The sequence below is a fragment of the Sciurus vulgaris genome (assembly GCF_902686455.1).
Source record: "Sciurus vulgaris genome assembly, chromosome: 11".
NCBI lineage: Eukaryota > Metazoa > Chordata > Mammalia > Rodentia > Sciuridae > Sciurus > Sciurus vulgaris.
The window spans coordinates 130,078,337-130,222,515 of NC_136472.1; the positions used below are offsets into that span (position 1 = coordinate 130,078,337).

The following is a 144,179-nucleotide window of genomic DNA, read 5'->3' on the forward strand; positions in this document are numbered from 1 at the left end:
ACAGTAGACTTGCAGTTCCTAAATGATAGAAGTGCTTAGAATTGCCTGGAGGGTGTGTCCCAATCCCGAGGCTGGGCTCCACCCCGGAGTTAAGGGTCTGTGGGTCCGGAAGGGTACAGAGAATTTCTGCAGCTTTCGGGTAAGGTACGTTGTGCAGCCAGGGCCAAGCTGCGGGAACCACCGTTCTAGGCGAATCAAGTGACTGGCTTCATTCAAGGCCGGTCCAGTAAAAGCAACCAGCCGGTTCCTCCAGGTGGTTAGCTGGGCTTGCTGCACTTTCCTCTAGACTCCCAGTCTCCGAGGGAAGGAGGGCAGGTTCTGGTCTCCCGTGTTTTGTGTCCCGAGCGCCTGGTGCTGGAGAACTGGAGCCAGCGGTGCGAACAAACCCGGACAGGATGCGGAGCGGGGGCGGTCCTGAGCGTGCAGGGGACCCGACTCGGACTTCACGGGAAGGCCTGGCCCTGGCCCATCTCCCGAAGTCGGTACCGCACGCGCTGCCCAGGAGCTCACAGCTACGCGGGCGTACTCGCCTGCGCTGTGCTGGGATGCAGACCGCCAGAGGCGGTGTCCCGCGAGGCAGGCATGGGAGGGTCTGCTCAGGTCAGTGGGCTGGAGGGAGCGCGATTCTCGAGGTTGGCGCTAGGGGGACAGGTCGCTGCGAGTAGGTCTGCCCAACGCGAGGGACCCGTCTCCTGGCGGAAAGGAGGGGGGTTATGATGCCGGGGGAGGGGCGGGGCTGCGGGAGTGGGCCGAGCGCGGTGCCAGTTGGTCCCCCCTTGACCCCGCACCTGGAGGCTGCTGCCGGGAGCCGGAGCTGCGGCGTCTGCCTAGAGCCACACACAAGGGTAAGGTGGGTGCTGGCCATTCAGCAGTCCCTGGATTCAGCTCATCCCAGGCAGTCCCAGCACAGCTCTTCCCGAGCCGAGCCCGTGGGCTCTCCCCAGCCCTTGGGTTAGCGCCATAGCCCCAAAGCCTGAATGACCTTGACGGCTAGGTTTCCAGTGAAGTTGCCTGACATTCGATCCCCCCGCCCCCCTACGCTGGCATTTCCTTTAGGTTTTCTTAAAGATCTGCTTCATGCTTTCTGTCTTCTCTCTGGAAATCTTTGCTGGAAGCATCTCTCTGAACTCTCAGGGAGTGGCTGCATCTCCATTTCTTATCCCCAAAAACTTGCCTAGAAGGTCCTGGGCGCCCCTACTTTTCTAGTTGTTATTTTGTTTATTTTAGGGCCCCTATCTGTAATTTCTCTGATTTTCAAAAATTTACGCATCCCAACATCCGTCTATGGTAATACTCATTAAAATCCAATAAAAGCTGGACATGTATTGGAGACGACTTAGAAGTTTTAATGATTCTGGCAACACACAGATTTGTTTTAAAAAATTACTGGTAAATTAAAAAGTTGACTTGAATGTAACAGTAATTATGGGAGCTTGTGAATGGGTGGGGAAAGAGTGGATTGGATCAATACACACTACATGCATGTATTGAATTCAAACCCCATTAATATGTACATAGATAAAAAAAATTAATCAAAATTTGTAAAAAAAAGAACTGGGGGGTGTAGCTTAATGGTAGAATACCTTGCTGTGATGTTCTCAAGGCCTTGTGTTCCATCCCTGACAATGCAAAAACAAACAGGGTAAACAAAAACAACAAACGTAGACATCAGCCATTAAAAAAAAAAAATTATTCAGTGTCCCCTACGATTCAGGCAATGCTTGGGTGCTGGAACAACAGCTATGCCCAGTGCAGAGTGCCTTCTTCCTCTCAAGATAGGCACAGCCCTCTTGTCCTTGCTATACCACATTGATTCAGTCCACTGGACGGTAAAAATTTGATACATAAAGGAAAGAGCATTTGCTTTATGAGTAGCATAAAGAAAGTCCACAGGCCACACAAATGATAAGATATGTTCTGGCAATTCAAGGGAGGTCATTATACATACATTAGCAGAGTGAAAATTGGGTTGGAGATAATTGGTACTATTGTTTTCTGGAGGAATTCCTTCTACATCCTCTTCAATGTTCTTTACAAAGCCAGCTTCCTTCTTTCCCCCCCAAACCCGTGTCTTTCTGGCCCCATTCTATCTTATCTGTTTAGCATGTGGCCCTTCCTGGTGAGACTTGAATGTATCCTGTTCCTGGCTTCAGCCTTTCAGTGATAACTCAGCTCAGGCCATGGCCTGTCATCCAGGTATGTTTGAGAAAGGAGGACTGGGGAGATTTCACTTACCATTGGAGGTATGCTTAGGGCCCCTGAAAAAAAGGTCTTCCTGATTTGCCCAGCCTGTGTATTTCATGGGTGACATCTCTAGGATTTCATGTACCTTCTCTGCCCTCACAGGATTAATCAAACTCACCTGCTCCCCTCCTACCTGACAAATCGCAGGTTGGGTCTACAAGTCCAGGGTTCAAACTTCACACTAGGAGGCTTTCCATTCCTGATCATCGCAGGCACTATCCACTATTTCCGGGTGCCCAAGGAGTATTGGAGAGACCGTTTGCTGAAGATGAAGGCAGGTGGCTTCAATACCCTCATCACGTGAGTGTTGCTTTTCAGTACTTACTTTAAAAACTCGTCTTCTAAATTCCTAAATCCTGAGACTTTATGAGACCAGTCTAAAGGTTGACCTTTTTAGTACTTTCTTTGTTAACATATCCAAGTTTCCTCTTGATATTCCTGAGAATTTCTTGTAAGTAGAGCATTCACTAATTCTTCTGATAGGCCTCTGTCTAAACAGGGTTACTATGGCCTGGACCCAGAATTTCAATTTTCAAAGGCAATGGCAAGTACAAATGGCAGTAGCCCCTGTTGTCCCTAACTACTTAAACATCTGGGACAGTGGTTCTCATGCCTCCTCAGATGTCCTCACTTGTCACTGGACTCATGGCCTGCAGTGATAAATTCCAGGTTATGATACCTTTCCAGAAAATCTTATCTTTGAAGATGGAATTCATTGAGAATCAGGCTTAGCAAATAGTCAATTAAAGAAAATAAACTTTTTATTTCTGTCCTTCTAAAGCTTAGAACTTGCATGTGCATAACTGTTTTGGCAGTTTTGTGTCTTCTTTTTCAATGCTTTAGCTATTTTTAGAATACAGGTTTAGAAGAAAAATATCTGGAGTTTAATTTGGAAAGTGATGACAGATGATGTTTTAAATCACTTCCCCTCCAAATTGACATAATACCTTTTACACATCATTTCCCCTCATTATGTGTTTGCTTTGGTATAGCAGTGATGGTACACTCATTACAGTCTGTGAACCTGTGTTGACACATCTTTATCACCTATATTAGGATTCTTTCTTGATGTTGTACCTTCTATGTGTTTTGACGAATACATAAAGATGTGTGTCACACAGAACAGTTTGCTGCCCTAAAAATCCTGTGTGTCCTGCCCACTGATTCTTCCCTCCCTGTGAACCCTTGGCAACCACAGGTCTTTTTTTTTTTTTTAATGTCCCTATAGCTTTGCTGTTTCTGAAATGTCATGTGGCTGGAATCATATATTATGTAGTCTTTTCAGATTGGCTTTTCTTAATTAGCAATATGCCTTTGAAGTTCCTCCATGTCTTTTCATGGTTTGATGACTTACTTCTTTTTAGTCTTGAGTAAATTCCATTGTTTGTATGTACCCATTTATTTATCCACTTACTACCCTGAAGGTATCTTGGTTGCTTCTAAGTTTTATGGATAATGCAGTTTTTGTGTAGAGGTAAGTCTTAAACTCATTTGGGTAAATACCAGTGATTATATTGGAAAACTAAAAAGTTATTGCCAAACTCAAGGTCATCTTGATTTTCTCCTATGTTATTTCGTAGAATTTTGTATTTTGTATTTTACTTTAGGTTTATGTTCTATTATAAGTTAATTTTTGCAAAGAGAGTATGATTTGGGTCTGCATTCATTTTATACATTGGATGTTCCGTTGTTGAAAAGACTTTTTTTTTTTTTTTTTTTTTTTTTTGGATACTGGGAATTGAACCTAGAGTGCTGCATATCCAGTCCTTTTGTTTGTTTTGTTTTTAATAATGCAACAAATTTCTTAATTTACAATAAGTTCATATAAACTAATAAGAAAACCCAGTCCTTTTTATTTTTTATTTTGAGACAGGTTCTTACAAAGTTGCCAACTGATCTCAAACGTGTGATCCTCCTGCCTCAATCTCCATAGGTACTGGGATTTCAGACTTGTACCACCATGACAACATTGAAAAGATTATCTTTGCTGCATTGATCTATTTGTCTGTTCTTTTACCAACACCAAACTATTTTGATTACTGTAGCTTTGCAGTAAGTCTTGAAGTCATGCAGTGTCCAGTTGAGCATTGTTAGTGTATGGGAAAGCAACTGACTTTATAAGGCATAGTAGCCTTATAGTCTGCAACTTAACATATTATAGTGTCCAGAATTTTCAGTTCAATTACAAAAGACAGTGGTAGGAGGGAAAATCCTTTCTTTGATCCTGATCTTAGTGGAAAAACTCCAGTTTCTTGCTATTAAGAAAGCTTATAAGTGTCATAGATTTTAGGTCTTTATTCTTTTCTAACGTATATATTCAGTACATTTCTCTCTCATACACTGCTTTTGTTATGTATTGCTAATTTAGATAGGTTATGTTTTCATTTCATTTACTTCAAAAATAATTTTAAATTTCTCTTGACACTGCTTCTTTACCATGTGTTATTTAGAAATATGGTGATTAATCTCCACATACTTTGGGATGTTCTAGTTGTTACTGATTTCTTATTTAATCCTATTGTGATCTAAGAGTATAATTTGCATGATCTATTCTTTTATGTATTTTTTAAAAATGTTTTTAGATGTTGATAGACATTTATTTTACTCATGTATTTATATGTGGTACTGAGAATCAAACCCAGCACCTCACACATGCTAGGCAAGTGCTCTACCACTGAGCCACAACACCAACCCTATCTTTTATATTTGTCAAAGTATTTTTTGTGACTAAGAATGTGGTGTGTCTTGTGAATGTTCCAGGTAAGCTTGAGAAGAATGTGTTTGTGCTGTTGATGGATAAAATATTCTACATGTGTCAATTGAGTCCATTTAATTGATTTCATTTAATTCAACAATATCCTCATTGATTTTCTGTCAGCTGAATATGTCTAATACTGATGGAGGGTATTGAAATATCCAAATATAATGTATATACCAATTTGTATATGCAATTCTATCTAAATGCCTTATGTATTTTTATGCTCTTTAGGTACATATACATTAAGGAGTAAGTCTTTGGAGACTTGATTGCTTTGTCATTTTCAGAAGAACTTTATAGTGTTTCTTTTAGTTTTTTGTTGATTTTTTAAGTTACACATTACAGCATAATCCATTTTGATATGATTATAGAAGCATAGTATGTATCTTCTTCTAATTAGGACCCCATTCTTGTGGGTGTACATGATGGTAAGATTCACTGTGGAGTAATTCATATATGTACATAGGAAAATTATTTGAATTCATTCCACTGCCTTATCTTTTCCTATCCCTCGCCCTTCCTTTTATTCCCCTTTGTCTAATATACTGAACTTCTATTCCCACCCCCTTTATTGTGGATTAGCTTTCACATGTCAGAGAAAGGATTTGACCTTTGTTTTTTGGAATTGACTTATTTCACTTAGCATAATAGTCTCCAGATCCATCCATTTACTGCCAAATATCATAAAGTCATTTTTTCTTAAGGAACTGAGTAATACTCCATTGTAATATCACATTTTCTTTATTCATTCATCTGCAGATGGGCACCTAAGTTGGCTCCATAGCTTAAACTATTGTGAATAGTGCTACTTTAAACATTGGGAATTTAGATAGGTTATGTGACTGCGTCACTGTAGTATGCTGATTTTAAATCCTTTGTCTATATACTGAGAAGTGGGAAAGATGGGTCAAACGGGGGTTCCATTTTTTGAGGAATCTCCATACTGCTTTTCAGAGTGGTTGTACTAATTTGCAGTCCCACCCACAATGTATGAGTATACATTTTTCCCTTATCCTCACCAACATTTATTGTTACTTGTATTCTTTTTAAATTTTGTTTTTTTAAGTTATACATGACAGTAGAATTCATTTTGATACAATCATACAAACGTGGAATATATCTTATTCTAATTAGGATCCTAGTCTTATGGATGTGCATAATGGTGAGATTCACTGTGGTATATTTATATATGTGCATAGGAAAATTATGTCAGATTCATTCCATTGTCCTTCCTTTTTGTATCTCCCTCCCTTGCCTCCATCCTCTTTTGTTTAATCTACTAAACATCTATTATTTCCCTCTCCAAAATTTATTGTCACTTTTATTCATGATAATTGTCATTTTGACTAGAGTAAGATGAAATCTCAGTGTAGCTTTAATTTGCCTTTGCCTAATTACTCGAGATGTTGAAACTTTTTTCATATATTTGTTGACCATTTCTATTTCTGCTTTTGAGAAAGGTCTGTTCAGTACCTTTGCCCATTTATTGATTGTGTTATTTGTGTTTCAGTGTTAAGGTTTTTGAGTTCATTGTATATTCTGGAAAGTAACACCCTATCTGAGGTGCAGGGGGTCCCATTCTGTAGTTTCTTTATTCACACTCCCGATGGTTTCTTTTGTTGTGAAGAAGCTTTTTTAACTTGATTCCATCCCACTTACTGAATTTTTATTGTACTTCTTGCGCTTTAGGAGTTTTGTTAAGGAAGTCAGTTCCTGAGCTGATTTGTTGGAGTGTTGGGCTTACATTTCCTTCTAGCAGGTTCAGGGTTTCTGGTCTAATTCCTAGGTCTTTGATCCACTTTTTTTGTTCAGGGGGAGAGATAAGGGTTAAATTTCATTTTACTACATATGGATTTCCAGTTTTCCCAGCACCATTTGTTGAAGAGGCTATCTTTACTCCAATGTGTGTTTTTGGCATTTTTGTCTAGTATGAGATAGCTCTATTTATGTGGGTTTGTCTCTGTCTCTTCTGTTCTGTTCCATTGGTGTTCATGTCTGTTTTTGAGCCAGTACCGTACTGCATAACTCTGTAGCATAATTTAAAGTCTGGAATTGAGATGCCTCCTGCTTTACTTTTCTCATTAAGTATTGCTTTGACTATTCTGGGCTTCTTATATTTCCAAATGAATTTCATGACTGCTTTTTCTATTTCTATGAAGAATGTCGTTGGATTTTTTTGGTACCTGGGGTTAAACTCAGGGGTGCTCAACCACTGAGCCACATCCCCAGCCCAGTATTTTATTTAGAAACAGGTCTAACTGAGTTGCTTAGGGCCTCACTTTTGCTGAGACTGACTTTGAACTCCTGCTTCAACCTCCCCAGCTGCTGGGATTATAGGCATGTGCTACCATGCCCAGCACGTCATTGAAATTTTGATGGAAATTGCATTGAATCTGTATAGTGCCTTTGGTAGTATGGCCATGTAATTTCTGCCTATCCAAGAACATGGGAGGTCTTCTAAGTTTGAAGAACTTTTTAAATAACATTTTTTTTTTTTTTTTTTTTTGCAAGGCAGGTTTAATGCCTACCAGTTTTCTTCAGTGTTTTATTTTGTTTTGTTTTGTTTTTGTTTTGGTCCAAGAAAGTCTTTATTTCTTCTTAACTTTCAAAGAATAATTTCATTGGACACAGACTTTTAGTTTGATGGGATTATTTTTCTGCAAATCTTTAAATATTATTCAGCCTTTTTTTTCTTGCTTGCTTCGTTTCTGAAAAAAAGTCTGATGTAATTATGACTTCTCTTTGGTTAAGATACATTTTCCCTTGGCTTCTCTCTTTACTTTGATTTTCTGCAGTTTAAATATGTTTTTCCTAGGTATAAGTTTTTGAGGGGAGGTGCTGGGGATCAAACTCAGGATCTCATTCCAGCTAGTCATGCTCTCTACTATCAGGCTATACCCCCAGTACTGGTTAGATTTTTCAGGTTGGTGTTTGATGTTCTCTGTACTTCCTGGATCTGTGATTTGATGTGTACATTGATTTTGAAACATTCTTGACCACTATTGCTTCAACCATTTTTCTTTATTTAAACAAGCTTCACACATCACATTTAATTATGCCTCTTAGTTTTCTTTTAATCTCTACCAATGCTCCTTTCTTTTCCTCCCCTGCTGGCATTGACTTGTTCATAAACTGGGACTTTTTTTCCTGTGGAGTATCTCATACTATGTCTGTTTCATTTTGGTATTGTTTTTTTAACTTGTTCTTCTGTTCCCTGCACCTTCTTAAATAGAAGGTAGCTATAAAGGCTTGATCAGATTTATAGTCAACATAGTTTGTCAAAAAATATATACATATATATGTATATACATCCTATGGTTTACAAATTATGTCTACTTCTAGTGATGTTTAAATTGATCAGTGGGTTCAGATGGCAGTAGCCTAATCTTTTCCTTGTTAATGTCTCCATCCACCTTTAATGTACTGATTTTATTCCTTGTTTACCTCTTCTCATATCAAATCAATTGTTTCCTTAGGGAAGGTTACAAAGTTATTTGTCATTTTATCATTCTTTTGCTTTTTATGAACTGGATTCTCCTCTAATAATTGTTCCCTCAAACTATGAGAATTAGTGTCTACTCTGAAACACAGGTCTATGCATAGAATGCTTAAATCTATCTTTTTAATTACTAATTTCCTTAAAATAATTTTGATAATTTATGTTTTTTTCAATATTTGATCACATTATCCATATTTAAGTATTCTTTAAACTTTTCTATTAAGTTACTGTTTTAGTCAGCTATTTCACGGCTGTGACTAAATGATCTGACCAGAACAATTTTAAAGGAGGAAAAGATTATTTGGCGGCTCACTGTTTCAGAGGTCTCATTCCAAAGAAGGCTGGCTCCGTTCCTCGGGTTCCAAGTGAGACTGAACATCATGATGGATGAATATGGCGGAAAGAAGCAGCTTACATGTTGGTTAGGAAGCAGAGAGAGAGCGACTCCACTCTCCAGATACAAAATATATGTCCCAAAGCAATGCCCCAATTCTAATCTTCTCCAGCACAACCTACCACTTCAGTTACCACTAAGTTAATCCCTATCAGTTTATCCCAATCACTGATTGGGTTAAAACTGTTATAACCCAATTATTTCTCCTCTGAACCTTCTTTCATTGTCTCACACATGAGCTTTTGGGTTACATTCCCTTTCCTAATTCTATCTGTGACTTCTTCCCCTTTTGATTTATTTTTCTGTAACTTTGTATATCATAATAGTGTTTTTTTTCTTCCCACTGTGCAACCTGCTTCAGTGTCAGCAGTCTACAGGCAGAGGCCAGGCAGTGGTTCAGGGCCATAGTTTGCTCTGGCATGGGACACTATGCAAGACCATATTTGTTTTTTAAAAGCATACTTTTTGAAAATAAATTCCATGCTGGATGCACATGTCTATAGTCCTGCTTACTGGGATTTGGGAGATTGAGATGGGAGGATGACTTAAATGCAGGAATTTTGAGGTACACCTGAGCAGCATAGCAAGATGCCATCTAAAAATTAAACTCAACTCTCTAAAATGTTTTTACTTTAATTTAAAAGAATTCCATGGCTAGAATGTACCTCAATGGTAGAGTACTTGTCTACCACATGAGAGGTTCCTGGTTCAATCACCAGTACCAAAAAAAAAAAAAAAAAAAAAAAAAAAAAAAAAAAAAAATTCCTATTGCATTTCTTCACTATATCTTTTTCTTAACATGTTGAGATGACTGCTCACAGCATTTTATTTTCTCTTATTTATTAAGAATCTTTTGAGGCTATGAATTCCTCTTGGCTATATAGTCTTTAAAAATATTTTCAGGCTGGGGAGATAGTGCAGCTCAGTTGGTAGAGTGCTTGCCTCACGAGCACAAGGCCCTGGGTTCAATCCCCAGCACCAAAAAAAAAAAAAAAAAAAAAAAAAAAAATTATATTTAACATTTAAGTCTAAATATTATTTAATATTTTAGACATTTATACTTTAATATTTTAATAGTGACAAAAGAGTGAGGTTTAATATTTTTAACTTACATGAGAAGTTCAAAATCAATTTTAAAATAATGAATAATTTTATTTTTCTGTTGTAAAAGTAGTACATACTTATTTTATGCTTAATGAAAATGAGCTTCTAGTATATATAGTCTTATGTCAGTGCATTCACATCTTTACACATTTGCACATATAAATACACACCATCATTTTAATTCTTGCTAAATATGTTTCATGCATTAGTCATCATTTTTGTTGCTATTTTTGCCATTGTTCATTATCACAATCAACTTAACTAAAAATCATTATATGTTGGGCAGTATGATAAGCCTTACATGCATTTCATTACCATTCATAAGCTATGAAACTCATATTCAGGGATTAGTAATATCTAAGCTTTGAAGTGGCAGAACAGAGATTCATTCAAGTTAATTGGATTTACATGCCTATAATGTTAGCTATTATGTTCCTCTATCTAGATCAAAATATACTCAATAAATCTTATATTGTCCCCAAATGTTATTTCCAGTTTTATTATAAGCAATGCTAGTATATAACTTTGTGTATACATGATTAAATAACAAAGTTACATGCCATTTTCCCCTCTAGTTGCTTTTAAGATTTTCTACTTTTTGTTGATTTACAGTTATTTGATTATGCTGTGCTATGATATAATTTGTTTTTTAAAATTCTACCTGTATACTGAAAATGTTGAATCTGTAAGATTTGTAGCTGTTATCAAATTTGAAAATTTTTGTTTCTATTTCTTCAAATATTTTTTCCTCTGCTCCCTTTTTTCCACAAATCCAGTTACATGTATGTTAGACTTCTTGATAAGATCACACATGTCACTTATGCTTTTTAATTTTTTTAGCCTTCTTTTTTCTCTATTTGCAATTTGGTATGTTTTAATGTTAGCTGACCTTTTAATCTGCCATTTATCCTCAAAGATATATTTTCACTTCCTTTATGATATGCCAAGAATGTCCATTTCATACACACACACACACACACACACACACACACACACACACACAGAGCCTATCTATGCATACCATCTATATTTATATACTATTTATGTTTATAAATAGTATATGATAGTATATGTATGTTAGATAGGTATATGTGTATATATATATATATACACATCTGTATATATATATATATATATACAGATATAGTAAAAATTCTGTTTGGATCTTTTTAAAAATATTTCTCATTATAATCATGTTTTTCTTTACTTATAAAGATATGGAGTACATTGTGTCTTTTTCTTTTATCATTTTGGTTTTCTTTCTTTCTTTCTTTTCTTTTCTTTTTTTTTTTTTTTTAAGTATTGGGGATGAACCGAGTGGAGCTCTACCCCTGAGCTACATCTCCATTCCTTTTTATATTGAGACCATGTCTCACTAAGTTGCCCAGGCTGGCTTCAGACTTGTGATTCTCCTGCCTCAGGTCTCCTGGGTTGCTGTGATTTTGTATATCTTTTAAATATTCTTCTCTTTTGTTTTCCACATATATATTATTTCTGTGTTTGTTTTTATTGATTGATAATTTATTTCTTGGTTTATGGGTCATATTTTCCTATTCCTTTGTATGCCTAGCAACTTTTAAACTTGATGCTGGGCATTATGAATCATATGTTGTTGTTTGCTAAAATTCATCATTTAAATAATTTTAATTTCATTTAAATAATGTTGTATAATGGAGAGACTGAGAGTGTAGCTCAGTCTTGCCTAGAGTGCTTTTCTGGCATGTGTAAGAACTTGAGTTCAATCCTCAGCACTGAAAAAAAGAAAGAAAGAAAAGAAAAGAGAAAGAGAAGAAAAGAAAAAGTAAAAGAATAAAGGCTAATGCAGTCTTATGAATTTTTCATAACTTTTCTGGTTTCTGTCTTATGATTGTTTTCTTTTATCCCATTGTAGATGCAGATTTAAATTTTTTAGGTTTTTTTCATTAGCATTTTAAAAGAGAAATTTGTGTGTATATCCAGAAAACATTTTATTACACTCATATTATCTGAAGTCCAGAATCATGACAAATATTGGCTGCTTGGATCATTGCTGGGCATTAGAGGAAGAAAGTGTTACAGATAACATATTGTACACACATAGAACTTTGTCTATTGAAACCTTCAACTTCTTTTATAGTAGAAATGACTTAGGTGCTCTATTAAAACTGGAAGAATCAGTATGGAATCAGGTCAAATAAGAGGATAAATTCTTATGTTTCTCTTTTTTCCCCTATTTCAGGCATGTTCCCTGGAACCTTCATGAGCCAAAAATAGGCCAGTTTCGTTTCACTGGAAACCTGGATGTGATGTATGTGTTCATGCTTTAATTGCCTAATTCTGCGGCTCAGAGGCAGGGGTTTGGTTGGGATCAGATGAAGCAAAAGGGAGCGCCTGAGTTTCTGCTTTGAGAACCATTAGGAATCTCTGATAATTTTGTTTCCTGGATCGAAACCCTCTTAAGCAGGGAGTCTGTCCCAGTTAACCATAGATCTTAGTGTCAGTGTGGTTTAGAAATTGTTCATCCAGTATTCTACAGTGTTAATCTATCATGAAGAGTCTACTCTGGCAGTTAATAATAGGAGATTTTTAGGTTATATTTCAGAGTTTCCAAGACATGACAGATATAGAGTAACTTTATTCAAAAATATGTATATCTGCAATAATTTGACATTATCTTTGGTTCTGGACATGGACAGATAGCACTGTGCTTTCAAAAATAAAGATTCTGCGCTGGGGATATAGCTCAGTTGGTAGAGTGCTTGCCTTGCATGCACAAGGCCCTGGTTTCAATCCGCAGCACCACAATAAATAAGAAAATAAATAAATAAAGATTCTCTGCAGAAATTGAGGCAAATACAACATACCAAGGATATACAGACAAAACTATGGAAACCAATTAGGGAAGATAATGTGAACTTATAGCTGAGGAAAGTTTCAAATGTGAACAAGAGTTAACTAGAAGGAACTGGATGGTATTTCAGTTGGAGTGTCTAGCAGGGGCAAAATCAAAAATATTAGAGTACATTGTACATCAGTTAAGGTGATGTCAGATGCTGAAACAGGTAAGCCTTACATTCTGTTAACAATAAAGAATTATTTTCATTCAAGTAGAATTTGAAGTAGATATTCCTGATGAACATATATTCCTATCCTAGTTAATAATTTGATGGATTCAGAATCTTTTCTGTCTTATGCCTTCACCATCTTTCACACATAACTTCCAAACCACCATGCTTTTCTGCATCAAGCCAGCAAGTTGAATAAAGAACATGGAGAATCTCCTTCAAAAGTTACAGATTGCTTCTGTTCACACGTTATTGGCTGGAGGTCAATCATATGGCTCCATCTAGTGCTTGGTGGCTTAAAGTGTAGTTGAGCTGTGTGCCCAGGGAAGAAAAAGGAATAGATTTTTGTGGTTAACTTTCTGCCACAATCGTATTTTTTTCATTTTTATTTTTTATATTTTAAATTTGTTCTAATTAGCTATACACGACAGTAATGCATTTATGTATTTTCATCATACATAAATGAAGTATAACTTCTTTCTCATTTATCTGGTTGTACATGATGTAGAGTTACACAGGTCATGTAATCATATATGCACATAACGTGTGATTCATTCTACTATCTTTCCTACCCCCATGACCCCTCCCCTCCTTTCACTCCCCTCTAGTCCAAAATACCACTATTCCCCTTCCCCACCCTTATTGTGTATTAGCATATGAATATCAGAGAAAACATTCAGCCTTTGGTTCTTTGGGATTGGCTTATTTCACTTAGCATAATATTCTCAAACTCTATCCATTTACCACCAAATGCCATAATTTCATTCTTATTTAAAGCTGAGTAATGTTCCATTAGGTATATATACCACATTTTCTTTATCCATTCATCTGTTGAAGGGCACCTAGCTTGGTTCCATAGTTTAGCTATTGTGAATTGAGCTGCTATAAACCTTGATGTGGCCACATCACTGTAGTATACTGATCTTAAGTCCTTTGGGTATAAAGCGAGGAGTGGGATGACTTGGGTCAAATGGTGGGTCCTCTCCAAGTTTTCTTAGGAATCTTTATACTGCTTTTCATAGTGGTTGCACCAATTTGCAATCTTACCAGCAATGTATGAGTGTACCTTTTTCCCTACATTTTCTCCAACATTTATTGTTGCTTGTATTCTTCATGATTGCCATTCTGACTGGAGTGAGGTAGAATCTCAGTGTGGTTTTGATTTGCATTTCTCTAATTGCTAGAGATGTTGAGCATTTTTTCATATATTTGTTGATCAATTGTATTTCTTCTTTTGTGAACTGTTCAGTTCCTTTTTCCATTTATTTATTGGGTTATTTGACTTTTTGATTTCTTTATATATCCTGGAGATAAATGCTCTGTCTGAGATGTCCCACACATCTTATTTTCTGGGATCTTCAAGTAATGCTCCCCTACTAGTTTTAAGTAGAGATACTGCCAAAAAGCAAAGCTGCTAACCCCCCTTCCAATAATAATAATAATAATAATAATAATAATAATAGTAATAATAATAATAAAGCTGGAGAGCTAGCCAGTGTTCAGATCCTGGTCTTATATGCCATGTTACAGAATCTGGGACTCATTCTGAGGGCACTTGGGAGTCATTTGAAGAATTTTAATTTGAGAAGCTTTTATATGAAAGATCATTCTAGCAGGTGTGTGTGTGTGTGTGTGTGTGTGATTTGCTGTATGCTAGGCAGACCTACCATTGAGCCCTGTCCCCAGACCCAGGCAATATCTTTACAAGGCAACATAACAGAATAATCAAAATTTCATTTCTGGAGGCTCTTTGCCTGAATTCTAATTTTAGTTTCCCATTTACCAAAATCGGACCTTGAGAAATCTCTAACCCTTAAAGTGTATTTTCTTAACTGTAAAAATAGAGAACAAACTGATACCTATCTTATACAATTATCCAAAATAGTGTAAACTTGGATTTATCTGTAGTGCCCGATGCCAATACAACATAAATTCTAGCTCCTACTGTTGTTCATGGTGACATTCTAATGACAGTAATTGGAGAATTTCTGAAAGATAGTAAGAACCAAGAAGGTAAGTCAGTTACCACTCTAATGACCCCGTTATAAAATGGACCAATGTGTCAGCAGTGGGATGCAGAGGAAGAATGAACATGATTTTGGTCCTGACACAACAGGAGGTGAGGGAGAATGAGGTGAAGACATGATTTGTAAGTTTCTGCCGTAGGTTGTTTCCTGGAGGGTGGTATCATTTGAAGAGGTAGGAAGTGCAGGGCAGTAGTGGGTTTTGGTGGGAAGACTGGAGTTTGGATTAGGATCTCTGGGCTTTCACTTTAATACCCTTCTCTCCAGTGCCTTGACAGAGTCTGTTTATTACTGGAATCCTTCAGTATGTCTTCCATAAGGACTTTTGTGGGCCAGGCTGGGAATTTCATTCATTCCAACCTCAGAAGAAAGCAAAGAGGAAAACAGCAGGTTTACCAGATCTCAGCGTTCAATGTGAAATTTTTGTTATTGCTTTGTTTCCTAGGGCTTTTATAACCATGGCTTCACAGTTGGGACTCTGGGTCATTCTGTGTCCAGGACCCTACATTGGTAGTGACTTAGACCTTGGAGGCTTGCCCAGGTAAGTTACGATCTTAGGGTCTCCATGTGTGACTGCCCATGGCCCATAAGCACATTCAAATGGAACTTAGAGTGTTTTGCTTTGTTTTCTTTGTACATTTTTTATCTGCACTATTTTGTTCATTTAATGACATAGTGGATGAACTAGAAAGTATTTGGGATTATATATTATTTTAAAATAAATCTCTTATCTTTGCAATGCAGATGGGGTAGAGTTCATATTTATTCTTAAAATAAAAACTAATGGCTTGGCTGTAGCTGTAGCTCAGTGGCAGAGCACTTGCCTAGCATGTGTAAGGCACTGGGTTTTGTTCTTAGTACCACATAAAAATAAACAAATAAAATAAACATCTACAACTATAAAAAAATAAATAAAAATAAAACAAACAAAAAAACTAATGCCTACCACTTAAGCAATATCTTTATAAGTTCTAGAGTTTGTTGTAGCAGTACAAATAGCAAGGCCAATTATTTTTTAAAAATTATTTGTTTATTTTTTAACTCTCTACAGACTGTATTTTGATTCATTGTACACAAATGTGGTACATCATTTCGTTTCTATGATTGTACTTGATGTAGATTCATACCACTCATGTTGTTATGGGGCACAACTTAAGAACAGACCAATCACCACTGAGAAGTCCAAATTTGAGAGTCTTTAATAATCCAGCCGGCTGACTGTCTCACACAATGCCCCAAAAAATGGCTATTGGGAGAACAGCCCTGACCACAAGGTTGTAGGGGTTCTTATACCAAAAATCACATCAATCATAAGTGTCTGTTGCTATGATTCAAAATTACACATTAACATCATGAGATCATTGACAGAGGGGGAAGTGGGTCAAAATGACCCTTACCTAGGTACAAACTAAAGAATGGTTACTAACATCCACACAATCACTGTTCACATGGTACATTGTTCAGGAGCAATAGGAATCAAAAGAGAGCAATTCTTTACTACATAGGAGTTGCCATTGTATATTATTAAACATGTCACACCAAGTAACTGGGGATGGGCACAGAAGCAGGGTGTTCCCATGAGAGAAGCTTATTTCCTCCATAACATGGAGTCTCAGAGCAAAATGGAGTCTGTTTAGTCATTTCCCTTGAGTCTGGCCTGTAACGTTCTCATGGAGCCAGATCTGTCAGCCCGTCACAGAGCAATTGTACATGTACATAGGGTCATGATGTCGTTCTCATTCCACCATTTTTCATACCCCCCCTCTCAATTATGTCTTTTTAAAGAGGGTTTTTGTTGTTTTGTTTCAGGCCTTTTTTAAAATATAGTAAACTACACATAATAAGGAATCTTCCATTTTAACCACTTAATAAAAGAGTGCATTTCCATGGCATTAACTACATTCAAAATGTTGACCATCACCACCATTATCTAGTCCAGAACATTCTCATCCCCCCAAGAGAAAACCCTGCCCCTCAGTCCCTCCCCAGTTTTTCTCCCGTTTAGTCACAGTGGCAGTCACTCTTCTACCCTTTGACCTTACAGATCTGCCCATTCTGGGTATTTCATGTGATTAGAATCAGACAACATGTGGCCTTTGTGTCTTTTTTTCACTTCACATAATATTTTCAAGGTGTATTCACGTTGTAGCATGTTCAGTTCCTCATGCTTTTTTATACACTGGTGATTTCCAATAAAGAGGTTCTCCTGCTACCAGTTTCCAATCAGCTTTATGAAAAAATCTCATTCTAGACTAGAAGTTGTCAAATTCTTCCAGATAGTAAATATTTTAGACTTTATGGGCCATATTCAGTCTATTCCAATCATTCAGTTCTGCTGGTGTAGCACAAAAGTTCTTGTGGCAATAGGTAAACAATTGGCTGCCATGTTGTACCAATAAAACTTTATTTATAGAAACAACATGTCTGACGTGGCCGGTGGGCTGTAATTTTGTGAACTCTGCTCTAAATCATTCAATCTTCTACACTTGAACATTTCTTATTTTTCTCTCCTATTCCACGTCTGAGTCTCCCTTTTTTGATCCTAGCTGGTTACTCAGGGATCCAAACATGAAGCTGCGGACAACTTATAAGGGCTTCACTAAAGCAGTGAATGTCTATTTTGATCATCTGATTCCCAGGATATTGCCATTGCAGGTAAAACCTAATCCCCCATTTCTACAACTAGGGAAAGTTATTGCCTGAGTTGATTTCTTGCACTCCAAAGCAGGAAGAATATTACCAACTGCTAATTCCAGGTTTTAGTTGCTCTGCTTTTATACCTTTCCTCCACTGGCTGCTAAAATGAACAAGGCTCTTAAAACTCAGATGTGCCTCTTCCTGGCAGTATGCTTGGAGTTCTCTGTTTTGTATATCTTTGTTTCGTCTTGCCCATTGTTTACTTGCTCTTGTGTCACCATAAATGAGATTAATTATTATCATAAAAATGTCTTCCTTTACCTTTTAAAGACAGCTACTTGTCAGTTCTTTACAAACAATAGTGTGTATAGGTGATTTTAGATCAGCGACTTTATAGAAGTTGTAATATTTGACATTTAATATATCTCCTGGTAATAAGACCATACTTTCAGGACTGGGGTTATAGCTCATGGTATAGTACTTGCCTAGCACATGTGAGGTACTGGGTTCAATCCTCAGCACCTCATAAAAGTAAATAAATAAAATAAAGGTATTGTGTCCATCTACAACTAAAAATAAAAAAAATAAGTAAAATAAAGCCATGCTGTCATGCATACTCATTGTTTAAATAGAAGTTGTGTACTATTATCTTTCTAAAATGGTTGGGAAACATGAAAATGATGATATCCAGACGGTGCCCAACTTATGGTAAGCAGCTTAAGATTTTTTGACCTTATGATTGTGCAAAGTTGTATGCTTTCAGTAGAAACCATACGTTGACTTTTGAATTTTGGTATTTTTCATAGCAAATGATAGATACTATGATACTCTTGTGTTGCTGGGCAGCAACAGCAGGTCCTCTGTCCCAGTCAGTCACATACCCCCAAGGAGAAATAACCAGTATCTACAATGTATTGTGTTGCTAAGCTATGATGTTCAGTAGGTTAGATCTATTAAATACATTTTGGATCTTATGATATTTTCAACTTATGATGGCTTTATTGGCAAGTTGAGGAGCATCAATATGAGGTAGAAAAAGAGCAGAGTGGAGTAACAGGGCTGTATGTAACATCTGTTACATATCAAGCTTTGCACTAGGTAATTAACATTTGCCTAGATTATTTTATCCTCACAGTGATGATTTGAAGGAGAAAGTATTATAGACTGAGTGGAAGCAATGACAAGACTGGTATATGACTAGGAGAATGCTTCACATGGTATGAATTTACTAGGAACTGATTTGACTCCTAATACTGTGAGCATCCCAGAGTTAATCAGATGCACAGAAGTCATTAAAATACCTAAGTGATTAAGCTACATAAATCACTGTGCCATTTGGGATAGAGAAGAGATGGTCTTTACAGACTAGAGCTATACCATCTGATAGCAATAGCTATATGTGGCTATTTCAGTTTAAGCTAGTTAAAATTAAAAACAATTAAAAATTCAGTTTCCCAGGCACATTTCAAGTATTCAATAGCCACATGTGTCTGGTTGCCACTATGTTGAACAAAGCAAACACAGAACATTTTCATCATTTCATAGAATTCTGAAGGGCACTGCTAGACTAGAATGCTCATTCTGTGCTTCATTCAGGACTTCTCAGTCTCAAGAATCCTGCCTGAAAAACTAAGTTAGTAATCAGAAAACTACTTAGTAAGCATGCAACCAGGGCTGAAAAAGTTGGGAAATCTCAAAAGTGTTTTATTGTGGCCCCATGAATGGGCACTTTCCTACTACTAAGTACCCTTCTTTTAGAACTTTCTATTATATTTATCAGATTCGGTGTCTCTTACTTCAAATAATTCCAGGTGCTACCAACATCTAGATCTTCTCTCTATATTTTCTGTTCTTTAATCTGCTGGATTCCTCATTGAATAGATAGGACAGGAGAGCAGAGAAGCAGGGTTTCAAAGAGCCTTTTGGTGTTTGTCAGCAGGGAATATGGGATTTAAAGGTTTGAAAGCAACAGTACTGTTTTCATCTTTGTGTCCCCTTTTTCTTGCTTGTCGGGGTACATTATCAGTCAAGTAGTCCTTGCTTGCTAAATATGCTGTCATTTTTCCATGTGAAGTTTATTCTAGGTCATGATGGTCAGATTTTGGAGTGAAAACACATACACATAGCTCCAGTTTTTTCCCCATATCTCTGCTTGCACTATTGGCCTTAATGGTCAAAACAATATTTTTCTTATGTGTCCATGTTGGAAGGTGTATCTCATGGTTGCCACATATGTTCTTGGCTCAAAGAAGTCATTAAAATGCTCAAGTGACTAAACAACATAAATTACTGTGCCATTTGGAATAGAGGAGAGATAGTCTTGAGAGTATGTTGAGGAGGTTCAACAAGTTTGAAGCCAGCAAATTTGACTGGGATGTGACAGGTGCAAGATAAGGAGAGAAAATACTTTAGCTGATAGGAACTTTATGTTGAGAGAGCTATGAAGATAGAGGACAATTGAACATGTTCACATTGACAGGAAGGAACCAGTGTGGAAGGAAAATTTGAAGGTATTTGCAAAAGGCCATAATTTAGAGAGCAAAAGTGGAAGTGATTCAAGGGAAGAGTTGGGACTAATAGACAGCCATGAAGAACATCAGCATTGAGAGGTGTGTGGGACAAGAGGAGCTCACCAAGGAGACTGAGAAAGAGAGGCAGACCCTATTAGGAGAGAACACACTGCAGAAAGTGTTGGTGAAACAGAAGGGAGGGTTTAAAGAAAGGAACAGTCAAGAGTGTCCAACTTGTTGAAAGAGCAGTTAAATCAGGACTAAAATTTCTGGTTTGAATTTAGCAAAAAGAAGATCAATGCTAATAATTTAGGTAGATTGGACAGAGTGGAAGTGAGACCACAATGATTAAAGAAGTAGATGAGAAGATAAGAGGCCAAGACTGAGTATAGAAATTTTCTCTAAGTTTAGCCATAAAGATGAAAAGGGCAAGAATGTTGTACTTTGAGGGAGATATTGTCCAGGCAAATTATTTTTTAACAAAGAGCCTTACTTTAGTCAGCTAAAATGAGGGTAAGAATGTTTGTTAATGAAAAAGAAGATGATACAGAAGACTGAGAGGGTTCTCCAAAGAACAAAGTTCCAGAGAATTGGGAAAGGAATGACATCTAGCACATCTAGGAGATGAGATAACCTTTGGAAAGGATTAGAGACTCTTCATTCGTTGACCTGGTGCTAAGGTGAGAAAGATGGTTTAATACATTGAATTGAGGAGGAAATAATGGGAATTATGAGGGAGTATTAGGAAAGGTAGAATTCTAAGAGTATTTGACCTCCCAGGAGGATCACTGAATGAGAGAAATTTCTAGAACTGTACTGCTATATGGGATAGAGTGTGTTATTTTTATGCATGTGCTCAGGAAACTAAGAAAATACAGTCTTTTTTCTACTGGTAGATTCACTCTCAAATTCTCATCTCCTTGACCCTCAGTATAACCGGGGAGGCCCCATCATTGCTATGCAAGTTGAGAATGAATATGGTTCATATTATCTGGATAAAAAATACATGCCATATGTCAAAAAGGTAAGTGTTCCTTTAAATTTTCTCTGCATTTACATACCTATCTTCTTCTAGCAGAGTGAGAAAACTAAGTAACAGGTTTGTGGAGCCAACATATCCTAAGTACCTGTAGATTTGCATGGAACCGTGGGATATGAAGGTGAAGCTCCAGTTTCATTTTTCCATGCATTCACATTCTAGGGTGAGGACTGAAAACTACCGCACAATGCTAATATAAGGCAAAAAGTGACGTTAATATATCTTTTATGTGGATATCACAGCTCTCTTTTAGTTGATGTTTACATAATATATACTTTAAGTTCTCTGTATCCATCTGATTAAGGTACATGACTTATGAGTAGTATATAATTGAATTTGTTTCTGCTAATTCTTTATGAAAATTCTTGCCTTATAAATGAGGTTATTTGTTTTTTTTCCATATAATGTAATTGCTGATGTATTTGTATTTAAATCTACCATCTTGTTACTTTTCTGTTTGTCTTACCTGTTCTGTGGTCCCTTTCTTTTCCTTCTTCTCTTCTTTTGGATTGACTGAGTACTTTTTTTATTCTGTTTTCTCCTCTGCTGCTTTCTCTATATTTCTTCACTGCTATTTTAGTATTTTCCATACAGTATAAAGTTTCTACTCTTGAATTATTAAAATCTAAGTTAATATGTTTGCCAATTCCAGGGGAAATATATTTTACTCCCTTTTACCTTAGATATTATTATCACTTTTAATGCTATCTATACTTTTTATCTACAGATATTATTATTACTTTTATTATATAGAGTTAATTATCATTTAGGTTAACTCAGATATTTTTTGTTTCTTCCCTTCCATTTCAGTAACTATAAGTTTTCATTTCTCCTCATTTTTCTCTGACTTTAGTATTTTCTTTGTCATAGGTGTGCTGATAGCAAACTTCTTTACCTTTGTTTGTTTGAAATATGTCTAGTTTGCCATTATTCTTATTTTGGTTTTGCTTTTTTTTCTCTTTTGGTGCTGAGATAGAACACACTGGCATTTTACCATTGAGCTATTCCCAGCATCCCCACCCTTGCCCCGCCCCCCTTTTTAAAAAATCTTGAAACAGGGTCTAAGTTGCTTAAGGCCTCACTAAGTTGCTGAGGTTGGTCTTGAACTTGCAATCCTCCTCCTGCCTTAGCCTCATGAGTCACTGGGATTACAGGCATGAACCACCATGCCTGGATTACCATTGTTTTTGAAGGATTTTTTTTTTTTTTTTTTTTGCTGTATGTAGAGTCCTGGGTTGGTAGTTATTCTCCTTGTGAGTTTTTCTAGCATCCAATGTGGCTATTATTTTTCCTTTGAGGGTATTTTTTTTTTAATTCTGGCTACTTCTAATTTTTTTTTTTCCCCCAACAAATTACTAAGATTGCCTAGGTGCAGTTTTCTTTCCAGTTATCCAATTTACATATTTTGCACTCTTCAGTTTGTGGATTGAAGTCTTCAATCTGTTTTGGAAATTTCTCAAATTTATATACTGTTTTCTTCTCAGGTATTTAAATTAATAAATGTTAGATGTTTTCATGTATCTATTATTCTGTTTAGATTTTTTTCTAAACCATCTTCTAACTCATTAATTTTCTTTTTGACTTTGTCTAAGTCAATGTGAAACTCATTAAGTTGTGATTTCAGATAACTTTTGTTTCTAAAATTTTTATTTGATTCTTTTCTTACTTTAATAAATATTTTTAATAAATCAGCAAAGCTTTAATCATATTATTTCTGTATAATTCTTACAAACTACAGACATTGAGATGAAGGGAAAAAAAAATCCTACAAATATTTAGTATATCTTGACGGTTATGGTGTAGTACAGAGTGGGGTTGGGTGTGTTCTTTGTCTTATGGATTTGAAGAATGAAATCCATGGACACAAGGTGAGAACAAAGTAACAGGATTTACGAGAGTAAAAGAAAGAAAGCAGAACTCCCAACGTGGAAGGGGTCCCAAAAGAGGGTTGCTGATGGGTGTCTGTTGTTTTGGGGTTTATACGAATCTATACCTAACCCTGACCTAATCCTGGGTAAGGCACTCAGAGACCAAGAGCTTTTCAACCTTTCATCCAATCAGGTTACCATGCCTTTTTGGGGAGGGTATCTGGTTACTAGGCAAGAGATGTCTCACTATCAGTTTTTCTGCTTACACATGAGTTGACCTGACCTTGATGAGGCCTGACTTTTTGTGTCTATATAACCTCTTAGCACTGCTACACAGAAACCTGATCTTGGAGGGTCCCAGGTTTCCTGTCTGATAATGCCTCATTCCCCGCTCTGATGAGGTGATCCTATCTGCTTTGGGGGAAGAAAGGTGATTACCACTCTAACTTTAGGAGTATTGATGGAAACAGCAGTCAGGATCCCTCTATAGAGGTCTATTTAATGGGCTCCTACTGAAGTCAGGTGTTATCTCAATGGTAGGTTGTATTTCCATGACCATCTGAAGCTTAATGGACTCTATAGCTATCTCACCCATCTGGGCAATCCAAAGGTCTATGGTGGTGATTGGTGGGTGATTGGACCAGATGTACATAGGGCAGGGTTCATGCTAAAATAACAATACATAAGACAGCAAAGTATTATTTTCTGTAAGTAATTAGCATAGAAACAATCAGTGTTATAAGCCAACCTCTGAAGACCATGAAGATAGTAACTTATTAGAGCTTAAGACTGATCCAATATACCATTGATTTGTGAGTGTTAGACCACTCAAGGCTTTAGAAACATTAACTATGTTGCCAGAAACATATATACAAAATTTAGTTTTTATAGTGGCACAGATAGATGTCCTCTTGAGCTGTGGAATGCCATCTGATTTCTGTAAAATAGCTTTCTCATTGTTGTTACCTCTGTGTTAGTAGAAGAATCTCTTTAGCTGTGTCACTTACAACTCACTTGGTAAAGTTAGGACTTTCATGTGCCACATTACATCATTTAGACTAAACAGAGGGATAAATATCAGGGCTAGATAATCATACCAGTGAAAAACAGAGTTTACCTATGTAGGAGTTTAGGAAAATTTGACTCAACAAATTTGTGACTCTGATATCATCTTTTGTGATAGTTATCAGGCACTCCTGTATAAGAACCCTTTCTTTATAACTTCCCAGTTTTACTTGTTTTGGGGAGGATTGACACAAGTGTACATCTCAAGTTACATTAAAAAAGCCATTTTTTAAAATGTCCATGTATGACTGTGCTTTGGTTATACTTTCCTGCCAGGTATTTAAGACAAAGCTGGTTAAAAATTAACCTTTTTCCTAACTGCTGTTAAGAGTCATCTGAGATTTTGTCAGGGGTCACTCTTAGGAACTTGTGAGAGCCTCTTGTCTCCTTTAGCTTTCCTCTACCAGTTATGCCATCTGCCAAGATGGGTCAGGGTCTTGCTGACCACTTGTGGCTTCCCTAGAAACTTCAGGGACAATTACCTTTCCAGTGACTCTCCTCTTTGCAGAATGTGCATTGGTTGACTTTCTGTTCTCTAGGGTCCTCACAATCCCCTCTCTGATCAGGAGGTCTGAACTGGAGTTTCAGGGACCTTAAAGAAGTCCTGTTGTTCCCTGAGTGCTGGATGACCTCAAAAGCAAAGGTCAAAATATTGGCTACTTTTTCTTGGCCCTTTTACTTAGAAACTTTTGTCTCTAAATTTGAGTTTTAAACATCTAGTAGGCCAGTTTTGCCATTCTTGAAATTGGAGTAACAGGTTTTAACTTTAATGTTTATAATTTTACAATTACTTCTTTTGTTTAATTAGGGTAACAGTTTTACAGTTACTCCTTTTGTTTAATTAGGGTTAGTATCAGTATTGGAAGTCAGCATTATATCCTCTCTGTCCTGGAAGTGATACTTTATTATCCTAACTCAGGTTATTCTGATAGAAGTAGTTCTTCTTTAAAACACTAACAGGTAACAGCTATAAAGTAAAATTAACAAGAACAAAACATACTTGATTGATAATGTTCTAAAAAAAATTGGTCTTTACTTTCTCCCTGATGTCAGTCCAATAATTAAGACAAGGTTTTGAGAAAAGGGAAAAAGAAGTTTTTTTCTTTGTTAGCAAAGGAGAAATATAGATGACCAACTACCCAGGGAACAATGATCCCTTAAAAAGGTGATTTAATGCCTACATTTCAGTTGCCCCCTGTCCAGGGTCATAATTTATTTGCAGCTTTGAGAACCATTTTTTAGATCTTTTGGCAACACTGAAGTCTGAATTACTTCTTTCCTCTGGTGTGTGAGCCCAAGGATAGACAACTCAGCTCAGAAAGGGAATAAAGGTAATCTCCCTTCCCCCAGTTATAGGGAGGGGAAGATGGAGAAGAGAAAGAAAGAAATTCATGTCAGTTTTAAAATAAGATGCAGTATCAGAGGAGCAAGGACTATACTCAAAGCATGAAGACTCTGTCGCTATGAGAGCAGATCAATGATTTAGGGAACCTTGTTGTTTTTAAACATAGAGAAATAGATTTTGTTTTCTATTAGTATAGTAAAAGTTGACCTTAGAGAAACAAAAAATCCTTAAATAATTTTAACTTAATCACACACAAACTTTTTGAGATTTACCTTTCACGAACCATTTGTAATTTACTTAGACACTCTATAACTTGTTTATATCCTTAATTTTGTCTTTTATTTCAAAAGAACTTTGGGCAAAAATATTATTTACTTTAGGATAAGAAATTATTTTACTCTACAAGATACTTTATCTTTTAGGAACATTTATTTTTCCCTATTAATTTTTCTTAAGGTATATTTTCATATTTATAATGTTCTTATACCTCTTGTAGTTGCTGACCTTTTAAATTATACATTCTGAAACAATCTTTATGAAATTTCTGAAGTTAGACAAATTACTCCTTTCTAATAAGATGAAATACTTTATGCTTTTCTTATAGTTTTTTCATCAAAACACAACTTGGTTTCTTTTTGTTCCTTGCATGTAGAACAACACATGTAAGTACAGTTCTCTTAGTCACCTTGCTTTTTAGTGAAGACCCAACAATTTATAAAAACGTATTTAATAGACACATATATATGTTGTCTTTTAGAATTTGAGAAGCACAGTCACAGACTTTTAATGTATGACTTAGACATGGGAAGGGACTTGCAGTTGGTGATGTTAAGAATAGAGTCTGTGAGCCATGGGGATGCTGATATCAAAGGATCATTTGTCCACTTGTCCTCCATGGGGACATATTCACTTCCATCATCATTACTGTTTATTCTCCCTCCTTTGGACTCTTCAAAGGAGACACTCTCTTTTCCTTTTCTAGTGTATTTGAAAGTTAACTCTTGGATAACTGGTCTCTGAATACAAATAACAGGAAAAAAACAGGGGTTTAGAAACTCAAGTTAGACCAGACAAGACTAATTGGTACAAGACCAAAGGTGAATTCATAAGAAAAACCTTGAGCTCAGCAATAGACAGAGGCTTTGAGAAATTGGCATAGCCATAATTACTGTAGAAAAGACCACATACATCTTTGCACTTTTGGATCAGATTAGATTAGCCCAGATATTTAAATAATGTAGGAATCCATGAAGTCCTTAGGAAAAGATTATCAAGAAAAAGAAAACATATATATGGGATCTTTTTCATTTTCCTTACCTGAGCCCATCTAGAGAGAAGAGAAAACCATGTGGCAATTAGGATTTTCCTTGACGTTGCTGGGCAAGTTTTGTCAGCTTCCTGAAGTTGAGTCCTGTTATTTGGGGGCAATGCCAGCTAAGTTGTCCCTGAAGCAGAATGTGAACTTCTTAGGCATCCTCAAAAGAGACCTGGTAGAGCTGGACTTTCCAGATTCCCTTCCTATTTTCTTATTTCTCTAGCATTTAGAGAGGAACTTGGGAAAGAGCAGAATCCCAGAGTATAACAGAAGAGAAGACAGTCTTTTATATCCCATAACGGCTTTGATTTAAAAGTGACACTTTCTTTTTTTTTTTTTTTTTTTTTTTTTGTCTCAAGTCAGTTTGGGCACTTGTTCATTCAGCTTACATTCCAGGTGAATATTAGGCAGGCAGCTAAGGAAAAGGGAAAGCAGTCATTTTGAGCATGAAAGGCAAAAAAATTATACATAGAGCTCTTTTGACAATTTCCCCCTTTTTGTAAAACAAATATAGCTGTAAGATGGTGTTAAAGTTTATGTTTCTCTCCAGAGGCCGTTTTCCCATCCCCTAGTTGGTAACTGGGCCAGGCTTGGGTGCTGAAAAATATCAGGCATTTCTTTTTCAGTGTCTTGAGAATCAAGTTGATCCAAAATTTTCAAAACAGGTATATCCTAGTATTTTTGGTCTCCTCTTCCATGAGTGGCTATGGAAAGGATTGAAGCCTGCTGGGTTATATGTTCTGACCCATATGGCTTAAAACCCTTTGAGGGAGTATTTCACATCTATAAAGACAAAAAAGGAGAACAAGGCATTCCCTGTCATCTCCCTTGTTTCAGCTGTGCCCAGGACATCACATGGTATCTCTCCCTCTTCTGTGGGCAGCCAAAAAAGGTGCAAGCTTCCAAATTTATCTGCCCTTACAAAGGTGTGACTTGTAACCCTGTGAAATCATGACACCCTTAGATGTGTTATTTGTCTCCTATGATAAATCCTGGTCTATTTGTGCTGAGCCCACCACCAGTTGAAAACCTTTTGGAGGGAAAACTGGGCCTCATTCAGAATGAAGGATATTAACTTATTAATAATTACTGGAGTTAGAGGAGGGTATTTACCAGCTGTTTGTGCCTTTAAACTTTGTCTTAAATGTTCCCTTCGTCTTTTGGATCCTTAAACTCACAGGACCATGGTATCATATTTGAATGCTGCTCAATTTGAATGAGAGGCAAGCCTGGTAGTGCTCTGGGTGATGTCCCCAATTGAGAAATGCAAATAATCTAGCTCCCTGAACTAGGTGAGATAAAGTATAGTTTGCTGTAATTATGTGAGAGCTTTTTTCCCTGCAAGATAAGGGGCAATACAAAGGAAAAGATGTCTTGTGGAATTCCAGAGAAAGCAGCTTAATTTTGAATCCAGGGGAGCTCTATCTTTATAATCTCCCTGTGTAAGATGTGAACACCAGGAACAGGCTTGTGATTTGAGTTCCAGAAAGTGGTCAAAAGCCTGTAGGTTCATAGAGAGACTTTATTTAGGCACTTGATAGAGAGAAGGTGAAAGAATTGAGGGTCAGTAGGACATATAGAGTAGTTAGGACATAGAGTAGTAGTAACCTGCACACGAGGGCATACATAGGCAAGAGACATAGAAGGAGAGAGACTGTTTGACTCATGCTCTGGTAATTAACAAGTCATCTCTTTCCCCCAAAGACCTTGGATCAGGCCAAGACTTTGTCTCATGATCTGTCAGTCTTCAGGTGAGGGGCCTATCCACCATCAGGTCAAGTTTGTCAGAAGCTGGAAGCAAGGAACAAAAAGACAGATAGAGGTTGATATTTGGTACTCCTGGGAGCTACCAGTGTCACACTCAGGATATGAGACATTTGTGCAGCACCAAGGAATCAGCCCAGTCTTTTGCCTTCAATTGTCTCAAGCCTTCCTCTGTCCCACACACCAATTCTCTCTCACAGAAAGGAAACTGAAGCAAATTAGGACTGACATTTCTAATACCTAGGCAAAGGGGGATTGGTCCTGCCAGCCCAGGAAGCCTGTTATCTGAATCTTGTAGACTGGCTATTCACTCTTTTTTTTTTTTTTTTTTTTAACATTGTTAAGGCTTTTATTTGTTTGTTTTTTATTCTTATTAGTTATATGTGACAGTAGAATGTATTTTGACATATTATACATATAAGGAGTATAACTTCCCATTCTTCTGGTTGTACATGATGTGAAATTACATTGGTTGCCTATTCATACATGCACACAAGAAAGTAATGTTTGATTCATTCTACTGTCTTTCCTATTCCCAATTCCCCTCCATTCCCTTTATTCCTCTTTGTCTAATCCAAAGTACTTCTAATCTTCCATACTCAACCCCCATTATTGTGATTTAGCATCTGCTTACAGAGAAAACATTTGGGCTTTGATTGTTTGGGACTGCCTTATTTCACTTGGCATTATAATCTCCAGTTCTATCCATTTACTGGTAAATGCCATAATTTCATTTCTTTTTATGTCTGAGTTGTATTCCATTGTGTAAAAGTACCACATTTTCTTTATCCATTTATCTGTTGTAGGGCATCTAGGTTGGTTCCATAGGTTAACTATTGTGAATTGAGCTGCTATAAATATTGATGTTGCAGTTGTCACTGTAGTATGCTGATTTAAAGTCCTTCGGGTATAAATTGAGGAGTAGGATGACTGGGTCAAATGGTGGTTCCATTCCAAGTGTTCTGAGGAATATCCATACTGCTTTCCATAGTGGTTGCACCAATCTGCAGTCCCACAAGCAGGGTATGAGTATACCTTTTTCCCCACATCCTCTCAAACATTTATTGTTTCTTGTGTTCTTGATAATTGCCTTTCTTACTGGAGTGATATTGAATCTCAGTGTAATTTTGATTTGCATTTCTTTAACACCTATAGATGTTGAATACTTTTTTCATTTATTTGTTGACCGATCATATTTATTCTTCTATGAAGTGTCTGTTCAGTTCCTTAGCCCATTTATTGATTGGGTTATGTGTTCTGGTGTTAAGTTTTTGAGTTCTTTATGTATCCTGGAGATTCATAATGCTCTATCTGAGATGCAGGTGGCAAAAACTTTTTCCCATTCTGTAGGCTCTCTTTTCATGTTATTGTTTCCTTTACTGTGAAGAAGCTTAAGTGACTGACAGATGCCTGTTTTTATAAATTTCAGAGCAAGAGGACTAAACATTTGAATGGAGCTTAGGGCTCCCAGAAAAGGCAGTGAATCATTGGTCCATTTTACTCACCCTTCCATAGATCCTGGATGAGCCCCCAAAAGATGCAGCATCAAGCAGGACTGGGTGGGTTTTTTGTTTCATGAATTTGAAGAATGAAATCCATGGACACAAGGGTGAGAGCAAAGTAACAGGAATCATTAGAGTAATAGAAAGAAAGCAGAGCCAGGTGCAGTGGCGCATGCCTGTAATCCCAGTACCTCAAAAGGCTGAGGTAGGATTGTGAGTTCAGAGGCAGCCTCAGCAACTTAGCGAGATTCTGTTTCTAAATAAAATATAAAAATAAGCACCCCTGGGATTAATTGCCAGTAAAAAAGAAAAAAAAAAAAAAAAAAGGAAAAAAGAAAAGGAAAGAAAAGAAAGCAGAATTCCCAAAGGGGGATGGGTCCCAAGAAAGGGTTGCTAATGGGTATCTGTTTTCTAGGGGTTTATGTGAATCTCCAGAGTTAAGGAAGCTAGCCATGACCCAATCCTGAGTAAGGAATTCAGTGTCCAAAAGCTCTTCACACATACTTTCATCCAATCAGGGTATCATGCCCTTTTTTTTGGACAGGGATCTCTGCACTCAGCAAGGTATATCTCACTATCAGTTTCCTGCTTACACAGGAATTGTTCTGACCTTGATTATGCCTGACTTTTTATGTCTGTAGTTTCTCAAGCCTGCTACCTAGAAATCTGACATTGGAGGAGCCCATTTGTCCTATCTGCCTATTTTAACTCTTTCTCCTGCCTCAATAGTAAAATCACACTCTATCTAACCAATATATATATTATAGAATAGTACCATAAAACATAAATATATTTATATTTTCTAGATAATAAGAAGGGAAAAAGAGACATTTTAAATTTCTTTTCCTTTTTTTCTCAAACTGAAGCATCTTCCTTGTGATATACCTGACTGTTGCTCTAGTTGAAGAGTGCTTGATGACTTTTAAATATGCACATTAGCCTAAGGCCTACATTATCTTTGGATTCCCAGTAGAGGGGAGGTTGTCTCTATTTACAAAGAGAAAACCAGCGGTTATTAAATCAATCTCTCTTGTACCAGGGAGGATCATGATAGTCACATGGCTCCCTGAATGTACATGTCTTAAATCACTATGTATATTAGATAAAATTTCCTTGAAAGATCTTATCTAGCGCAAACTTGTTTATCTGCCAAGCAGTATAGGGAACCCAGGAAAAGTGCCAATCATGTTTGGTCCTTGAGTATCACAAAAACACCAACCAATAAAGGTATGATTTTCTGATTTTGTTTTGATTATTTATTTCTAGTTCTTTGCCAAGAGTTGTCATTTTTTCTTTTAATTCCATGAACACATTAATTATATCTATTTCAAAACCTAAGTCTCAGGGATCTGTTTCCTTTGTAATTTTTCTTATTGTTTCCATAAAGTATAGTCTAATGCATGTCTAATCACTTTTTTATTGAATGTCAGACATTAACTTATGAGAACAATGAGACCATTTGAGGCCTTTTGTCACCCCCTGGATTGATTCATTTTTGTTTCTGACAGGTATTTGCAATGATTTGAAACTGAGCTGTCCTTGTGAAATTGAATTATAGTCCACCCCTTTTTCTAGGGGATCGCTCTTCAGGTCTTGGCTGAAAAGCCTAGGATTTTTCATGGTTCTCTACTATGGTGGTCCCCAAACTGCAGTTTTTTCCTCCAAGTCTTATAATACTCCTGGAAACCCTTCTAAATTTCTCAGACTCTCAACTGATACTTTAGGAATGAGCCTCTGGCTCATGGGAAAAGCAGTACCAAATACTAGCTTCTTTTCTCTCTAGGATATGGGCCCCTCACATTCTACCTTACATATGCAGCATCTCTAAATAAATCTTTAGAAAATATCTTGTCCAGCTTGTCTAGTTTTTATTAGAAGGAAGGTTCACTGGATATGAAAAATCTATCATCCCTAGAAGTAGAATCTGTTTCTATCCCTATGAATTATGAATCATGCATTCTGATTTGTCCAGGACATTCACAGGATGCTAGAATAATTGCTATCACCTTTCATTCTCAAGTCTTCTAGTTTTGATATGCCAGTAAGCCATGTTGGTCACAAGGGCTAGAGATGAAGTACTGCATTCTTATAGTATCTACAGAAGATGGGATGGATAACAGTAATTGATAGATGACATTCTGGCTCTTCTCACTCGAGTCACTTCTCTGCCTCACCTGTTTTTCAGGAGTCCATAGATCTACACCAACTCATAGTACCCAGTAAAGGGTTCAAGGGATAATTGCAAGAACATTTTCTCTTTCAGGATTTTTTGTTTTGTTTTGTTTTGTTTCGCTTAATTTCATACTTGGTCCAAAAGACAAAGTACACCTTTGGCTTTTCTTAGTATCCATGACCACGGTCTTAGTTTTTCACCCCCAAATTAGATAAGTCTTGCTATCTTTGATTTTGAATCTCCCCAGCACTGATTGTAGTTAAAGTAGGAACATTAAGGGCTCATGCAGCAAAATATGTGACTATGGATGGATTTAGCAACAACTTACCTGTCTTTGCCCATTGAAAACAGCAGAGGTATGTGTGAATTTGGCCCATGGGACCTGGTTAATTTGGATGACAGTGGGGACAAGAATGTTTATCTTAGGCTCTGACATACTGATAAAATCCAGAATTTAGGTCCTTAGGGAAAGCACTGTATTAGGTGAATGTAAATAATTCCACTGCCTCTTCTATGAACTTATAGTTGTCACTTTGGCTCTGTGACTGAGGCAGAGATGATATTCCTGTTTTAAATTTCTAAATTATAAGAAGTTGGATGAAGAATTAGACCTTCTTTTCCATGCTTCAACCTCATTCTAGTATTTTGTTATCATATTTTTTTTTCTGTAAAGAAACAATTCCATGGAACCAGGGAGAGTCTATTTGCCTTTCTGAATTTATTCCTAGGCTCTGGAGAAAAGAAAGGTCAGCGTGCTGCTCATGACTGCTGATAGTGGACTAACACTGGAAAAAGGCCACATAAAAAATGGTACAGTTTTGGTTTCACTTTGTGTCCTCCGGTGGTCAATTCTGAAAGAGCAAGAGTCCTTCTGACATTCATCATTCCCATCTCCTATGAGGAAATCTCATAGTCTTTAGATGAAAATGGTGGGGAGTTGAGGTCAAAGCTGAGTTAGTAAGTTAATCATTTTTTTTGTTGCTGTGACCAAAACACCTGACAAGAATAACTTAGAGGAGGAAAAGCTTATTGAGGGCTCACAGTTTCAGACATTCAGTCCAGGGTTTGCTGATTTCATTGCTCTGGGCCCAAGATAAGGCAGGGTATGATGGACATCACGATGGAAGAATCAGTGGTCTACTCATGGCAGCTGGGAGACAGAGACGGAAAGGGGAAGTGCCCTCAAAGGAAACAAACCCTTCCAGGAGAGCTCATAGTGATCCACCTCCTCCAACGATATCCCACCTGCCTATATTACCACCCAGTCAGTCCATTCAGACGAGGATGGGCTGGTTATAGCTCTCATAATCCAATCATTTTGCCTATATTTCTGCAGTAACACGGGAGCTTTGAGGGAACACCTCATATCCAAACCATAATAGAAGGTTAGACCCTATCTTCCTGTCCCACCGGCTGTTGTCCCCAGAGCAGTAACAACACAGAAAATTTACTCCATCTTCCTTAATCCCTTAGTAGTCCAGAAGGGGTTCTGACTGGGATCAGAGTAAAGGTTGTCTCCAATGCTATCATATCACTCTGATTGAGAAACAGAGCAGGTGAGTGTCAGAAAAATAGCAATGCCCTGAACCCAGCCCTGGGAGCTCTTGGGGTAAATAAATTCAGAAAATCAAGCAGTGCAGGAGGATGACTGTAGCATGTGCAAAATCCTGGAATTAATTCCTAACAGAACTGAAAGAAAAAAAAGTTGGGAGGGATATGGATTACAAGGAACAAACACAGGTTGATATGTAGGACATGGTAAAGGTAACACAGAGACAAACGAAGACAGAAAAAGCATAGGATTGTGGCCCTGTGTGATAGAGGACATACTTAGTATTAGAAGGCCCTTGTCTCAACCCCAAACAACTCCTTCAAGCCACCAAAAGAGGTCAAGATACCTAGAGTCAAGTTTTAGGTCTTAGGTGATTTATTTTTCTGAGCTGAATTTCTTCATTAGGCCTGTCTATTCATCAGTATCACATGGTAGTTTATTTGAACTGCCCTATTACTTCAAATTCACTATAAATGCTAAGAGAAAGAATTTCTTTGAAAGCCCTTTGTATATTACATGTGGGTTTTATTGTGGGATCATATCTTTATTGTTAGTCACCAAATGAAATGTCTGAGAGTTGTACATGTAGGAGGTGCTGAACCCAGGTCTCCAACTTGGTTCTGGTAGTATGTCATCTGTAGTTTGGGGACCCTGGTAGAGGGGTGTGACAAACCCTCGGTTCTCAGCCAGGTCACAGCAGAACTATGCACTGTTTCTCCTTTCCCACCATAGTGCTGATCACTGTCCACATGAAGAATGTAAAGAAAGAAACTTATAAAGAACTCTCTTCAATTCAGGTAAGGACATTTTAGAGATGCAAAATGTTAGCTCTTTAGTTGGGGGAATTCTCAGCAGTTATTGGTTCAGTTAAAAGTTTAATCAATGCCTAGTCTAGGTGGTTTTAGGATCAGCTGAATCAAATTCACATGCTCACAGTACCAGGTCCATAGCCCACAGCTATAGAAAGTCCACTGTAATTTGTTTCCAGTGCATTTCTTACACTTGACTAAGAAAGTGAACACATGAAACACAGTTTTGAGAGCAGATATAATATTAAATGAATATAAGGAAAAAGTAGAGGTTTTGAGCCCCCTACATTTTTTGTGTCTGTTTTCCATTAAAGAGACTCTTCCCTAAATTAGACAAGGTAGAACCCACATAGTTAAAAGGTAGCAAAAACCTGAACTAGATGAGAAATTATAGGTTTTAAATTTAGAAATTTGAATTGAGTACTTTTTTCTTTTTGACTGTTTGAGTCAGTTTTTTCACTAGGCTCTAGGTATACATTGGTCAGAAAGACACATTCCTTGCCTTGTAGAGGCTATATCTAGATTTTTTTTTTTTTTTCTGGGTGCTGGGGATCGAACCCAGGGCCTTGTGCTTCCAAGGCAAGTTCTCTACCAACTGAGCTATCTCCCCAGCCCCAGCCATATCTAGATTTACTCACTATGTGTGAATGTCATCTTACTATCTTTGTTCTGACTGATAATCTCTTGAGAAAGGATGGACAAATCATGCCAAACGTGGTGGCACATACATATAATCCCAGCTAGTCAGGAGGTTGAGGGAGGAGGATCAGGAGGACAAGGCCAATGTGGGAAACTTTGATCCTATCTCAAAAGAAAATAAAAAGGACTAGGGATGTACTTCACTAATAGAGCATTGACCCAGCATGTGTGAGGCCCTGGGTTCAATGTTTAATTCCCAGTAATGAAAAAGAAAAAAAAAAAAGAAAAGAAAAGATGGACATGTCCAGATGAAAATTCTAGGGACAAAAATGCAGAAAGGAAGCTATCCAGCTTGACAATGTGTTCTTGACAGTGTGCTGCATGTAAGAGATTTGGGAAGTTATGTTTCACCTAAATAAATCTGTGACACCTACTACCCATAGTTTTTAAAACTTGGGTTTTATTGACAGAAATGATATCATCACATTTCTCCATACTGTAAGAACACATTTGAAGCATTCATTTTTTTGGTTTTTGTATTTTTTTCTGCTGAGTCATCATGTCTTAGGTGACATTTTAGCAAAGCGGAATACTTTTAGCCGACATGGTTTAGAGATTATCTAAAAATAAACTAAAAGAAATAGGAATGAGTGTCATGTTAAAGATAAGACTCATTTAATGGGCATCTCCAAAAGTTTAGAGTACTTTCATATGAAAGGGAAATTCTTTTTAATTCCATATAGCAAAATTAGTTTCAATGAGACAAAAATTAATGAAAAACACATATTAGCTCATTATAAGGATTATAATTTTAACAATCTGATTTCTCCAAAAATGAAATGAACTGCCTCAAGTAGCAAAGAAGACTTTTTTTGTATAGGCTTTTGAATTTTATTGAATAAAATGGGCTTTTCTTGGATTTTTACAGTTGTAAAGCTCTCAAATTGTCCTTTTGATAATGTCACTTTGCAGATTTATAGGAAACTAAGAAATCATTAATAAATAAAATCAATTTTTTTCATTAAAGACTTTGGAAATGTTAGAATTGAAAGAAACTTTAGAATTTACTTTTATATCAAAAGAGAATGCCCAGCATAATAGTTCCTCCAATATTCAGCATTCATTAATTAACTCCTTAGTAATTTGGGGGATATAAGTCAGAGACACTCTCAATCTACATTAAGTAAACATTCTTATTACTTGCTGCAGGTGGTGCCTGGAAATTGATGATGTGGGCAAATATTATTATTATTATTTATTTTTTATTGTTTATTATATTTAGATATACACGATAGCAGAATACATTTTGATTCATTGTACACAAACGGAGTACAACTTTCTTTTCATTTCTCTGGATATACACAGTGTAGAGTCACCTCATTCATGTAATCTTACATGTATGTAGGGTAATGATGTTTGTCACTTTCTATCATCTTTCCTTCCCCCCATCCCCTACCCTTATTTCCTTCTATACAATTCAAGGCAAAGAATTCTTTATCATTAGAATAATTAAGATGGTCCAATATTTAGAGAAGGCAATGCCTAAGTGAAGTGAGAAATAATATATTAAAAAAACAATTAAAAAAAAGTTTCTAATGTAAAAAACTGTGAGTCTCAGTCTGCTTGGACAACTATAACAAAATATCACAAATGGAGAAGCTTATAAACAATAGAAACTTATTTCTCTTAGTTCTAGAGGCTGGAAAATCCAAGATCAAAGTGTTGGAAGATTTGATATCTGGTGAAAGCTATTTCCTGGTTCTTAGATATCACCTTTTTCTGTGTCCTCACATGGTGGAATAGACAAGGCAGCTCTGTAGGGCCTCTTTTCATAAGGGCACTGATCCTTCATGAGATCACTTCCTAAAGGCCCGGCCTCTTAAAAATACCATCACCTTCAGGGCAAAGATTTCAACTTAAGAATTTGGAAGGTTCACAAACATTAAGACCATAGCACTTTGATTTGGGAATCCTGTGAGACTGAGAGGAAGTTGCAGGAGTTTGAACCATTTAGTCTCAGTTTAAGTAATCTTAAAAAATTGAGAACATTATTGTGGAATTTAATAAAATTTGAAAAATCTAAAGATTGCCAGGCAGAAATAAAGATAAGGTGAAACTATATAAATATGTGGTGGATCAAGTTGGCAGCTCAGGTGTGAGCATGAATACTGTAGAGGTTCCAGTGGAAGTATCCCAGAGTTGGAGACTGTGATGGTAATGACAGCAGAAATTCAAAGAACAGATTAACTTTACAGTGCTAGAAGGAGCAGAATTGAAATGACCAACTGTAGAATACAGCTGGGATAGAGAGACTAGCAAATCCCCAGGGACTGGAAAGAAAGGAACTAGAGGGTCCACTATGATGGCAAGGGAAGAGTGAGCACTAGAAGATGTATGAATAAACTGGGATTTGGGGGAATTCTCTCTCTCTCTGTCTCTCTGTCTCTCTCTCTGTCTCTGTCTGTCTCTCTGTCTGTCTCTCTGTCTGTCTCTCTCTCTCTCTCTCTCTCTCTCTCTCTCTCTCTTGCTAGGGATTGAACCCAGGGCCTCATGCAGTCAGGCAAGCACTCTACCACTAAGCCACATCCCCAAAACTCTAATGGGGAATTCCCTTTTAAGGGAATTCACCATTTTCAGTATTCATTTGTTGAATATTTTTAGTGCTCTATGTCAGTTATTTCCTTACTAGACCTCTACTGTGATCACTGAAGAGAATGAGAAAAATTCTATTTCTAGAAGTTTTCAGATTCTATTTCTAGAATGTTCCAGAAAGGGCAATGTTGAAATAGCAGTTGATTTAACCAAACCTTAGGTAAGATGAACAATGAAATTACAAGAGGAATAACAGAACAGAAAAGTGATATGAGAATGGGAGAAGAGAACTCAGAGTTTATGAGCAGTGATAGGATACTCTGAGTTGCAAAGGGGTATGAGAACTAGACTTTACAATTCCCTTTTAAGCAGGGGCTTCTAAGTTATATAAAAATTTTCTAATGTGTTTCTTGGATTTTCTCAGGGTCGTAGCCCTATAATGATGACGGTATACACAGTGACCTCTTTTGACTCATGGGGTGTTGCCCACCACAGTCTAGATGGACCTGGTGAGTTCTCCTTAGTTCCTTTCTCAGAGAACATGTGACACAGATGGCACTGATCTGTTTGTTTGCTTGTGTCTTCTGATTAGTGTATTTGAGATTCAGGGGTAAGACTCCTACATGCCATAGCTTTATAAACATTAACGTAATTAAGCAGACATCTGAAGGTAGAATGACCACAGAGAATGGACATCCAAGATATCATTGTAATTGAAATTTAATTTTTAAGTTTCCATTCTAATTATATTTATTGAGGCTATAAAAGTGATCAGAATGAATGTTCTGACAATAGGGGAATTGGATGAAGGGAGGAAGTTACCTGGCCCCTTATTATCCGATCTTGATTCTCCAGTCCTCTCTGGAGAATCGTTGATGATCATTAAAATGGATTTTAAAGTGCTATGATTTCAGACCAATCATGGTTAAAAGTAAGACTTTCAGAACAATAAACTGAACATATATGTATCTAAGACTAAAGGTCACAAGCATATATATCATATGTGCAGTTTATGCTAGAAAAAAAATCCTCCCAAAAGTTAAGCCCAGAGGAAAAAAGATAATAAATGTCTTTGGGTTATGAAAACCAACCTTGAAATAACTCCATTAATCCTTTATTGAATGGATTGGAATGAATCTTCAATCATCTCACATTTTCTGGGTCTGAGATTTTAGTGGATCTTGAACATTTTAGGACTAGGTGATTTGAAAATCCACGAGGGTCTATAAATTCTCTCAAACTCAATTCTGTCCCCGTTTTTTTTTGCCTTTTCTCCCTGCCTCTGTGCAGTGCTACTCAAGGACGTGCGTGAAATGTTCAAGCGTAGGTTCTCCTTCAACTTCTATATGTTCCATGGTGGTACCAACTTTGGCTTCATGGGTGGAGCTCAACATTTGAATGTTTACTACCCTGTTGTCACCAGTTATGGCAAGTACCAGACCCACAGAATTGTCTTCAACATATGCCACCGCCACATTGGAGACCGAAGCTTTTTAGGTTAGGCCCCCAAAGACAATCTCTGGAACTGTTCATCTGTTTTGCCATTAACATGTGCTGGGGATTCAGGATTAGATATTTGTTCTTGACAGTACTAAAATTTACCTACCATGAGGATCTGGGCTTTCAGGGACTTTTCACGCAGAGAAACTAGTAGCCTAATCTTGTTCATCCGTTGTACAGACCCTTGTCTTTGACGTTTTCTCCAGACACAGTTGCTTTGGGTATCCACTAATGTGTCCACAAGTTTACTAAGACACCTTCCTTAGAAAGAGTGAATGAAAGAAGAGAGTTCACTTAGAAATCGGATAGGAAGGACAAACCAATGGATCAGAGGACCGTGGGCTCTCAACCAGGTCTTGGAGGGGCACCCAAGGACTGGGACTGTCTGCTTCTTATTGAAAGCCCTGCAAAGCTTTACAGATGTCTCTGTAAACAGTTTGAACAACAAGAATGTGGGATTTTCTTATCTAGTATCCCAAGTTTTTTTGTTTTTTCTCCTCAGAGCTGCTGAATTAAGAATCTTTTACTCAGTACCAAACTCTCCTCTCTTCCTGGGGAAAGAAACTGAAGCTGGGACTTTCTTGGGGAAAACAACAAAATTTTCTGTATTTTTCAGAGTATGGGGCACTGCTGAGAGAGAATGGAGACTACACACCTGAGTATACCACATTTCAAGAGTTTTTTCGGTCTGTTATAGGTACTCAGCAACAACCTCAATCTGAATGGTGACTTGGTCTTCTCAAGTGGGAGGGAGTGAGGAAGTGGATGAAGATCTTTTGGGGAGAAGTTCAGTTTGCTCCAGTTTATTTTATCAAAAGGCACTGGGAGTATGCACAAGATATATAGGGTCTGCTGCTATTTTTTTTAATTGGTCTAGTTGTACATAACATTAGGATTCATTTTGACAATTATAAAGGCAGGGAATATAATTTGTTCTAATTCAGTTCCCAGTACTTCCCCTTTCCCTCTCCTCCTCCCTCCCCCTGTTCCCTTCCTTCTACTTTACTGGTCTTTCTGCTGTTTACTGATAGTTTTTAAAATTAGTGTCTTGTGGATATACATGATAGTGAGATTCACTGTGGTATATTCGTGTGTATACATAGAAAATTTAGGTCAGATTCATTCCCCTATCTTTCCCTATCCCATCCCTCCGCCCTTCCTTTCATTCCCCTGTATCTATTCTACTGATTTTTCTTCTAATTTTTTTTTTATCTTCTCCTTCTTTTGGATTAGCTTCTGCATATTAGAGAAAACAGTCAACATTTGACTTTTGGGACTGGCTTATTTATTTAGCATGAGAGTCTTCAGTCCCATCCATTTATTAGCAAGTACCATAATGTCATTCTTCTTTATGGCTGTGTAATACTTCATTGTGTGTGTGTGTGTGTGTGTGTGTGTGTGTGTGTGTGCCTGTGTGTGTGTATACACTATATTTTCTTTATCCATTCATCCGTTGATGGTCACCTAGTTCGACTCCATATCTTGGTTATTGTGAATTGTGCTGCTATAAACATTGATGTGACTGTGTCACTGTAGTATGCTGATTTTAAATCTTTTGAATAAAGTTGCTCAGCACAGGACCATGTTACTTGGTCTTAGTTGTACATGGAATCCTCTATAGAACTTCTAAAATCCAGAGATTCCAGGTCCTTCTCGGAGCTATTATATAGGTATGGTATATGACCTGGTTGAAAGGGGAAAGGAGATGGGGGATTCTGCAAGCATGTGCATTTTCCATTGGGCTTTAGAAGATGCTGGTGAGCAGCCTGGTTCAGCAGGTGGTATTGATGTGCCCCCTCTTCTTCCAGGATAGAAAGGCCCTAGTCTCAGACTTTAAAGGTATGATAGGACCCTTACTTAATCATTTCCTGCTTTGACTCCTCTGGAATTAGGAAGTTATGCCCTGTGACTGGGCCCTTTGTTCTTGATGGCTTTGGGATAGCAGGGTATCTGGTGTCTTTGAATTGGGTTGGGAGAGGGTCCTGGAATGACCCAACTTTGTGTTTTCTCATTGCAGTAGCTCCCATGCCCCTCCCACTAGATTACATACCAAAGAATGCCTATATGTCAGTGACACTGTTATACTTCATGACACTGTGGAGCATGCTGCCCTACCTGGACTTGGTGAGCATTTCCTGGGCATAGACACATGGAAAAGATTTTGGAGAAAAGAGAGAATTGAAATAATAGAGAGTAAATGAATAAGGAACAAAAAAGAATCCTTAGAGGTGTTGGTTCCTTCTACCAATTTTACTCTTTAGATAAGAAACCTAGAATAGGAATTCAGATTAGAAATTGAAGAAAAAATAATTAGGGAAAAACTGAATACTCATTCTATAACACTCATTGAATATTCATGTTTCAGGAACCATATTATCAAGATGCTCTTTTGGGCAACTCCCAGTCTAATGAGTAAGGAAAGTGAATGAAGAACAGTTTATAGGGTTATAGGTCACATGGAACAGGAACTAAGACAGCACAGTGTTATCAAGGGAACATGCTGTGCTAAAAGGCACACAAACACTGGAGTGACTCATTGAATCTTTGCTCCAATATATACTGGCTTTGAGACCTTAGGGAGATCATTAAACCTCACTATCCCTAAGTTTCCTCATCTGTAAAATGAGACTCCTAATTGTTCTTACCTCGTCAGATTGTATAGGAATTCAGCAGTTAATATCTGGATTTGTGTGTGCGTGTGGTACCAGGATTGAAAGTGTGCCTTTACCCCTGAGCCACTTCCCTAGCCCTTTCAATTTTTAAAAAATCAGATTCTCATTAAGATTCTGAGATTGAACTTGAACTTTCAATTCTCCTGCCTCAGCTTCCCGAGTCATTAGCAGTACAGGCATGCACCATCATGCCCCATGGTGATTTGTTTTTTGCATAATTTGATGACATTTTTAAAAAGTGGAGAGAATAGTGAGGAACCCCCATGCACCTAACACCCAGACTCAATTTTATCCATACAAGGCTCATCTCATTTCACCTATACCCTCCTTTTCTCTCCCTACCCTTTTCAAGGTTATTTTAAAGCAGATCACAGATAATATGCAATTCCAGCTATAAATCAATATGTACAGCAAAAGATAAAGATTTCTTTTTTAATAAAAGCAATAAAACATTATCACTCTTAAAAGTAATAACAACAATAATTCCTTAGAATTATTGATTTGACAGGAAATGTTTAGCAACTAACTCTAAGAAAAAACTGTTGCATAGTGTTTGCTGATTTCTGTGGGATAAAAATGCCCACCATGATTAATTTCAGGCTGCTACTATGATGATGCTGATCACAGGCTGGGAAGATCCATCATGGGTGGTTGTCACAAACTCATACAAGTTGTATCTAACACACCACTATTGAAAATCATAAAATAGCCAGTACTTGAATTTCTCAATTATCTTATAACTTTTTTTTAGCATTGATTTATTCATGTCAGGGTCCAAATGAGGTCCATTTCACCTCATCTAATATGTCTCCTTAGTCTCCTTTAAAGAGTTTTTTTTTCTTTTTATTTTATTTGATGAAAAACTGTATTACTTGTACTATAGAATTGCCTGCAGTGTGGGTTTTGTTTTGCATATTAGATCCCCACTATGTTAAGTAACGTTTCTAGACTCACATTGTATTTCAATTTGATAGTTAGATCTAAATGTTTGACAGGATTTAAGTTAGGATTTTTTGTTGTTTTTTTAAAAATCTATTTATTTGTAAGTATACTTTGTAGGTAGTGTTGTTGTACTTTTTATGCATTGTATTCCAGGCACATAATGCTGGTAGTTTCTGGTTTCATAATTGATCAGTGGGTTCAGGAGTTGTTAGTTTCCTCTCTTCATTTTCATTTTACCATCAGCCTTCTACCTAAAGATTTTATCAGCCATTGGCAGTTATTGCATTAAAATTTCTTGTGGTGAGAATATTTACACTACAGAAATGCAAACACTACAAATCATTGTTGTTTCTTCCAGAAAGATAGTTGCTAAATGTTTTCCAGAAAATCACTAATTTTAGAGAATTCTTATAGTTATTACATTTATTGTTGTTATGATGATTTTGTATGTTTTTAAAAGAGTTCTAATTTTCTGAAATGTTTATGGAATTATTTGTAGTTGAAATCCTATGGTATCTGCTTTAAAATAATACCGTAAGGGGTTGGGAGGTAATAGATGAAACAAGCTAAGTCATGTCTTGATAAATTAAACCAATATTTCATTAAAGGTCTTAAAATGGTATTATTCTTTTTAAATTTTTTATTTATTTTAATTAGTTATACATGACTAATCCTGCAACTCCTTCTGCATTTATTGACTTGAATTCTTATACCGAAGAACTCAATTCATCATCATTGTCTTCTTCTGACATATAGTTTATATAGAAACATCAGGACAAAAGTTCAAGTATTTTCTTTTATCAGAAAAATGATTTTTCCTACATATCATCCAAAGATAGCCAGTGAGTTGTTTTTCTGTTGTTCTTTGTATGGATTATAAACTCATAATTTTTTAACACATTTACCCATTTTCCACCCTATTGTAGTCTCTTTTTGATGCTCGAACTATCCCATCTCAGGCCAGCAGGAACCCTTCAAGTTGGCTTTATGTCTTCTTGATGTGATTCCCATAGCTTTTGATATCTTATTTGGTTTTTGGTTTCTCTGGATGTTTTAGACTATATGGCTCCAGAGACCTAGAATAGTCTATATTTCTCCAAGAAGTTCATAAGGGTCATTTCTTTTTTTTAATTTGTTCTTTTTAGTTACACATTACTGTAGAATGACATATCATACGACATGGAGTATAACCTCCCATTCTTGTGGTTGCATATGATGTGGAGTTACACTGGTTGGGTGTTCATATATGAACATAGAAAAGTTAAGCCTGATTCATTCTACTGCCTTTCCCATTCCCATCCCCCACTCCCCATAAGGGCCATTTCTGTGTGCTAAAAAGTTTGAATATTTCTCTGGAAGCTATGAGAAGCCATCATAAAGTAAAGATAGGAGTTTCTTCCTCATTTCAGAAGGATTTGGTAGTTTTGTAGGGTATAACTTAGAGTGGTAACATGCTAGAACACTTAAACCATATAGAAGTATTCTGAACTTAAGCTTGGAGATAGGTATAAAGAAGGAGGGAGGGTTAAGGAAATAGACATTTGGTGTCAGACTCTAAAGTAGGTGATGACTGGCTGATAAGATGTGGAGGGGGAGGAAGAAAAAGATGGAGAGGATGCCATCCACACTTTATGCATTTTTTGACTGGATGGATGGTGTTCCTCTTTTCAAAGGAAAGAGAGCAGGGTATGAATGTGTCATGGTGCCTTTAATTTGGATGATGTTGTATTGGAAATATCCATGGATAAGTCAAGTAGACAGAAGGGTAAACAGCCTTGGAGCACTCTAGGTTAGTACTAGAAAAGCAACTTTATTAAGAAGTGGCCAGTTAGAGTGTGGGTTAGAATGATCTTTCCTAGGAGATGCAAAAAGGGAAAAGAAGAGAAGGCCAACAATAGACAGATTCTGACACAGCTTGGTGGGAATTCCAGGGACCAGAAGTTTTGTCCAGACTTTATCATGAGTTAATGAGCAAGGCCCACAAATCATTCCCCCTTCTTGACTACAACTCTCTCATTCAAAGTACAAGAACAACTCATTGGCTAGTAAATGAAGACAAATATGAGGTTTGTTTAGTAAAGAAGAAGGATAATTTATATGCTGCACATAAACATGAGTATCCTTTCATATTCCTTTTGGATTGTTCTGTTTGCAAGTCTGTTGAAGTTGTTCCTTTGGAGAAGTGGGCTTTGGGTGGCAGTTCCTGAAATTCTTCTCTACAGCCTGAACTTTCAGCCTATTTTTTTCCCTTCTGTCTTTTTCACAGCCAACCAAGTCTGTCAAGCCACTCACCATGGAACAGCTATCTGTGAATGAAGGGAGTGGTCAATCCTATGGGTACACTCTTTATGAGACCTTCATTTCCACTGATGGCATCCTTACCTCAAAGGGTCATGTTCAAGATCGGGGCCAGGTAGGGTGCCACAAAGGGGTTCTATTATACTTATCTGTTATCACTATCAAACTGTGTTCCTGAGATGAGTGTCTAAGTGGTGGTACAAACTGATTTTACCTTCAACCGTTTCTCTTTTAAAAAATTTTTAAATTAATATTTCTTTTAATTAACATCATAATTGTATACATTTATGAGTACAGTGTGATTATTTAAATATACATATATGTACATAGACACACACAAAATGCAAAATGATTAAACTAATAAACATATCGCCTCTAATTTTTTGTCTAATTTAGTCTTAGCTATTTGAAATATGCAATAATACATCATTATTAACTTCAGTTACCCTGCTGTGAACAGGAATGCCATTTCTCCTGCCCATTCCTTCTCCCCACTCTACCCCCTGCCACTGATAATCGCTGTTCAACTTCTATGAGTTCAATCCTTTTAGATTTCACATATAAGTGAGATCATGTAGTATTTTACTTCCTGTGCCTGACTTATTTCACTTAGCATCATGTCCTTTAGCCTTATTGTGTTGCCATAAAGGATAGGATTTCTTTTTTTTTAAGTCTGAATAGTATTCCATTGTGCATATACACATTTTCTTTATCCATTCATATATTGATAAATGCTTAATTTTAATCTTAGCTATTTAAATAATGCCATAGTAAAACATGGGAGTACAGACATCTCTTCAACACATAGATTTTAATTCCTATACATGTATACCCAAAAGTGGGATTGCTAGATCTTATGATAATTCAATTTTTAGTTTTTTGGGAAACCTCCAGACTGTTTCCCACAATGCCTGTACTAATTTACATTGCCATGGTGGTGTACAAGGGTTCCCTCTTCTCCACATCTGCACCAGCACTTACTTATTGGTGATTAGTGTTGTTGAACATTTTTTCATGATCCTGTTGACATTTGTATGTTGTCTTTTGAGAAATACCTTTGCCCATTTTTAATAGGTTTATTTGTTTTGTAGCCATTGAGTTATTTGAGTTTCTTATGCATTTTTGATACTAACCCCTATCAGATGTATACTTTGAAAATATTTTCTGCCACTCTGTGGGTTTTCTTATCAATCTGTTGTTTTCAGCTTTCTATTTTTTAAAAGAATTTTTGTACCTTCTCCATGAGGAACATTAGCCCATGTTATGTTTTCTTGTAATGTCTTCCTTTGTTTTGTGTAAGAGTTTGATTCTGGCCTCATATAATGAATCCAAATATTTTCCTTTCTCTTCAATTTTCTGAAATATTTGGAGAGAATTTGCACTAATTTTTCCATAAATATTTGCTGAAATTCATTAAACCTATCTGGGCCTTTAATTCTGTTTTTGTTTTGATTTAGTTAAAAATATTTTCTACTTTTGATTTTGATTTTCTCTTCCACCCATCAGTTCTTTATTTAAAAGAATGTTGAGTTATAGTTGTTTTGAGGTCTACAATATGGTCTACATTGAGAAATGTTCACATGCACTTAAAATATATACATATTCTGCTCTTGATAGGTAGAGTCTTGTATAAGTGTCAGCCAATCAGTTTGTTGGTTAGTGGTGTACTTGTTAAATCCTCTATATTTATGTGGTCCCATGTTCTATCCCTATCCCTGTCAAAAAGAAAAACAAAAAAATAAATCTACATACTTTCTGATTTTCTGTCTACTCATTCTCTCAGTTAGGATGTGAAATCTCTATCACTGTGGGTTTTTATCCTCTTGGAGGGCTAACTGACTTTACTTCATGTATTTTGAAGCTCCACAATTAAGTACCTAAATGTTTATAATTATGTCCTCTTGGTGAATTGACTCCCTATCATGAAACAACCATTTTTTTTTTACTTCCAGTAGTATTTTTTGCTTTGAGCTTTGTTTTTCTGATATTATTTCTCTTGATTAGTTTGAGACTGTCTTTCCCCATATCTTTACTTTCAACTTATTTGTATCTTTAGAGTTAAGCTGAATTTCTTATAAGCAACATATAATTGGGTATTACATTTTTAGCCAACCTTACAATTTATGCCTTTTAACTGGAGTTAGTTAGATATTTACATGTAATGTAATTGTTGTTATGGTTGGATTTAGGTCATCATCTTGCTATTTATTTTCTATTTGTAATTTCTGTTCATTCTGTTTCCTCTTTTCTGTCATCTTTTTAATTGTGTCTCTTTCTAATCCTACAATACCCATTTATTAGGTGTTTTTTAAAATTTTGTAGTTCATTTATGATTCATAATATGTACCTTTAGCTACCTTCAAGTAATATCCTAATAGCCTCCTTACAGAACCTTGTAGCTGTGTACTTCCCTTTCCTATCACCTGGTCCTCATGTTGTTGTCATCGTGTATTTTACTTCTATAGCTATTATAAGCCCTATAATACTTTGAAATTATTTTTATTTAAACAATTAACTTTTTTTAAACAACTTTATTGCAGTATAACTCACATATTACATTTAAAGCATATAATTTAATTTTTTCACATGTTCACAGAGTTCTTCAGCAATCACAATTTCAGAATATTTTCATTATCTCCAAAAGAAACTTCACGTCCTATAACCATCACCCCTAATCGTCTGCCTTCCTAGGTGCTAGATGACCACCAACCTACTTGCTTTTCGGATTGCCTTCTTTCCCATATCATAATGCTTTCAAGGTTCATCCATGTTGTAGCATTACCGGTACTTCCTTTCTGTTATTACTGAATAATATTCCACTGTATGGACAGGCCGCATTTTACTTACCCGTTCTTCAGTTTACAGACATTCTGTCTGTTCCTGTTTTTTGTTTTCATGAATAGTACTGGACTATGAGCATTCATATTTGAGTTTTGGAATGAAGATACGTTTTTATTGTCTTGAGTACATACCTCACAGGGGAATTACTAGGTTGTGTGTCAGTTCTATGTTTAATTTTTTAGACTGATTTCCAAATGAGTGTACCATTTTACATTCCCACCAGGAATGCACGAGACTTCCAATTTCTCCATATCCTCATCAACACTTGCAGTTTTCCACCTTTTAAATTTTTTCCATGTTTATGAGTGTGAAGTGGTATCTCATTGTGCTTTTGATTTGCATTTTCCTGATAGTTGATAATATCATAATAATCTCTTATAGAAATTTTTAAATAGGAAAAAACCTTCACATATTTATCAATATACATAGCATTTCCAGTATTCTTTTTTCCTTTATGTAGACACTGAATTCCATCTGGTATTACTTTTCTTCTGTTTGAGGGATTTCTGTTAACATTTTAAATGACTCACATTTTCTCATAATGGATTCTTTCAGCTTTTGAATGTATGAAAATTATTTTTAATGTGTATATATTTATTTTGATTCATTTTACACAAATGGGGTGCACCTATCATTTCTCTGGTTGTACACAAAATAGAGTCATACTATTTGCATAATCATACATGTACATAGGGTAATGATGTTGGTCTCATTCTATTATCTTCCCCCCACCCCCCACACCTCCCCATCCTTCATTTCCCTCTATACAATCCATCCTTCTTCCATTCTTCCCTTACCTCCTCCCCCCAACGTTATGTATCATCATCCACTTATTGGAGAAATCTTTTGGCCTTTGGATTTTGGGATTGGCTTATTTCACTTAGCATGATATTCTCCAACTCCATCCATTTACCTGCAAATACCATAATTTTATTATTCTCCTTTATGGCTGAATAAAAGATATCCCCAAGGAGTGGGATAAGTGGATCAAATGGTGGTTCCATTCCAAGATTTCTGAGGAATTTCCACACTGCTTTCCAGAGTGGCTGCACCAATTTGCAATCCCAACAGCCAGGTATGAGTGTATCTTTTTCCCTACGTCCTTTCCAACACCTATTGTTGCTTGTATTCTTATTATAATTGGGGTGAGATGGATTCTTAGGGTAGTTTTGATTTGCATTTCTCTTATTACTAGACATGTTGAACATTTTTTCCTATACATGTTGATTGCTTGTAGATCTTCTGTGAAGTGTCTATTCATTTCCTTAACCCATTTATTGATTGGGTTATTTGTATTCTTGGTGTAAAGTTTTTTGAGTTCTTTATAGATTCTGGAGATTAGTGCTCTATCTAAAGTGTGTATGGCAAAGATTTTCTCACATTCTGTAGGCTCTCCATTCACATTGTTGTTTCCTTTGCTGAGGAAAATCTTTTCAGTTTGAATCTCTCCCAATTATTGATTACTGCTTTTATTTCTTTTTTCTTTGGGAGACATGTTAAGGAAGTCTGGTCTAAATCCACATGATGAAGATTTGGACCTACTTTTTCTTCTATTAGGTGCAGGGTTTCTGGTCTAATTCCTAGGTTCTTGATCCCTTTTGAGTTGAGTTTTGTGCAGGGTGCGAGACAGAGGTTTAGTTTCATTTTGCTGCATAGGGATTTCCAGTTTTCCCAGCACCCTTTGTTGAAGAGACTATCTTTTCTCCAGTGTATGTTTTTGGCACCTTTGTCTAGTATGAGAAAATTGTATTTATGTGGGTTTGTCTCTGTGTTTTCTATTCTGCACCATTGATCTACCTGTCTATTTTGGTGCTGACACCATGCCATTTTTGTTACTATTGCTCTGTAGCCTAGTTGAAGTTCTGGTATCGTGATACCCACTGCTTCACTCTTCTGATAAGGATTGCTTTAGCTATTCTGGGTCTCTTATTCTTCCAAATTAATTTCACTATTGCTTTCTCTATTTCTGAGATACATCATTGGGATTTTAATTGGAATTGCATTGAATTTGTATAGCACTTTTGGTAGTATGGTCATTTTGACAATATTAATTCTGCCTATCCAAGAACATGGGAGAACTTTCCATCTTGTAAGGTTTTCTTTCTTTCTTTAGTGTTCTCTAGTTTGCATTGTAGAGGTCTTTCACCTCTTTTGTTAGATTGATTCCCCGTATTTTATTTTTTAGTCTATTGTGAATGCGATAGTGTTCCTACTTTCTTTTTCAAAGGATTCATCACTTATGAATAAAAATGCATTAGATTTATGAGCATTGATTTTATATCCTGCTATTCATTTATGAGTTCTAGAAGTTTTCTGGTGGAATTTTTTGGCTCCTCTACATAGAATCATGTCATTGGCAAACAGGGATAGTTTGCATTCTTCTTTTCCTATTAGTATCCCTTTAATTTCTTTGGTCTGTTTAATTGCTCTGGCTAGAGTTCCAAGGATGATGTTGAATAGAAGTGGTGAAAAATGGCATCCCTGCCTTTTTCCAGTTTTTAGGGGAAATGCTTTCAGTTTTTCTCCATTTAGAATGATGTTGGCCATGGCCTTAGTATAGATAGTCTTTACCATATTGAGGAATGTTCCTACTATCCCCCCGATGTCTTCTGTTATCATGCATCATTCAATAGTGTATTATTTAGTCTCCAGGTGTTGGAGTAGATTCTGTTTTTATTTTATCATTGATTTCTAATTTTATTCCATTATGATCTAATAGAATGCAAGATAGTATCTCTATTTTTTTGTATTTACAAGAGTAGCTTTGTGGCCTAACATATGGTCTATTTTAGAGAAGGATTCATGTGCTGCTGAGAAGAAAGTATATTCACTTATTGATGGATGGAACATTCTATATATGTCTGTTAAGTCTTAATTATTGATTGTGTTATTGAGTTCTATGGTTTCTTTGTTCAGTTTTTGTTTGGAAGATCTGTCTAATGGTGAGAGAAGTGTGTTTAAGTCACCTAGTATTATTGTGTTATGGCCTATTTGGTTCCTGGAATTGAGAAGGATTTGTTTGATGTACATAGATGAGCCATTGTTTGGGGCGTAGATATTTATGATTGTTATGTCTTGCTGATTTATGCTTCCCTTAAGCAGTATAAAATGTCCTTCTCTATCCCTTCTGAGTAACTTTGGCTTGAAGTCTGCTTTATCTGATATAAGGATAGAAACCCCCACTTTTTTACTGAGTCAGTGTGTGTAGTATGTTTTTTCCCATCCTTTCACCTTTAGTCTGTGGGTATCGTTTTCTATGAGATAAATCTCTTGAAGGCAGCATATTGTTGGGTCTTTCTTTTTAATCCAATCTGCTGGTCTATGTCTTTTGATTGATGATTTTAGGCCATTAACATTCAGGGTTATTATTGAGATATGACTTGTAATCCTGGTCATTTTGGCTTATTTCTGGCTTTTAACTTGACTTGGTTTCTCCTTTAATTGGCTATTCCTTTAGGGTAGTTCCTCCCTTTGCTGACTTACATCATTGTTTTTCATTTCTTCCTCATGGAATATTTTGCTGAAAATGTTCTGTAGTGCTGGCTTTCTATTTGTAAATTCTTGTAGCTTTTGTTTATTGTGGAAGGATTTTATTTTCTCATCAAATCTGAAGGTTAGTTTTGCTGGGTATAAAATTCTTGGTTGGCATCCATTTTCTTTCAGAGCTTGAAATATGTTGTTCCAGGCCTTTCTTGCTTTTGGGATCTGGGCTGAGAAATTTGCTGATATCTTTATTGGTTTCCCCCATATGTAATCTGATACTTTTCTCTCGCAGAATTTAAAATTCTATCTTTATTTTCTATGTTAGGTATTTTCATTACAATGTGCCTTGGTGTGGATCTGGTGTAATTTTAGACATTTGGTGTCCTGTAAGCCTCTCATATTTGATTTTCCATTTCATTCTTCAGATTTGGGAAATTTTCTGATATTATTTTATTGAATAGATTATTCATTCCTTTGGTTTGTATCTCTGTGCCTTCCTCAATCTCAATAATTCTTAAGTTTGATCTTTTCATGATATCCCATAATTCTTGGAGGTTCCATTTGTGATTTCTTACCATGTTTTCTGGTCAATATTAGCAGCACACCATACAAACAATATGCATCCTTAACTCAAATAGACCCTATTAAAATATTAACCATATTGTCTTAATAAACAGATGATGAATTCAATTATTATCTACAGCATAATGAATAGGTTTGCAATAAGAACCACAATTTCTAATGGTGGACAAAGAGGATGGGAATGGGTGTAGATATAACATCAATGAGATAAGAAGTGAGTCTATAGAGATACTATGTCGTAGAACTAGTGAAAGTGGAATTTTAAAAATTAGGTTGTTAGCATGAAGAAAAGGGAGAAAGAATCTCCAAGGAAATAGATAGGTAAGAGGAAAATAGAGTGAAAAAAATTAATAAAAGAAAAAAGTAGGAATAATAGTAGGTATAATAGGAATAATCATAATAATTTTTTCATATATTTGTTGATCAGTTAAAGGAGGCTTGTTCCTCCTTTTTCTTCTATTAGGAACATGGTCTCTGTTCTAGTACTTAAGTCTTTCATCCATTTTTAGTTGTTTTTTGTGCAGGGTGAGAGAGATAGAGCTTTAGTTTTATTTTGCTACATATGAATTTCCAGTTTTCCTATTACCATTTGTTGGAGAGGCTATCTTTTCTTCAATGTATATTTTCGGCACCTTTGTCTAGTATGAGATAACCATATTTATGTGGGTTTGTCTCTGTGTCTTCTATTTTGTACCATTGGTCTACATGTCTATTTTGGTGCCAATATCATGCCATTTTTGTTACTATGGTTCTGTAGAACAGTTTAAGATCTGGTATTTTGATACCTCTGTTTCAGTCTTCTTGCTAAGGATTGCTTTGGCTATTCTGGGAGTCTTATTTGTCCAAAATGAATGTCATGAAATGAATTTCATGATTGCTTCTTCTAGTTCTATGAAGAATGTCATTGGGGTTTTAATAGGAATTTCATTAAATCTATATAGCAGTTTTGGTAGTATGGCCATTTTGACAATATTAATCCTGCCTATCCAATTTGTGAATGGGGTAGTTTTCCTAATTTCTCTTTCAGTGGATTCATTACTGATGTGTAAGAATGTATTTGATTTATGGGTATTGATTTTATATCCTGCTCCTTTGTTTAATTCTCTTATTAGTTCTAGAAGTTTTTTGGTAGAATTTTTTGGATCTTCTAAATACAGAATCAAATATTGATAGTTTGAGTTCTTTACCTATTTGTATACCTTTAATTTATTTCTTTTGTCTAATTGCTCTGGCTAGAGTTTCAAGGACAGTGTGAAAGAGGTGAAAGAGGGCATCCTAAATTATGGCATTTGCAGGCAAATGGATGAAATTGGAGAATATCATGCTAAGTGAGATAAGCCAATCTCAAAAAACCAAAGGACAAATGATATCGCTAATAAGTGGATGATGAGGACACATAATGGGGGGAGGGAGGGGTTCGTGTTAGGGTTAGAGTTAGGGTTAGGGAGGGCGGCAAGAATGAAGGAAGGAAGGACGGTATAGAGGGAAAAGAGGGGTGGGAGGGGTGGGGGGAAGGGGAAAAAACAGAATGAATCAAACAACATTACTCTATGTAGATTTATGATTACACAAATGGTATGCCTTTACGCCATGTACAAACAGAGACCAACATGTATCCCATTTGTTTACAATTAAAAAAAAAAGCTAAAAAATAAAAAAAAAAGAGGGCATCCTTGTCTTTTTCCAGATTTTACAGGGAATGTTTTCAAGTTTTCTCCATTTAAAATTATGTTGACTTTGGGTTAACATCTGTATTTTTTATATTTTCTAAAAGTTGCTTTATGGCATAACATATGTTCTGTTTTAGAGAGGGATCCATGTGCTACTGAGAAAAAAGTGTATTCATTCATCGATAGATGAAATATTCTACATATGTCTTTTAAAGCTAAATTATTGATTGTATTATTTAGTTCTATAGTTTCTTTGTTTAGTGTTTGGAAGATCTATTTAGTAGTGAAAGAGGTGTGTCAAAGTCATCCAGTATTATTGTGTTGTGGTCTATTTGATTCTTGAAATTGAGAAGGGTTTGTTGGATGTACATTAATGGTCCATTGTTTGGGGCATAAATATTTATGATTGTTATGTCTTGTTGATGTTTAATCTCCTTAAGCAGTATGAAATGCCCCTCTATGTCATTTCTGATGAAATTTGGCTTGAAGTCCACTTTGTCTGATAGGAGGATAGAAGTTCCTGCTAATTTACACAATCTGTATGAATGATATGTTTTTTTCCCATCCTTTCACCTTCAGTCTGTGGATGTCTTTGCCTATGAGGTGAGTCTCTTGGAGAAAGCATGTTGTTGGGTCTTGTTTTTCAGTTCAATCTGCCAGTCTATTTCTTTGATAGATGAGTTTGGACCGTAATTGTTCAAGATTATTATTGATTATGATTTGTGTTCCCAGTCATTTTGATTTATTTCTGGTTTTTAATTTGAATTAGTTTCTCCTTTGATTGACGAGTCCTTTAGTATAGTTCCTCCTTTTACTGGTTTTCACTTTTTAAAACTTTTATCTTTATGGAATATTTTGTTGAGAATATTCTGAAGTGCAAGCTTTCTAGTTGCAAATTCTTTTAGCTTTTGTTTGTTATGGAAGGTTTTTAGTTCATCTTCAGATCTGAAGCTTAATTTTGCTGGATATAGGATTCTTAGTTGGCATCCATTTTCTTTAGGAGCTTGGTATATGTTATTCTAGGCCCTCCTAGCTTTGAGGTCCTGGGTTGAGAAATCAACTGAGATGCGTATTGGTTTCCCCCTATATGTAATTGGATATTTTTCTCTCACAGCCTTTATCCTTATTCTGTATGCTAGGAATTTTCATTATAATGTGACTTGATATGGGTCTGTTTTAACTTTGCACATTCGGGGTCCTGCGAGCCTCTCGTATTTGATTTTCCATTTCACTTTTCAGATTTGGAAAATTGTCTAATATTATTTCATTGAAAAGTTATGTATTCCTTTGGTTTGTATCTCTGCACCTTCCTCTGTCCTGATAAATCTTAAATTTGGTCTTTTCAGGTTATCCCATAATTCTTGGAAGTTCTGTTCATGGTTTCTTAACATCTTCTCTCTGTGGTCAACTCTATTTTCAAGATTATACATTTTGTCTTCATTGCCTGAGGTTCCGTCTTCCAAGTGATCTAGTCTTTGGTGATGTATTATATTGAATTTTTAATTTGGTTTATTGTTTCCTTCATTTCAATAATTTCTGTTGTTGGGGCTGGGGATATAGCTCAGTCAGTAGAGTGCTTGCCTTGCAAGCACAAGGCCCTGGGTTCAATCCCCATGACCAAAAAAAAAAAAAAAAAAAAAAAAGGAATTTCTGTTGTTTGCTCAGGATCTCTATCTTTTTATTGAAGTGATCTTTTGTTACCTGTATTTGCTCTCTTACATCATCTTTTACTACACCGATCAGTTAAACTATGTACTTTCTAAATTCCTTTGTGGACATTTCTTACACTGTGGTGTGGATGGATTCTTTTATTGGAGTATCTTGGTTTGCTTGTGGTGATTTTTTTCACTTGCTTTTTCATGTTGTTTGTGTGTCTACCCATAACAGCATGAATCTGAGGCAGTAGAGTTTCTACCCTGTGAACTTTAGTGTTCCTGAAGGTTTCCAGTACCTCACTTGTAGAAACTGCCTCTCTGCTTTCTTGATTTCATGCCATGGAGCAACCAGGAACATGACCTCCTCTAATCTGCCATCTTGGATCTCTGGATCTCAACTGTTTCTTAATATCTGTTCCTTCCTTGAAATCTTTTATGCAAATGCTAGTATGTGTCTTAAGTACACAGATACTCCTGGGCATTGTACCACTGAACCTTTCACAAGCTGATGATTTTTTTTTGTTGTTTTGTTATTTTTCTCCTGATTGCATTTTATAAAGAACTTAAGTAGTCCCTATACTTACTGTATATCAAGCCTTAACATTTACATTGCATATTATAGTTGCTCTTCTCATTTAACTCTTAAAACACCTATCTGAGATATTACAAACAAGGAAACCTCAGCATGTTAGATTTCGTTTGCCATGAAAAAATACCTAAGAGAATGAACTTAAAAGGGGGAAAGATTTATTTTAGTTTTAGAAGATTTAGTCCATGTTGCTTGGCTTTGTTGCTTTGGGTCTATGGGTCTATGGCAGAAACAAGGTGGAGGAAAACTGCTCACTTTATGGTGACCAGGAGGCAAATAGAGAGAGAAGAAGAGGCTGTGTCTCAATATCCCCTAAAGGGCAATCCCAAATCACCTAACTTCCATTAGTACCCCCTCCTAAAGGTTCTACTACCTCCCAATAACACCACAGATTGGGGACCAAGATTTTAGTATATGGGCCTTTGGGGAACACTCCAGATCCAAACCATAAAACTCAGAGAAACTCAAGGACTTTCAAAGACTGTTCAACTTGAAAGCTGTAGAATTGCAGTTGAAGTATTCATCACCTGGCTTTAAGTTAAGAGCTGTTTTCTCTAAGCATTGTGAAATTTTCTTGCTCTCATACTTTCCATATCATCTTCTTCCCAGGCTTCAAGTATAGGTCAAGCTTAGAAAATCCAAACTCTGAAATACTCAGAAATTCAAAGCTTTTGGAGTGCCAACCTGATGCTCAAAAAGTTTCAGATTTTGGATTTTTGGATTAACTCCCACAGTCTATGCAAATATTACCAGCAAAAAAAAATCCAAAATCTGAAGCTCTTCAGGCCCTCAACATTTCGGACAAGGGATACTCAACCTGTACTTCTATATTTGTGACTTCAGCCTTCCCCTTCCTGTTCTTAGCTGCAGACCATATTTCTTACTCTTTCCTGGACATTTATTCTCACAGTGTATGTTCCATAAGCTTTTCAAATTCATCATGTCCAAAACCAAACTCACTATAGACTCATATTGGTTTATAGACTCACATCCTCTCAACCTACAAGTACTGTTCACATGTTCTCCTTACTGTTTTTCTTCATTACTTATTTTCACTGGCCTCTGTGTGGTGTAGTATTATTCAGTTGTTCTTTTAGTATGCAGGCTGTTGTTGCATTAAACTTGTCCTTATGTTTCACATCTCCTTCTACTACTACTATTGTTAAAATGGCAAAACGTGTCTTACTATTTCAGACTGCTCACCTTCATCCTCTGACCTCTCTTCCTTGCTGAATACCTCCCTCATAGTGCTATCAGTGTTTTCTCTCCTAGGTAAAAGTCTCATCATAGCTACTTCTCTTCTTACAATCATCCATTAATTCCACTAACCAGTCATCACCATGCCTGTGAAGTAGCTTGAGTTCTGCTATTATTTAGGATCTGTCATTCCTTTCTCATCAGTTCCATAGTTGCTGTTCACTACTTCAGTGGCTCCATGGTTGCCATTGTAGTGTGTTCTGATCATTTTTTTGTATAGTTCCCCATCTGAGTTCCTCAGTGGCCAACTTTATTTTAACCTAGATGAACTCCTCCCTAGGAAAATATTTAGTTCAACAGTAGGTGTTCAATAAATGGCCATAGGATGTGTAAGCCTTGTAATTAACCTCTACTGAGATTAAAATATGAATTATGCATTCTGTTTAGTATTAATATTTTTTGTTTTTAATACTTATGAATTTTTATTATTATAGCTTCCTGGTCAAATTTCACTTGAAAATTTTTGATTTTGTTTAAATAAGCTAAGAAACAAATTATTTGTCCTTATCTGGTCTTATATGACTAGAGTGGATTCTTCTGAGTGGCTTATTAATCTAAGTCTGAGCAATATGGTTGGTAATAGAAAAGAAATGGATTTACCTTCAGATCATCCCTAAAACCAGGTAGAGTATGGCAGCAGATTAGAATTCCTAGATAAGAATCTGGGTCACCTGGCTAAACTTGGGTCTATTGCAGAGTCGACCCCATGGGGAAAAGCACGCTGACAGAACAGTTGCTGTCCCTCCAATTCTCTCTCCTTCCCTTTGCCATCACGTCCCTCCCAGTACTGATTTGGCATCTACCTTACCTCTCCCTCTAGTCTTCTTCTCCCCCTATTCACCTTGTAATGGAGCTAGGGCCCAGATCCCATAGCAGGATACTCTCCTACATACCTCATATCATGCATCTCAACACTGTTCTACTTTACCTATGACCTATCTGCTTTTGTGAACTTGTGGTCAACTTACAGAATTCTGGGAGACAAAGAGTTCATTGTTTCTAATGTTTGCCTTTTCAGGTCTGTTTTCCCTTTTTTCCTTATGACGACCTTATAGTACTTTCTTCTTCTTTGGCAGGTGTTTTTAGATGACAAGCATGTGGGAATCCTGGATCATTCCCAAGATCAGCTGATTCTTCAGAAACACGTATATAACCAAATGCTGATGGACAAATAGTTCTAGCATCTGCTAGGCCATGTACCCAACTATAAGTGTGGCCTTGCTCTTTAATAGTATATTTTCTCCTCTACTGCCTTTTAAGTTGATCCTTTCATATGTGCCCAAGAGGGACAAGGAAGGTTGTGTACATCTCTAAGGTACAGATATACATGACTTGAGAGAGCAAACCTTATTCATTTTAAATTTTTGCTGCTCAAAAAACAGGTTGGTTACTGGTTCAATAGCATCTTAGATGAAGTATTTGGGTTCCTCTTTCCTCTCTAAAAGACCTGGCCCCAGGGAGTTGGGAGATGGAAAGGAAAGGCAGGAACCAAAGGATTTGCCTGGCTTAGAGCTGGTGGTCCACAGGGTTCTGCTGACTGTCAGTCACCCTGATCTTGTTCTCATCTCAGCTTCGGGGAGCCCCAGAGGTCTACAGAAGAGCACCTGCATAGTATTTACTCTGGTGGGTCTGTCTTGCACAGGACCACAAGGAATACCACATTCTAAGGATCCTGGTAGAGAATCAAGGCCGACTTGCCTCTGGGAAGAACATGAATCAGGAGAGAAAAGGTGAGCTCCAGATGCAGGTGCTGAGACCTTGCAGCACCAGATTTCTTACCTCAGCCTGAGGGCAGATGGAGAGGGCATATGGTTGGAAAAGAGCACGGTCTTTGGCTTTGAGACACCTGTGTGTAGAAACTGTGATGATGCCTTTGTGTTCTCTGATTTCCAGGCAGAACCAGCACTGGGCATTTTTCTCTTTGGGAAGGTTTCAAAAGTAGCTCCATAGGAGAAAGCTATAGAGGTCTCCCTGACCAGTAGTCCTCTTTCAGAACTTTGCCTCATCCTTCCTAGGAGCCCAGGTCTTTGTGTCCTTCCCCTGACCCCGAAACTCCCAGGCAGATTCATACACCTTCCTTCTACCCTTAGTGCTTTGACATACATGAATGTTCAAACTAGTCTGAAGTCCTATGCCAGTCAGACCTGTGACCTCTGTGCAATTACTAGTTCTAGCATCTGTTAGGCCATGTACCCAACTATAAGTGTGGCCTTGCCCTTTAATAGTGGAAGATGCAGGCACCATCTAGGAGGTGTACACTTAGAAGGAAAAATGTACGTAGGATTTGGGTTAAAGATGTAGTTCATGGATAGAGTGCTTGCCTAGCATTCATGAGGTCCTAGGTTCAATCCCTAGTACTGCAAAGAAAGAGAGAGGCAGGAGGGAAGAAAAATTATGTATAGGAATTGGCAGAAACCTTATGATGAGGCTTGGAAAACATTCATTTTCAGGAGATCCCTGGTTATAGTCCATGCATATCTCTGCACCCTTCCAGCTTCCTTCATGCCCCCTTCCTTCCATGTCCTGTAGGTTTAACTGGGGATATTTATCTGAACAATTCTCCACTAAGAAAATTTACAATATATAGCCTGGAGATGAAAAGTATATTCATGACAAGGTAAGTACCTGACCATTGATTCCAGGTGATCGATAAAGATGGAGAGCATGTAGATATGGAAGAAGCCTGAGAGTTTCTCTAGATGCACCTCTCGGTTTTCAGATAGAAAAGTCAGAGACCAGAATGTTTAAGGTAATAACCCCATGTTTCGTAGCTGTGTGGAGGCAGCTGGTCTCATGACTTACTGCATTATATATGCTGAAGGCATAGCCAGTGCCACAATGGGGGACACCAGATTTCGGGGAAGAGGCTGACCTTAGAGGTTCACAGAAACATGTTAGAAGAAAGATATGACAATCCTACTTGACTCCATCTTAGGAAACTCCCAAACATCTGGAAACCAATTACAGAGAAAGTTAAGGGCCCTGCCTTCTTCCTTGGTTACCTGAAAGTTGCTGATAATCCCAAAGACACCTTCATACAACTGGAGGTTAGTGCAATTTATCCCTTGCCCATGTGACATCCAACTTTACACCCCTAAGAACCTTTTAATAAAGCTCTTTTAGTATATGGTCCCTGTCCCGTGTAAGGGAATCTAAGCTTCCAAAGACCTCAGCTATTACACAACCTTCTGGGAGATTGTCCCTTCCCCAGGATCAGGTAGGGCAGTGGGTGGAAGGTAAACAAATATGATAGAGACATTAATAGTATGTTGTAGGTGACTTGCCAGCACATATTGGCTGCCACACCTGAAATTCTGCAACTGTACTTATGTTTTGAGCCTGGCATATTTTAATGACTACCTGATGATAAGTGGAAATTCTCTCTCCTGTCTTGGGGAAGACACAGGGAGATGAATTAGAAACCAGTGCCTTCCCCGAGGCTTGGATGCTGAGTTAATCCCCAGTTAGAGGCAGTATCACCCAGATACTGAGTTCACCTGCCACTTAGTTGATAATTCACCCTGTCTGGATACAGCTATACTGTGATTTGGTGTGTCAATGGTTATGAGGGGTGTGTGTGTGTGTGTCCTCATCCCTTATCTTTACATCTAGAACCAGACCCCAAATCCTCCATTCCAATGCTTTTTAGGGCTGGAAGAAAGGAGTAGTATTTATCAACGGACAAAACCTAGGGCGCTACTGGAGTATAGGACCCCAGGGAACTCTCTACCTTCCAGGACCCTGGCTCCATCCTGGAACAAACGAGGTGGGTCTGCATGGTGCCCCATCTCCACCAGGCTGCTTCCCTTGGGTTCTTCGGCCTTGCTTCTGAGATGAAGCTTGAATTTCATGACTGCCCCTATTCTTTTTTCCCACAGATTATCTTGTTTGAAGAATTGGAAAGTGGCATAGACGTTCAGTTCAAAATGAACCCTATTTTAGGTATCGATCTCTTTATATTTGTGGTGTTCAGGATTAAACCCAGGGCCTTGTGCATGCCAGGAAAGCACTCTCCCACTGAACTACATCCCTAGTCTCTTGGTATGGCATTCTGAAGGGTCATGTGCAGTATCTGAAACAATCGTTTTGGATCTTTCGAGATGTGATAGAGATTTTTTAAAAGGCAGGATGTGCATGATCTCCCAGGGCCCTGAAGCCTGCCTCTGCCTTTATACAGTAGATAAGATTTTCTCTCAGACCTGTCATCCCCTCCTGTTTTAAGATGAACTAATTAAACCACTTCTCTGACAGCCATACCCCAACTCTCTCAGCCTCCTTTCCCAACATTCCCACTGTATATTCAAGGCCTTTTCTTATTGTGATCCAATTCAGACATCCTCTATTCATCTCATATTGTGCTTCCTAGGGCTCTCTCTCAGGTTTCCATATGACATGATTCTGAGACACTTTTTCTGGTACCCTATGCCAGGTTGCCATAAGCCCAGGAATGTATGGACTAGTTACACAAAGTCCAACTTTTGCAGATTTTCTGTGCCTCTGTCTAGAGAATGCCTACTCTCTTGGTCCCCAGGCTACCTAGTGCCTTTTGTTGGTCGTTAGATCCTGGTTCCTTCTGTATTTTTTTTTTTTCTTTGCAGTGCTGGACATGGAACCCAGAGTCTTGTGCGTGCTAGGCAATGAGTCTACCCCTGAGCTATATTCTCAGCCCCTGATATACTTTTGGCAAACCATTCACTCTCCCTTCAGTAGAGTCTTTGTGGACCTAATAATCAAACTGTGCTTCTTCCCCACTGATCACATGTTACATACAATAGACCAATCAGATTTTCTTTTCCAGGATATTGAGTCATCAGTGGCATGTAGGAAATGTACTGAGCTGTCATATTATCTGTGGTACTGTGAGTAACCCATCAATCCTGGCACTTTGGTCACCACCACCATCCTGGTTTCTCCATGCAGCTCCAACTCTGCCTGGAGACCACCATCCACTTCCTGATCTGCCAGCACACCACTCTTCTGGCTTAAGTTATCTCACCTGTTTCTCATGTTCACTATAAAATAAGCTTACCCAGTACACACCATTTGTCATGCTGCCACCATAAAAGCTGTGTGACCATCAAATAAAATGTTGAAAAAATGAGAACATACTCAGAATACTTGATCTCATAAATGTGAATTGAAAGCAGAAATGATCTTTCCAAGAAGTCAAATAAAATATACAGATGAATACAGGAAATGACATGTAATTCATATATGCTTTGTGTTTTTAAGTGTTTTAAACCCACTATTGTCCTTTTATCGATTTTTCTATACCATTAGTTTTCTGTGCTTATGTGAAAACTGATTCTTGGAGACTGTCAACCTCTCCTTTCCACCTTTGGTGCCTGATTCAAAGTCCTTTTTGATTCCCTGGTTTTACTTCTCGTTCTCCTACGGATGGTCCCAGCCCTTCTCAGATATAGCAAAGGGTAGAGAGAACTGTCTGAGCTCCTGGAGTGAATTGGCTTAGTGGCCCAGCACAGGTAGAGGGGAGACCTAAATGTTTTGTTTTTTCAAGCCATTACAAATTCCAGCATGATGGAAGCAGGCCTTGGGATAGCTGACAAGCTGTCTGGGGAGCTAGCTAGAGGTGAGCTGACATTGTATTGAGGGCTGCAGAGGGGACTACCAAGCCAAGACAGAAAGGAATCTCAGCCTGATCTCAGAGGCTCCCTGACCTCAAGTTAATACTAGAGTCAGGCCAGTTGCACAGAGACCACTAGACCCTAGTCAGCCCAGAGACTCGAGATCTTGCATATACTTCTTTCATCTTGCATCTTTAAATGTTAGGGGCCAGCGGCGCCTATGTAAACAAGAAAGTAAGGAGCTACCTGCTTAGGTGTTTCCTTCATGCCCCCACACTGACTCTATTCTCTCATCTGAAGCCCATTGAGAAAAAAACAGCAAAAATCTCAATTCCCTCTATTTCTTTCTTCTCCTCCCCACCTTTACTCAGAGCCCCAAAGTATCAGGTGTTCCCCATATCATAACCTCTTACCTTACTGTGCATCACAGTCACCTAAAAGGCTTGTTAAAACATGGATTTCTGGTCCCCATACCCAGAATCTGATTTGGTTGGTCTGGGGTACGGGCCTGAGAATTTCTAATACTTTTGATTCTCATATTGCTGGTCTAGGGTGAGGTGGAGGCGGGAGTTAAACTTTGAGAACCTTTGCCATAAAGCAGGCTCTCAACTTCATGGTTTTTGAGGTCAGATACTTCTTTGTGGTGGGGCCTGACCTACGCATTGTAGGATGTTTAGCAGCCTCCCCTAGTCTCCACTTATTACATGCTAGAATCACCCCCCAGTTGTGAGAATCCAAAATGTCTCCAGTATCCTCAGGAATCAAAACTCTTTCAGGTGTGCACACTACTGAGGGGCATACCTGATTGAGTCAGAAATGACCCTTTTGCTGCTCTACGGAAAAGCAGTGGAACTGGGGCCTCAGAAATCAATCCTTAATTTATAAAAGGTAATGAAGAATTTGGGGAGTTGGGACAATGTCTATCTGGGACCACAAGTCTATTCTGCACAACCCTAGTTTTAACTGACAGAAATAGTCTATTAAAATAGTCTATTTTAACTAGTCTATAAAATAGTCTATTTTATCTTTCTGTTTTACTATTTTTCAAAAAAAAGTTTCAAAGATAAATGGGTTTATTCAAAGATAAATGGGTTCCTAGAGTGAATTGGGGTAAAGATTATGCATGGTGGAGGCTGAAGATAGATTTGTGTTACATTTTTGAAGATATTGCTCCTTTTACACCTATTAGCAAACAGACAAGAAATGGGGTGATGCACAAATTTTGTATGTAAAAGAGAACAACTCATTACTGGTGCCAGGCCTTCTGTCCTCCATCTTCATGATCACCAAGGGCTCTAGGCTTGTGGAAAGCTCTCAGATCTGCTGTGTACTCTCATCTAAGTTATTCACTGGAAAAAAGTTTAAGGGGGAGAAGATTGTATGGCACTGGTAATTCTTCCCTAATAATCAAAAGTCAGTGTCTTTGGTGGAATACTGGATCAAATTATAGAAGGTAGTTTCTCTCCCCAAGTGAGGTGAAGTGTGATTGCCTTTTCATTGTGTCTTTAGAGTCTATCTTGATGTTAGACATATAGAAGATGCATAAATAAGCTAAGTTTAGTTACATTGACTATTCCCACCTATATTATGCAAAAAATCTGAACAGGGATACTAAATATAAAAAATGTCTTTTTAAATTTTGTGGTGCTGGAGAGTGAACCCAGGGCTTCACACACAGTGGGTAAGTGTTCTATCATTGAGCTATAACCCCAAGCATAGATGTGTAATTTTTATTTTGTTGTCCTGGGGCAGCTGGGGACCAACATGGAAGTCTGTCCTTTTCTCCTCTATCATACAGAGGCCCTTGCATGCAGGAAAGATTTCAGTCCATAAGCTGCCCACCCTTGCAACCATAGGAACAGATATCTGTCTGGGAAGGGAGTGAAGAATCTGAAATCATTTTGTGATGTGTTAAGAGCTTAGCTAGTCTCTAGGAGCCTTTCTATCACTTTTTTTTTTTTTTTTTTTTTTTGGTGGTGCTGGGGATTGAACCCAGGGCCTTGTGCTTGCAAGGCAAGCACTCTACCAACTGAGTTATCTCCCCAACCCCTTTTTATCACTTTTTGTTTTAAATAAGTTTTAAAATAGAGGTACTTCAGCTCTGAGCTACATCCCCAGTCCCCTTAAAAAATTTTTTTTTCTTGAGACAGGGTCTTGATAAGTTGCCCAGAACTGGCCTTGAAATTTGTGATCCTCCTGCCTCAGCCTCCTGCATTATAAGGATTATAGCTGCACATCACTGAGCCTGGACTCACTGCCCCCACCGTTTTCCACATTTTTAAAAACCATGCAATATAGTTTATAGTTGATGGGATTTGTTGCTACATATTCATACATATATTCAATATAACAATATAATTTGGCCAATATCATTCCCCAGTTCACCCCCTTCTAATGTTTATTTATTTATTGGTACTAGGGATTGAACCCAGGGGCACTCAAACACTGAGCCACATCCAAGTCATTTATTTATTTATTTATTTAATTTTATTTTGAGACAGTGTCTTGCTAAAATTCTGAGGCTGTCTTTGAACTTGCTATCCTCCTGCCTCAGTCTCCTGAGTTGCTAGGATTATAGGCATGCACCACCACACTCAGTCTCATCTCCCCTTTTTAAAGTAAACTAAATTTACTTTGTTTTTTGAATTTTTTCTTTTATCTATTTTTTTCTTGGTGCATTACAATTATACATAATAGTGGCATTCATTGTTGCATATTTGTACATGCATACACTATAACAGTGTAGTTGGGTCAATTTTGTTCTCCAGTACTGTTATGGTTTGGATGTGAGCTGTCACCCAAAAGCTCATATGTGAGAAAATTAAAGAAGGTTCAGAGGAGAAATGATTGGATTGTGAGAGTCTTAACCCAATCAACAAATTAATCCCTGGATAGGGATTAATTGAGTGGTAAGTGGAGTGGTAGGGTGTGGCGGGATTGGGGCTTGGTTTTGGGGTATATATTCGTATCTGGCGAGTGGAGCTCACGCTCTGCTTCCTGATCATGATGTGAACCGCTTCCCTATGCCATGATGTTCAGCCTCACCTTGAGCCCTGAGGAATGGAGCCTGCTGCCTATGGACTGAGAGCACTAAAACTGTGAGCCCTCACATGAACTCCTCCTCTACAGTTATTCTGGTCGGGTCATTTGGTCACAGCAGTGAAAAAGCTAACTAAAACAAGTACCTTCCCTTTCCTTATACCTTCCTCTATTCTGCTGATCTCCTGTCTGTCTAGTGTCGTCAGAACCCCAACCCCAACCTTTTTTTCCCTCTACTTTCTACATATCAGAAAACGGGCATGCCCCAGCACCAAAAAAAAAAAAAAAAAAAAAAAGAAAGAAAGAAAACAGCATGTGACCCTTGACTTTTTGAGTCTGGTTTATCTCATTTACCATGATGCTCTCTAGTCAAATCCATTTGCCTGCAAATGACATGGGTTCATTCTTTGAATAAAAGTCAATTGTGTATATATACCACATTTCTTTGTCCATTTATACATGGATGGACACCTGGGTTGGAGTAAACTAAATTTATATGGAAAATACATATAGTGGTTACTTTTGACACATGCATAAAAAGAGAGAAAGTGATCAAGGGTGGATAGAAGGCTGTCTGTAACCACTCTGCAGACTTGCCTTCCTTTAGATGATACTTTAATCTCAATTCCCATGCCAGTGTGACACCATCAGGGGCAAAGAAACCAGCCAGTTCCAGACACTCTGCACCACTTGAAGTCCAGTCAGTTGTTGACTCTCCATCCTGATTTGCTCATCAATATGTGGATGAGCAAATGTCTCATTTGTTTTGTCTGACTGGGAGAAATCCTGACTGTTAGGCCTCCAATTTTAAAGAGACTACAAAACAGACCCAATAGAGAAACTTGTTCTCTGGAGACAGAAATGTGGATTCACACGTCGCCTAACCATCATTGTCATCCTCTGAAGTCATTTTAGTAGCTTAGTCCAGAGATGGGGTGACAGACCCTCATCAGCTTGCACAATAATCAGAGGAAGGCTTCTCAGAGAGATGGGATTGACTGCATTGCTTCTATTTTCTAGATGTCAGTATCACACAGGCCTCCAGTTGTGACAACCCAAAATGATTCCAGACATCACCAAGTGTCCTCGGGGTGAAAATTCCTCTAGGTGAGCACACTACCATGGGGCATTTCTGTTTCTCCCAATCAGAAATGTCAACTTTTCTAGGCTGGGCATATATCTCAGTGGTACAGTATGTGCTTAGCATGCTCGAAGCCCTGACTTTCACACAGGAATACACAAAAGCATACACAGAAGAAATGACACTTGTTCTACCCTGTAGGAAAGCACTAGAACTGGGGCCTCATGTGTCAACCCTTAATAAATAAAAGGCAAAGATGAAAGGGTTTGGGAAATCCTGTTTCAAGATGATGGTGCATCTGTGGCTCCATTTTTTCTCTGTACAATCCTGGTTCTGAATACACAAAGCTGAGGTACATCTCTGATGCCAGTCATGTACCTCTTGTAGTACGAATTTTTCCATTTAAAAGCACTGAAATTCCTCTTGTTATGGTTTGAATGTGTGTGTGTGTGTGTGTTTTCCCCAAGAGTCCATGCATTAGAGATTAGGTTCTCAGGGTGGTAGTATTGGAAGACGATGGAACCTTTAAGAAGTGGGACCTAATGGGGAGTTGTTAGAGTCATTGAGGATATGAACTTGGAAGGAATTAAAGTAGCTCTCATGGGATCCCTTGACCTCTCATAACAGTTATAAAAGTGAATCCAAGCCCTAAATTACTCTCTGGCTTCCTGTTTGAAGACATAATCTCTATTCTCACATGGGTTCCTGCCACCACTGTGATATCATATGTTGTTAGGAGACTGAATAAATGGGACTTTTCCGATCTTGAAATTTTAGCTTCCAAAATTATGATCTAAATGAGTCTTTTTTTCTTTTCAAAATTAGCTGGCCTCAGGTATTTTGTTTTAGCAATGGAAAACAAACTCAATACCTCTTGTTTGGTAGATAATTGAGATTTTTATTTTGCTTTAATGAAGTCAATCAAAAAGAAAAGCAAAGTCAGGATTTTGGAAAGAAGAGATTAGGTTAAATAATATACTCCAAGTATAGTAGAGCAGTTAAGAAAGAGCCTAGAGCTATGGCGCTGTCTAGGTCTGCAACTTCTTACTTTTGGTATGTATCATAACCATCTGAAGAGCTAATAACAAATGGAGCAGTACAGGCTAGTGGAAGGGGTACGAGGCCTGGACATTTGCCGGTCTCCTGAGTCACTGGATTTACAGGTATGTGCCACCATGTGTGGCTCAAATTTTTAAAATTTTAAGTGTTGATTAATTCATCTAAAATAATTACAATAAATCTGCAATATGTTTTAGAAATATAAAAAACAAGTAAGTTAGGACTGGGATTGTGACTCAGTGGTTATAGCACTTGCCTGGCATGTGTGAGACACTGGGTTGGATCCCAGCACTGCATATAAATAAATGAATAAAAAAATTGAGCCAATATTAAAAAAAAGGTTAAAAATTTAGTAAAAATCTACTTCAGGTATTAGATATATTTTTTAAAATACTTAGGTCATTTATTTAACAGAAATAAAATAATGTTTACCAACTGATTAGTAACAGTAGCCCCTTCATTTTCCCTTTCAAATTAGTAATGGAAAAACAATACGTAGATCTCGAGATTTAATCAATTTGAGATACTTAATTTTGAATTGTTAAATAATGTTATTAATATTAAATCTGTAAATAATATACTAAAAAATAAAGGCTTTTACATCTAGTGATTTTACTTGCATGTGTTTTCATATACTTCCCCCCTCCCCTTTGTTGCAGTGCTGGGGATCAAACTCAGGACCTAACACATGCTAGGCAAGTGCTCTACCACTGAGCTACATCCCCAGCACTTTTCATATGTTTTCTTACATGGGACAGAAAGTAGTAATGCCCCATGATTGCTGGGGCATAGCTTACTTTGCCATGTTGTTAATATATAGAACTCTCTTGGGTCCATGGGAATGTGTGTGACATGAGGACATCATCTACCTAGCATGGTTTGGTAATAAAAAACTGAGAATAATGTGTTTGATCATTATATATTAATATAGGACTTTTCAGCAGCGTAAGCCTATAATCCCAGTGACTAGGGAGGCTGAGGCAGTAGGATTGCAAGTTTGAGGCCAGTATGGGCAACTTAGTGATACTGTTTCAAAACAAAACAAAAACAACTGGAGGTTCAACTCAGTGATAGAGTACGCTTAGCGTTAACCCTCAGTACTGGAAAAGAACAGCGGAAATTTTAAATCCTTCTGGTCATTCATGGATTAAAATCCATTCACAATGAAATAGTAAAGAACTAAGTAAGAACTAAGGCCCACACATCTCTTCCTATTCACATCATCCATTTTTATTTCTTTTAGAATTATAAGCTCATATATCTGATTGCCTATTTAACATCTCCATTTTGGTTCCCTATCCCATCCCATCATCTTATTCTCCCTGTCTGTACCAACTTGCAAATAGCCAGTTCTCTGGAAGTCATGTTGGATCTACCGTTTCTCCTATCCCCGCCTCACATCCATCCTTGTGACCATCTGTTTGTGGCCTCTGAAGTACTTTGGACTGTTCACTTTACCAGTCTTCCTTGACACCATCAAAGACAAAGCCCCTGTTCTTTCTAACCTGAAGTATAACAATAACTAGCAGTTTTCTTACTGCCTCCATCATTTCTTTTTTTTCCCTCTCTTCTTTTTACAGCAGCTGGAGTGACATTTTAGAAACAGAGCTCTGATCAAGACACAACCTCACTTTCAAAACTGCCAAAGGTTTCCTGTTGTATTTCAGTCACAATCCTTCCCCTGGCCTCCTGTGCCCTGCCTCATTTGGGTTTTATCAGAGACTTAACAGTCTCTGGCAGGCTCCTCTTTCTACTCTCCTACTCTCCAGCCACATGGAATTCTTGTCCATCCTCCAGCACATTCCGCACTTGCCTCCTGGGGACTTAGGACTGGTCCTGATACAACCTCCATGGTCTGAGGCAAGGGTAAGAGGAAGAAAAAGAGATCCCTTCTGTCCAGAGGCTGCCATCCTTTGGTTTCCTATTCCTTGACCAGCTTGTCCTAGCTCTACCCACACTTTGCTTTATCACGTATGCCTGGTTTTCTCCTGCATAATTATTCTGTATTTATTGTCTTCCACTCATCTCTGATCTCTGGGAGAGTAGGGACCTTATCTGCCCATATTTACTATTTTAGTAATTTAAAAAAAATTTTTTTTTAGTTGTCAATGGATCTTTTTCTAAAAAATTTTATTTATATGCAGTGTTGAGGATCTAAAACAGGGTCTCACACATGCCAAGCAAGTGCTCTACCACTGAGCCACAAATGCAGCCCCAAGCCCTAATATTTACTAAGTTCCTGGCACACAATGGATGCTCAGCAACTGTTGGTTCAATGCTTTGGTCAAGTATTCTTTATTAAGGACTAGTGTTTTACAGAGAGCTGTCACTACCTGAACTGCCCTATTTAAAAGAGATTCAATTAATTTGTTTTATTGACCTGTACTTGAGGTATTTTTCAATGCAACTTCCTTTTCTCCTAAGTTTGATTACCTGTTCAAAGAAATGTCACCTGATGGAACATCAGATATTAGGACAGGAAGAAAGAACCCTTTAAGACCAAGGTGTCCTGGAAAGGAGAAAATAAGACATGTGGGGAAATGAATTTATCTAAGCCTGGGGGACCAGTTTTGCTTCACATCCTGATTCTGGTTCTTCAACTCTTGGGTAGCAATTGTTCCATGTCTGGAACCTCTTATGACACGTCTTTTTTCTGTAGTACTGAGGGATCAAACCCAGGGTCTGAACATACTAGGCAAGTTCTACCACCGAGTTGTACCCCCAGTTCTCTTAAGACACATTTGAGTGCACTGTGCTTAGGAGTCTTAAAGCAAAATGGATGTATTTCCATTTTAAGACCCCAACAAAGTTCACTCTGGACAACTGAACCATTGGGAAAAATTCCCTTTTAAAAAAAAAAAATTTCTCCCTTTATTTTTGGATTTCTAAATTGTGTTTGGAGTTCCCTGATGCTCTAAAAATTTCATACAAATGCAAACACCATAAATTCTAATCCAGACTGGAGAATAAGCAGTGACATATCTCTTAGACTTGTGGGTTTGAAAATTTTCAACTTTGATATCTACGATCCTTTGTCAATGTTTTTCTTAGGGTAAGAAAAACATAAAAGCTTGGGGGCTAGGGATGGAGCTTAATAGTAGCATGTGCCTAGCTTAGGCCTAGCATGTGCAAGACCCTGGGTTGCATCCCAAGCACTGGAAATAAATAAACAAATGAATAAAAACTGTAGCATAAATTTTGCAACTATCAGTGTGTCTCTAAGACGTTCATTTCCTAGAATTTTCCTGGGAGTCTCTCATGCTAATCTTGGTGAGCATCAGGTAACCTTGGACATAAATTATATATCACTAAGGATTAAGTACAGTTTAATAATTTATTTTGGAATTACAAAAGCTCCACATTCTGTCTTAATAGTGAAGCCCTTGTCCTGGAACTATGGAATGCTGGACTGGGTGGTCTGGAGCATGAGCTGGAGCTCAGGCTTCTAGCCAGGCTTCTAGCCCATGCAGTGGCCTGGTGGAGCCTGTCATGTCTGTGTGAGCCTGAGGCATAGCCAATGAGGGCTGAGGCAAGTCAGGGTATGTGGTAGCCTGGCCCAGGCCAGTGAGAACGACTGCTCCACACAGTGCTGTAACTCCAAACCCTGGAGCATCAATGATACTCCAACCTTAACTTCCTGGGAAGCGGGATTGAAGGTCAGTGGTGAGAAAACAGAAAGGGGCAGACCTGAATGGAAGTTCAGACTCAGTGGTTAACCTATAGCATTAGTGCTTTTCCAAAACCTTAATCAGCATAAATTTGGACCAATAGCATTAGTCCTTTTCTAAATCCTGATTAGTATAAATTTGGACCAATAGTGTTAGTACTTTTTCAAATCTTGATTAACATAACTTTGAACAATAGCATTGACCCAAATGCTGTATAAACCCTTAGACTAGCACACTCAAGCATCAACCTCTTTCCGGTTCCCTCTTGCCCTGTGGAAGTTCTGTTTCTATTCAGACTTGAATAAATCCTACTCTTACACTCACTTAGCCTCATCTGTGGAGTTCATTTTTGAATTTGCAGGACAAGAACCCAGAAAGAAGAAATTGGTGGTGAGTTGCTGGGGTCTCTTGCAACACTAGGGGCATAGCCCCCCCATTAAGAGCCGCCATTTAGAACAGCAACTCAAAGGCCTTCAGCTTACTTAGACCCCGCTACCTGCAGAAGGGGTCTGGTTTCAATAGTTGATTTTTCATACTTTTATACAGAATCATTATTATAAAATCCTTTGCAAATGCATTATGCTTTGAAATGAAAGCAATTCTTATTCATCATGCTCTTTTATTATTTGAAAAATATTAAATGTGGAAAAGTATGGCAATTTCTGACAAGAAACTGCACTAGTAAGTCCTCAGCCCAACCCCAGAGATGCACAGGGACTGTAAAATGTGTGCAAAGATAACAGTTATCTTCCCACTGTAACAGCTACTCCTTTGGGTGAGGTTTTTTACTAATGCTTGGGTACCATGGAAAGTGTTTTAGTCGGCTTTTTTGCTGTCATGACTAAATGATCTGACCAGAACAATTTTAAAGGAAAAAAAGTTTATTTGAGGGCTCACAGTTTCAGAGTTCATAGACCAGCTCTATTCCTTGGGGCTCCAAGTGAGACAGGATATCCTGGCAGAAGAGTGTAGCTCACATGTTGATCAGAAAGCAGAGAGAGAGACTCCATTGACCACATACAAATATACACCCCAATTATCACCTCCTTCAGTGACACCTCACCACTTCAACCTCTTTCAGCCATACCCGACCACTTGCGTTATTGCTGTTCATCCCTATCAGGGGACTAAAGCACTGATTGGGTTAAGACTCTTACGACCCAATCATTTCTCCTTTGAAACTTCTTGCATTGTCTCACATGTAAGCTTTTTGGTGACACCTCACATGCAAACCATAGCAGAAACAGTCCACCCAGCATTCTTTATGAAGGTCTGTGTGTTCCCTCAGGAAAATGAACACTTGCACATATGGGAGCTCTCCCTATCATCCTTGTCTCCTGCAGACAGAAATAGAGAGAGAGGGCAAGAACTCATCTGTGCAAGGTCAGGAAGCACGGAGAAGCAAAGAAAGCTGCCATTTGAGCATAAGAGGCAATGTTTAAATGGGACATCTCAAAACAAAGTGATGGGAATGAGTGCCTCTTAATCTTAGATACGAATTAGAGTTCCCACCAGTTTTAGCCTTGAGTGAGATTCCATGATGTTTTGATAAAGACGACAGGGTAAGAGGAAGAGAAAGAGTCCCTTTACCTTAATGAGCACCAGCATTCAGGAATACATATTTGCTAGCCTATAGACTATGGCAGGGAGTACCCTGACCACTAACCCTCGACTGTCAGCAGACAGGGCCTGTCCACCAAAATGATTGAAAAAGGAAGCCCCAGTTTCTTGTCTTGTAGGGGTCAGGGATGACTAGATTCCAATTGAGAACATCTTTCAATTTTACCAAGGCATACCCTTGCCGGAAACTGTGAGTGGTGACTCAATGTGTCCCCAGTCATCAAGAAACAAAGGCAAAGGATAAAATCCACAAACAATCACTGAAGGGAAGAGTAAACAAATGAGATTTATTTAAGCAAGAAGTGAGAGAGAGAGAGAGTTCCTGCTCTCTCTTGATAGCAGACAAACCCTTTTGGTGTGCTAGCTTAGGGGTAAAGCATGGTGCAAAATCTGTGTTAAACAGGCATTGCAAACAGCACCAAGGCTATTGCCTTTGAAGTTTTTATTTTTTATTTTTAAAACCTTGTTCTTTTTAGTTACACATGACAGTAGACTCTATTTAGACATATTTATAACACATGGACTATATCTTATTTTAATTAGGATCCCAGTCTTTTGGCTGTTGAGATTCACTGTGGTGTATTCATATATGTACATAGGAAAATTATGTCAGATTCGTTCCACTGTCCTATTACTGTTCCCCCTGCCTTTCCTGCATTTATCTTCCCATCAACTTCCATCTGGGTTCACTCCCCCCTCCCATTTTCCCATCTTTTTTTCCCACCTCTGGGACAAAGGAGGAAAGGAGGAGTTCCCACAGGTGAACCTCAAGGTCTTTTCCATTTGAAATACACCTTGATCATGTCCATTAGTATTTCTACTGGTTAGCCTCCAGGTGTGGTTTCTGCATTTGAACAAGACCTCAGTTGGGGTCTATCACTTTTGGTTGCTGACCATTCATTATTCTTATTCATTCTCCTGCACTCCAGTTTTTTTCTTTTTTCTTTTCACAGACTGCATTTTGATTCATTGTACACAAATAGGGTACAACTTTTCATTTCTATGGTTGTACACGATGTAGATTCACACCATTCTGTAATCATACATGTACATAGGGTAATGATGTCTGTCCCAGTCCACTATCTTTCCCCTCCCCCTCATTTTCTTCTACACAATCCAAAGTTCCTCCATTCTTCTCTTACCCCTACCCCCCATTATGTATCAGCATCCACTTATCAGAGAAAACATTCAACCTTTGGTTTTCTGGGATTGGCTTATTTCACTTAGCATGATATATTTGTAATATAAAGCCGATACCCCGCCTCCCAACCACTTGTCAGTCTGTGCTCTGCCCGCCTCTTACGTTACAGGAATTTCTGGCCTACTACAGCCATTTTCCTGCTTCCCACGTTAAGTCCTGACATGCTAGCTAGCTATTGGTTCAGCAGTCAGCTTGCAAGTGTTCTCCTCTGCCACTGGTTCCTTCCAGCCCCGGAGATTCCAATACCTGGGAGAAGCGCCCAGCCATCTTTCTCTTTTTCCTTTCTTTTCACACTGGAGCGGACGTGCTAGTCGTCCGCATAATATAGTCTCTTGTGTGAGGCCTCATGTCCATGGTGCATTTTTCTGGGAGCTATTGTCCAGCCGCAACTGAGACGGGAGTGCGCAGCGGCGGCTAGAATTGCCACAGGTCCCAAGCTGAGCTGCATTTTTTCCTTACAATAATCTCCAACTTCATCCATTTACCTGAAAATGCCATATTTTATTCTTCTTTATGGCTAAGTAATATTCCATTGTGTATACATACCACAGTTTTTTTATCCATTCATCTATTGAAGGACATCTAGGTTGGCTCCACAATCTAGCAATTGTGAATTGAGCAGCTAAAACATTGATGTGGCTGTATCTCTGTAGTATGCTGATTTAAAGTTCTTTGGGCATAAACTAAGGAGTGGGGAAAGCTGGGTCAAATGGTGGGTCCATTCCAAGTTTTCTGAGGAATCTCTATACTGCTTTCCAGAGCTACTGCACCAATTTCCAACTCCACCAGCAATGCATAAGCTGCACTACAGTTTTATTGAGTATCCCAGAGCAGTTTCTAGATAGTTCTGCCCAGGTTTCCCTCTTGACTTTTGATCAGCAGGATAACATCAAACTTTCAAGTCTTAAATGCCATAACAACTCTAGGCTACCTTGACCCATGCTGACTGGTTTTAACTATAAATTCTTAACCATAATTCTTACAGATTTTATGTTTAGACAGAATTATCCTTATCTTCCTGAGTTGCAGGATCTGGTCTGTGTAAAGGGTCACAAAAGACTTCCCCTTCAGGATAACTTGTGTTCCTCTTATCAATGTTATTTTAGGTCTCCATTTATCCTGCAGATAACAGGTAGTTTGCTGAGGAACGTGACTTATCCTTATCAACTTAAGTCAGGCAGGGCTACAGGTAAATTGCTTTTTGGAAAAGAAAGCATGTGGGTGTTAGCACAGTGGGCCCTTTTTATAGAATTTTTCCTTTAACCTCATGTTCCTGTAAGGGGACAAATAGATGAGGATGATGGGAACACAAAGTTAAGAGAATAATTCCATTGTACTGACTCCTTACATGATTTCTTTGCCAAAAAGCAATCATCCTACAGCCCGGCCAGGCCTGAGGGGACATTCCTCAACAAACTGAGGCGATGAGCAGAAAGTCTGGCAGTCAGCTATATAAAGAATGATGGGGAGGCGATCCAGGATGGCGGACTAGAGGGTGACTGCATCTCCAGTCGCTCCAGAACCCAGGATTCAAGAAGGGGAGGCATTGAGAGACTCGGACTAAAATAGAGCCACGGGGTGAGTCTCCCCCACCCGGTGAAGCTCTGCCCGGGCGGAGACCCGGATTCGGGGGGCTTATCAGAGTAGGGCAGGGCAGCTAGAGTCTACTCCAGGCAGCCCTGCGCACTCCGGCTGTGGGCTCCTCCCACAGGGCCAGATTCTCCAGCATCTTGGAGCAGGCCCCCCAGTGAGAGCCTTTCTACACAGAAGCAAGCATCAAGTCCTGAACCAGCGTGGCGAGTTCCTGCTCGCAGGTTGCTTCAGGGACCAGGACAGGGCAGCCAGGGACTTCCCCAAGCAGCTCGTCTCCCTTCGGCAGGAAGCACCTTTCCTGGCTAGCTTCTCGGAGCAGGCCCCCCAGTGAGAGCCTTTCCATACAGAGCCAGCTCCAAGTCCTGGAACCAGTAGCAGGCTGGGGGCAGCTTTCCTTGGAAGCACTGCATTATCAAGTTACTCCAAGACTTCAGGCTACTGAAGTAAGGAAGGTGATACACTGGAAATCTACACTTTTCTACACTTATAGGGATGCTATAAGCCAACAGAAGAATTCTGCATTATCACAAAGTCCCACTGACATCTGACCAATATGAGAAAACAAGGGAAGAAAACGTCCCAAACAAACCTAGATACTATATCAATAAAACCCAATGATAGCACAGCAGAAGAAATGTCAAAAAGGGAGTTCAGAATGTACATAATTAAAACAATCAGGGAAGCAAATGAGGAGATGAAAGAGCAAATGCAGACATTGAAGGAGGAGATGAAAGAGCAAATGCAGGCATTAAATGATCGCACCAATGAACAGTTAAAGGAGCAAATGCGGGAAGCAAGAGATCATTCCAATAAAGAGTTAGAGATATTGAAAAAAAAAAACAAACAAACAGAAATCCTTGAAATGAAGGAAACAATAAACCAAGTTAAAAACTCCATAGAAAGCATAACCAATAGGATAGAACACCTGGAAGACAGAACCTCAGACATTGAAGACAAAATATTTAATCTTGAAAACAAAGTTGACCAAACAGAAAAGATGGTAAGAAATAATGAACAGAATCTACAAGAATTACGGGATATCATGAAAGGCCAAATTTAAGAATTATTGGGATTGAGGAAGGCTTCGAGAAACAAACCAAAGGAATGAACAATTAATTCAATGAAATAATATCAAAAAATTTCCCAAATCTGAAGAATGAAATGGAAAACCAAGTACAAGAGGCTTATAGGACTCCAAATATACAAAATTACAACAGACCCACACCAAGGCACATTATTATGAAAATACCTAACATAAAAAATAAAGACAGAATTTTAAAGGCCGTGAGAGAAAAGAATCAAATTACATTCAGGGGGAAACCAATAAGAATATCAGCAGATTTTTTCAATCCAGACCCTAAAAGCTAGAAGGGCCTGGAACAACATTTACCAAGCCCTGAAAGAAAATGGATGTCAACCAAGAATCTTATACCCAGCAAAACTTACTTTCAGATTTGACGACGAAATAAGATCCTTCCATGATAAACAAAAGCTAAAGGAATTTACAAAAAGAAAGACAGCATTGCAGAACATTCACAGCAAAATATTCCATGAGGAAGAGATGAAAAACAACAATGCAAATCAGCAACGGGAGGAACTAGCCTAAAGGAATAGCTAAATAAAGGAGAAACCAAATCATTTCAAAAACAAAAATGAGTCAAATGACTGGGAATACAAATCATATCACAATAATAACCCTGAATGTTAATGGCCTGAACTCATCAATCAAAAGACACAGACTGGCAGATTGGATTAAAAAGAAAAATCCAACAATTTGCTGCCTACAAGAGAGTCATCTCATAGAAAGAGATACCCATAGACTAAAGGTGAAAGGATGGGAAAAAACATACCATGCACACGGACACAGCAAAAAAGCTGGAGTATCCATCCTCATTTCCGATAATGTGGACTTCAAGCCAAAACTAGTCAGAAGGGATAAAGAAGGACATTACATACTGCTTAAGGGAAGCATAAATCAGCAAGAGATAACAATCTTAAATATCTATGCCCTGAACATTGGCTCATCCATGTACGTCAAACAAATCCTTCTCAATTCCAGAAATCAAATAGACCACAACACAATAATACTAGGCGATTTTAACACACCTCTCTCACCGCTGGATAGATCATCCAAACAAAAATTGAATAAAGAAACCATAGATCTCAATAACACAATCAACAATTTAGACTTAACCGACTTATACAGAATATACCATCCAACAAAGAACAAATACACTTTCTTCTCAGCAGCACATGGATCCTTCTCTAAAATAGACCATGTTTTATGCCACAAAGCTACTGTTAGCAAATACAAGAAGATAGAGACACTACCTTGTACTCTATCAGAACATAATGGATTGAAATTAGAAATAAATGACAGAATAAAAAACAGAAACTTCTCCAATACCTGGAGATTAAATAATACACTATTATATGATGAATGGATAACAGAAGACATCAGGAGGGAAATAAAAAAATTCTTAGAAGTAAATGAAAACAAAGACACATCATATCAAAATCTCTGGGACACTATGAAAGCAGTACTTAGAGGAAGATTTATTTCATGGGGTGCATTCAACAAAAGAATAGAAATCAACAAATAAACGACTTAACACTACAGCTCAAAGCCCTAGAAAAAGAAGAGCAGACCAACACCAAAAGTAGTAGAAGACAGGAAATAGTTAAAATCAGAGCCACAATCAACGAAATCGAAACAAAAGAAACAATCGGAAAAATTAACAAAATAAATAGTTGGTTCTTTGAAAAAATAAACAAAATTGATAAACCTTTAGCCACGCTAACAAAGAGGAAGAAGGAGAAAACTCAAATTACTAAAATTCGGAATGAACAAGGAAATATCACAACAGACACTAGTGAAATACAAAACATAATTAGAAGCTATTTTGAAAATCTATACTCCAACAAAACAGAAAACCTCAAAGACATCAACAAGTTTCTAGAGACATGAATTACCTAAACTGAACGAGGAGGACATACACAACTTAAATAAATCAATTTCAAGCAATGAAATAGAAGAGATCATCAAAAGCCTACCAACAAAGAAAAGTCCGGGACCAGATGGGTTCTCAGCCGAGTTCTACAAAACCTTTAAAGAAGAGCTCATTCCAATACTCCTCAAAGTATTCCATGAAATAGAAGAGGAGGGAACCCTCCCAAACTCATTCTATGAAGCCAATATCACCCTGATACCTAAACTAGACAGAAACACATCAAGGAAAGAAAATTTCAGACCAATATCCCTAATGTACATAGATGCAAAAATTCTTAACAAAATTTTAACAAATCACATACAAAAATATATTAAAAAGATAGTGCGCCACAATCAAGTGGGTTTTATCCCAGGGACACAAGTTTGGTTCAACATCCGGAAATCAATAAATGTCATTCACCATATCAACAGACTAAAAGATAAGAACCACATGATTATTTCAATAGATGCAGAAAAAGCATTCAATAAAATACAGCATCCCTTCATACTCAAAACACTAGAGAAAATTGGGTAGTGGGAACATTCCTTAACATTGTAAAGGCCATCTATGCTAAGCCCATGGCTAATATCATTCTAAATGGTGAAAAACTGAAAGCATTTCCCCTAAAAACTGGAACAAGGCAGGGATGCCCTCTTTCACCACTTCTATTCAATATCGTTCTTGAGACTCTGGCCAGAGCAATTAGACAAACCAAAGAAATTAAAGGGATACGAATTGGAAAAGAGGAACTCAAACTATCCCTGTTCACTGATGACATGATTATATATTTAGAGGAACCTGGAAATTCCACCCGAAAACTCTTAGAACTCATAAGTGAATTCAGTAAAGTAGCAGGTTACAAGATCAATGCTCATAAATCCAATGCATTTTTATACATAAGTGATGAATCTTCAGAAAGAGAAATTAGGAAAACTACCCCATTCACAATAGCATCGAAAAAAATAAAATACTTGGGAATCAATCTCACAAAAGAGGTGAAAGACCTCTACAATGAGAACTACAGAACACTAAAGAAAGAAATTAAAGAAAACCTTAGAAGATGGAAAGATCTCCCATGTTCTTGGATAGGCAGAATTAATATTGCCAAAATGGCCATACTACCAAAAGTGCTATACAGATTCAATGCAATCCCAATTAAAATCCCAATGACGTACCTTACAGAAATAGAGCAAGCAATTATGAAATTCATCTGGAAGAATAAGAAACCCAGAATAGCTAAAGCAATCCTCAGTAGAAAGAGCGAAGCAGGCGGTATCGCAATACCAGATCTTCAACTCTACTACAAAGCAATAGTAACAAAAACGGCATGGTATTGGTACCAAAATAGAAAGGTAGATCAATGGTACAGAATAGAGGACACGGACACAAACCCAAATAAATACAATTTTCTCATACTAGACAAAGGTGCCAAAAATATGCAATGGAGAAAAGATAGCCTCTTCAACAAATGGTGCTGGGAAAACTGGAGATCCATATGAAGCAGAATGAAAATAAATCCCTATCTCCCACCCTGCACAAAACTCAACTCAAAATGGATCAAGGACCTTGGAATCAGACCAGAGACCCTGCATCTCATAGAAGAAAAAGTAGGTCCAAACCTTCAACTTGTTGGCTTAGGATCAGAGTTTCTTAACAGGACTCCCATAGCACAAGAAATAAAAGCTAGAATCAACCACTGGGATAGATTCAAACTAAAAAGCTTTCTCTCAGCAAAGGAAACTATCAGTAATGTGAACAGAGAGCCTACAGAGTGGGAGAATATCTTTGCCACTCATACTTCAGATAGAGCGCTAATTTCCAGAATCTATAAAGAACTCAAAAAACTCTACACCAAGAATACAAACAATCCAATCAAGAAATGGGCTAAGGAAATGAATAGACACTTCACAGAAGATCTACAAGCAATCAACAGATATATGAAAAAATGTTCAACATCTCTAGTAATAAGAGAAATGCAAATCAAAACTACCCTAAGATTCCATCTCACCCCAATTAGAATGGCGATTATCAAGAACACAAGCAACAATAGGTGTTGGCGAGGATATGGGGAAAAAGGTACACTCATACATTGCTGGTGGGGCTGCAAATTAGTGCAGCCACTCTGGAGAGCAGTATGGAGATTCCTCAGAAAGCTTGGAATGGAACCACCATTTGACCCAGCTATCCCACTCATTTTATCCCACTTAAGTCCACCCAAAGGACTTAAAATGAGCATACTACAGAGATACAGCCACATCAATGTTCATAGCTGCTCAATTCACTATAGCCAGATCGTGGAACCAACCTAGATGCCCTTCAGTTGATGAATGGATAAAGAATCTGTGGCATATGTATACAATGGAATATTACTCTGCCATGAAGAATGATAAAATTATGGCATTTGCAGGCAAATGGATGAAATTGGAGAATATCATGCTGAGATAAGCCAATCTCAAAAAACTAAAGGACGAATGATCTCGCTGATAAGCGGATGAGGATATATAATGGGGGGTATGAGGGGTTAACGTTAGGGTTAGGGTTAGGTTTAGGGTTAGGGATACGGAGGGTGGTAAGAATGGAGGAAGGAAGGACTGTATGGATGGAAAAGAGGGATGGAAGGGGTGGGGGGAAGGGAAAAAATAACAGAATGAATCAAACAGTATTGCCCTATGTAAATTTATGATTTTTAATTAAAAAAAATAAATAAATTTTAAAAGAAAGCAAAAAAAAAAAAAGAAACAAAAAAAAAAAAAGAATGATGGGTGTTGAGAGAGGATGATGGCTGGTTATCAATGGGCTGGCTACTCACAGCTGACCTCTGATCATACTTCCCAGCTCAACAGGTTGCTAACTCCTCCAGGGACAGCACTTACCAACACAAGTGATTACCCTGTGCTGCTCCTTCCTGCCCTTAGGCACACACACAGAGAAGAAAGAGAAGGTGGAGATTTCTGGGGCCTATAAAAAGCAAGTCATACCCGCTCCCATGGGCACCCAGCTCTGGGCCCCACTTCTCTCCAGAGAAGTCTGCCACCTCTGTTTCTTTCTTAAATAAAATTTGCTTTATATGCTGGCCTTGGCTTTTCTTGGGTGTTTAATTTTCAACAATGGGAGAACAAGGACCTATTCCTGTTCTCCAAGATGGGTATCATTCCCACCACTCGCCTCTGCCTGTCCTCTATCAGTAGGACTAAGAAGGACTATGTTTCTTCATTTTAATTTACTATAAACTGCATTTGATTTGCTCTTATTCGTTTGTTTTGTATTTTCCTCGTAAAGTTTATAACCATTGCCTGTTAAGTTCTGCATAAGTCCCCAAACTTTAAGATGCTAATAACTACAGAATAGATAAGGTAATTGATGAACTTCAAGTACACGTGCCCTAAGAAACACTCTTTTAAGTCTTTTTTATTGCTCATATTTGGCTAAATTCTTTTTTCTTCTTTTTAACACTGACTCCAGGCATCTATTATTTCTTCTCCAACTGGGGACCAGACCAGATGGACAACTGGGATAAATTTGTCCCAGCAGTGATGGATAAAACCAAATAACTGAGTGGTTAATAATCAATGCTGTTAGAAAAAAATGTTCAGAGACAAGGGGAAAAATTGTTAAGACCAAAATGAATCTCCAGCCAACCTTTCCCAAAAGTAAACAGGGCTGGAGAGGTTTTGGGGTGGGAGGGGAGAGTCCTTTTGCCTGATTGCCTAAGAGCAAAACTCCACCAAGTGGAGCTATTGGACAGCTTCTGGCTTTGACTCCATTTTGTACTGAACTCTACAATATGAAATGGTACTTTCAGGCTCAGGCATCTGATTCCTTTTACTTATTAAAGGATATGGAAAACAACAACCCCCAGGGAGAAAGAAGGACAATGGGTGGGGTGAGGGGAGAAGCAAACAATGGGTTCTGGATTTCTACCATTTCCCAGTAACAATGGGCTTGAACTTGCACATTTGCTCCCCTTAACTTGGGCTTTGAACTTGAAAAGAAGGAAGACCCCAGGTGCAGCCGAACCCGCAGGCACCCTGACACTGAACCTCCACACCCCTGTCCTTTAAATATTCTTAAAGAAATTCGTTCTTATTGTGCTGGCCCAGGCTGACCTCTAACTCCTGGGCTCATGTGAGCCTCCAGGGCTTCTGACTCTCAAGTAGCTGGGACTATCGGCACATGTCACTGCATCTGGCTCTAGGGAAATTTTAATTTGGATAAGATTTTATTCTGTGCATGTTACTAGAGCCCTAGGCCAGAGGCCTGACTCCAGGAGTCCCAATAAGCCAGGTCTGGTCACTCACCCCAAAAATGAAACAGAAGAAATCATGGTGAAAACAGGAAAAGAACTTTATATGGACATAGTGGGGAGGCAAAGTGAGATCTAGCATCTCAGCCCTGGTTTTGGGGCACTGACAGGAACTTGGCATTTAAATAGAAGAATCTGGGCAAGAGGAGAAAGGTGTGAGAAATAGAAAGTTGGGTGATACATTTTTAGAATATAGTATTTAAAATTGGGATGTAAGAAAGGCAACCTGTTGCCTATCTAAAGTCCTGGATCCAGTCTCTAGGGGATGGCCTGAATATATCCAATAATAGCCATTCTGAGCTTCCCCAACCTGTATCCAGGTGTAGTCAATTTAACTATAGCCCTTCCCTTTGCCTACCCCAATTTTAAAATAGCCCATCATATAGATTGTAACCCTGAGCTCGGGCTCGCAGAGTAAGGGCAGTGTTGCGTTAGGGATGACACCAGGCAGACTGCCCACCCCAGTGTGCTTGCTTGCCAACTTTTGTTCAGTAGTACATTTTCTGCAGAAGTAAATTTTTTCTTGCTGAGCTATTTCTGAGTATACCTCTGATTCCTGTGACACTCCAGTTTTTCTAAGATAGGTGTGCATATTAAGCAGTTTTGGTCAGACCGTGGTCTGGTTGATCATTTTCTCAGTTCTGCTTCTTTGAGGCTGCTTCTTAGAAGTGTTGATCTTTTAAGGGGGCAATACCCTTGGTGCTTTAGGGCATTTATCTATCAGACCTGTGATCTTGGAAGTGGGTGAGGACTGCAATTCTAGGCACTACTCCAGGGTCTCTGCTATAACGTAATGCTAGGCGCTACGCTAGAGATCTCATGTCGAAGGGGCAGGAAACAGATCAGGTAACTTAGGTCTAATAAACCTTGTATTACCAGTTTTTAGATGAACAATCTTTAAATAGTTAAGATGCTCGTGTGCGGAATTGAGCAGGGACCTGACCCTAAGTTGAAGGCAATAAAGGAGGGAGATTCAAATCAAGTCAGAAAGGCCAAGCTTTAGCCTGCTTTCAGTTACCTTTTGGGCATTTGCAGGCCTAAGGGTCACTACTTTTAGCAAATGCAGCTTAAGTCCCTGTTAGAAGAGCATCTATTAGAAAGAAAAAGTCTTTTGCATTGACTCACAGAAGCATGGTTTGAGAAGGATAAAAAGACAGAGGAGGAAGAACTTTCAACTCCCCAGTGGCCCTGTGATCACCCATGATATGGAGCCACAGCTATACTGAGTTACTGAAGATAAAAGTTACTAATGGAGTTTAGAAATGTATCCAACTCCTGGGGAGTTGGTTCACTGGGTACAAAAAGAAATACAAACTAATCAAAAACCAAAATATACAATCCCTTAGTTAATTGTTATCTATAATAGCTATAATGAAATTAAGAGTGCTGGGTCTTATCCTTGAGGCTACACCAAACTCAGATTTCAGCCACTGTGAGTTTTGGCCGCCAGACTTGAAGCTGTTCCACCTCACCCAAGGAAAAATACAGGAAGAGCAAAAAGTATCTTTGAGAGTTGTGGATACAAAGAGTGCACAGGAATGCAGGGAACATTCCTCAAGCTTATCTGACAGCAGTCACTGACACCATGGTCTAAGTAAGCCAAACAGTCTGAACAGAGAAACTGAGGTAATGGTAAAGACTCGCCATGGAATGAAGGTCTTTGTAGCTGTTGAGGATGAGTTTGAACTGAGGGGAGGCCTTGTTCTGACATGCATCACAGAAAGCTGTGCTGTGAGCTTGCCTGCACCGCCTTGCCTCATGCTGTGTGCAGGAGCTTGCCATTCCCCCAGTCCTTCGTCTCAGACCTGTTGCTGGGCAGAATTGCTTAGGCATGCTTGGTTTAATTACACTACCTGGATCCTGGACGTATAGTTCACCTATAGGCTGACTCTGTTATACTTTAACAAGCATGTTAACCTGATTGGATAATGTGTCTATATATGTCCTGTGCAACCCGAAGTAAAATTAGATCCGTGCCTTCAGGGCTCGATCTCTGATGCCTGGGTAAGTGCGCTGGGTAAGGCTAAGAAGGGTAAGCATCGTCCGTCCTCACCCTCAGCAAACCTGTCTCTGAACATCTACATAGGAAAGACAAAAATAATAAACTATTGGAACCAGAGGGCATGATGTAAAGAAATGATTTAATTCATAGATACCATCATTAACTTCCTAAGGAGTCTACTAAAATTGATTCTGAGATTAACTTAGAAGAGGTATCTTTGGTTTTAAAGGCTGCTATGTGGAAAAGCATGTTTGAGTTGCTGCAACTCAACTTGTTTGAGAGAGGGAGGAGGTAAGGAAGAACACATATCATACTTCTTGTTGGGTAACAGGCTGAGTCAAGGGTTGGAGAGCAGAAAAATAAAACACAGCATACTTTTTTGAGAGGGGGGTGTACTGGAGATTGAACCCAGGGGTGCTTAAATACTAAACTATATTCTCAGCCCTTTTTAATTTTCTATTTTGAGAGAGGGTCTTGCCGAATTCCTTAGGGTGTTGCTAAATTGCTGAGGCTGGCCTCAAACTTGTGATCCTCCTACCCTGGTCTCCCATGTGGCTGGGGTTATAGGCATGCACCACCTGACCCAGCTCATGACATACATTTCTTGGCTGACAGGCTATGAGTTAAGTCCCAGTAGTGCATTTGACCTTTTTCTTGGTCAGGGGATGTCTGACCGTCTCAAGAGGACCAAAAACTCCACTATGCTGCCATTTTCTTAACACATATCTTATGAAGAGACTTGAAGTTTGTATATGCCTGCGCAGATTATTTGTTACTTTTTATTTTCTTATTTTCAATTAAGATAGAAGAAATAAGGATAAATAGAAGACAAACAGGGTAGGAAAGAGGGCTGTAGTTTTAAATCTAAAAACTCCATGAACAACCTTTTCTATACTCCCCAGGCCTGTTTTTTCTCCAGGCCTAAATTCTTAAAAAGTCTAATAAATCTTAGAGTATTGTAAATCCACTTAATTATTACCTACATACCTTGCTAATTTATAAAAGGTATTTTTAGACTAATTAAAGGAAGCCTAGAAAGAGATATTTTCAGAGACTTATGGTAGGAGTATAGACCATATTAACATATTGAATAGGTAAAGTCTAACTAAAGATTCTGGAAAGAACCAGACCACCATGACTTTCTCTGTGCTCCACAATCAAAATAATCCAGCTTATTAAGCTTATGCCACTCCACATACCTCTCATGCTCACCATTTACAAAGGTGACTGTAATTAATTAATTTATGGTACTGGGGATTGAACCCAGGGGTTCTCTCCTATAGAGCTATACCCTGAGTGCTTTATTATTTTTTAAGACAGGGTTTCATTAAGTTTCCCAGGTTAGCCTTGAACTTGCAATCCTCTTGCCTTAGTCTCTCGAGTAGATGGGATTACAGGCATGCACCACCAAGCCCAGCTCAAGTTTACTTTAAAAGAAGCAGCTTGAGACCCCAGAAGCACATCTCACTTTGCACCACCTGCACTCCCTCTCATTTCAGCGTATATCCTGCTCTGTTGCCTGCCTTCCTGAATAAATCTCTGCTTATGCCTCTTTTTATGTTTCCTGAACTTCCTGTCAGTGATGTAAATCAAGAATCTGACTGGGTTGAGGTCCCCTTCTGGGGAATCTCCATGGACCCGGTCCAGTGACACAATCACCTTTCCCCACACCTCAGACCCCACCCCCTTTTTTCATGTCATAAATACTTCTAAATGCTATCCTCAGGCAGACAGATTTTTTTATTTGCTAATTTTGATTTATTGTACACAAATAATGGGGTACAACTGATTGTACACGAAGTAGAGTCGCACCATTTGTGTAATCATCTATGTAAATAGGGAAATGATGTTTGTCTCATTCTGTTATTTTTCCTTCCCCCACCCCCTCCCATCCCTCTTTTTCCTCTATACAATCCATCCTTCCTCCATTCTTGCCTCCCTCCTACCCCTCGTTATGTATCATCATCCGCTTATCAGAAAGATCATTCGGCCTTTGGTTTTTTGGGATTAGCTTAACTTACTTAGCATGATATTCTCCAACTGCCTCCATTTACCTGCAAATGCCGTAATTTTATTATTCTTTATAGCTGAGTAATGTTCCATTGTGTATATATACCACAGATTCTTTATCCATTCATCAATTGAAGGGCATCTAGGTTGGTTCCACAATCTAGCTATTGTGCATTCAGCAGGTCAGGTATGAATATTGATGTGGCTGTATCACTGTAGTATGCTGATTTTAAGTCCTTTGGGTATAGGCCAAGGAGTGGTTCTATTCCAAATGTTGGTTATATTCCAAGTTTTTAAAGGAATCTCCACACTGCTTTCCAGAGTGGTTGCACTAATTTGCAACCCCACCAGCAAATATATAAGTGTACCTTTTTCCTCACATCCTTGACGGCAGGCAGATTTGAGTCCAAGTATTACCCCTCTTCATGCTTGGCTGCTTTGTGAATTAAATCATTTTGCAAAACTCATTGTCTCAGAGTTGGGCATAGTGTGTGACAGGTGAAGATGAGACTGGTTCAGTAACATATGCTAAAGAATAGAAACATGCTTTGATCTCTTTTATACAATATAGAAAAGGTAAATATATTTGGGTATGTTAATACAAAATTATGTTATGAAAAAAGCATGTTTCTAAATAAGAAAAGTGCTGATACAAAATGGTTCAAAATTGTGCTTTAGGTTCTCACCAGAAATTAAGGTTATTAAAAGTTAAATTCTCTAATTAATGATTATTGAAACGAGTTAATAAGGAAAAGAAAAAAGATGTGTTTTGGCAAGAAAAATTAGAAGGAAGGCATGAAGATGTGCTTTTCATTATGAAAGAGTAACTTCAGTTTCAAGGTTGTTTCTGAATGAAGAAAGGCAGGCAAGCATGAGTTGGTAGAACTGAAATTAAGATGTGCAATTTGAATGAACTCATTAAGATTGGTCAAAGTCAAATTACCTGTAAATTATTTAATAAACAGTGCTTTGCAATTGAATTGTAGAAATAAAATTGGTTTTTGAAAGGATATAAACCCTGAGCCTCTTGCTTGCTAAGCATGTGCTCTACCACTGAGCTATATTCTCAATCCAAGAAGTTAATTCCTAAGTGCAATGAGGAGCTTGTTTATCTAACTCTTATGGTAGGAATAGATTAAAATAACAAAATAAGATATGAATAGATAGGTAGATAAATCAAATAAACATCTGATAAGTGATATAAGGAAAATACACAAGCAATCAGCATGAAAGAGTCAGGTATCTATGTAGACTTAGCATGCCCAGAGAAGGGCACTGTGAGGAATTGACATGAAATGTCAATGGAAAGGGGCGCCACTCAAAGGAACTCATCATTCTTTCACTGTTTTACATTTGCAAAGGCTTAGACAGTAAATTAATGGGTACTTCGTAGTGAACAAAGGCCAGGGTGGCTAGCATGCACATAGAGAGTCTCTAGACTTTTCTCGGGGTTGTGCATCACATTTTCCTACTTCTTGAGTTGCTGGTTAGTTTTGATTGGATGCTAGACATGGTGAATCTTATGCTATTTTTAAAAAAATTTGTTCTAATTTGTTGTATATGACAGTAGAATGCATTTATCCATTTTGATAGATCATACATAAATGGAGTATAATCTCTCATTTTTCTGATTAAACATATTGTAGGATCTTATCAATCATCTAGTCATATATGTACATGAGGTAATAATGTCTGCTTCACTCTACTATGAATCTTATGCTATTTTTGCTGGGCATTCTGTAATACATAGCATCCAGTCTGGAGGGGACAGAGGAAAGAATAATAGAATTAGCAGAATCTGAAAACACAGGGAGAATAGACAAACAAATTCAAAAATACAGGTGTTTGTGGGAAAAATTACAAAAGATCTACACTCATATTATTATAGTGATAGAGGAGAGAAGAATGAAAGTGGGCAGAAAGAGTATTTGATAAAATACCAGATGTCCACTTGAGAGGATGGAGTAAATGCACGAACACCAGAACTTATAGTCAAATGTTCATAGCAGCATTTGTCATAATAAGCAAAAAGTGGAAGTAATACAAATGTCCATTAACTGAGGAATGGATAAAGAAAGTGTGGTATATTCATATAATCATATATTATTTGGTCATAAAAAGGATTACACTGATATATTCTACAGTATGAATTAATCTTGAAACTATTATGCTTGGTGAAAGAAGCCAGGTACAATAGCAATGTCATATGATGTCATTTTAATAAAATATCCTAAGTAGCATATCCATAGAGCCAAAAAAGTAGATTCATGGTTATGGGTGCTGAAGAAAGGGAAAAATGGGGAGTGATGACTAATAAATGGGGGATGCTTTTCTTTTTAGGGTGATTTAAATTTCCTGGACTTAATGATGATAGTTGTACAACCTCACAAATATACCTCAGACTACTAAATTAAATGTCTTATTTTTTTTTTTTTGAGGTGCTGGGGATCGAACCCAGGGCCTTATGCATGCAAGGCAAGCACTCTACCGACGGAGCTATCTTCCCAGCCCCCAAACATCTTATTTTTAATTAAAATTTTTTTTATTTGTAGGTGGACACAATATCTTTATTTTGTTTATTTATTTATTATTTATTTATCTTTTAACTTTTTACAGACTGCATTTTGATTCATTGTACACAAATGGGGTCCATCATTTCATTTCTATGGTTGTACACGATGTAGATTCATACCATTCATGTAGTCATACATGTGCATAGGGTAATGATGTCTGTCTCATTCCACCATTTTTCATACCCACCTCCCTCTCATTTCCTTCTGCATAATCTGAAGTTTCCCCATTCTTCTCTCCCTCCCCACCCCCACCCCCGTTATGTATCATTCTCCACTCATCAGGGAAAACATTCAGCCTTTGGTTTTTTGGGATTGGCTTATTTCACTTAGCATGATATTCTCCAATTCTATCCATTTATTTGTAAATGCCATAATATTATTATTCTTTATGGCTGAATAATATTCCATCGTGTGTATATACCAAAATTTCTTTATCCATTCATCTGTTGAAGGGCATCTAGTTTGGTTCCACAATCTAGTTATTGTGAACTGAGCTGCTATAAACATTGATGTGGCTGTGTTACTGTATTATGCTGATTTTAAGTCCTTTGGGTATAAACCAAGGAGTGGGAAAACTGAATCAAAACATGGGTCCATCCCAAGTTTTTTGAGGATTTTTCACACTGCTTTCCAGAGTGGCTGCACCAATTTGCAACTCCACCAACAATGTAAAAGTTTGCCTTTTTCCCCACATCCACGCCAACATCTATTATTGTTTGTGTTCTTGATAATAAACATTCTAATTGTAGTAAGATAAAATCTTAGAGTTGTTTTAATTTGCATTTCTCTAATTACTAGAGATGTTGAACACTTTTTAATATATTTATTAATTGCCTGTATGTCTTCTTCTGTAAAGTGTCTGTCCAGTTCCTTGGCCCATTTATTGATCGGGTTCTTTGAATTTTTGGTGTAAAATTTTGTAAGTTCTTTATAAATTTTGGAGATAAGTGCTCTATCTGAGGTGCATGTGGAAAAGTTTTATAATAGAATTTTATAAATCTGTGTTATAGTTCAGTTTAAAAAATAATGGATGAAAAATTATTGAATTTGGTAAAAGAATCAAACCTCAAATTCAATAATCTAATCAACTTCAAACAGGATAAGCCCAAAGAAATATACAAGAAGCCTCAAAATTAAACCAAACACTAAAAATAAAAAAATATTCTTGAAAGCAGTCCGAGAAAAATGATTACCTTTAGAAGAACCCCACCTGAAGTTGAATCCAATTATGAGACATGGAATACAACCCTATTCAACAGAGGCCAGAAGAGGTGCCACAATATTTTTCAAGTTCTGAAAGAAAATAACTGAAATGAAAATTGCTATTTATCCTAAATACACAGGAAACAGAAAGCAAAAATAAACAAATGGGATTATATCAAATTAAAAGGATCTGCAGAGGAGTAACACCAAGGGAGTGAAGAGACAAAGTAAAGAACAAGAGAAAATATTTGCAAAGTATTCATCTGATAAGGGTTAATATCCAGAATACATAAGGAACTAAAAACTCAATAAAAGTAATATAATTAAAAATGGGTAATAGATCTAAATAGATTTCTTAAACATATGGCCAACAAGTATATGAAAAAATACTCTAACCATCAGGGAAATGCAAATCAAAACTGCAATGAGGTATCACCTCACTCTAGTTAGAGTGCTTATTATCAGAAAGACAAAAGCGGATAGTGAAGATGTGGAGAAGAGGAAGGGGTGGGGATGTAAATTTGTACAGCCATTATGGAAAACAGTATGTAGCTTTCTCAAAAAATTAAAAATAGAATCACCTCTCCTGGTCTTCCATCACACACTATGCAGTCTTTAAGCATTTACCCATCCTTCAAAAATTACCCAATAGTGTTTAGAACGCCTTCATTTTAGTCTGAAGTTCTGAATCTGAAACTGAGTTAATGGTCACTGAAAAAAATTGCTGAGTCAGTAGAATCAAGACTTCTGGTTCTCAGGTACAAGGCGGCTAAGTTCTTTCCTCCCACCAGTCTTTGTGTTCTGTGCCAGCTGGCTGTTGATGCATAGTTTCAGAAAGCCAAGGTCCAGTGATAATATAAGTTTCCTCCTGTTTTATTTCTCAGGCTGAGAGGCATCTGCGTCAAGGACAGGAGGTCTGCACACCCTGGGCTGTGGCTTCTTCTGTGCTTTGGTGCAGAGCCTGATAGACTTCCCTGAGCATTGTTTTGCAGACTTCCTCTGCTGTCAGGTCCAGGGATTCCTGTGCCAACACCTCCAGACGGATCTCACTCCAGGCTCCTGGCTCAGAACTCAGACTTCACATCTGCCCCTGTTCTGCCCAGAACTCTGCATATGAGGCTACAGAGACGGGAGGGATCAGTGGGGGATCTCGGATCACCTGCCTGGCGGAGATGGGCTCCACGTGCTACATCAGGTAATTCATCCCAGCTGCCTACAGGACTGCCTGAGTCCGTGGCCCAGCCACCCTTCCAGGAGCTTGGGTCTTTCCTCACGCCTACTGCCACTTCCCCATCACCCAGTAAAGAGCCTCCTAGCTTTTCCCCCATATCCATTCTGTCAGCTATGCATGGGTATTCCTGGCCCTAGGCCCTGGAAGCATGATGTGGACTGAGACACCCTTCTGGTCCTCACACATGCAGGAGACTCTCCTCATTAAGTCACCTTTCAAGCTTCCTCCCTCAGCTCTTTCTTATGCCCTGTGCTGCTAGGGGTCTGTACATCGACTCCAGTACAAAGACATCCAAGGTTGAGGCTGCAGACAAAGTGCTCCAGCACTGCACCTTGTTTCCTTCCTGGACTCTGTGTGGAGTGACTTTCTTTCCTGACTTTCCCTGACTCCCAATGCCTAGCCTGATCCTGTTTCTGTCTGCCCCCAGCTTCAGGCTCTGACTGAGGAGGCCTGGGACTGCCCTGGTGATGGGAGAACCTGAGCGGAGATAGGTGGGGCTGCAGCTCTCCATACCTTAGGCTTCCCTAAGAGAAGCCCTGCCTGTGGTGGGCTTCCTGTAGAGAGCTCTAGAGTAATTTTCTGATCCTTAAGACTTGAGGAGGACAACACCTTCACATTGTTACTGTTTTTATCTTTCTCTCCACAGTTGCTGCCTATCCTGGAAAAGAATCTTGGGCATCTTTTTTCTGCCAGTTATCTTATCAGGTTTTGCTTCTTGCCCTAAACGTAAAGATGGAAAAGTGAATCCGTCTTCGTGCAGGTTTGCCTGAGTGGGGAACCTGAGTGGGTACCAGGGGAGCTTTTCTCTCTTACTGGAGAAAGTAATGTGTTCACCATGCTCAGGGCAGGTTCTGCAAACAGGAACTTCATTTTCTTGAAGATTGCAATAGGCTCTCCTTTCTATCTCCCTTCTGTCTTCCTTCCTCTCTCCATGCAGGTCTAACTGGTCTCATCTGAGCCCTCTCACGCTGAAGAAACGATCTGAGGGACTTGTTGGAAAGAATGAACACTTCACCCTGGAGGGTCAGAAGTTCCTCATCTTTGGGGGCTCCATCCACTATTTCCGGGTGCCCATGGAGTACTGGAGGGACCGCTTGCTGAAACTGAAGGCCTGTGGCTTCAACACTGTTACCACGTGAGAGCTGCCCCTTAGCTTCCATCACCAGCATACCCTATGGGGCTCCTGGAATAGTATCCCAGCTCAGAGAGAGCCTCTTGTTTTGGAGTGCAGTGTCAGGAGCTATCTCCAGAATAGTCATTTAGAGAACATTCCTTTTATGCCTAAATGTCAAGGTGTCAGCTATCATACTTTCTTCAGTGATCAAAGCTTTGGATAGGAATTAATAGGGCAAATATAAGGGAGCAGATGATTTATCAGGAATTCGTCTAATTGGGGATTCATTTGATCCTTTAGGAGTACTCAGTTTAATGACATACTTGATACATACTTACAGATAAATACACACAGGCATACAGACTTTAAAACACCTTCCATTTATGTATGTGGATAAGAACATGTAGAGGAATAGCACCAGTATCACAAAATGAACAAGTAAGGAAATGCCAGCATCACTAAGTGAAGTTTAATGGCTTTAAGGGAACAAACATTGCGGGGCTATGACTGAGATGTAGGAATTTTGTCACATATACATGGCCATCAGCACAGTTCTGCCTCCTACTGACCCTCCCATGTCAGGCCCAGCACCTTCCATTGTAAATAGGTAGAATAGTAAGATTGTCTCATAAGACTGTGTTGATGATTAAAGGAGATAAAACCTTTATCTTATGTATAAGGAAAAAACCTATCACAATGCCTACCATGCATGTGTCTTCATCAGGGGTGGTAAAAAGAAATGCAAACCCAGTTTAGTCATTTAGAAGAATTGAAATATAAATGAGCATGAATTCACCATGATTAAACATTTAGTGACAAAAGGCAGCCAGCATTTGGTGTGTGCTGATTACCAGGCACTTTCTATCATGCTCATATTCACTTGATCTTCAGGATTGTTCTGTGAAATGGATAGTACAACTCCCACTGTGCAGGGGAACAGACTGACCACATTGGAACTAATTAGCTCACTCAGGCTGCTGTGGAATGTGAAGTGCAGGCAGTTATGGTGGAGTCCACATTCCATATGGATAGGGCCCTTCCCAACATGGCCTGTGCGTGTGCCTGTGTAGCTCTGGAGTATGTATACACCCTGGAGTTCTGCTTGTGCATAATCAGTCAAATTATGGTGAAAAACATACCCAAACAAGATTCACATGGAATTAACAGACCTATTTCTGCCTAAACTTGAAACTCAAAAGGTCAGGAGTCAATCATGGTGGGTGAAGAGTGTCCCAAAGAGAAACTTCTGCAGAAGACTGCATTGTTCGGTTCGCATCTAAGAGGGTATATGTTAGTCACTTCAAGGAAACCATGCTCCTGAAGCTCAGAGGGAAGGCAGGGAAGACCACTATTAGGATCATGATTCTTCCATTTCCAGAAAACAGAACTGCTAATTCAATATAGCTGATACTATCAAACAGGATGACCCATTTATTTATTTGATAAATACTTATGTAGTACTTCCACACAGCCAAACATGCTCTAAACCCTGGACAACATTAATTCGCTCTGCCCCATAGCAATCATCTATGGTGAGTGGCATTATTTTTTATCATTTGTAGATAAGAAAAATCTAACCAAGAGAGAGTGAGTCTCTTTCCCAAAGTCACACAGTGACTGAGGCATTGAACGTTACACTGTGGAACGTTTATTGTAAAATAAAAAAACATTGTAAAATACAAGTGTTCTTTGAAGGGCGTTTTGTGATGCACAATTCGTTTTTCTGTTTATTGATCACATTTTTGTCATCATCAATGGAAAAGAGCTGTTGTTTTCATGGTTATGCCATGGACCTATTAGTTAATATTAGGAAAAAATAAAAGCAGTTTTTTTTTTTGTTTTTTATTTAATTTTTGTTTTTTTAGGTGCTCGGATTAACTCAGGACCTTGTACATGTTAGATAAGCACTCTACCCTCAGCCCAAAGTAGTCCTGAGAATCTCACACTTAATAATTGAAAGAGAAAAAACAGAAATGCAAAATGCTATGGGGCATATAAAGTCATGTTTATATCAGTAATTAATTATGTGAATACCAAACTATGTAACTCTAGATTGCTTTCCTGGGTTAATTCTGCATTGACTGCTATGGGTCAGACTCACTATATAATGACTTTTTAAAAGAGAAAGTGCCAAATTGTCTTCACATGTCTGTGCCACTGATCAACCAGAGTTGGTAATGGAGGGAGAATTTGAAATTGACAGGCTGCAAATTGAAAGAGGCACATCTACTGTGCAAGGAACATCATAAGAAATAATTATTGAGCTTTACTGAGAACTACTACTGCATCTATCAATTTAGTTTTTCTATACTCATCTTTTTAAGCAGTGACATTGACAATTTTTCTGAAATTCAATGAAACTGACAGCCCTGCGGTGAATTCTATGTACTCATGCCTCTTTATGATTGTAAGAGAAATCGATTTGAAGTTTTATTTCAGTTAGTGTTTGTGTTCAGTTTTGATATCAGTCTTATAAGTAAGCTCATAAAATGAGTAAATCTTTTTCATTGATAATATTTTCAAAAGAATTATCCTTGCTGTTTCTTAAAATTCACATGCGATCACTATCTTTGTGGTTGTGAAGGTGAGATTTATAGGATCTTGAATGTTTATTAAGTCATTTTCTCTATTTCTTCTGAGAGTATATCCTATTTTTCCTAATAAGTGTTTCTTTTTTTTTTTTTGGTTTGGACTAGGACTCTGAAACATCTTCCTTTCTTCCCTGTACTCACCGTATTGTGTACTTGGGCTATTTTTCTTTCTTAATCCTATCTAATTTTTAAATTCTTTTCAAACAACCAGCTTGTAGCTTTGTTAATCATCTCTGTGTCTCTTTGGTCTTCTACTTCACGATTTCTGAGTTCTGTGCGATTTCCTCTCTCCTACCTTATTTGATTTGGTTCCTTCTCCTTGTCATCCTCTCCCTGGATCTCCTTCTCTATTGCTTGCGTCCCTCTTTACCTCTCCTCTTTCCTTTTCTTCCTCTTCTTTTCTGACTTGAATATTTAGCTCATTTTCCTTCTAGGACTTCCTGTTTTATAAGGTATCCATTCAAAGTTATGAATGTTTTTTCTAAGTATTGCTTTAGTTATATATCCTACAAGTCTTGTTATACTGTGCTTTCAAAGTCATTTAGTTAAAATACTTCATAAGTTTTGTTGTATTTCCTTCCTTGACTCATTAGCAATTTGGGAATGTGCTTTCTGTTTTATTTGTTTGTTTTACTTTTTATTATTAAAATAACTGTCATTTTATTATTAAAGTAACTCATTTTTTTCTAATTTAGTTACCTTTGTCTTGAGATCATAAACTATGTGATATGCACTTCTGGAATTTGGAATTTATTCAGTGACTACAACTGTTCCAAGCATTTGAAAAAAATATATGAATGCTCCATTTGTTGCCTATTGGGTTTTTAAAATATACTTATAGATCCTGCATTTTAATCATGTTGTCGAAATCAATATTTTTATAATTTTTTCCTGCATATTAGCTTTGTTTCTTAGAGAGGTTTAGTTACCTATGATTTCACTATGACTGTGAAATCAATTTATCCACTTCTTCTCTAATTCAGTCAGCTTCTCCTTTATACAAGGTTGTATACTACATTTTGTGGATGGAATTATGTTTTAAATTTTAAAAATTTGTTTTAATTAGTTATACATGACAGTAGAATGCACATCATATATTGAAAGAATGAACATTTTTTAAAGCTGTTTTAAAGAGTGAACATTTTTAAGCTGTAAGCTGTTCTAAAGAATGAACATTTTTTTATCTCAACTCCCTAAGGTCTCCCGCCCATTGTCTTAACTCTCTGATGTCACCCTCCTGGTTATCTTAACTCCCTGAGGTCACCCTCCCAGTGATGGGAGCAAAAGCCCCTAAAAGCTGTTCCAGGAAATAGCCCCAAACAGAGGGTAAAAGAGTAAATTGGGCCAGATAACTAAATAGTGCTCAAACAGTAGGATTACCAGAAACGATTGACCAGAATCTTACGCCCTGTTGTAAAACATTGTAAAACATGTTGTATGTTATCAGACAACTCAGACCCCCTTTGGAATTTCCTGGCAGCTTTGTTCCCCCATTTTTCTTTTCTTTTCCTTTTTCTCCCTTTCATGTGCGACCCCTCCCGATGTGTGGTTTTCTGCCTTTATAAACTTGTACGATTTTCTGCTAGGGACTCGACCCTTGCACTCCTGCGTGAGTCACGAGTCGGGTCCCAGCGCGCTGGAATAAACACCTCTTGCGGTTTGCATCAAGTGACGCCTCCTGTGGTTGATTGGGGTTGCCGTAGGTCCGAGGGATAGAGTCGGGGTCTCCTTTTTGGAGGTCCTTCAATATAATAGAGTATAATTTTCTCCTTCTTCTGGTTATATGTAGATGTCTACCCACCAGTTGTGGAATTATTTTTATTTAATAAGGCCACTCACCTTATCTATTTGTCAGTATTACCTTAAAACCATTTGCAAACTATCAGTTTTACTAGTGTAATTTTGCCTTATGCATCTCTTTCTTCATTTTTCTGTTTTCAGCTTTTTTCAGCAATTTTCCTTAAAGTCACTTGTAAGTAGCTTTTGACAAAAAAATTTTATTCTGTTCTCACAATGTACAGCTATATGCATATAAAAACAATACAAATTTTAACACGTATCCTTTGACTCTGCAGACTCAGCCCTCTGAGGAAAGACCTTGGCAGGGCCCATTTTACTGATGTCTAAAGACTGGACCCTCCTGAATTGCATCTCCCTTGTCCTCATAGAAAACTCCTCATCTCTTGTTACTTTGGTTAACTCTTAGCAAGAATTATCAGGCAGATGTTCATATTTTTTTGTTGTGCTCTTTCTTTTTCTTTATATTTTTAATGGGTATTATAAAGAATAGGGTGGTGAGTGAGAGAAATTATATATAATCTAAGAAATCTAGAATCCAAGGATAATTGACATCTTGGACCACAATTTGGCAATAGAGAAAGGAAATGTTGAAGATAATCATAGTTCTTGTGATAGAGGTTGTTTTCCATTGTAAACTTTAACTCACTGAAACATAGAACTACTCCAGGGTTTGACTTGGTTTGGGGCTGATGTAACAATTGGAAGAAATAAATAAGATGCTTATTGTACTTTTCTATTCCTTTTACAGCTATATCCCATGGAACCTCCATGAGCCAGAAAGAGGCCAATTCTACTTCTCTGGAAACCTGGACATGGAGTATGTGCTACTGCAGTTTCTGTGACCTGGCTTGGGGCAGGAAGCAGAGAGGTGGCTACTTGAACTGATTAGGAACTCTAGGGGTATCTTCTCTTTGCTTTGAGAACCAGAGAGGTCCCGAGGTCTGGATCCCTGGTCTCAAGATGCTGTGAGAGGCTCAGCATCCAGGGACCAGTTACTCCCCAGAAATGACCCAGGGACTTGTGGCTATATGGGATCTGACCCCACCTTCCCACTGCAGCCCAGAGGGCCCAAGACCCCTGGAACTGCCCAACTCTGTAATGGGTCTTAGCTGCGGTTGGGAACTGACTATCTTTTCTATTATCATGGCTATTATTGGGGATAGACCTTCTGTACCCTACATAATGCCCTTTTTTCTTAGGTCCTATAGGCTGGGTAGATGTTTTGCTAATGCAAACCCAGCTCCCAGGGCCTCTGACCTCCTACCTGGTAGAATAATTCCCAGCTCGCTGGGCTGGACTGGGCTAACTCTTCCTCACTCTAGTGTCCCTAGTTGAGAGCAAGGGGAAGAGTAGGCATCTCTGACACCTTGTCATACATATGGGCTTCTACCCAGGCAGGCTTCTCTCTGAACTGCCATGAGAGGGGCTGATTTTGTTTACTTACCTAGGGCCTTTGTCCTGATGGCTGCAGAGGTTGGGCTGTGGGTGATTCTGCGTCCAGGACCCTACATCTGTGCAGAGGTTGACCTTGGGGGCTTACCCAGGTGAGCAGGGCCCTGAGTCCAAGAGCTATAATTTAGTAATGTGTTTTACTTCATAAAAAATAACGTTTCAGTCAGATGATAATGAATTTCACCTTCATGAATGGAGCAAGTGCTGTTTGTCACTGTGAAGCCTGCGGTGGTGTGGGAAGTTGTGGGTACTGCTGTCATCCTGTTCCATAGGTGAGTCCTGGTAATTGACAACAAGATGGAACAGTAGTAATAGGTTCACAGGATTCTAATTCCATAGAGGAGGAGCTGTGGCCACCTCTGTTCTTTTTGTGGATGGGAAGGAAGAGACCAGAAGCTTTAGAACAGAGGAAGTTCTGACAACTGCTGGGCTGCTTCTGGCAAACTCAGATCTTTCTCTGTTTTGTTGAAGTCAGGTCACCTTCTCCACCCATCAAGAACTCAGTCTCTCTACCAGCCTTTTTCTCTTTTCTTACCTTTCTGCCCAGGTCACTCAGCCTCAGGGTGAGAATCCAGGAACTTCCTCTGTAATCCCTCTTAGCTGACAGGTCCCTGTTCCATCCTGGCTCTGTCTTTGGTGGATCAGTTATTCCCCAGGTCAGAGGAAGGCTTTGTCTTATCCCAGGTGAACTCCTTTCATTCAGTGCAGAAGAAGAAGCAACTTTTTTTTTCTTGGTGTATTATAATTATACACAACAGTGGGATTCATTGTTACATATACATACGTGCACAAAACATCATTAGATCAGTTCAATTCTTTAGTACCTCCCTTTTCCTTCTCCTCCTTCCTTCCCTAGTGTCTTTTTCTACTCAACTGGTCTCACTTCTATTTTCATGAGATCCCCCATAAAAATAAGTGTGTAAGTATTCCTTTCCCCACACATCCTTGCCAGCATGTATGATTGTTTGTAATCTTGATGACTGCCATTCTAACTGGAGTAAGATGAAGTCTCAGTGTAATTTTGATGTGTATTTGCCCAATTGCTGAAGATGCTGAACATTTTTTCATATATTGTTGGCCATTTGTGTTTCTTCTTTTTTTATTTATTTTTTATTGTTTGTTCTATTTAGTTATACATGACAGCAGAACACATTTTGATTCATTGTACACAAATGGAGTACAACTTATCATTTTTCTGGTTGTACATGATGTAGAGTCACAACAATCATGAAATCATACATGTACATAGGGTAATGAAGTTTGTCTCATTTTACCATCTTTCCTTCCCCATCCCTCCCTTCCCCTCTACACAATCCAATGTTTCTCCATTCTTCCCTTAACCTCCCCCTGCCACTGACTCCATTATGTATCAGCATCCACTTATCAGAGAATATGTTGACTTTTGTTTTTTTGGGATTGGCTTATTTCACTTAGCATGATATTCTCTAACTCCATCCATTTACTTGCAAATGCCATAATTTTATTCTTTATGACTGAGTAATAGTCCATTGTGTATATATACCACAGTTTCTTTATCCATTCATCTATTGAAGGACATCTAGGTTAGTTCCACAATCTAGTATTGTGAATTAAGCAGCTATAAACATTGATGTGATTGCATCAATGTATTATACTGATTTACAGTCCTTGATTATAAACTGAGGAGTGGGAAAGCTGGGTCAAATGGTGGTTCCATTCCGAGTTTTCTGAGGAATCCTCATACTGCTTTCCAGAGTGGCTGCATACATTGCAATTCCACCAGCAATGTATGAACGTACCTTTTTCCCCACATCTTCGCCAACACCTATTGTTGCTAGTATTCTTGATAATCACCATTCTAATTAGAGTCCCAAAGGCAAGAAATAAAAACAAGAATCAATAAATGGGATGGATAAAACTGAAAAGCTTTTTCTCAGCAAAAGAAAAAAATCAATAATGTGAAGAGAGAACCTACAGAGTGGGAGAAAATCTTGACTTCAGATAGAGCACTAATCTTCAGGATTTATAAGAACTTAAAAACTTAACACCAAAAATATAAATAACCCAACCAACAAAGGGGCTAAGGAACTGAGCAGACACTTCACAGAAGAAGATCTACAATCAGTCAACAAATACATGAAAAATATGTTCAACATCTCTTCTTCTGAGAAATGTCTGTCTGCTTTTTCTGCCTGTTTATTGGTTGGCTTATATGCCTTTTTGGCATTGAGTCTTTCTGAGTTCTTTACATATTCTGAATACTAATCCCCTGTCTGAGGAGAGCTGGAAAAGGTTTTTTCCCCTCTTTGGAGGCTTACTTCACACTCTTAATAATTTTCTTTGCTGTACAGAAGCTTTTTAATTTGATGGCATTCCACTTATTGATTCCTGGTTTTATTTCTTGAACTTCAGGGGTCTTGTTGAGGAAGCAGGTGCCTGCCCCTATATGATGGAGTGTTGACCCTATGTTTTCTTCCAGCAGTTGCAGAATTTCTAGTATAGCTCCTAATCCCTTCGATACATTTGGATTTGATTTTTGTGTGTGGTGAAAGATTGGAATCTAATTTCATTCTTCCACATGTGGATACCCAGTTTTTCCTGCACCCTTTGTTAAAAAGTCTTTTCTTCAACATATATTTTGGGCACCTTTGTCTCTTATCAGATGACTAGATCTGCGTGGGTTTGTCTGTAGATTTTCTATTCTATTCCATTGGTTCCACGTGTCTGTTTCTTTGGCCAATATTATACCACTTTTGTTAGTATAGCTCTGTAGAGTAATTTAAGATCAGGTATGATGACTTCAATATTGCTCTTTTATTTTACTTAGATTTTTTTTTCTATTCTGGGTCTTTTATTCTTCTATATGAATTTTAAGACATTTTTTCTTGTCCTGTGAATTTTGCCATTTCACTTGTGAATATTCTTGTACTTGTCTCCCACATGAGCTTTTGGGGACACCTTATATCTAAACCATAACATGGAGGTTTTGGACCTTATAAATATAGGATAGTATCATGAGTAAACAGTGAAAATTTCATTTCTTCCTTCCCTATTCTTATTTCTCTTTTTTCCTTCTCTTGCTTAATTCCACTGGCTAAAATTTCATGTACTACATTGATCAGGAGTGGGGAGAATGGACTTTCTTGGATTTATACCTGATTTTAGGGATAATGCTTTCCGTTTTTCCCTATTCATTATGATGTTGGCTTTGCCATATATAACTTTTATGGTATTGAGGTAAATTCATTCTATCCCTAGTTTCTTCAGTGTTTTTATCATGAATGAGTGCTAAGTTTTGTGGAAGACTTTTTCTGCATCTCTTGAGATGATTATGTGATTTTTTGCAAGGATAGTTTGACATATAAAAATCATTAAAATAAGTAGGAATTTCAGGGAAGCAATTATTCCCTTTACAGATCAGCTAGGTGCCTGGCCCTGTCTTCTGTAACCTCTGATGGGGTGTTACTGGTTTCACAGTCCCTACGGTGCTTTTGAAGTATCAGGTCTCAGAGGAGCTGTGACCTTATGCCTGAAGAGCAGATGCTCTACTTAGACAATGTTCTCATTGTACCGAAATAGAATGGAGGAGGGAATTCAAGGAATTCTTAAAAACAAACAAACTCAAAAGATGTGGGTGTAAAAGTCTGGGTAGGCTCAGTTCCTTAGTCTGTTGAAATAGAACACAAAGGTCCAGAGTGACTTGAGAAGTATGTGGTGTGTTTCATTCTCATTCTTATAAATCTGGAGCATGGTGTGAAAGTTCAGTTTCCTCTCACCTTCCTGTCGCATACTGACCTGTATCTTCTTGCCCCCAGCTGGCTTCTACAAGACCCCAAGCTGAAACTGAGAACAACAGACAAAGGCTTTGTTGAAGCAGTTGATAAGTATTTTGATCACCTGATTCCCAGAATGATTCCTCTCCAGGTAAAGTCCCTGACCTTTCCTTCCAACATTCACTTTGGAGAAAGAGTGTTCTGGCTCAGTTATCAACCAGATAGGCCATGTCCATCCTCTATGAGAAATACGGCTACTTTCTTATGACTTTAACTTTTGGACCCTCATGTCAAGCACAGAAGTTTTGATTTGTCCTTGTGGCTTTGTCCAGGGTTTCCATAAAAATCTCCATGACAGAGACAGCAACCACACAAAGGGTTGCTTATTCTGATTTTGTGTTTATTAAGTATTTTCATAAAACACTCACTCTGTTCCATAATTTGACTGGTTGACTGAAAAAGCCTGAACCCACCAAAACAGTCACGTGTTCTTCACAAGAAATACACACAGCCATTTTCATAATCCTTCCTCTTAGGAAAGAGAATATCAGCTCCCATCGATCTTTATGTAGGTCTTACCTGACATAAGCCCCTCATCCTTCCCAGAGTCATCTCCATGAACAGGATCCATGAACAGAAGTGATACAAGCAGGGTTTCCTCCTCATTCCCTACCCCAGAAGACAAGCAAGCTCCCAACATGACTTGGAATACTACCAATGCCCAGAGTGAAGACAGGCAGTCTTCTTATCAAACATGGTTGTGTCTGTGAGCTCTGCACTACCTGTTTCTACTCTTAATTATCTCTTTTGTTTTAAATTGTCAGTACAGCAGTTGGTAAAAAAACCACAAAAGGTACACAATAATATTATGATAAATAAAATTCTCTCCCTCCACCCTGTTCAAAAGCCATTTAGTTGTCTTCTTAGGAGACAACTAATTTTACCATGTTGTATATCTTCCCAGAGATTTTCAATATATGTGGAAACAAATTGTACACACGTAGGCGTGTCTATGTATATCTTTTTCTTTACATAACAATAGTTTTCAGTGGATAGTTTTCTTTTATCAGTTAAAATTTTTCCCCATATGGAGTATCAAACTATAAGCAAGGAAAATCCTCTACCACTGAATTGCATCCCTAGTCTTTTCATTTTACTTTGAGAGAGGGTCTTGCCAAGTTACCCAGGCTATCCTCAATTTGTGATTTTTGTTTCCTCAGCCTCCTGAGCAGTTGGAATTATAAGCCTGCATCACCTTGCTTGGCTAAAAAAATAAAATCCATCAGTTTTTTTTTTGTTTTTTATCTTTTGTAGTGTTTGGAATTGAACCCAGGACCTCATATGTGCTAGATAAGGGTTCAACCCAAGTCCACTGTCCTTATTTTAAATAGCTGTATAGTGTTCTATAGCAGAATATGCCACAATTCACTTAATTAGAGCCCTATTCGTGGATATCAGGATTTTTTCATCTTTATATGATAATAAATAACTTGGTTCAGATATTGTTTTGTATTTGTGTGAATGCAGTTGCTATCGCCTAAATTCCAGTTTGATTTGATCACAAAAGTGGGAAAAACACAGACATTTTCCTTCAATATGCGGTAACTTGTCTTGACACACCAGCAAGAAACATTCGTTTTCAGAATGTTAACCTGTAACGCACAGACTAGTCCATAACAAAAAAGTGCTGTACACTATGCATTGAGCGGTACAATTGTTTGAGTTTTTAAAAATCTTTAATCTTTTTATTATATAAAACATATTCATTATGTTTTTCAAATGTTTCCTGATTCAATAAGTAAAATATATCTGCATTTTTGGAATGGGTGAATAACTATAAATCTTAGTTTAAGAGAACATCTTTTGATGTAACCCAAGTAGTATAAGCATCAGGATTCCTAGGTAGTAGACTGAATTATATTAAACTCTTTGGTTGGGAGAAGCAAGACAGGGCTATAGATCCAGTCCTATATAATTAATTCTGAATCATGAATTGTGAGTCATTCTTAATAAGGTATTTATAGAGAGAAGAATCTATAGCTTTAAAAGGAAAGGAAGAGGACAGGTGTATTGGGAACGAGGTTTCTGCAATAAAGCTTCAGGAGAAGCAATTCTTAGGGGAAGGAACCCTATCGTTAGGGGTGACCACTGAGTCTAGTAGGAGGGGTCTCCTTTTGTAAGAAAGCCTGAAGTCACACGTTTCTGAAGGCTTCATTCCTGCAGTTTAGGGAAGATCAGTAACAGTAGTAACCATCTTTGAGTCTTAAAACTAGAAAGACTTTGAATATTTGGATGGAAGTAAAAGTACTTTTGTATGTATATATTCAGCAGACTTTTGTTTGTATGTATTCAGCAAGCAGAGCAAATTTGGGATGAATGTCCCATTGAAATTATGAGAGTAGGAAATCCTATTAGGAAATTGATGGGAAGCAAGGAATTCTTAAATAAATTCTGAAATGAAATGAGTAAGACTCTATAGTACTGAATTATTAGTATTTTAAAATCATTGTGTTTAATTGATTGGTTTCATTATTATATCAATAGCTTTTTGAGTGCATTTACTGGTTTACTGGTAACCTTTTGTTAAAGCATTTTTTTAAAAAAAACTTTTATGAGGTTATGGTGGATTCTCCTACAATGGAATTTTTAGAAATCTCATTGTTTCATCTGGGGAGAAGGTATTATTCCATATTGAGAAAAATTGCTCTGTATTTCTTAGTTCAGAGTATTTATGCCTGCTTAGTACTGACCACAAGGCACTCTGTGGTTATTTGAGAGGGTACTGGGTCCTGAGCTGGAGCTGTAGTTCTGGTCCTGAGTGGGAAGACATTGTCCCTGACCTTTGGAGATTACAATCCTACATCAAGACAAACAGGCAACAAAATAAGGATTATAGTGGCTATATGAAGGAGGCACAGGAACCACCTAACAGGCAGGGTGTCCTAACAAGGTCTTCCTGAGAAAGCGAGGTTCAGGGCATGTTTTTCTGAACCATTTACATTTGAATGGTGACTTGCAGAATGGAAGCCATCAGCCAGGCCAGGATACAGATGGCAGGAAAAGAATGAGGAATATGAAGAACTATAAGTGGGGCAGTGTGAGGAGGGAACAAGGCCAAGGCAGTCCATAAAGGAACTACCAAGCATGCTCATTCTCCCTTGTGCCCACTGGGAACAGTGTCCCCATGTCCAAAAAGGAGCATTGACTCTACATCTAACATTTACTGTGTGGGCAACAGGGACTATGGGGCTGCTTTTCACTGCAGTGAAATGGGAATAAAGACATCAGATGTTTTCTCTCCAGAGCTCACTCTGTTTTCAGTGTGGGCAGAATCAAAAAGAAAAAAAAAAAAATGCACCCGAGTGTGGAAAGACTCTAGTAAAACCATGAAAAGTGCTTTGATGTAGCGTGACTAGATTGATAATTGATAACTAGTATGGATAATTTAGGTGACATAATGGGCTGACAGCTTTATCAAGGTAGTTTGAGGACTGAGCTAAAATTGAGAAGCAGAGAAAGTGAGTGTTGACATCTGGGGACCCTTTTAGGATATGTGGCTCTTAAAGAGCAGACAGTAAGAGAACTGGCTGGAGGGGACAGTTCCTATATCTATCTATCTATCTATCTAATGTGGAGGTTCTAAATTTCTGTGATGACGGCGGTCAGTTTGTAAATAAAAGTGGGATGTCACAAGGGAGAGGGAGTTGTGCCATAAGCAACATTTCAAAGCATGTGGTGGATGACAATGGGATGTACACATGAGGGGTAACATCATGTTAGGACAGGACGAAGGAGGGATGCCTCTCTCATGTCAGATAGGAAAATAGATGTGGTATATGTAGAAGTAGGTGAGCTTGTAGATGTGACAGTTCATATTCAAGCAACAAATTAATATGGGAAATACAGGGTAAGCATGGCATGCTCATTTGCAAAGCACTGGGGAAGGTAGGACTCCTGAAATATACCAATTTAAGCTCTGGGAAGGAGAGAGCCACATCCAACATGCTGCTCCTGCTAAGTGGTCATCAGCAGCAAACCAGAGACTCCGGGCTTTTGCTCCAGTAGCCTCACTCTTCAACCCCCATGTGCTTGTCTCTTAGTACCACCATGGAGGCCCTGTCATTGCAGTGCAAGTGGAGAATGAATATGGTTCATTTGATAAGGATGAAAAGTACATGTCTTATGTAAAGGAGGTAAGACATTCGGTTACCTAAATATTACTTGTCTCCTTGCTCAATCTGTCTCTTCTCTAGCATGCTTTTCTGATTCCCTGCTGCATGGGTCACTGCTAGGCTCTGTATATTATGAGCATGTGTTAAGTTTCGGTTCAAATTCTCTGTGAATATTCAGCATTCTTAGGGCAATCAAGTTGAACTTTTAAATAACTTTGTGATGAAACCAAATACCATGTTTGAAGGTAATTCCTTTCTGTTTACAATCTCTATGACCTACTTGAGAGTTGGAGGCTGGTAAACTTACATCCATAGTAAATCAAATTTCAGGAACTTGTTGATAATGGCTGTCGGCTTGCAGCTTTCTGGCCTGTGATATTAATATCCCTTCTTCTGTTCTTTTTGCTACTCCATGGGTGGATATCTAGGGCAGGGATGAACTGAAGTCCTGCATAGTATCTTTTCTGTTGCCTCTGGCCCCTCCTGTCCCTGGCTTCCTATATTCAAGAAGCTGATGAAGGTCACTGTAATCTGGACCCTGACCTCAGGGTGCCAAACAGGATGCAGGGCCCCGTGATATAAGCTGAGTCATCCAGACTTGTTCTTCCTAGGTATCTGTGTCAACACAGAGACATTGTGTGAATGGCTGGAGATGATGGGGAGGGGTTGCCAGCCTGGGAAGGAGAGGAGAGGAGGGCAGAACTTCTGCCTTATCTTAGGTCCATAGCTATGGAGTTGGCTGACCATGGACTGAACCTCTGAAACTATAAGCCAAAATAAACTTTTATCTTCCAAAGTGTTCTTGTCAGGTTTTTTTGGCCACAGCAACAAAAAACCTGACAAAAATAGGGTCTGTGAATGATTCCTTTCCTTAAGTTGCAGATAGTTAGACTCTGAAGTCAAACACTTTTTTCCCACATTTTTATTGGTGTACAAATCTAATACGCCAATAAAAATGGAATCTGTGTTTACATATTTTACATGCACACAATATCCAATATAATAATGAAATTTGACTACTATCACTCCTTGGTACTTTCCCTCTCCTTCTCCACCTTGACCCCTTGGTCCCTTTTCTCTACTGATCTCTCTTTGATTTTCATGGAATCTGCCTCCATCTTTCTTTTCCTTTCCTCTCTAACTTCCACATATGAGAGAAAGCATACGATTCTTATGAAATCTAAACACTTAAATTTACCAGCTTTCTGTTACAAGCAAAAAAGGTGTATTTGGGCTCATGGTTTTCGAGGTTTTAGTTCATGATTTTTTGACCCCATTGTTATTGGGCCTGTTTTCAGGCAGCACATCGCAGTGGAGTATATGGTAGAGCAAAACCATTCACCTCATGACTGGGTAGTAAAAAAGAATGAAAAGAATTGGTATTTCGCAATTCCTTTAGGGACTGCACCCCCAGTAAATGTAAGATCTCTCATTAAACCCTACCTCTTAAATATCTCACCATTGTTCAATGGATGATTGCTGTGGACCAAGACTTTACACATAGCCCTTTGGGGGACACTCCAGATCCAAAGGATAGCACTTTTTTTGTAAGTTACAGCCTTCCCATCTGAGTATAACTTATTTCCTAATTTCCTTTTATCTCCTTACCATGGGACTGAGGGAAGTGGATTTATTTTTTTTTCATTTTTTCTCAACAGGCCCTGCTGAAAAGAGGGATTGTTGAGCTGCTCTTGACCTCTGATAATGAGAAGGAAATTCAGAAAGGTTCCGTCAAAGGAGGTACACATTTAGAGTTATTTCCAGATAGAGAGACTCTTAGAAGCCAATGTAAATTGTGAACAAACTTCAGAAACAACCAAGCATATCTTTGATGCCTCTCTTTTTCCATATCCATTGAGACTGATCCCAGAGATTTGATTACAAAAGATGAGGCTCAAGTTCAGGGATCAAACACACTTTTTATTGCTTTTTTCCTGCTGTGGTCTTCCTTAAATAGCAATAATGGAGCTCCTCATCATAATGGCACCTTCACATTTTTCATGACTTCTGTGACTAGGAACCTGGGTTGGTGTTGGGCATGGCTCATAATTTGGGCCATCCCCATCAAGATGCAAAATTGGTGGGGAACCAGAGGGTGGGTGTGTAAGGAACCTGGCACAGACAAAGTTCCAGTTCTGAGATCTGATAGCCTCAGGTTCAGTGTACAAACTTAGCAGATCCCAGAGAATGAACTAGTAGGACAATTCAAAGCATAATCACAAGGTTACAATAGTGAGGGGAATGGCCAATTTATGAGCAGGTAGATGGGTCCAGGGAACATCTGTCAGGTGATCTTTAGAGCAGACTTGCAGCTGCTGTGAATAGCTGTCTTCTTTTTAGTGACTCTTCCCATAATATTATGGTGCCCTGGAAAGTATGTTGAGCCTGGGACCAGATAAGCTGCATTCAGTTTATAGATAAGTTTTTAATCTTGGTCCACGTCTTTACACAAAATGTAACTAAGTTGAACTGTTCTTCTCTGTAACAATGGTTATCCTTGCAAATGGCCATGATAGCCCTCTGTGATTTGCAAAGTGTACCTCAGCAGTGTCTCATTATCCTTACTACTCAGTGTGACTTGCCATGTGCAAGGTGGACCTCCATTCCTTCCCTCAGGGATCTTGTCACAATGCCTTAGTGGCCTTATCTCTTCTCTACAGCACTGACCACTGTCAATATGAATTCATTTAAGGAGAGTTTCTTTATTTGGTTTCGACAAATGCAGGTAAGACAACCTATAGATGAATTTCACCCTTTCTCCTGTCATAACCTCTCTAACCTTTGCAACTGGTAATCAGTAAACAGGTGATCAGGGAGGTTTGATAAGAAGACTGCCTGTCTTCACTCTGGGCATTGGTAGTATTCCAAGTCATGTTGGGAGCATGCTTGTCTTCTGGGGTAGGGAATGAGGAGGAAACCCTGCTTGTATCACTTCTGTTCATGGAACAGGATCCATGGGAAGGATGAGGGGCTTATGTCAGGTAAGACCTACATAAAGATCGATGGGAGCTGATATTCTCTTTCCTATATGAGGAAGGATTATGAAAATGGCTGTGTGTATTTCTTGTGAAGAACACGTGACTGTTTTGGTGGGTTCAGGCTTTTTCAGTCAACCAGTCAAATTATGGAACAGAGTGAGTGTTTTATGAAAATATTTAATAAACACAAAATCAGAATAAGCAACTCCTTTCCTCCCAGGGAAAGTAGGCACATGAAGTTAGAGGAAGTCAGGAGACCTTGGGCCCTTAGGAAGAGTGGAGAATCCAAAGTTGTGGAGGTTGAAGGTGTAATGTGTTGGGGGTAATGAATTGATCAAAAAGGGGGCTCTGACTTGGGAAAAAAGTGTAAAACACAAGATGCTCAAGTTCTCATGTGTTGTATGCAGGTTTTCTGATTTTTCTTGTTTTGTTTTTTATCAGACTTAGTATTTACCTTGGTTTGTTTCTAGAAGAATAAGCCCATTCTGATTATGGAATACTGGATTGGCTGGTTTGACAGCTGGGGAAAGAAACATCATTTTAAAACTGTGAATGGTACGTATTTTGCAGTTTTTGACTCCAAGATGAGATAGCCCTGAGTCATCATATCATTCTCTGCTAATTAACCTATTAAGTCCCAAGTTTTCAACTTTGGGGAATATTTCAATAGAGCTGACAAGGGTCCATTAAAATAGATTGGAAATCATAATCTTAGAACTGTTACCAGAGGTGGTGTTGGGATTCTGGAGGTTGCATTGTGTTTCTTGGCTCTTGTGTTCTTGCAGGAGAAAATTTCAGGCAACACATGAAATGTAATAAAAGTATAGCAAAGTTTTTTAGGGAAGAAAGCATTCTCTAGAGGGAGGAAGAGAGAGTTGGTTGTCTGTAAGAGGAGAAAGAGATGCTGTGCTGACTTTGTTCCCCAGTTTTATTGAGAGTCTTAGGAAAGTTTCTCAAGTGTCCCACCCAGGCACCTCTCAATTTTTGACTGACAGTAAAATTGTATCAGATTTTTAAGTTACCCATAGGTACCTAAGCAAAAACCACATGGGGGAAAATTTACTATTATAATCACCTGCTAAAGATCTAAAGGCAAATTTTGGTTTCCTTGGTCCATATTGACCAGTTCTAACTGGAACTTGTTCTTATAGATTTTATGGTCAGTGGGCTTTTCTTTTAATTATGCTGTTTTTCTGGGTCTTGGAATCTTTGGTCTGTATAAAGATCATAAAAGTACCCCCTCTACAGTAATTTGTATTCTTATTAGTAGGGAATATCTTAAATTCCTTAGTCCAGAGAATAATCCTAAGGAAAACAGGGATTTAACATCCTCTTGATTTAAGCCAGAGTAGAAGCAGAATGGCCTTAGGTAATTACACTTTGGATAAATTGCTTTTTGAAAGAAAGTCTTTGAGCCATCATATAGACCCAGTCTGTAGAATTATCCCCTTAACTTCATGTTTCTACTGATCATGTCTATAGGCTACCTATTTGAGTTTATATATCCTATATATTTATTTCCATGTGAAAGTTATGAAGAAATATATATGAAAATATATTTATAAGTGATGTAATCATTCACCGACTACTTTTAGAGCTATAAAAACACAATATTTACTTCAAAAGTTACCATGTACATTTGTTGCACAATTTAAGTTTCTATATGTGTCCCACATCTGGGAAGAAGGAACTTAATGGGTTATCTTCTTAATTTAGTCACACACAATCATTGAACTTCTGCCGTGTATAAGCACTTATCCAGTCTCTGAAGATGCAATGGTGAATAAAAGTTGCATGATTCCCACCTTGCAATAAGCTTATAATTTAGTGGAGTCAGCATGTCATTAGAAAGTAAAACAATCAATATATAGGTTCACATTCAGCAGGTCTCTGAAGCAAATAAATAGGTGGAGTGATAAAACTAAGATAGGATTCAGACCTGCTCAGACAAGAAAAGGCAGTCACAGAAGGTTCTCTGAGAGGTCAAAATCACTGAAAAAGGTAGAGCATTTTTAAAGTCTTTATCATCTCTGAAAAATGCACAGACCCTTTCAATGGTATTGTCTGTGAAATGTAGTAATTATCAGAAGACCAATGTTGTGATGGTTGAGAACTGGATCCTGGATCCAGAGATCAGGACTTGATCACAGGTGTGCAGCTAGAGGCCTATGTCCTGGGGCAGGTTTCATTCATTTCTAAATCTCTTTGGGCTCATAGTAAGATGAGGATTATTAGGAACTTACCTCCCAGAAATTGCCGGGCAATTGCTATTTACCTAATAAAAGTATGCTGTTTCTAAGGTATTTTACTATAACTATTATGCTGTTTCTAAGGTATTTTACTATAACTATTACAAAAACAACTTATTTTGCTGAAATAATGAAAACAACCAAAAATACTTAGTCACTAAGAAAAGCAAGCTTTGTGCTAAAAAGGGGTGGGGGGAGAAATCAATACCAACAGACAACATTTTTTGATTACATGTATGTGGGACATTATGCTGTGTTCTCACATATGTTAACTCATTAATTCCATAATACAGTAGGATTTCATACCTTTATTTAAAAGATAAGGAGTATAGATTTTGAGAGAGAAAGTATGTTACCAAGTTCTTACAAATAGCAGAAAGCACAGTCAGGATTGAATCCCACATCAAGTTAACTCTGACCTTCTTGCTTCTCATTGTGAACCGTGGAAAGATGATTGAATCTGTTAAAATGTGATAGCCAAATAAAAGTTTCTGTGGCTAGAGATCGAGAACAGCTACTTGTGCACTGTTATTGTGTTTCTATACAGTGCCTCCAGAGACATTATCCTAGAAGTTGGGAATAAAAGTAGATATTTACGTGCCCTAAGGGTTTTCAGGCTATTATTTGATACATGTAAATCAGAGTCAAATTATTTCAGTACTGTGGAGTGAAAATTTTCAAAACCAGTCTTGGTCCTGGCAGGGTTTAGTTTCTTAAAAGAGTTCTGACTGATTCTATTTTTTCCTAATTGGAATTTTAGTGGCTGTTAGATGATTAAAATAATGAATTGATTGTGGTTGGGTTGGAAATAAAAAGTTTTTACCCAAGACTTCTTTCTCCCCTTAATTACTAATTTTCTGTATGTTCTCAACTTCCCCCTTTACAGAGGTTGAACAAACTGTGTCTGAACTTATCAACCATGAGATCTCCTTCAACATATACATGTTCCATGGTGGAACCAACTTTGGTTTCATTAATGGAGCTGTGTATTTTGGGAAGCACATAGGCGTTGTGACTAGCTATGGCAGGTGTTGGCGGGTGTGGTTGCCCTCCCCAGTTAGGGTATTGCTGGAGCTTTAGGGAGGGGACTCTGGAATCATGGGGTTTTGACCTATAATCTCTGCTGAGCATTGATTTTTCTTATCTGTTTTCTTTTCTTCTGTGATATTTTAAAATTCTCTAGCAGGCTGTCATTTCAGTAGACAGGGCTTCCTGGCACTTAGAGCTCTGCCTCATTTGTGTTGTCCACTGACTCTGTGACCAGAACCTCTAGGAGAGACAGGGCACAAACTGTGATTGCTGTCTGGCACAGACTGAGGAGTGAACAGAGTCTCCATCAGAAAGTGAAATGGCAGGGTGGACCCAGAGTTGTGGGAGCTACAAGTCCCCAGGAAGGGTGTGAAGAGTGTTTTTATGTTGATATTACATGCTCATGTTCCAGTCTATGATGGAACATTCTAGAAGCAGGTCATGTATTTTTCTTCTCTCTCACTCTCAGAGGCCCTGGCCCATCCTATGATCTAGTGTTGAAATGGGGCCTGTTGAGGAGGGCTGCACAGCCCATGACACTGCCCTGGGTATCTTTGCAGACTATGATGCTGTGCTGACAGAGGCTGGAGATTACACAGAAAAATACTTCAAGCTTCGCAAACTCTTTGCATCTCTTTCAGGTACTCAGCACCCATTTGGTGGAGGGATGACCTCCCCATGAGAATCTGTGCAAGAGTGAGGACAGGGAACAGTCTCTTCTATAAGCATCAGTTTTATGAAGTTCCCAAGAGTAAAGCCAACCTTAGGTTCAAATCCTGGCTTTCCTACTTAAAAGCTCAGTGGCTTTGTATAAGCATTTCTAAGCCTTTTAGCTTTTTTCACTGAAATATGAAGATAATGATAAAGGTTTCCTATGATGATGATGAAGATTAAGTTCCTATTTGTAAAATTCTTAGTACTGTGTATGACTTAGGAACCCCACAAATAAAGTCAGTTAGCCATCTACTAAGGACTAGAAACTAGGTCTAGCATTGTAGAAGGTGTAAGACAGATTTCCTACCAGCTAAGAGTTCTCTCTATGGTTCTGTGTCCACCAGCTATGTGTGGCTGCAAGATGACTCTAACTCAGGTCCTGTCTAGCTTCACTCTCAGAGAAGCACATGCATATCCTAGGTTAGGTCCCATTTCTCTTGTTTGCTGTGGGATGCAAGGAGTCATGAATAGGAGTGGGGAGCTAAGAGAAAGCCTTGTGACTCATTTTCACTGTAGCAAAGCCCTTGCCCCTTTTACCTCAACAAACCCTGAAGACCGTGTATCCTTCTGTGAGACCATCGTTCTTCTTACCACTATGGGAGGTCCTGCGGTACTTAAATGAGGTGAGTCCTGCTTGGGCCCCTGCATAGGGGTGGCCATTACAGAGATGGGGGAAAAGGACTGAGACCATGGTGTGGAGATTCCTTCAAGGAACTGTGTGTTGTGAAGTATGAAAATGAATCCTTGGCTTTATGTGTAAACATAGAACGTGGGATAAGACCCACCCACTCCTTTCAGGACAACTGTGAAGAGGTTTGAACTTAAAGAATAAATGTTGTTGGAGGTGAATATCAGGATTATAGAGATATTGTGTTGGACTGGTGAATACTGTGTGGAATTGCATAATACAGACAGCATCCACAAAGGAATATTTCTGAGCTAGGAACCCATGTAAATGAACTTCTGTCTTGTTCATCATCAACTAGTCTGGTCGCTGAACTAGTATGGATCTCTGTTCCTGCTTTGCAATTAGAGATTGTATCCTATTTTGAAGAAAAGTTGAAAAGTTTTCAAAAACTAATTCTTAAATTCCTATTTTTACCTCTGATTTCACTATTTTAGATAAAAAGTATTGACAAACACATGCTAATTAAATGTTGCTTAGTGTACACATTGTCTCTTGACTTCAGTTATTTAGAATATAATTTGTTTACTCAGTTGATCAATTCTTATGATTATAGTAATTATGCCCTCTTCACATAGCACCTGAATTTCCTAGTCAGTGGAGATATAACTCACAAAGCATTGATACATAGTGTCTGTTTCTGTGATGCTCCATTCAGTGAACTCTTGAGGACCAATAAGTGGTCCAATAGTGATAAAGTTCTCAGACAGGATCCTGACTTCTCATCACTTTGACTTCTGCTCCTGTCCTGTCTTCCTTATAGCCAGTGAAGTCACATATTCCAGTCAACATGGAGAATCTTCCAATAAACAATGGCAGTGGTCAGTCCTTTGGATTTGTCCTTTATGAAACTTCTATCTGCTCTGGAGGCCATCTGCAAGCTCGAGTTCATGATATTGGACAGGTAGCTATCAATAGGTATCCCAAGTGGTGAGCCTAGTGTTTACTTAACCCTGTGATTGAAGAAATAAGTTAGTTGCTGATCTGCTTTACTATATGATAGTGTTTAATGCACCTACTATAGGGGAGGTATTGAGATTATAAAGTCAAATAAAATAGACTTCCATTTTACTCTAACACAAATTATTTTGGGAATTCCCAGTTAGCTTCTAAACATCCCTTATTACCAAGACTAGTCACTGCCTTCATATTGACCTCCTTCTGCCTCAACCCCAGCCTCTTCTCTCCTTTTCTTCAGGAGGTCCAGTCTTATGCTTGTTTTTTTTCCCCCCATAGGTGTTTTTGAATGACACAATTTTAGGAGTTCTGAATGAGAATGTTAAGGAATTGTACATTCCTGAGTTCACGGTATGTAGTTCTAGAGTCCAGATGATGCCCTTGAACTACTGCTGACAAGCAAATATGTCCTGGTCCTGAGATAGACCTCTCCTCCTCTTCTACTATGCTTTGGTGTATCTTTTCACATAGAGCTGCTGCAGGGATTGTGCAAGGGTATGAATCATAAGGCATATCCCAAGGCTTGGTGCCTTAGGACACACAGCACAGATTCTCTAGTGAGAGTGGACTTTCTCCTTTAGGCATGAGTCGTTCCCAGCTCCTGTTTGGGTCTCCGATCAAAGGCAAAAGTGAGTCTCTGCCTTTCCTTATAAGATCAGCAGAGGAAAAGGGCAGATGTAATATGTAATAGAAACACACCCATGTGTTTACCGGAGAGGAAGCACTGCTAAGCTAAGGAGCATCCTTTATTCCATTTGCTTTTGTTTCCTTCTGGGACTTGGAAGAAATAATGTGTCCTAGAATATGAGTCCTAACTGGCTATATAGTCTCCATTAACCATTCTGCTCCAACAGAAATGTCAACTTCTCAGGATCCTGGTGGAAAATCAAGGACGAGTCAATTTTTCATGGAAAATTCAAGATGAGAGGAAAGGTGATATCAGCGCCTGGGAAGCAGACAGTGGTTTCACTTTAGTTACTTAGAATGTATAGTTGGGGCTGTGTTGAAATTGGGAGGACAACAGTGTACCCCTCAGCATGATACAGAGAACCTAGGACCAAAGACGAAAACTCTTTCCTTTTCCCTTATCCTGCCTTTTCTGCTTCTCCAAGGCAGGAAAATAGAACAGTTATTTTGGGTGCTGGCTTGTCCAAGAGTGGGGTTCAATCTCCTTTTGTGAATTTTAAGAAATGTTCTAATACTAAGTGGGGAATTTTCTTGGTATTGTAAGAAGCCTCATTCACAGCAGGTCAGATAAATGCCCTCCTTACTGTGCCCTTATCACAAGGCATACATGTGTCTTTGTGCGCCTTTGTCCAAGACCCTGGAGAATATCTAGTCCTTGCTTCTATTCTATTTCCTGCCTCCCCTCTGCAGGATTAATTGGCCCTGTTAGAATCAATAACATTTCCCTGGAGGGTTTTACCATCTATTCTCTGGAGATGAAGATGAGCTTCTTTCAGAGGTATGCTCCTCCCTACCTCTAAAGACACATTGAGTGATCAGGTGTCTTGGTTATTTTTCTGTTGCTAAAAAAAAAAAAAAATCTAAGTCTGGGAATTTTGAGAACAAAAAAGGTTTATTTACTTTATGGTTCTATCATTCTGAGGGCATAGTGCTGGCTCCTGGTCTGCTCTGTTATGGACTTGTGGTTGAGTGGCTTTCCATGACAGGAATGTGTGCAGGAGGGTCAAGCATGTGGGGTGGCCTCACTATATTAAGCCATTCTCATAAGTACTAATCCACTTGTGAAACCAGCATTCATACCTTCCGAAAGTGGTGACCCTGTGATCTAGTCATCTCCTGGGTCTCCCACGTCTTAAAGATGTCACCATCTCAATACCACCACTCTGAGGACCAAGCTTCCAAGATGTGATACTCTAAGCGACAAACTCAAACTACATCCAAACCATAGCACCAGGGGATGTTGAGATTTCAAACTCCTCACTTTGCGTGTGAACAGTTCAATATTCAGAGAACTATAGGGATTTGCTCTGGATTATCAGATCCTTTGAATCAGTCCTGGAGCAAGTCTCCTGATTCTATTTTTAATACATGCATTCTCATATATCTCACTGAAACAGAATCCTGTGAGGGAAACTTAGGGTCAATATTGGAATGAGAGCTCTTCCTCATGGTTTAATCCTTTTTTAGGCTCCGTTTTGCCAATTGGAGGCCTGTGACAGTGAGATATTTGGGCCCTGCCTTCTACCAGGGGACCTTGAAGGCTGACTCTTCTCCCAGGGACACCTTCCTGAGACTACCGGTAAATGAGCCTCCCTCTACTCTGGTCTTCCAAACACCTGTTTTAAAAAATAGAACCTAAGCAAACCCAGAATATTCCTAAGAGGAACACTTGCCTTTCCCCCTCTTCCTCACTTCAGCCAAGCATTCTATTTCTCAAGTGCCCTAATTTATCACTGGTTAGAAAATGTATAAAAACACAATTGAAAAATTCAAATGATTATAAGAAAATGAATTGTAGGAGTTCTTAAATCCCATTGCTATTCCAATTCATTTGTGCATTTAAAAGCTTGGCACTGCCAAAAGTTTTTTTTTTTTTTTTTTTTTTTTTATATTTAACTTTGCCAAAATAACATACATACACATACACACACACACACAACACACACAATTACTTTTTTACACTAATGGGATCATATCATAAATTATATTATGCAACTTGATTTTATTTGAGGGAGGCCTAAAACCTGGCCTCCCTGCTAAGTTTTTTTATTCATGAACATAAACATATGTTGTGAGTGCACAAAATATGAATATATAGATCAACAAATTATTACAAAACAAGCACCTTTTAATTATCATTTTGATGAAGAAGTAAGTTGTTAGCACAATGCAAGAGTTACTGATGGTTTCTCCTTAAAGGTAGCTACTATATTACATTCTAACACTCTAATTTAGTATTTCTTATAATGAATTCATGTAAATTGAATCATATGACATGCACTCCTTTTACTTTTTGGTGTGGGATTAGGGAGTGAATTCCAATCTCTTGTAGGTGCTTCACCACTCAACTAGTCACTGATGTGACACTCAGTTATTCATTGATGTTGCATTGATTTGTTCATTTTCACTGCCATTTAGGATTCCTTTAGCAAATATATGACACTATGACCATTCTGTTGTTGGTGGACATGTTTGAAAGTGTCCCTTTTTCAATTTTCAGAATAATTCGATAAGACTTGATATGTTTTTCTATAAAAATTTAGTAAAATTCAGCAGTGAAATCATCGTGCCCTGTACTTTTCTTTGCCAGGGCACTTTTAATTTGAATTAATCTTGTATGTTCAGGTTTTATATAGTAGGTTATATGTGTCCAGAAATTGATTTCTTTCTTTTAGATTTTCCAATGTTAGTCCCTATGATCTAATGATAGTCCCTAGTGATCTAATATATTTCTGTGGTAGAAGTTATAATGTCTCCTTTTTAGCTGATTTTATTTTTTTGGATCTTCTGTCTTTCTTTATGTTTAGTTAAGTTTGTCAATTTTGTTATCTTTTCAAAAAACCTAGGTTGACAACCTTTTCTTTAAGCACTTGAGGAAAATGTGACAACACATTTTTGTTTCCATCATTGCTATTGAGAAGTGAACTCTGTTTAAATGCCATCACTTCATAAGAACACTTTTGTTATTTTCTTTGATGACTTCTGTTTTGTTCTAATGGATCTACATAGAATATTATTTTTACTTATCTTGCCTGGGGTTCATCACATTTTCTAACCATGATATGTCTGTCTTCCATTGATTCTGAAAAATCATCTTTAAATATGCTCTTTTCCCTATTCTCTTTTGTCTGCCTTTGTATCTCTTCTAAAATTTATATTTGGTTCTTTTACAAGTCTGTCCAGAGAATTTTCATAGAACTTTGTTTTTCCATCACACTTTTATTTCTCTTTCCTTTTTTTTTCCTTAAAATTCAGGGAATATAGAAACCAGATGTAAGGAATCCCACGAAAACCACGCCAGACACGGGAAATCACATAAGGAAATTTATTAAGCAATCAGAGTGTCTCCCTGCAGGGTCAGAGAGAAAATGAGAGGAAAATAGAAAGGAAAAGAAAGGGCACATGCTAGAGAGAGTGGAAAGCCAGGAGGACAGAGAAAAGTGAGGAGGACAGACAGAAGAATGGGAAAAAGATGGCGGGGAAGCTACAGTAAAACAGTTGAATTCTGCCGGGCTAACAGGGGACCAATATCAGAGAAGGATACTTGCAAGATGACTAATAAGCCAATAGCTAGCTAGGATGTTCACAGATTGACAAGTGGTTGGGAGGTGGGCAAAGTGGCTGCACCTGATGGGCAGGGGAGCAGCTTTATACGTTACACCAGATTCCCTGCCTCTGCTGCTGTCGTCACCGGTGAGATTACAGCTCTCTGCAGCAGAAGATGTTCTCTAGTGTTAGCTGCTTTCAGCAGGCAGGACCAGATTCTTCAGCAGCAGTGTGCAGGATCTGTGTTGCAGCATTCATAGCAGGCTATGACTTCTAGCGTTGTATCAAACCTCAACCGTTCTCTGGCATCTTCTTTGTGGGTTCTTATCTCATGAATTCAAAGAGTGAAGTCCATGGACAACAGAGAGCAAGTGTGAAAGAGTAGGATTTTGAGAAGAAGAGAAGCGGAGCTTGTGATGACAGTGGGGTTCTAACCGGTTATTGGAAATATGCCTTGGCTCTTGGTTTAGGTCTGCAACATTCTCATTGGTTGTGCCTCTTAGCCCTTTGGAATTTTCTGTATTCTCAGGTTCATCTTCCCTCTCCCACTTCCCTGTGAAAAAAAGAGTTGATTGGAATGTTTGGAATGTTTCTAGAGGTAAATTTTGTGCATAACTTGGAAAATTTAGAGAAGCCCTTTTTAGGGGACATAATACCATAGCAGCCTGCCTCTGTCTATCCTATATAATTTCACCTTCATTTATCAGGTTATATTAATTTAATTTTGCAGACATAATTCTGTATGTGTTTATGTTGAATTTTATTAAGGGTTGCTCATTACCATTTATACCCACAATGTTACATAGACTATGAAATAAAATTTTATGTATATCAAAAAAACAGTCTTGATTTCATTGATCACTTGTATTTTTTTTTCTTTTTTTTAACTTTCTTTTGGTCTTTTTAAATTTTTTTTATTTTTATTTGTTCCATTTTGTTGTACATGACAGTAGAATGCATTTGTACATTTTGATAGGTCATACATAGAGTGTAATCTCTCATTTTTCTGATTATACCTATTGTAGGATCACATTGCCATGCAGTCATACATTGTGTCTGTTTCACTCCACTATCATTCCTATCCCCGTACCCATTCTCCTCCCTACAATTCCCTCTACCTAATATAAAGTAACTCTATTCTTCCCTGTTTCCCACCTGCCTTATTGTGAATTAGCTTCCACGTATCAGAGAAAACATTTGGCCTTTGGTTTTTTGGGTTTGGCTTATTTCACTTAGCATGATATTCTCTAACTCCATCCATTAACCAGCAAATGTATGAAAGCAAAGGTATGAGAGTGTCCATTCAGCTCCTTAGAAATACTCTTTGAAGAAGCAAATGTCTCTATTGTAAAAACTGCCTGCATTTGCTCCTTTTCTCTTCATAATCTTATTTTAGATCTTGGTCCTATAATTTTTCATTGTATCATAAGCAAATTAAAAAAAATTATGTAGCTTTTACAGCTGTTGCCACCAGTAGTGTTTTCTTTCTTTCTTTTTTTTTTTTATTTTTAATAAACAAAAGGCTCCTTTAGCCTCAGTTGTTAAGCACCCTTGGGTTCAATCCCTGATATCCCCCCCAAAAAAGGTAAAAGATAAATATCATTGTGCATCATAGGGAAGGAGGAGCAGAAACATCGCAGTAAGTGGCTGGTTCCAGTCCTGTTTTCCTCTCACTCCTAGACATCAGGTCTGAAGTTCTCAGCTACATTCCTTTCTAAACCTTACTCCCACCTTCAGTGCTTTAGGTGTCTTTTCTTGCTCTCACTCCTCAAGTGCCTTAGGTTTCACTTTCCAGTATGAATCTCTCCTTTATCTCATACCCCATCCTTTCCAGGGCTGGGTTTCTGGATTCGTGTTCATCAATGGACGTAACCTTGGGCGATACTGGAACATTGGGCCTCAGGAAACACTTTACCTTCCTGGAGTCTGGCTTCATCCAGGGAACAATGAAGTAAGTCAGCCCAAATGCTTCCTTGACGTCTGATAAATGTTCAGACTGTCATTCATCCTCAGAAATTACAATCTTTATCTTTTTATTATCAATTTTCCTTTCTTCCTAGATCATCCTGTTTGAAAAGATAACAAGTGGCTCACACATCTATTCTACAGGCTTTCCCAAGCTGTGACACTGTGTTTAGCCATTTCTTGGATTGTTGGAGTTTGATTCTAAGTTTTTTCTTGGGAAGAAGATTGATGTTAAGAAGATGCCACCCAGTGTTGCCTCCAATAGCAAAAATATGAAGATAACCTATAAAATCAACAGGGCTTTGTTACATGTTTTAGAGTGTAACTATATGGGACTTACTTTTAGGTTTAAATGAGTATTCAAAATTTTCAATGTCTCATTTATCTAGATAAATGCTTAATGCTTAGCAGGTTCTTATTCTCTAATCAAATGTACCTGGGCCCATAGGCAGATATGAATAAAATAAAAACAATTTGTGCTTCTTTTTCCCTGAACTCAATTGGGAGGGGAAGGGTCTTTAACCTAGGAGAGAATAAAGTTGCTGTGCATCCCATACAGAGGGAATATTGAATTTATGACAGGCAAATCCATGGTGGTTTTGTGTGTGTGTGTGTGTGTGTGTGTGTGTAGAAAGATGGGGCAGCAGAGAGTACTGAATAATGTTTAGTCATTTCCATGAAGCTATGTGTCTCCAAGGTGACCTGATATGTCACATCCAGTCAGAGATGGGATAGCAGTTTTGTTGCTTGGTTCAGACACATATCACAGCAAAGGTCAGCAGAGTATTTCGTGTTTTATTCCTCCTTGGCTGAGGCTCTTATTGATAGTAGACAGGTATTTGTGCAATTAACACACAGACATTAATAATGCAACTATTCTCAAGTGGAAACCAACCACATTCTTCCAAACAAAACAAACAAAACAGCACCTGACCTAAATCAATCATTGCACTATAACAAAATATTCTCACTCTATTTGTTATAGTGCCTAGGGACTTCAAGTAATATAGGAGAGAAGCTTCCTTCCTTGTGTTCCAAGGGAGGAAGGAGCCTCCCTGCCTGAAATGAAGAGAAAGGAGTCAGATTATCATCTCATCCACTAATTTGAGTCTTACTGAAAGGGAATTCCATCATATATCTACATAATTCCTGCATAAATTTTTATCCCTTGAGGGTCAAGGTTCAATGCTATGGACTCTATGGAAACTGCAGAGTAAGGGAGGAAAGCAGAAGTAACAATTCTGATGACCATTTGCACATTATGTTATGGTTCACATACAACTTCTATACCATCTGTACACAACGGCAACTATTATCACATTCCATTCCTATCAACAAGGTGTGAAGTTTCCAGTTTCTCCATATAACTAAAAGATCTGACCAGAAAAATCGTAAAGTAGGAAAAATTTATCTGAGGGCTCACGGTTTCAGAGGTCTTAGTCCATAGAAGGCTGGCTCCATTCCTTGAGGTTCGAGGTGAGGCAGAACATTATGGCAGAAGAGTGTGGCAGAGAGAAACAGTTCACATGGAGTTCAGGAAGTAGACAGAAGGAGAGAAAGGGAGAGAGAAAGAGAGAGACAGATTCTGTTCTCCAGATACAAAATATTTACTCCACAGCTACACCCCAATTCCCATCTCCTCCAGCCACACCCTCCCCTTCAATTAATCCCATCAGGGATTAATTCACTGATTGGGTTAAGACTCTTACAATCCAATTGTTTCTCCTCTGAACCTTCTTGCATTGCCTCTTTTGGCGAATAGCTCACATTCAAACCAAAGCACTTGTTTTGAACCTCTTTTTGATTATAGCTCTTTTGGTGAGATTACAATAAATCACTGAGTCTCAGTGCAGGAGATGGAATCATTTATTCACCAGCTGGAGGGCCAACGGGCAGGCTACGAACCTGTATTCCTCAACCTCCAGGAGTTAGAGCACACCTTTTAGAGTTCAAAACCACAAATAAAGCATGTCAGTACATTAATCATAAGTGGCTATTGCTATGATTTAAAACCACACACACAAAAAAATCATGAGATCAAAAATCATGAGCAGAATGGGAAGTGGGTCAAAAGGCCGTAGTTGAGTACAATTTAAAGAATGCTTACTAATGTCTGGATAAACATTCTCTGACATTCTATGTGGTTAGGGTATATTGCACAAGTACAGTGTATAAGAAATGCCATTTTGTGTTGTCAAATATGCTATGCTAAGCAACTGTTGTGGGTACAGAAGAGTGTTTCCCATGGGAGAAGCATTTCTTACATGACATGGAGCCTCAGGGTTAAATGGAGTCTATTTAGTTACTTCCCATTAGCTGGCCCATAACATAGCCTCACAGTGGGTATGAAATGCTATTTCTGTGTTGTTTTGAATGGCCTTTCCTTAAAAATGTGTTCTCTTAGACATAGAATCTAAAAGTGTAGCAATAAAGTAATGTGTTTTAAAGGTAACAAAAGCCATCTCTGAAATTTCATGTGCATCTCAGCATTTTTTTTTCCCAAAGAAGAATGGTTTTATCTTTCAAGAGTCAGGGAAAGGTAACTTTTCCTCTCAAGGTATTTCAGTGTGTTTATTTCTTTATCAGTTTCAACAAATAAACCATTAGTTGCTTGTTAGGACTCCAGGTTGCAATTCTTGTCTGCAAAGCATATTATTTCATTTGCTGCTTATTGAAACAAAAGTATTAATTTATATTCCAGTTCTCTGTACACATTGCATTAAGAAAAGGTATAAGAGCATTTCAAAATATAAGTCATAGACTTTGTTTTTATTTTGACAGCACTGAAAGTATTTTAAAAATGCAGAGCTTCTGAAGGTCCTTAATGAAGCCTGCATTTTAAATTCCTGATTCATTTTATGACCTTTAGCAATTTCTTTGTTTGTCAATGACAATTGCCTAGCATTTTTGGTTCCTTAGTTTTCCTTTTATAAATATTTCTTAGTTTGTTATGCTAGCCTCAGAAATAATGGCAACAAAATAAAGAAGTATAACTAAATCTTTCATTAATCTACAGTACTGTCTGACTTTAAGAAAACTACTTTTTCTGCATGTGCATATCTGATATTCAATACATGGTTACTGAATAATATCACTAAGTGTACAACAAAATCCAGTTGAGAAACCATTTCAGTAGCATGTTTTGTAGAAGAAACTTTTGTACCTGGGATTAACTTGGGCAATTTTAAAAAGTTATTGGTCAACCAAAAAAAAAAAAAAAAAAAAAAAAAAAAAACCTACTAAAAATAGCATCATACAGCAATTATTTTGAGAAGTATTTTATTTAGCCTCCATAGACTTAAAGCTATTGAAATACTTTGATTAAGGTGTTAATGTAAATTAGTCCTTTGTCATTTAATTGGTGAGAACAAAATGTGCTTAATGTTCGTTCAACACTTCTATAGTTTGTTCAAGTGTTGTCTGCTATTCCATTTGGATTGAGAATGGGTTTTTCATAAATATTGCTGCACACAGTTTTGGAGATTTTCCTTCTCATGAAATTTTGAGGTAGCAAAAATTCCCAAAGAAAACATCAAAGACTTGTAACCATGAAAAGTTCATTTCTGCTGTTGCCAGAGAGAGCCAATAATTTGAGGGACAGAACAATGTGAGAAGAAAAGGTTTTATTGATTGCAAGCCAGTGTATAGGAAGATGGAAAGCTAATGCTCATGTACCCTTGCCTGGAGACATTTTGATTGCATCCATTTTGGGGATATTATCTGAGTCTCAGGCAGGTGGACACCAGGGTAGTTCCTCAGTCTTGAGAAATGACCAGTTCTGGAATGTGTGGTGAGTGTCTTTCCTCCACCTGTAGGTCACCAAGAGTCCTGGACCTGTGCATCTAAGAAGACAAGTTTGTTCAGAGGCTTGTTGTTTGAAGGTCTGTGTGTCTGATTTCTGTCATAGCCTTGGTCTCCTTTAAACTTTCCTGACAACTGCATTTTAATTGTGACCTTTCCATTAACTTGGAAATGGGGAATGCAGAGGTAAATAAATCTTTAAAACATAAGATCTTTAAACTAAAGTTTAAAGATCTGGGATTATAAAAATTACATTTATTTGTTCATAACTTTTATATAAACTCACTATGCTTTTACTTTTGCTAATTTCATTTTTTTTTTCCTTGTAAACTTTAACTGTTATCTGTTAGTTCCTTATAGTTCCTTATAGAAATATAACTTCAAATATTGTAGGGAACATTCCTCAAGCTTATTTGACAGCAGTCACTGACACCATGGTCTAAGTAAGCCAAACAGTCTGAACAGAGAAACTGAGGTAATGGTAAAGACTTGCCATGGAATGAAGGTCTTTGTAGCTGTCGAGGCTGAGTTTGAACTGAGGGGAGGCCTCATTCTGACATGCATCCCAGAAAGCTGTGCTGTGAGCTCGCCCAGGCTGCCTTGCCTCATGCTGTGTGCAGGAGCTTGCCATTCCCCCAGTCCTTCGTCTCAGACCTGTTGTTGGGCAGAATTGCTTAGGCATGCTTGGTTTGTTTACACTACCTGGACCCTCGATGTATAGTTCACCTATAGGCTGACTCTGTTATACTTTAACAAGCATGTTAACCTGATTGGATATTGTGTCTATATATGTCCTGTGCAACCCTAAGTAAAATTAGATCCATGCCAGCTCAATCTCTGACGCCTGGGTAAGCGCGCTGGGAAGGGTAGGCATCGTCTGTCCTCACCCTCAGCAAACCCGTCTCTGAACATCTACAAAATATAACTACCTGAGTTGATTTGAGATAATAGGCCATCACTTACAGGATAGAGAAAATGTTGTAACCCTAACCTCCAGAACTAATACTGACCTCAATTAAATAGAAGGGGCAAGTAAATATAAAAATATAGATATTAAAGTTAAAATCCTGTAATCTAACTTTAAGACAGGTAAAACTGGTTTGCTGGATGTTTAAGAATAAAACTTGGGGACTAAATTTAAGGAAGTAAAAGGGTCAAGAAAGAAAATAGCCAATATTTGACTCTTGTCCTCTGAATCAGCTTGAACCTAGGGTACAAGGGGACTTCTCTAAGGGTTTTGCAACTCTGGAGCACATGTCCTCCTGATCAGGGGAATCTATGAGAGCCTGGAGAACAGAAAGCCTACCAGTGCACATGCTACAATAAAGAGGGTCATTGAGGAGGAGACATCCCTGATGCTTCCAAGGGAAGCCACTTGGTCAAGGATACCCTGACCTATCTGGACAGATGGCACTAAATGAGAGGTTGCTCTCAAGTTCCCTAAGTGTGACCTCCTGAGGGAATTCAGCTAACTCTTAAAAATAGATAGTAACAAGGTAAATTAGGCCAGCTAGCTCTTAAACACCTAACCAAATTGTTATAACCAAAGTACAGCCATACTTACACATTTAAAATAAAAGACAATAGTTATTTTAATGTAACTTAAGATATAGTTGTGCTAACCCCACCAAGAGTAAGACTGGAGCTACAGAAGAGGGATTCTCAGACAGGAGTGCCTGATAATTTTCACAATAGACTATGAGAGTCAGAAGTTTTTTAGTCAATAGTCAATTTAAGGCCTACAAATCTTCCTAACTTCTTATATAGGCAGACTTAATCTGTATTTGCTAGTATGATTATCTAGCCCTAAGTAATAGAAATAAAGAGATCTACACTAAACACAGAGGTTATTCTGATATGAAGATATTTTACAAAAATCAGATGGCATTTTATATATCCTAACTACATCTTATTAGGACTTTTATGACATTATAAAAACTAAGTGTTATGTTTACATTCCTGAGAACTCTGTCAATCTAACTAATATTCTTAAAAATTTACATTCACAAATAAAGGCCATGTTCTCACTGACCTTGTTATGGGAACAACTTCTTAGATCTTGCACCTGCTGGTGAGAGATCACTGGTTTCTATATCATCATGATATTTATTGACATATTCTAGATGTTAGGATATTTATTTTGCATTAATTACATTCCAATACTCCTGTCTTTTTGTTTCTTTCATAGTCACTAGACAGAATGGGGAGAGGAGACAGCATGAGAACAAAGGAAATCTAAAATGTATAAAATGGGGCAGAACACCCCTTTTCTTCAGATACCAGCTCTGAATTCCCTTCATCCTCTTGGGAGAACTCTATCTCTGTACTAGCCTTTAAATAAAACTTGCTTTCTGTGCTTGTATTGGTGTTTCTTGGGTATTCAATCTTCAACATCAGGGAAACAGGACTTAGCACTGATTCTCATCACCGATATCAAAAGGTAACCTTACTGTGCCTGTACCACTAAAGAATTTCCATTTATGAGATAGAAGGAGACACTTGAGACCATAACTTCTAGTTTAATTTTGACCTTGTCTGGCACTAGAATATTTAGTACCATAATTCCTCTTTATTGATACATTCACATCAATTCACTTCTTTTAATTTTTGCTTGTTTATTTTTTTTCTTTTTTCTTTTTTATTTTTTTTCTTGTTTAATTTTTGCTCGAGATTGGTGTACCTAAGTCTTTCTATAGGTTAACTTATCTTCATTGGCAGTAACTTAAAGAAAACTGTAAGAGTAACTAAAAGTAAACCTGTGACTTTGCTATGCATTCCACTGCTTATTACTAACTACTACCTAACATAACTCCTTTTATCTGTGAACCATTCCATATCAGGGTCAGTTAATGACTGATCTTTAAGGTCAGGTTAGCTGGAATAGACATGCGGTATACTTTCCACACAAGAGTAAAGAAAATTATCTCCTTCTCCTGGAATAGGAAGTAAATTTGCCAGATTTATTGTTAGACCTTGAGAGCAATCACTGGTGATTCTAATGGGGGCAGGGTGATATTTAGAAAACCATTCTTCGGTTATCTATTGATGTTCCTTAATGTCTAAAACACTTTGAACCTGGCCAGAAGTATGGACTCTAGCTGGTGTGCTAAGGATAATTTGATAACTTCCTCCACCAGAAGTACAGTAATGCCTATAGCTCACAGGCACCCATGCCAACTGCATGACAATTCAACTATTTAGAAAAATAAGTCCTGTGTCATTGGTTATCCCCCAGTCTTTGAATGAGGATTCCCGATGTCCACACCCTGTCTTTCTACTACAGATAGGGTAAATGACTTATCTACATCAAAAATTTCCAGGGTTTGTGCAAAAAGAAGCAAGTCCTTAAGTTTTTAAAGACCTCCTGTTTCTCTGTCCAGTATAGGGACTCATAATTAGAGTCTTGTGTGTCTTCTTAGAGTGACTTATCTCTTAAGCCAAAAGTGGAATCCAAATTCTGCAAAATTCATTTATAGCAGTGGTCGGCCTTATACTTAAATATGGCCCTTGAAACCTTGCCTCTGAGACTTATTTTAAAATGGATGTGCTTTATTTTCCTCTTCTCCCTCTTTCTCCCCCTATCCTTGGTTGAGGGTAATGGAACAGGATTACCTTTATTCCATCCTTGGCTGAATTATCTGTATTTGAGCACACAGCCACCACAAGAATCAAGTAATTCATACTTCAGGAATAGTACCAGAAGATCTAAGAATTGGCTATCTCCCAAATTAGCAAGTATATTACAACCAACATCCCACACAGAGAGCACCTGAAATTGAGCCTTTGAATAGCTTCTTTAAAAAATTGTCTGTTCTCCGATGAGCAAAATCACAGCTCTGGGACAGGAGTCCCTGTTTTTCTCCTTGCTACCAAAGCAATAAACTTTCTTTTTTTCTTTTTCTCAAAACCATGTCCTCATTATTGAAGAGGCATTGGGGACAAGGACCAAGCTTTCAGTAATAATACTCCTGTCACTCATAGGGAAAAACTTTTGAGTTCTTTAAGAGAATGGAAACATGTTGAGAATTAACTACTTTTCCTGGAGTTTCAGTGTCCCAGAATTGAGGATCTACTTGAGACAAAATATTCTCAGATATGTTTTTATCATTTATTGGTCCTGTTATTAATACACCTAAAATGGGGGGAAGAAGTCTTGGTACTAAATAAAGAGTTGCACCCAGAGAACCTAGAAAAATTTCTTTCCACTGTCACAGAACAGGGAGCTGAAACTCCAAACCTTGATCTTGTGTTCCAAAAACAACAACAAAATTACAGTCAGACAACAAAAGCCATGGAAGAGAACTTTATTATAGGATAAAGTAAAGTGAAAGTAAAGTAAAGGTGAATTAAGACTCAAGAAGTGACCACTCCCAAGGCTCTCAAGGAAGAGAAGGGGTTGTATCTGAGCAGAAAACAACAAATAAAACAATGGTGCTTCCAATTTTATTACTGTTTGAGGTCTGCATTGAGCACTGGGGATGACTGTCTCTACTTTTTCCCAATTAGGTGTTCAACTCCTTCTTCACATCAGGTGGTGGAATTTTTGACCCTGGATTGTTCTCTATAGAACTGACCTGGTGGCCAATCGTATTCAGGGTGGATTCATCTACAAGTCATTGTCATGTTAATGTGGGCAATGGGGTCAGTAGTAGCAGATAAGAAGTTACCTTAGTGTGCCTGTGTTAATAAAGGAATCTTCCTTGCCAGAAATAGAGAGACATCTATAATCATAACTCCTAACTTTACATTAACCTCATTGGATTCTATGAAGAGTTAGTCCCATTAGTCATTTCGATGTATTTCCCCAATTAGGTCCTTTTATTTCTGTTATTTTCTATGTATTAACTGCCACCATTTGCTTTCTCATCCACTTTGAACATAGTTTAAAGAAGACTCTAAAGTAAATTAAACAATCTTTATGACCTTTTCATGCATTTCACTGCTCTTTTCTAGCAATTACCTAACACCAACAAGGAAGTGGGGCACTCTGGGAGAGTTAAAACAGCCTGAGTAAAAATTAGCTCTCCAAATCTATAAGTTAAAAGCACTGTATATCATTTGACCTTGGGAATGCCATCAATACTAGTTACAATGCAAGCTTGAGTAGAAAGCAGAGTAGAAAAATTAACCCTTGTATGTTAGAAGAAAGTTACTGTCTTGACCTGCCAGTCAATAGGTACCTAGGGATCCTCTGAGGTGATGTCTCATTGATCAGAGTTGGCTTTGTGAAGATGTGGGCATCCTTTTTGTTCAAAGGGAAGTCATAATGTAAATAGACAATTTTCACTCCTTTCAGAGGAGAGGGCAATCTTGCCTCTACACATTTTTCTTTTTACAGAGGGAGCATGACCCAGGGCAATCCTTTCTCCAAAGCCTAGGTTCTTCATAAATGTAGAAGTTTCCAGGTTTTATGCTTTTACCCCTTTTCTCATTAGGGAACTTTGGGTGACCCTGAGGAGGCAAGAGTTCATTACCAAATGTCAGAGCAAGTAGTTTTTATTTTATGTGCCTGCTTTTATCCCTTATAGTTCCTAGTATTTTTGTTGACAAACCCCAAGGTCAAATTCAAAAGTGATCGATGAAGAATTTCCAGTCCGATTACATGTTTCTGGAGTATGATTATAATATTTGGGATGATTGACTAACAATGTAAGTCCCTAATAAGATTTGTTTCTCACATGAGTCCTAAAAAATATTTGTACATTTCCAGAAGGATTCAGTTAAGCATCCCAAAATAAAGTAGGATTTTATCCTTATCTTAAGATCTTTTCATAATTAACTGACTTAGTAATACATCTTCTTATTCCCTCAATTAAACGTGTAATCTCATAGTCTCATTTACTATGGTCATGGCATTGGTTTTGATAATTCAAACTATAATTTTGGTTGAAGACGGGATTTTCTCCTATAGGCTGTTTATGGTCTTGAGAATGGACTTAATCATCATATGCCCATATGTGGGTCTTCTTCTCAGGGGGAAGCAAGCAAAACTGACTACTTGAATGTTAGCCCATGTTAGAGCAAACATGACACTAAGGGCTTGGAACTCATCTTTAAATCTGTTAGGGTTCTCTGAGAATCTACTTAATTTTGGCTTACATTGTGTTAAGTCAGTCATAAAGAAAGTAACATGTAACCGCAAAATATTTTATTTCCAATCTGCCAACACCCAAAGCAGAAAAAAAAAATATTAAAAGATTTTAAAGTAGCTGTATGATGAAAAGTGCCACTTGTTACACAGAAGGGCTGGGTGTCTCAGGTAGTAGGTAGCAATGAGCAGTGAAATGCATGGCAAAGTCACAAGTGTTTTTAAGTTACTTTAGGTCTTCTTTAAGCTACTTTCAAAGTTGGTGAGAAAGCAAAGGGTAGTAGTTAATTTGTAGCAAATAAACAGAAGCAAAGGAACTAATATGGAAATACATCAAATAAAAGGATTAATGAGACTAATTCTTGACAGGGTCCATTAAGGTTGGTGTGAGCTAGGAATTACGGCTATAGGTTTTTCCACTTGTCTGAGAAGGAAGAATTCTTTAGTAGCACAGGTGCACTAAGGTAACTTCTGATCTGCTACTAACCCTAGTGCCCACATTAACATGGGATTGACCTGTAAATGAAGCCCCTCTAAAATGGACGGCCACCCTAACAGTTCTGGGGAGGACAAACTAAGGCAAAAAAACTCCCCCAGCTGATGTGGAGGAGTTGAACACCTGATTGGTAAAGGTTGTGGAAAGAGGATCTCAGTTCTCCAAGTAAACATCAAACAGTAATAAATTTGGAGACAATATTATCTTCTTTGTCATTTTCTGACCAGAGAAGGCCCACTCTTTTAAGAGTGCTTTCTGCTTGAGCCTTACTTTGCTTTCACTTTATTTTTACCTCACTTTTACTTATAATAAAGTTCTCTTACATGACTTTTGGTGTCTGATTTTAAATTTTCTTTTATTGGAACACAGAATGGAGGTTTGGAGTTTTAGCTTCCTGCTTTCCTGTGACAATATAGTGGAGGGCGAATATATAGGTGGCAAGATGTTGATGTATAGGTGGCAAGAAGGGGGAATTCATTGAAGAAGAGGGAGAAAAGAACCTGTAGGACATCATCCAGATATTTCACTGAAAAATCTGTGGGGATGTTACTGATTCTGCAATTTGGACCATGGGTACTGAAGGAGGTCTGTTTGGAGCACTTAAAACCTTCATTGGATTTGGGGTTCATCTTTACTAGGTAGAAGGGGAATATCAGTATAACAAAATTCAAAAGGCCCCCATACTTGGGGGTTCATATATAAGACCATAAAGCCTTGAACATATGGTGTCTCTGTTCTTTTTCTTCCTGTGTGTAGAATAAATCAAGCTGATATATTGTGTTAATGTTTAGAGTTTCATTCTTGGTCCTATTTTGCCACTCTTTATTATTGAGGCCTCGCCGTAATACAGGGAAAAATTCTTTTTTCCTTTAAGTTCCCTGCCTTAAAATAATTTATTGTGGTGAATAATAAATAATTACTCACTTATTTACTTAAATATTGAATTACTTACTATCAATGGTTTTCTGAAAAGAAAAACCAACCAAAAATAGATCTCAGAATATGCTTTGAGACATTTGAGTCTATTCAATACTGTATCTTTGAGGTACTGTGTCCCTAACCCAGATCAGAACTTTAAGTTCCATATTGCAGCCTCTGGATACTCTATGAGTCCCCAGTGGGATCAGACTTTTTAAATTTGTTCCATATTGTCTGCAAATTATTGGTGGTATGATTTTCCTTGTCCCCATTATGCAGTGTAATCGACAGCCCCCACCTAAGCCTCAAGACATCTTTTATGAACATAAAAAATCATCATATCTAAAGTCATCTAGTTGTGCTTAATAAGAACTTATAATTTTATTATTATTTTAAGTAACAAGAACACAAAAACTTTATATAGAGTTTTGAGACACTTTGGGATAGGACAAATAAGATAAGTTTTTATAAGGATTTGTTTTTATCAGACATTTTTATCTCATAACCAAGAAGGGCAAATGCCTCATGGCAATTAAGTCTCTCAGTGGGAGGTCTGATTGAAACTAAACACACACACACACACACACACACACACACACACACACACACACACACATGTTTTAGTATTTTAAGCTCTCGCTTTTTTTTAATGTTAAAGTTAATTAAACATATCTTAAGTATTGCAATTGTTGCTTTTCCCACCCCTGCAGGTGAATGGAGTTCTCATTTTTTTTTTTCAGTTAGTATCAGTATGGCAGGTGTTAAGCTTGACTAAAATAAGAAGAAAGAGAGGGCTATATCCGTGAAAGAATGGGTTGAGATTGGAATAACTTATTTCACCAAATATCAAGTAAAGAAAATGTAAAAATAAACACAAGAATAAGCATGATTTTAGTTAAAGCAATCTGAGAATACTTTATAGGACAGAGTAGTTTACCTGGAGTACATGGCAAAAAACTGCAGAGATAGTTTAGAGAAGGGAAGAAGACAGGACAAGATTTCATCCTTAGAACTTAGATTATAGTGGAAATTTAGAGTTGAGATTGGCCACTAAACGTAATAGGGTTGGATGTGGTGATGAATGGAGGGAAGCATCCTTGACTCTCATTTCAAGTCTGAGCCCCTCCAATAATGTGTCTTGGTGAACCCCAGGTTTAATGAAATGGAGAGGTGCTCAAGGTGCTGGGAAATCTTTTCTCATATATGTGGGAGAAATACTCACCTGTACAAACCCAAAATATGAACTAAGTAACAAGGTATAGTGAAAAAAAAAAAAAGGAAGTGAGGTTTTTTAATGACAGTTTTGCAAGATTGGGTGCCTGGTGGTCAGATTTGGTACAACTAGTATTTTATTCCCTAGACTGCAAGATCCCTCTCTCCCAGATCCTCACTGGCTGAGTACTATGGGATGCACAATCTCCTGGCGGGGGAGAGAGGAAGAAGGAGGGGGAGGAGGAGGAGGAGGAGGGGGAGGGGGAGGGGGAGGAGGGGGAGGAGGAGGGGGAGGGGGAGGAGGAGGAGGAGGAGGAGGGGGAGGAGGAGGAGGAGGGAAAGAAATAAAGAAAAAGAAAGAAAGAAAGAAAGGAAGGAAGGAAGGAAGGAAGGAAGGAAGGAAAGAAAGAGAAAGAAGGAAAATCATTTATTTAAATCCCAAAGAGACTCAGAAACCTATGTGATCCTGCAAGGCAGTGAGAGAAAGAAAAAACAAAAGAATTTTAAAGAACATCATTAAGCTTCTTCTTGGTTTCAGAGTTCAAAGACTCTTACCAGACCTGCCATGATGTCATAATGACCTGCCATGATGTCATATGACCTGCTGTAGTGTCACAATGACCTGTCTTGATGTCGTAATGACCTGCCCTGATGTCATAATAATGTTCTGTGGTGTCATAAAGACCTATTGTTGTGTCCTTATGATCTACCATGATGTCATGACTTGCTGTGGTATCATAATGTTTCCATGATGTCATAATAACTGGATGTGGTGTCATAATGAAACTGCCATAATGTCATAATTACCTGCTATGGTGTCATAATGATCTGTCTTAATGTCAGAATGACCTGCTTTGATGTCATAATGATCATCCATGATGTCAAAATAACCTCTGTGTTGTCATAATTACCTGCTGTGATATCATAATGATTTGCCATGACATCCTAATGAGTGTCAGTGATGTCCTTATGTCCTGCTGTGGTGTAATAAAGATCTTCCATGATGTCATAATGACTTGCAGTGGTGTCATAGTGAAATATGACCCACTGTGATACAATGATGTGCTCTGGTGTCATAATGACCTTCCATGATCTCATAATGACATGCTGTGGTGGTAAATGACTTTTTGTTGTGTCATAATGTCCGTCTATAATATTATAATAACCTGCTGTGGTGTCATTATGACCTGCTATAATGTCATAATTACATGCTATTGTGTCAGAATTTCCCTATGTGGTGTCAAAATGACCTGCCATGATGTCATACCGACCTGTAGTGTCATAATGACCTTCTGTGGTATCATAATGGCATGTTATGGTGTCATAATGACCTCATATGTTGTGACAATGACCTAAAGTGATGTCATAATGATCTGCTATGGTGTCATCATTACCTGGGTGGGTTTGTAATTACCTGTCACAATGTCATAACGACCTGCTCTCTTGTCATATTTGCTGTGGTGTCATAATTATCTGCCAAATGTCCTAATGTCCTGCTGTGTTTTGAAAATGATCTGCTATGATATTATGAAAACCTGCTCTGATTTCATATTCATGTCTCATGATTTTTTTATTACCTGCTGTTATGTCATAATGACCAGTCATGATGTCAAAATGACCTACTGTGTGTCATGTTGATCTTCTGTGGGTTCATAATTATTTGCTGTTGTGTCATATGGTCCACCTGATGTCATAGTGACATGCTGTGGTATCATTAAGTCCTGCCATGGTGTCATTATGACCTCACATGATATCATAATGAGCTGCTGTGGTGTCATAATAACCTGCCATGATGTAATAATGACTTTCTATGTTGTCGAAAGGATGTGCCATGGAATCATAATGACCCCACATGCTGTAATAATGACCTTTTAGTGTCATAAGGATCTGCTATAATATCATAAGTACCTACTGTGATTTCATAATGCCTGCCATATTGTCATAATGTACTTGTGTGGTGTCCTAATGACCTACCATGATGTCATAATGTCCTGCTGTGGTGTCATAGTGACCTGCTGTCAGTCATAATTACCTGGTGTGGTGTCATAATGATCTACCGTTATGTCCTAATATCCTGTTTTGTTTTGATAATGATCTTCCATGGTTTTATAATGACATCACATGCTGTGTTGTCATAATGACTGTTTGTGAAGTCATAATGAGCTGCTGTGGTATTATAATAACCTTCTGAGGTGTCATTATGATCTGCCATGATATTATAATGACTTTCCCTATTGTCATAATGACATCATGATTTTATAATGACCTGTAGTAGTGTCACAATGATCTGCTCTGGTGTCGTAATTACTTGCTGTGGTGTCACAATGATCTTCTTTGATCTCATAATGATCTTCTGTGGTGTCATAATGATCCACCATGATGTTCTAATGACCTGCTGTAGTGTCATAATGACCTACTTTTGTCCTAATGGTCTGCCATGATGTCATAATGACCTTCTCTGGTGTCATAATGATTGTTGTTTCAACCATCAATTTTTTAAAACTCAAATCTACATGTTCTAGCATTTTCAAGCCACACAGAAGGGGAACCATGGCAATTGAGGTTTCAAGGTTATTCTCTCTTAACTTTGATAATGAAGGAAGTCAAAAGGGAGATTCTAAGTATAGGAGTTAATGAAAAGTCACAGTCAAGTCTCAAAGAATATATTTGAGAAAACACATCAAAGTCCATGCCAATGAAGATCCCTGTATAGGCCCAAAATAGATGTGGGAGAAGAGATGTCTCTGAAGAGGATCCAAAGAATTCACAGAGAAAAAGGGAAATTCAACTCAGGAACTATGGGTTTCTTAGCATACCTCATGAAAAAAATTTTCAGCATGTTCCAGACAAAAGGATAGACAGTTTTATTTAAGATGCAGATACACATTCAAGGGAGAATTCAGACTTTCTCCAATTAGAAGTACCTCATTCTGTTGGGGCTACAATATTTATAGACAGGCAGTAGTTAGAGGTTGGATTGGAGGTGGAACCATGAGGGAGCTGCACAATATTGCATGCGTTTCCCCTGAGCTTGTGCATTTTCCTCATTTCACAAAGGGGCAGGTGAAGGACATGCTGCTCAGTTGCTACAATTGTCTCTAAGTGCTTTTCTTTTCCATCTCAATGGCACATGGACATTTCCATTGATATTCACTATATCTGTCTCTTTATCCTGAATCCCTATCTTACTAAATAAACATAATAGAACAGGGGATAAAAACACAAGCAGTGAACTTCCAAGTCAATACTTTTGTTAACATGTGGGAGTAATAGGCTAGTTGTCATCCCTTTTTATTCTCCACAAATACTTGGGAGTCAAATTGGCAGGGAAAAGAGGTTTACTTAAAGCAAGATTTGAAAATATAGATCCTTTTTAGTTTTAAATTTTCATCTGTAGAGCTCAGAAGGGTTTTAATCGTAGTTTTTATTTAATTAATTTCTTGTGGATGTACACAACGGTGAGAGTCACATAGGAATCTTATGTCAGATTCATTTTACTGTCTCTATCCCATTTCTCCTCATGTACCTCATTTAACTTTGTCTACTGAAGGAAGACTTTATTAAGAGAAAAGAAGGCAACGGGAGACTAAAGGCAGCAAATAAATACACATATGCAGATTTAGTCAGAGGAAAAACACTTTATTCTCAGCATCTTTGGCATCTGTCTTCAGCAAGGAAATTTTTTTTTTCAGTATGAAAAAGTTCAGAATTTAAAACAATTGGGAGCTTTAATTTTAAAGGGGTTATTCAAATCTCAAATCCTGCAGAAAACAATTTATCAAGAAGTTTCCATTAATTTCAAAAGGTATCTGTCTCATTTTGAGCTACTGATATCAGTTTTTGTACAATGGCAGAACATATTAGTGAAGCCAGAATTGGGAACAGGTAGTTAGTGTAGAAATAGGGGATCGGGTCAAATCGAGGAAATGGCCATGAAGCCATCTGCCTCTGGAAGTTGGAAACTGCCCCTGGAAGAATGGAATGTCAGGGATCTCCGGAGCCCATTGATTACCAAATTTACCTGCCTTTATCAAGGACTGCAAGCATGGAGCTGCTAGTTAATGCCCCCTGGGCCCTAATCTCCCTGAATCACCCTGGCCCTCCCCCTGCCATGGCTTCTCACTTAATGCAAAACCAGGCCTAGTCACGTAGGCAGGAAGGAGAGATAAGGGGGGAGAGAACTGGAGAACAAAAGAGAATTTAACCTATAAAAGATGTAGGGTGCGCTCACTTCTTGGGACTTTAGAACATCAGCCATGGCCCTCTTCTCCCTGCCAGGAGAAGTCTGTATTATTAGCTTTAAATAAAACCTGCTTAACATGCTTGCCTTGGCTGCTTCTCTAGTGTTCAATCTTCAACATTAGAAGGAGCAGAACTCGTCACCGGTAAACGGCGGTATCATTAGTGTTCTTTTTGTCTCTATTTTTAATAAACTAGGAGTAAATAGAGACAACACATCAAAACTAGCATATTTTTTCCTTTCCTTTTTTTTTTCTTCTTTTCTGTATAAGGAGTGATGGTGAGGTAGGAGTTTCTTTCTTAGAGATTGGCTTTTTTATATTCTGGTGGGGAGCAGGAAACAGAAAGAATCCCATCATGTGTAGAAAAACATTTGTCTGTTTTACTATCGTTTGTGGTTAAGAGCACCAACTCCAAAGGCAGCTTTCCTACTTTCAGTACCTGATTTATCACTTGCTAATTTGTGAGATTTTGAGTAAGTTGCTTGACATCTATGTCTCAGTTTTATCACAGGTAAATTAGAGCAATAACAGTTTCTACCCCATAAGGTTGTTCAAGAGCTCAAATGAGTTAAGTGACATGACACTTGGAGCCATGCTTGGTTCAGAATAATCACTCAATCATGCTGATAGTGTACGGACAGATGCAAGTGTTGGGAACATTAGATGAGGAAATAATTCTATAAAAATAGGTTCACTGTACTGAACCCCCACATGCTTTCTTTTTCAGGAAGATATTTACCTCAAGCCCTCCCTGGCTTAAGTGGAGAGGGTATATTACATTCATCAGCAAACTGCCTGTTATCTGCAGGAGAAACGCAAGCCCAAAATAGTGTTAAGAGAAACACAAATCACTTGAAAGGGGGAGGTTTTTGTGGCTCTTGAAGTGTATGGACAATAGGCCTTAGGGAACTTCCCTTACTGTTTCCCTATCTGCCCTCCTGTTCTGCCCTAAATGAGCCTGATACCAAAACTCTTCCCATAATCTGGGCCTGCCAAACCCTATAAAATCCAAACACTTTTGGTGACCTGCCACCATTTTTCCCCTCAAAAATGTGCCCCTCTGGTGCTGAATAAAACATTGATTGTCTGTTGGGATATGCCTCCATTCTTTTTTTTTTTTTCTTTTTGTATTCTCTTTCATGTGAATTCAACCCTTTTCATAGACCAGATCCCAAAACTCAGGGAGACAAGGATAATTACTCATAACCATAAAATTTGTGAGAATTTATTGTGAAGAATCCAATTAGAACTGATCAGAATGGGCCAAGGTGAGCTAGAGTTGTTCTGGCAGTGAAGGACTTCAAAGTTTAATGTCATCCTGCTGTCAGACAAAAATCAAGACATCAGTGTGAGCTCAGCGGGCATGGTTAGCGGCCAAATAAAATCGGACATAAAGTGGGCGAAGCAAGCTTTATTGGAATTTGGCTCTCAGGTGAAATTCCCAGATCCCCGGGTACAGCCTCCCAACCACCTGTCAATCTGCGTTCTGCCCGCCTCTCCTGTTACAGGAATTTCCAGCCATCCCATCACCTGTCAGTCTGCGTTCTTCCCGCCTCTTACGTTACAGGAATTCCCGGCTTACACTGCCACAATCTTCCTGCCTCCCACGTTACGTCCTAACATGCTATTTGTTCCTCCAAGCCCTGGAGATTCCAATATCTGGGAGAGGCCACACACGCCATCTTTCTCTTTTTTCTTTCCTTCTTTCCCCCGAGGGGAAGTGAATCATCCGCATAAAATAGTCCCTTGTGTGAGATCTCGTGTCTGCGGAGCGTTTTTCTGGGAGCTATCGAGGGGCCACAACTGCCCCAACACGGCTCAAGTAGGGACCCGGAGAAAATCGCATGTGGCCCTGGCTGCCCAGGGTTTTTATAGGCTGGGATGGGAGGGGGGTCCTGTTGAGTGACAGGTGGATGTGAAGGGTCAGTGGAATTTTCTAGCCCCCTTGATGGTCATCTTTGGCGGGCTGGCCTTTGTTCCAGCTGCTCAACTCTGCCCCCTACAGTTGCCCAACTTCTGACCTAACAGTCAGCCTTGGCAGGACTCTCCAGCAACTTCTCTGAGATCTGCAATAAAACTGGAGTGACGAGAAGTACTCTATCCCTCTCCTCTCTGAGAGATTCCACTCTCTCCCATGAGAGTGTCCCCTTTCCCTTTTTCTATTGCTTCAATAAACTCACTCCTGTTACTCTGAGTGACATGTCTGAAATCTTTCTGATTTGATCACAAGAAATAGGGTTTGAGGGGGAGTTCTTTGTGCTGCTCAGTTTCCTGGAAGGCCCCAGCTGTTTAACAGTGCTAGCTATTGTTATATTCACTCAATGAAGTTTTATAGAACAACTACAGGAACACAGCACTGTAAGGGGACAGCACTGTAAGAGGATGGTGTGAACATAAGGTTAAGAGAATAATTATGTAAAATGGGTTCACTGTACTGACTCCCCACGTACTTTTTTTTTGCTAAAAAGCAATCTGCCTGCAGCCCCACCTGACCTGAGGGGACAGGAAATATCATACTCCTTAACAAACAGAGGCAGGGGGTGGGATGAAGTTCTGACAGTCAGTGTAGGTAATGGATGATTGGGGTTGAGAAGATGAGGGCTGGTTATCAAAGAAGAGACAATGGGTTGCTAACAGCTCAGCCCCTGGATTGCTGCTTTCCAGCACAAGGATTTGCTATTACCCCCTGTGCTGCTCCTTCCTGCCCTTAGGCACATACACAGAGAAGAAAGAGAAGGTAGGGGAAATTCTGGGGTCTATAAAAGAGCAAGATGTATCCGCTCCCTTAGATAACTGACTCTGGGTCCCTTTATCTTCACAGAAGTCTGCTACCTCTACCTCTCTTTCTTTATTAAATAAAATTTGCTTTCTATACTTGCCTCTACATTTCTTGGTATTTGAACTACAACACTGGGGGAATAAGAACTCATTCCTGATCTCCAAGACTAGTATCAGCACCAGTGACTGTGTGAATGTGTGTGTATGTGTGTGTGTGATATGTATGTATGTATTCCTGTTGTCTTGGAGCTTGCATTAGTAATGGAGATGAGACAGAAAATAAGCAAAATAAAGTAGTGACATGTTGTGAAATGGTAAAATTTGAGGCTAATTTATCTGCAAGGCATGCCAGTGTTTGAAAGATTACACTTTGTTAATATCATCCAGATATGATGACACCAAAACCTCAGGAGATGCTGCCATGAAATGACAGTTGGTTACCCACAGTTCCCAGGAGTTGGGAGGACACAACTTCACATAGGACCAGATGGAAAGCACCAGGGCCGGGAGCTGAGGAAATCATGGGCCAAACCTTTGCTGTGGTCTCCATGGGAAGGAATGAGAGGGGCAGGGGACATAGTGTGGTAGGATCCTTCTACAAACTTAAAGGAAAAACTATGCAGCCTGGCCAATATCTGTGTGCGTGTGCGCAACTCTGTCAGAAAATGTGATTCCTTAAATAAGCATATATGCATGCATTTCTCAAAGGAAAGACAGTGTGGCACACTCTGGGAACATGTGCAACCCCTGTCAACCTGCCCCCTCCCAAGTGTGCCTGCACAACTCTGTCATAACTTTCTTATGATTTTATAGTATAGAATGCACACACAAAATATTATTTTCCATATAGGGGAGATGAAGGGGCTAATATATAATGAAGGGGGGTGAGGGAAAGTAAAATAAGCAGGGGTTAGGTAAGACAAAGCCTCACCATGCTTGGGACTCATCCTTTGAATGATGGTCTTCTGAGCCTGTGCAGGCACAGAATGAACACTTCTTCCTATTGAACACCCTGGTGGCCTGACTCTGTGTACAAGTCCTGCAACATTTCTTGGGGGCTAGCATTCAGGATTCAGAGACAGTTTTTATACCTTCTTGTTATCAGGGTTCTTGCCCCAAGACTCCAGGGAGGAGGTGACCTCACCTGGTGTTAACAGGCCATTTGATCTGTGAGAGACTGACCCTCCCAATGTGCTGGTGCAGGGACATGGGGACCATCTCATGGGGTCCCAGGAACCATCTCAGGGAGCTCTGTCCCTCAGACAGACAGGAATCCAGGTTCAAGAGGTAGACCTGCTCTAAATACAGAAGAGCCCGATCAACTCCCAGAATTGCCCCAGTAGTCTGTATTGCACAAGATGAACCACAACTCTAAGGTATTGGGGGATGGGCCAGAGACTGTTAGAGACTGTTAGACTGTCAATGGTGGTTGAATGAGGTGAACTAACCCTGGAGTGAGTATGGAGTTCTGATCCATGGTTCTGTAGTGATCCTTGTAAGCTCGGGAGGGTCTCGGCGGGCTTGGCGAACACAGTTAGCAGCCAAATAAAATCGGACAGAAAGTGGCCAGAGCAAGCTTTATTGGAATTTGGCTCTTGGGCGAAATTCCCAGACCCCCAGGGTATAGGGACCCGGAGAAAATCACCCGGAGAAAATCGCATGTGGCCCTGGCTGCCCAGGGTTTTCATAGACTGGGATGGGAGGGGTCCTGTTGAGTGACAGGTGGGTGTGAAGGGTCAGTGGAACTTTCCATCCACCTTGCTGCAAACTTTCTGGTCACCTTTTGGTGGGCTGGTCTTTGTTCCAGCTGCTCAGCTTCTTTGTTCCAGCTGCTCAGCTTTGCCCCTACAGTCGCCTAATTTCCGACCTAACAAGCCTCATATAGTTTATGACAGCACCAGACTCTCCACAAGGTTTATGAGCCTGGTCCAGGTGAGGGATTTGTCATACTGACCTGCCAATGATAAGAGGCTCCTGAAACATCCCTGTGAACGGATTGAATGGAGACAGATGGAGAGATTGATTATTCTTTTCTCTTTTTTCCCTTCTCATGTGTGTGACTGTCATGTTTTCAGGGGAAGAAATGGGTGACAAACAGAGTAAGCTTACCCCCCTAGAGTGCATGTAGAGTGTATGAGAAAATATTTCCAAAAAGGTGTATTCCAGAGACTATAGAGTTAACTTGACTCCTGGAATACTCTGGACCTTCTGTGAAATAGATTGGACTATTTGTAGTAGGATGACCTGACAAAGGGTCACTCGATTTAAAAAAAAAAAAAAAAAAAAAAAAAAAAACTTGTTTGCAAGGTGTTTAGAGTCATTGTAGGAGACCCAAGGCACCTGAACAGTTCCCTTAAACTGACTGCTGGCAAGACATAGTCTTCTCTTGGCCACAGTGGCAAAAGGTTTGTGTGGAAGAGAACTGTAAAA

At 38.4% G+C, this 144,179-nt stretch overlaps 2 protein-coding genes across 7 annotated transcripts; both read left to right on the plus strand.

Moving 5' to 3' along the window:
* Nucleotides 1–525: 525 nt before the first annotated feature.
* On the plus strand, nt 526–62,556 carry LOC306638779 (beta-galactosidase-1-like protein 2). The gene is given in 23 exon segments (XM_079102110.1): nt 526–600; nt 2,104–2,156; nt 2,159–2,175; nt 2,177–2,196; nt 2,347–2,544; nt 12,218–12,286; nt 15,513–15,608; nt 17,614–17,722; nt 21,146–21,238; nt 33,014–33,095; nt 34,570–34,634; nt 38,302–38,386; nt 39,168–39,305; nt 39,994–40,074; nt 41,395–41,501; nt 45,258–45,404; nt 58,443–58,511; nt 59,009–59,096; nt 59,896–59,983; nt 60,302–60,413; nt 61,016–61,132; nt 61,245–61,308; nt 62,165–62,556. Coding segments are annotated over 22 exon segments (1,905 nt in total). The 5' UTR covers nt 526–600; nt 2,104; the 3' UTR covers nt 62,173–62,556.
* Nucleotides 62,557–92,130: 29,574 nt separating this feature from the next.
* On the plus strand, nt 92,131–122,690 carry LOC306640229 (beta-galactosidase-1-like protein 3). 6 transcript variants are annotated; one of them, XM_079104334.1, is made up of 20 exons: nt 92,131–92,488; nt 93,171–93,284; nt 93,462–93,659; nt 98,778–98,846; nt 99,478–99,573; nt 103,276–103,384; nt 107,334–107,426; nt 109,064–109,145; nt 110,066–110,130; nt 110,854–110,938; nt 113,519–113,656; nt 114,222–114,302; nt 114,892–114,998; nt 115,824–115,964; nt 116,297–116,368; nt 116,872–116,950; nt 117,395–117,482; nt 118,172–118,283; nt 122,085–122,201; nt 122,311–122,690. In XM_079104334.1, the coding sequence occupies exons 1-20, from the start codon at nt 92,466–92,468 to the stop codon at nt 122,374–122,376; spliced, it is 1,935 nt and encodes a 644-aa protein (XP_078960460.1). In that variant the 5' UTR covers nt 92,131–92,465; the 3' UTR covers nt 122,377–122,690. The 6 variants fall into 6 exon arrangements, with proteins under 6 accessions (XP_078960460.1, XP_078960461.1, XP_078960462.1 ...); XM_079104335.1 differs by having other exon boundaries at nt 110,857–110,938; XM_079104336.1 differs by lacking the exon at nt 116,297–116,368.
* The last annotated feature ends 21,489 nt before the right edge of the window (nt 122,691–144,179 follow it).

Bases quoted from the DNA above. Each gene is read 5' to 3' on its own strand.
- LOC306640229 (XM_079104334.1), top strand. From the start codon at position 92,466: ATGGGCTCCACGTGCTACATCAG. The intron at 107,427-109,063 runs GTAAGACATTCG...TTTTCTCAACAG, and splicing joins ACATGTCTTATGTAAAGGAG to GCCCTGCTGAAAAGAGGGAT. The intron at 118,284-122,084 runs GTAAATGAGCCT...CATCCTTTCCAG, and splicing joins ACACCTTCCTGAGACTACCG to GGCTGGGTTTCTGGATTCGT.